The sequence below is a fragment of the Gadus morhua genome, chromosome 6, assembly GCF_902167405.1.
Source record: "Gadus morhua chromosome 6, gadMor3.0, whole genome shotgun sequence".
Taxonomy (NCBI): Eukaryota; Metazoa; Chordata; class Actinopteri; order Gadiformes; family Gadidae; genus Gadus; species Gadus morhua.
Genome location: NC_044053.1, coordinates 10,340,108 through 10,465,007, shown reverse-complemented (window position 1 = coordinate 10,465,007; position 124,900 = coordinate 10,340,108). Strand labels below are relative to the sequence as shown.

The following is a 124,900-nucleotide window of genomic DNA, read 5'->3' as shown; positions in this document are numbered from 1 at the left end:
AGGGCAAGTTTAACCTTTTTGACACCATTGGGCAAAAGCAAAAATCATGAAGCAAAAACTGATTTATTAATTTGATTTTGATTTATTTTGGTCTAATGATGTCCAATGGCGTAAGGGGTCAATCCTTTTTATTTCATAAAACATGGAAATATCGAGTCATGGCACTGTATCCTGCTTCTCACACTAAAAAGGAATCCCACATTTTCTCCTCTCGATTTATTGGTTTTGATGATGGAATCTTCCTCAGAAGAGGACATTATTTCACCTTTAGTCAACTATTGTGTTCATTTCCTTTAACTTTTTTTTAACCGATTGTCCTTTATGACTTTCCTACTCCACAAGGAAGCATGTTTAGTGACTTTAGAAGATAAAGCAGTCACACACACACACACACACACACACACACACACACACACACACACACACACACACACACACACACACACACACACACACACACACACACACACACACACACACACACACACACACACACTGAAAACACTCTCTCTCTCTCTCTGTATCTCTCTGTATCTCTCTCTCTCTTTCTCTCGCTCTCTCTATCTCTCTGCACCAGTTTATTCCCACAGCTGAGCTGAATGACACACATTAAGAACCGCGACCTCGCCCTTGTTCTATATAATCTCATCTAAATATTTTATAAAAAAAACCAACATATTTTAGAAACAGGCAACAGGGTATTTAGGTAATATAATTTATTTTGCAAGACGCTAAAGCAAACATCACTTATCTGTATACATACAAAATAAATGTTTAAATCATTTGAACAACGACCTGATGGAATTCAACCAAAATACAAATGTGCAAAATACGAATGCGGAAAGAAAAGTTGGGCACTTGCCTAAACATTACGCTCTGCATTAAAATCTGGACAATGGAAAATTAACCACTTGATGACAGATATCACAAATAGATTTTTCATTTTAAATAATGATCCCCAGTCCAATAAACAAACCAAACTGTTCAAACTCGTAAACCACCGCTGAAATCATACGGTTTAAATTGTACTCGTTTTTTGGTTGGCATTTTTTACAAACCTAAAAGGAATCGACCTATTCTAAAATAAATTAATGAACTAGAGTACCGAGCCTAATGATAAAATAATGATTACATATTTACTGCAACAACATGCCGTTTTCTTCGGAGAAATATACACATTCTGTTTCTGTATGACCTTTTGTTGGTCTCAAAAAATGACTTTACGCGCATGATAAAATTATCCAAAGACACTGCAGTTAGGGAATCACCTAAAGGCTGCGTGTGTCGCATAAGATTAAATCTATCGTGCTGGTAGAGCAACATGTGTGCACTGGGACCAATGGAAAGGCGTATCAGTGCATTTCTAAATGCCTGCGGAGAAAGAGACACCCCGGGCTGCAACTCAGCAACTCAGCTGTCAGCGGTCAACTGCTCACTTCCTCTGCGTCTTATGCTGGGATTTAGACTAATATTTAGATAGGGTTGAGTTTTATGCATGCAGTGCGCCACCTTGGTCCCTGCAGTTTCAGTCATGCATCATGAATGTTACAATTATTGTTTTATGATCATTTGATAATGTATGATTTATTATCTGCCAATTGATTCGATCATGTTTTTAGTGCCTAAATGGTGGCACGGGAGGCATACAGTGTAAAGGTGTAGACGAGCAATAACAAAGGTTTTTATGTTTCATGGTATTTCTATCCGAATGTGTCACTCTTATTTGTCTATGTTGTGTGTGTGTGTGTGTGTGTGTGTGTGTGTGTGTGTGTGTGTGTGTGTGTGTGTGTGTGTGTGTGTGTGTGTGTGTGTGTGTGTGTGTGTGTGTGTGTGTGTGTGTGTGTGTGTGTGTGTGTACGCAAATTATACAAATAAATGTATAAATAAAATAAAATGGTTGAATGAGGCCTGCACAAAACGGCCCAACAAAACCGTTGACTGCACACAGGGTTTAGGTCCTGAAATCTGAAAATATCGCGGTTTCCTTAAATAATTAAGAAACTGTGAGAACAAAAGACAAATCGATGTCTCTGATAATCACTATCCAAAGTAGCACATTGTATAAGCTATGAACAGTTCATTTTTAATGATTCAAATTAAATGATTATTATGTATTCATTGCATTGGATGCTAAATCCTTTTATAAAAGCAAATTGTATTCTATATTCTTAAGGGTCGTTTGTTCGTTTGGAAATATAAGAGCATACATTTGACTATAAATAATGGCGAACTGTACATTTTACATATACAATTTGTAAAGTCATGTCCAAAAAAGTGAGAAACAAGTTGGCCATTCCTATAATGTGCGTTGATAACAGGCTATTTCATCTTTTCACTTTTAGACCTAATCAGGCGTTCAAATGTCCATGTAAACAGCTATTTTTTACAAAGCCCGTTCGTTCTTTAATAAAAAACTATTTCTGTTTTTAGCACCTGAGTCATTTTTTAAAGCATACGTTGGTCGCTCCGACGCATATCTGATGAGATGACGGGACTCGTAGGCAATACGAAAATCCATAATGTCTTTCATATTCAAAAAAAAAAGAAAAATCACATTTACCCACAGAAAAGTTTAAAATACTAATACCTCAGCTATTTCTTCCAAGGTTGCATCATATGCGACATGCCCCGACAGGGCCCTCAAAATAGGTTAGTCTTAATAACATAGGCCTATTATTAACCTATGTTAATAATACAGTCTTTATTAACCTGCTCGCTGTAGTCCTACTTTGTTAAGGGAGCCAAGGCAACTGACAATTAAAATATAGGCTAATTAATACATGGTTTCAATCAACAAAAATAAGAACATCCCTATAGTTCAGATAAGACCAGATAGGCCTACTAAAAGGCCCTTTTGTAGAGATTGTAATAGGCCAATCCTGACCTGTACAGCGACCTAAAATCAAATAGGAAACACTTGCGGTCCTCGAAACCCCTCCGCACGTCAGTGTGTAGGCTACGCAGGAATAACGCGCGTAAAAGTGGGGGGAAATTAACGAGAAAAAGGCTTCAGCACAACGTGGCCTATTTGTTTTAATTGGTGGCAAATGAGATAGGCCTACACAAAATAGAGAGTAATAAACGTTCCGTCCGGCTTAAAAATATGAATGAAAACGAATACAAGGTACCTCGTCCTCGTTTCCCTTTTTTATTACTGTCTGAAATGGCTTGGTAGTATTGCATGTAAGATATTGGACTAGACCAAACGACCAATTCCCAAGCCTATTCATCTCAAATAAGAGGCAGCCACTGTTGGCCTGGACGTCCGTAGTATCTCGTCTGTCCTCGCCGTGCCGGAGGAGAGGATAGCAGGCCTTCCAGCGATGCCATCAGTCTCTTCCCATCTAAATCAACTCCTGTATTTTGTCAGTAGTCACCTGCGTATTTACAAAGGACGCTTCCGCCTCGACAAGGATTGAAAGGCGATCCGGTATCAATCAAACGTCACCTCCATTACAAATAATGGAATAGACGCACATGTTTTGAGATGAAGTGGTACTATAACGATCCCCCAGACAACAGATCACCGCTGTAATAACGTTTAATAAAATCGACGCATGCAATCAAAGTAGGCTAAACCATTATTGCTTTGTCGCGTTTCATCTCACGCCTTATTAATTGTTCTGTTTGTTACAAGGGTGTGTCTGAGTTGTTCTCTCTGTCAGTCTGGCAGTAATATGAGTCAAAACCTGCTGCATATATGTGTATAGTGAGTGTGTCTCCATTAGAAACCTCCAAAACGACATCCAATATGTAATCAGCACAGATGTGCCTGCTGGCAACGAGTTTATCCAACCGGGACGCATGCAGTTACAATCCAAACGGTGTAAATTAGATTAAATGCTGCTCTATCGCAGTGCCTTCTGCCAAACACAACGTCCATTACAGCTGATTGGTAATTAAACTAACTGTGAGAACCATCGCGATACTTGGGGTGCCAGAGGTCACGGTCCGCGGTGAGGCCAGGCGCGTTGATCTGACCACTTTATGTTTTGGCTTCTCTTTTTTTATGTTGTATCCCTTTAATAAATTAAAAAAGATATCACAACCAATATATTTTATGTATGCAAAATACATGTGTAATAGGTTAATATAAAAATAAATAGAATTAGATTAAAGTGTTTAATTTGTCCTGGCGCCAATTGTTCTCCCTCCATAATATAGCCTAGTAATGATCAGAGTCATGATTATAAGAATAATAACAACGCTGCACCTAAATTAAGTGCATAATAATTGTATTTAATAGAAAAAGATTAAGATATAAAGTGGGTGGGGGCTCGGATGGTTAGATCGCCGTGGGTGGGACGGATAAAGTAAACAAATAACAAGGTGTGCATCAATTATATGAAGCGTTGAAGTAATATATCATTATAAATTGCAGTATAAATAGAAGACAGTCGAAAGATTTACGAATAACAGTAGATTGACAGCACATACAGTTTCACAGGAACACTCGTGACGGCGGAGGCTTTTTTGGGGGTCGGATCCACCCGAAAAAAAAAAAAAACGGAGAACCAGCAACCCCCTACGCGTGATTTACAGTACAGTCAAGTATGAAGCGGACATTGACGTTTTTTTCAACTGAGCGGAATTCAAATGCTACACTGGACATGATTGACAAGGCCTTATTCAAATAAAACATCAAGTGCAGAACGTAGACACTCTCTCTCCCCCCCCACCCCCCCGCGTGGTTCATGGGAGGCGTGGAGCTCTCCCGCCTGACCTTCTCTCAGCGGTAGCGCTTCTCCTCCGGGCGCACCAGAGCACCGACATGACATCACCCGCCACCGACCGGGGGAAGAAGGCGAACTCGTAGTGCGGATGAACCATGTTTTGATGACTAGGCTACAAGACGACGTGTGCTCGGGACGGAACCAATTAATCCGTGAATAGGCGAACTTTTCGAGTTGGACACGTCTTCATAATAGCCGTGGGGAATACGCACTGCTTCGATAACCCAGTAGCTGCCGAGTGGCCGAACTATAACACGATCTACAGTGGCGGAATGTTCAACTCTCTCGGCGCATTCTGGTTTCCATTGTGCACAGCCTTGTCTCGCGTTCTGCGCGCACCCAGCGAGTAGAAGGCGGAGGAGGGACGTGCTTTTCTCAGGGTGCTTTCCTTGTCTATGGACGACAGCGGTCCCCTCTCTCCAAAGGCAAATGCTTTCAGTATCGCCTCTCTGATTTCAGCAGCAGAGCAAGTAGGACACTCGGCTTTTGACCAACGAGGAACTGGCCTGGACAAGGCAGAGCTGCACAGCTGCAGTTCCTATAAAATGCACTACAGTACTGTCACCCGGGAAATGGAAGGTACGAGCTCGCTCTTCATGATCACCGTGCGATATCATTTGTTCGTTTGGTAAACCTTTCTTGATCCTGTTTTATTTATTATCTCAGCTCGTAAACTAAACAAGCAATAAAACAATACACCAAAAGTATGCTTATCCGCGCAAAGGCACATCGACAAGTCTAACCGCACAGATGCAAGCAGTGACTGAACGCATGAATGAAATTACTTTGAGGAAAAACTTTTGCGGTTTGGCAAAAAAATGCAAACGTGCAAAACCCTGCAGTTCACAGTGCAAAATACGTCCATCCACGCAGAGCAGACCAACGAGCCGCATAGAGTCAACTTAATTGGGAGATTAGGAAATGCATGAAAGGTGAAGCTATACGAGTAGGGTTTCAACGAGCACCCGTGCGTAATGTTTAAAACAAAACATAAGGGCCTTTCCCCTCAGTAAAATGGATATCCGATACTATTGCCCATCCTAACAAAAACATCAATACATAGTCCACTCAATACAGAACGCAGCCTGTTTGTTTGTTCATGCAAATCAATGTTTGTTTACCTTGTAAATAGTTTACTCTCCACTGTGCCAGCCATCCCGTCTATTGTTAACAGTGGCGATGGGGGCGATACCCTTATCCTAAAGTAAATGGGTGCCGGAAAGCCCATTAAAAAGGGGCGCACTTCACTGTCACTCAGTCCCGTCCCGTGGCGTGGAAAGCATATAGGCCCTACCTGCAGTTCCTTATCTAAATAGAAATAAGAACCGGTTTTATCGTAAAGGGGAGGCCCTCTGTGGGAGATAAGAGAGAAGGCTGGCTTGTAGTTTACCATATGTGAGAGGCGCAGTGCAGAGGCCGCGCGGAATAACTTGGGAGCGCAACCATCCGAGAATACAATCACGCGCATACGCTGTATTTTCCTTTATTTTTTTCATTCTGACAACAGCGTTTTGCTCAACGTTTTTTTGCTATTATCGGGATCGGCTGGCAGTTGATGCCTCACCGGATTAATGAACTATCGGGACGGGAACTTTAAACTAGATATAGGTGCTTTGCGCCTCATCTTCTTCTATACACAATCTGTATCCTGCACGATTCCAAATATTGTCTTTTGACCTGTTTGTGGGCTATTCTAACGTTCAACGCATTTAGTAACTCCAGCTTTTGGAATGATTTCAGCAATATCCAGTCCGTGGCTGACGCAGCTATCCCATTTTTGCGATGTTGCAGCCTTCACGACGAGTAGTATAAGCAACCTGAATACGGCGGGGAGCTATCATCTGTCCCCCTCCCCTGGAGACCCGTACAGCCAACATGAAGCTCACTTTGAGCCTTGCCCGGCGGCTCAGCACAACTACAACTACCCGGGCTCGAACCCGGGACAGGCGCAACAGAGCGACTCGGGGACGTCCAACTGCTCCTCTTCGTCCTCCAACTCTACACCCAACAACAAGTCCATAGTGAAGAAAAATCCTAAAGTGGCCAACATTAACGTTCAGCTGGAGATGAAAGCTTTATGGGACGAGTTTAATCAACTTGGGACGGAGATGATAGTTACCAAAGCTGGAAGGTGAGTACATGAAAAAAGAACACACACACACACACACACACACACACACACACACACACACACACACACACACACACACACACACACACACACACACACACACACACACACACACACACACACACGCACAAACCAGACAGGGGCACGCACAAACCAGACAGGGGCACTAATTCAACTCAGATACAGTTGTATGCTTAGACAGCTAAGCAACATTGTTGAATTGTATGTTGAGTCTGATGACAAAAATAACCCGAGGTTATGTGAGATGCAGTTTTCTATACATAAATTGTGTGCGTGAAATTGCGTGAACTCGGATTAAGTCAACACAGGCCAATTTAGGCTTACATGCCTATAGCGTTGACTGCGCTTCACAAAAAATGCACAGGAAAAATCCACAATTTTGGACTTTGAGATCAAGGTGTATATGTGGGAATTTTTTTTATATTTGGTTTAAGAATATCTGGAATCCATGATAGGCCTATATGTTTTTATAAATATTTGTGGGTCGTTAGGGAACTTGATATTTTCAGGGAAGAACTTGGCTATTATGGCCTGATTACAACCCTAAATTAACTTCTAAGACGTTTATGAAAATTACTATATGAAGAGGAAAATGTATTAATCTTTATGAATATGATTACTTATTAATATTAACATTATTGTTATTACTATTATGGGATTTGAGAATGGTAAAAGCCATCCCCATATTATAAGTGAGCAACAGGTCAAGTAGGACTAAGCATACTGATTAAAGCAAATATGTCTACATTTATACCGCGATATTTATTAGTCTTACTGGACTTTTACAAAAGTCGAGTATCCAAAAGTCCTAGCACTTATATTACACATCATTCAATTAATGGGAAGTTACATAAATTTCGGCTTCGTTCTGGGAGCAAAGGGGTAGGGAGCAAAATTGCTACTTCAGCTTCACCTATCCAAAACTGGCGCTTTGAACACAACCCGTCGTTAATTGAGCGTTAATTTGAGGCTCCCTTTCCCTGGAGCTCTACTTTCAGTGAAACTTTACTGACATAAGGTGAATATCTAATCTGCAGTCATGCCCTGTGTGGTTGTGCGCGTTTGTAGACGCGTGTCAGTGCGTGATGAGGTCGCTCGCTTAGAAAGGCCTGGAATGGATCAGACGGAAGAGAAATAATTGAAGTGAATTGCCAGAGGTTATATAAATGGAGCAAGACGGACAAAAACAACAACACATCTCTTTGGATATCAACTCCAGCTATGCCCATAGGCCAACTGTGGCTATCTTTACTGCCTAAGTAGGCTGATTGCGCAACGTTGCATGGCGCACAAAAATTATGGTTTTATCAAAACAATAAAATAAGGTTAAATTAAATAATGATACATAGGCTTAGGAAAATACATTTTCGAAATCTCCATAGAATTAATACATATAAATGCTGGTAAAATATATTGACACTGCTAACTTTCCATTTGTCTTTCCCCTACAAGGCGAATGTTTCCAACTTTCCAAGTAAAAATATTTGGGATGGATCCCATGGCAGACTACATGCTCCTGATGGACTTTCTACCGGTAGACGACAAACGATACAGGTACAATTACACAGAATGTCAGTATAGCCCAACACGATGAAACAGTTGCATATAATGACCTTGATTTCATCCATTTAATCGGTGAAATGTCTAAAAATGTTCAAACGGGCCAATTCATTGGACTTTTGGTTATAGGGTAGCCTACACGAGGAAAACATAATAATAATAACACGTTTTTCGATTTTGTTCGTTCTTTCCTATAGGTATGCATTCCACAGCTCTTCGTGGTTGGTGGCCGGTAAGGCGGACCCCGCCACCCCAGGGAGGGTGCACTACCACCCCGACTCCCCCGCCAAAGGCGCGCAGTGGATGAAGCAAATAGTCTCTTTCGATAAACTCAAACTCACCAACAACCTACTGGATGACAACGGCCATGTGAGTACACTGACAACTGGGATTTTATGTGGACATTATCATGCTTTATATGAACATTATCATGAAATGATATAATTCAAAGGACTGCAGAATGCCTCAAGTTTTAAATGAAAATGTATAAGTAGTCAGTGCATTGAGTTTGTATATTAGTCTTTATGTTTTAGATAACATTACACATTAGAAAGGTGAAACCCCCTCAAAAGCCCACAGCAAAACAATGGCAGCAACCACTGGAAACATTTTACTAGTGGAAAATATTCGAGATATATTTAGTCTTCTATTTTCCCCTAAAAAAGATATATATAAGGACTGAGCCTAAATGGCGATGGACTAAACTGCCAGCCAGCCTCCATGTGAAATGATTATAGGCCTAGGCATTTAACTAGAGTTCAAGTGATTTCACCCGTGTTAAATATGGAATCAAATGCATCATCGTGTCTAATCTCCACGGGAACTGTGGTGTTATCCTTCAACTCTTTTTCCTCCCTGTGAAAAACTCAGAAAAGAAAATAAGAATTTGAAATGCGCATTATGAACGCTGCGTAAAATGCATGTTGTAACATCAATAACCGTACTGTAATATTGACATTGGTTTTCTGTCTTGTTAAAGATCATCCTGAACTCCATGCATCGATACCAGCCAAGGTTCCACGTCGTTTACGTGGATCCCCGCAAAGACAGTGAGAAATACGCCGAGGAGAACTATAAAACGTTCGTGTTCGAGGAGACGCGGTTCACGGCGGTCACCGCGTACCAGAACCACCGGGTGAGTGGCCGCCGACCGGCCTTCAAATAGGGGACTATTAGAATGAACTGTGGGCCTATGGAAATTACGTTTGAACCTGCGCAGTTTCTATATTATTGGTGGAAGATTATTAAAATCCCTGAATGAACGGCTGCATACATGGCTATAATAATGTATTATAACGCAGAGTGTATTTATATTATTAAGCAATTGGGATTCGACTTAAATCTCAGTAGGCCTATAGGCCTAACTGGATACCATTTCTGCATCCCAGACTGCACCCATACGTTTTGGGTAATAATCATAATAATTGTGATTATTCGTCCCTACATTGTAGGTCGAAGTATAGGCCTATGAATTAATTATGGCTTGGCTGCAGAAAGTTTAGTACCATAAGCGACTTATGTCTGCGTACAGCTGTGCAGCTCCCTCAATTTGTTTAGCATATTAGCCTAATTGTTTTGTGTGAGTTCCGTGTTATATAATTTCGCATCTTTCTAAATCGGTCAAAAGATGGTAGAGTTTTAGTAGTTTATCTGCCCTGGATACGGAGAAACATGTCATGTCACGTCTTCTTAAGTAAAACTGAAGACCAGTTTTGAATAGGTTTACTGTAAAATAATAATGCAAATAATTAAGCCTACATACATATATGCCTATTCTTATCATAATATTGAAATAATGGATTAAAAATGAATTCATGATATGTCATATTGCCTAGTGGTAAAGATGCTATAAATGCAATTTTTGGCACTTTTTTTTCTTGATCAGCCATTCGATTTGCAAAGCGGTTTTGATTTTATTACGCCTACATTCAATTAGGCAACTCATCATAAATAGCAAGGCGAACCGTTTTATACGTTATAATAAATACATAAACACCAGATTCAATTAATAACAGCCCTTTATTAATATATTTTTATAAGCACTGTCAACTGCAATCAGCAAATGATTAATGTGTACCCTAAATCTTTTAAAAAAATATGACACTATAAACATCACCATTACTCAGCAGTTTGCTATTTTCAAACACCACATGCGTTACTGAAAACGCATTAGTCAAAACCAGAGAGTTCATTGTGAATAATTAATAATCAGACCAACGTTACACTCAAGTGCTGTGTGCAGGTTTCTAGGTCAAACTTAAGAGTTTTGTAAATGCCGGAGGCCTATGGCAAGAGATCTGACTTTGGCCTTTTCTTCATGCTTGCAGATCACACAGCTGAAGATCGCCAGCAATCCCTTCGCCAAGGGCTTCAGAGACTGTGACCCGGAGGATTGGTGAGCGTTCTGAACATCATAATAACAAACTTCAACTTTCAGTCTTCACTTTGGCTCACATATTAATTTTAAATTATGAGCACCTGAAGGATGAATAACATCGACTCAATCAACCCAGGGAGTTTTTTTCTTCTGAAATCAAGGCATGGCAATCTAATTCAAACGAAATAAATGGCTGCAATGGAAAAGTTACATACTGCAGGTCTAAAATTAATTAAACCCAAAAAACCTAAATAGAGTAACTGCCAGTGTAAATATATAGATGTGCTGACTTTTTGTGACAAAGTTTTGGGGGTCTCTATAAGATATGTCCACTTAGGCAGAGATGGAAAAAACATTTGCTGTTAGGAATTCTCCAAAATACACAGCATTTGGAGTTACAAGCAGGATATTGAACTTGTTTAGAAGTTTAATTGTCATAGAATAATGGGTAATAACTAATTTAGGGTCAGCCATCCAATATTGCATTCCTTGCATAGAATGCATGCACCTGCATTGATTTTGTTAATGTTTGAGTCTATTTGAGCCGTTTATGTTCATTATATGAAGAGTGAAACAATATCCTCTCTTTGTGCTGCAGGCCCAGGAATCACAGGCCCGGCTCGCTGCCAATAATGAGTGCGTTTGCCAGAACGAGGAACCCAATGTCATCTCCCCCTCAGCAGAACGGCTCAGAGAAAGGTTCGGCACACACCGCTTGTTTTCTTACAAATCCCGGGCTCACACTGCTGGACCCCGGACACGGCCCCACTCAGATTTAAGAAAGCTAATATCATTGTTTTAAATGGTGTATTTCAGCACCTCCATCTCGGTCTTATTGTTTTGGCTGTCAGACGTATTCTAGAGCAGTGTGACATCCACATTCATAAGGCAGGAACGGACAAGCTAAACGTTGAACAAGTCCTCAAATTCCCATTGCAAACAAAAAGGGGAATGCTGTGATGCTGTGTCTGACTCCGCCTCTCCCGCGTTGACTCCCGCAGACGACATCCGACGGGATTACGACCGCGACCCCACCGGCACGCCCATCCACGGCGACTCCGCCCACCAGCTGATGTCCCGGGTCCTCAGCCCGGCGCTCCCCGTGCCCGGGGGTCTCCACTCCGTCCCCCTCAGCGGCAGCCGACCCAGCCCCCCGCCGCCCCACGACCTGCGGGCCGACCCCCACCCGCTGTCCCCGGACACGCTGCATCACCACCCGTACAAGTACCCCACAACGTACGAACACTACCTCGGCGCCAAGGCCCGGCCCTCGCCGTACCAGCTGCCGGGCATCCGGGGGCACACGTACCACCACCACCACCACATGAACCCCGCCACGGCCAACATGTACTCTGCCACGAGCGCCCCGGCCAATTACGACTACGGGCCGCGGTAGTGCCGGGGGCGGCGGCGTCTGTAGCATCTGGACTAGCTTCACCAGCGCCACCCCTGGAAATACAAACAAGATCAGCACGTCTCTCTGTCTGTGTGTGCGCTGTTGCAACATCTGGGGCGTGTTCGTATCAGCATTTCTCACTGGCTGGATATTAAGGCCCCTCCCGTTGCCTCACCATTTATCCCCCCCCCCCCCTCCAACCCTCCACACACTGACTAACACACGCACACACACACACACACACACACACACACACACACACACACACACACACACACACACACACACACACACACACACACAGACACCAAACAAAACAAAAATGGACCCGGCCGTATTTATTTTTTGTCATGATGAGGAAGATGATGATGATACGTCTCAGCGTGAAGTATGGGCATGTCTCCGAGCACTTCCCGACACCCGCATTAAGGTCTGCCCCCCCCCCCTCCACGGCAGACCATGGCGGAGGTTCATCACCTTGCCGACAGCGTAGACGCTACGTGACTGCAGGTCCCCCCACCCCACCCCTAGACCCCCCCCGACTCAGACCCCTCCCGCCCAGCCTAACGCGGACAATGTTCTCGGGCACAGAACCGGAATGGAATTGAATTCTTTTTTTTGTTGTTGTGTTGGATGCACTTTTTTTTTATTTTCTTTGCTTTCAAAAAAGCCATATATTATTATATAGTCCGTCTGAGGTTTAGATAGACGAGATGTTTGCATGTTGAGCTCATCAGCGAGCGTGTGGAAACACACAACCGATGTTATTGTGTGAGGAGGTTAAAAATAAAATGAAAATCAAGAAGAGAGACTGAATTTGGGAAAATAAAAAACGTTCTGAACACAAGCCCCTCTGAAGGCTCCTACCATGGCACTGACCTGCAGCAATAGTAAGTAAATAAACAAATGAATAAATACATCAGAATAACCGTTCTGTATCTGTAAAGTAAACATTAAAAAACATGTAATTCTATCAAAATGGCCAACATGTTTCCGTTCGAAGCCTGCTCTGCTGTTTCAAGATGGGGAGGAATAGATTAGCTGATAGCTTTGTTCGTGTTTTCTGAGATCCCTGGATTTAGGAGCTTGAATGGGCGGTGCATGTGCACTCTGGAGGACTGGGGAAGCTGTCTAAACATTCACCAGCCCTACAATGAACTGCAGTTCAAATGTGGGGATCCGCACCTGGCTGTATGAAATATGCATGCATACACTCATCCCGTACACACATGCTTACGGACAGAGAGACACACTTACAAACACGCACACGTGCACACACACACACACACACACACACAAACACACACACACACACACACACACACACACACACACACACACACACAAACACATGTACATGTCTGATTAAGCACATACACATGTGCTGCCACACACACACACACACACACACACACACACACACACACACACACACACACACACACACACACACACACACACACACACACACACAGGATAGCTGGTCGGGTCTATTAGATGGTCTAACATATCAAAGGGGTAAGCAACATTAATAAATATATAAGATAAAGTTAAATAAGTGAGATAAGGTAATGAATAAAAGAAAATGGTGGTGAGAATTGTTTTATATAATGGCCTGCTTTTTGCATGTCCAATATTATATTATTCATTGATTGATTTTATTCTCAAACTTGATTAATGTGCTCCATGCATGGCACACGTTTTCGAGAAATTCGGACCATCAAGGCACATAAATAAAAGTAGTAGGATACATTTCCTCCGACCAAAAGGATATCATTCTTCACATGTAATGGGACAGTTCTGTGATATTTTTTTTGTCAAGGATAATCTCAATGGGAAAGAAACGTCTGCTTTGGGATTTGTTACTGTCACGGAGCAGAAAGGAAACGTTCGTACTAATGATTCTTTTCATAATGTCATTTTTTCTGCGAACACATTTGCCTTTGAGCGCCGAGGTAAAGAAAGGGACGCCGCCACGCGTGCCTGACCTATGACTGTTAATGGCTTGTAAAGGAGTCAAAGGTTAAATAATGTTTCCACTTATTTAAGCCACGCCTAATTGGGTGTATGATTTTTCTTGTTTGGGGTTCCACCAGCCAACAACAGCCCAAGTCACGTGGGCTGGTCAGCGCCTATCATTAAACACGCTTCAATAACACCACTTAAGCCTATAATAATCCTATAATACGACGTAATTACATGTTACATGGAAATTATCATGGAAAAGTGACATGGAAAATATCACAAATATGAAGGTTGTAGATATTTCTAAATGCGTAATTAGTTTATTTTATCTTCCCTAAAAAGGATCACTAAAGATCTTCTTAAAGGCAACTGCACCAGCCGGCTGCGGTTGTGAAGGTGCAGCTGAGCCCAAAACACTCGACCCGTTTTCCATCCCGATGTTTTCTCAGTTCCTCTGCTCTGCGCCCTCGGCAGGAAGCCTCCGACGGGCTGAGGGTCCTCTGCGTGAAGCGAGGCCCGCCTGGACGGAGCGAGAAGGGGTCTGTCAGGATGTCGGGGGGTGGGGACACCGAGAGTCAGGACCCTTCCGCCGAGCTTCCCCCCACCCCCCCCCCCCCCCCCCCCCCTCCCCCCAGCTGTGTTTATTCTCACAGCGTCGGGCATTGATGTGAGCCGGTGGTCGTCGGCCCTGTGGGGGGGTCGCGTATCACCACGATAACCCACCATGATGCGGTGGGTTTGTTACCGTACACTCAACTGTTGACTGATCTGGATCAATCTGGAGCTGGGATTCAAGGGCGATATAAAGTGAGCGATATTTTTAAATAAATACAGGGGCAATGAGAACATTTTTATTTTTTGAACACCGCAGAATCCATAAGGTAAATAAGCAACGCTTTCTTTTATTTGGCGGCCGAAACGAATAAACTGCGCCTTCCCAAGGTGTTGATGGGAACAGCAAGTCCATGGATTTAGAAACACCATCTTATTGCTCAGAATACAACAACCAACGTCACCTTTCTGCATAAAACACTCGAGACTGTTCTGGAAGGCCTTCATCGGGTCTTATAGGCTACGATAACGCTAAGAATAATAGACGGATGAATCACTCATTTTGCAAAACACCGCAGTCAAACTGCTTAATAGTGAATACAGCCAGATGTCCTGAGCGCCAAGGAGTTGCCATTGAAGAATGAGGAGGTGGAGGAGGTGGCGGAGATGGAGGATGAGGGATAACGCAACACCGGGCATCATTTGACACTTGGCTGCATCTGGAACAGCTGTTGTGACAGGCATATCAGGGCTTCGCCCCATTTGATTCGTCTCTGTGTACACTGCCGCCTGTCCATATCTGGGGACAGCTAAAACAAGCCGGGATGGCCCGGTTGAGGAGGCGACTAAAGGCGGGTTGAACCAAACCCACTGCAGTTTGTGTTGCGCCTGCCATCGCAGCCAGTAGCACAAATAAACACATAGGCCTACTCAGACACAAGACTCATAATAATTGCATAGTTGCTCATATTTTATTCGGTAGGTCTACATACATTTAAAACTTTCATTGCCTCACGTGGCTGGGAAAATTTCATTTGGCAGAACAAACATATAGCCTACACGAGGCACGTAAACGTAAACACACACACACACACACACACACACACGAACACACGCGCACACACACACACACACACACACACACACACACACACACACACACACACACACACACACACACACACACACACACACACACACACACACACACACACACACGCGCGCGCACAAACAGGAGGCAAGGGTGACCCATGACCTTCAGGGCCAAGGAAGACACTAGTGATAAAGGAGTCCTCCCCCTATTGTGTCGCCTATTCGTGTGCGAGTGGTTCTGCGTGTGTGTTTTGCTCCCTCTATCCATCTATTGACTTCCTAAATGAGCAATTAAGAAGTGATTTACGATGATCGCCAAATCCCCTCCCCCTGCAACCCCTCCGCCGGACCAGCAGGTTGTTGTCCTTCTTATCAGCAGACGTCCGCAGCGACGGGGGCTGGAGTTTGATTTATCAGGGACGGGACGGAAGCGAGCGCACGCCGCGTCCCGTCCCGTCCAGACCGTTAGGAAACCATTGGGATGAGTGAAGTCAGCGGTAGGTAGGTTCACCAAGAACTACAATAACATCGACCGTCCTAAAAGTAGAGGCCTTTTGTGTTAGGTTAACTTACGAATTCCACTCGTGATTTTCAGCCTGCAACTTAAAGGCCAGGTTGTGTTTTATATTAGAAGCCAATGAAGAAAATAATGAATTAGCCTAACTGCAATTTGTAGAACAACTGCAATTAAACATGACGGATAATTGATCGGTTAAAGTAGCAGTAGGCCCTACGTAACATTTCAGATAGCTCGTAGCTTGAAGTTGCCTGGATATACCAATCAGTCAATTCGGATCGATAATGATTTAAATAGCCTAGCTGTATCAATAAAATCACACCCTAACTGATATAAATGCATGTAAAAATGCTAGCCGGCCCGTATATCTCTTTCATTTCATGACCTGTTGTTCATGCCATGATCATTTTGATATAGGCCTATTCATATGCATTAATAGTGTAATGTTAATAGGCTAATTGACCAGGGAACTTGCATTCATAATTTCCACACGAGGTTGAATCTTTATGCATGATACATGTATATTATTTAAAGTTCGATACAAAAGTCATGGTAAATTAAAAAGATTAAATTTCCCTGAATTTACATGGCAAAACATACCTTTTTTTGCCATGCAAATTAATTTTGGATCAAATAATCACAATTTAATTCAGTTAGATGTACTTATGTTTATGCCGAAGATAAATTTAAAATTCACATTGAATCTGAGGTCTCAGAATGTTTCTAATAAACAGCCAATTGGTTGCACAGGCTCAAACCCAGCATAAGTTCCTCTGTATCCTAACAGCCTTATAACCTTTAAAATCAAGAAAGAAATACCCTCTAATAGGGGTTATCCCCCATCCTTGAATGACAATATTGCAAAACAAATGGACGTATAATGAACAGCTTAAACTTTCCACCACACTAAGCATTATGACTTCCCTGAGGCAACTTTCCTGTACAGCATGTCGTTCTTCTCTCATAGCTATACACTGAAGTTAAACGCCTGTGTGCTTTTCCAGACCCCCCACAACTGCAGAAGCACTATGGAACAATTGCATATGAGCTTCCATGATGCAACAGTTATTGATTCAGTCGGTGACAACAAAGATGGCGATAGAATACCTTCTACTTGTTTGGTTTTATCTGGTTAAACGAAAAATTAAATAAGGACCAAACTCAAAATAATCGCTGATTAACTCCCTAAAATAGGTTTTGGAGCAAAATGTAACAGACCTCACATACACACACATTTGACCTGAAGTGCGGACAATAAAGTGCTCCAACAAACAATGCAGACGGTGGTGGTCTGAATGTGAGTCTACTAAACCAACAGGCCTGTGTTCCCCATGTCGGGGCTGTGATTAACCTTGTTTGACAAATACTGCCGGGGTCAGGCAGGAGGGCCGCAGCCGACCTATAGCGCCGTAAGAAAAACAACGCTGGATGACACAGCCGCTCAGCTCCAACTTATGCCTCAAATTCAAGTGCACTGGAGCAAATCTCCCACCAGATAAGCCCAAACAATGGCTTAGGTGCATTCAACGCCAGGCTGTGCTACACAATTGGACAGGCTTATTATAATGCTGACTACTGGCTCGAGAAAAATAGCATGGTGTTTGGCCTTGTGTGAATCAAATGCCAAAACTAGTTTTGTGCTAAAACTTGTTTTATTGATTTTCAGACAAAGTCCAGCCAGTGTCTTATGGATACACAATGATTAATATCAGGGATTGAAAAGTCCAGCTTATTCACATATGTGTTAATTAATGCATTCCTTTGCCCACTATAATGTATAATGCAACACTTACAAAACATAAACAAATTTTGATGAAGGGTACTTGATGTAAAAAAAATAAAAATAAAAAACACATCATCAAAACACCATTGATCAATCAAACAATCAAGTGCTATTCACGCTTAATGACAGGTGATGAAACGCCACAATCCAGTGTCCAATCAAGTAAAGCATTGGTGTTGAAGTAATTAAGGACCCCCCGAAAAAAAGTCAGCCCTTAAAGTTCACCCCCAGGGTACCGAGTCCTCAACCAGTGTCCGCCCCTTCATTGTATATGGACCAGAGGCTGATGCGCTGGTCCTTGGAGCCCGCTGCCAAGAGCCTCTGCCGGGGGTCCTGGTGGTCCGAGAAGGCCACACCGAGCACCATGTCGGCGTGGTGCTGCAGCACTGCAAGCGGCCGCAGCTTCTTCCAGCCGAACACACGCACGCGGTGGTCCCAGCCAGCCGACGCTAGGAGTTTACCGTCTCCACGGATACACAGCTGGGAGACCCCAGGGTTGACCAGAGTCACGGGGTCCGTGAGCTACAACAACAATCACAAAGTGTTAGGTCTGGTTCCCCAACATGGCCACCTCTCGCTCTACTCACAACGCAACAAGTAGATGCATGGAAACATTTCAAATCAATTGCATGCATCTATATGATGAACTTTCAGCAACGTTAGTTGGTGGCGATGCTAGAGTCCTCGATTACCATGAAAATATAATGAAACCATACACTGGGACGCTTCAAAACGGGAAAAAGTTTCTGAATTAAGATCAGAGCATGTTAGAAACAAAAACTTTGAGATTTGTGGACTGGGAGCCAAAATGGAAGCCTTCGTCCGCCAGACCTGGGGACCATAACCACGGACCACCGTCGTCGACCAACAGAAAACATTACAGCGCAGCAGGCCGGCAGCACGCCTCTCGCCGTTCAACTGTTTGGTTTGTAGCGAGAGTGGGGACTGTGTGTGTGTGTGTGTGTGTGTGTGTGTGTGTGTGTGTGTGTGTGGGGGGGGAGGCACGACGGACTTGAATTACCTTTGTCACGCTGAGCGTCAAGGAGAGCGACGGCCCTGGTGAAATGCTTGTTTTGTCGAACGGTTGTTGCCTTAAGCACCTCTGATGTATTGCATATGCACTGATAGGTCTGGTCAGCGGCAGAAGAGACTCGATAAAGACCCCCCCCCCCCCCGATTCCACTGCCTGTGATCTACACTGTTCGTAGGACTGTATCAACCGTTGCAAACGGGCAACATTCTGACACATCATAACTAATGGCGGCAGAAGGCCCCGTTGCCGCGGAGGACATTCCTCTGGGCCTGAAACGTGCTCTTCCTGTGGCCAGGGGATCGCGGCACTTGTGATCAGCGAATAGGACAAGCACATCTGGCTTCGAGAGCCGAAATCAAACTGGACAGCGTAAAATCGACTTCATAAGCGGTGTCCAGGGAGACTAATGGCCCCGTGCAGGAGGAGACGCCAGAGAATTTATCTGCGTGCTCCTGTTCTGCGCTGGAAACCCATCTAGAGCCGGCATGTGGAAGATATAAACCAGGTACCCCGAGAACGAGCGGAGGAAGTGGAATAGAATGGCTGCAGGAGAAAGAGAGCAGGCGGGAATGTCATTGATCAAAATGAGAGAGCAGGAATGTGAATTAAGAACATGCTGTTGTGTTTTCCAATTCTTTATTTTAGTTCTGGGTTTATATTTCTTGGTAAAGCAACCGATCGTCACTAGCGCCGTTTGTGTGAAGCGGCTCATGACTGCTTAGACCGAGGCAGACAGATGCAGCGCTACAAAAGGACATTAGGGGTGAAAGACAGATTGTTTTGAACCCCGATATTACCTCAGGAAGTTGGTATGCCTCGACCTCTCCCCATCTGGTTTGGATTACGGCCTCGGTAATGACGGTTTTAAGTATCTATTTGTGTTTGTTTTGTTTCCCATTGTTTCTGTCAGAGAAAGACATTTATGCAGTAGAAGGGGAAAGTGTAAAGAGAAAATGGGTTGTGACGTAGTAACAGCCATTAGGCAGAGACGGCTGGATAATTGTTAAAACTTTCTCTGCTCTGAGTAGCAGTGGGAGGTGGATAATCTACCACTGGGGGCTTACAATGGCTGGTGTTGGCTTGTACCTTCCAGGGCTAATTTCCTGTAGTAAAAACCAAAAGTGTTCATTAGACTAACGGTTTCCCTGCTACATCTGTCCAAGTCCTGGCCAACAAATGATCCCAATACAGGTTGCTTTGGAAAGTAAAAAATGAAAATCCATCACACGACTTGGGCTACGGCTCGGGTTTCAGAGGAAAATGTGGCTAAAGGACGATGTCAATTCAATTTCCCTAGGGGATAGGGATGAATCCCGATGCTATTGCACGGAACCGTGCTGGTCTGCTAGCACTGCTATTAGCCAGGGCTCAATCCTTAAATGAAATCCATTAGTGCTAACCTGGGAGTTTTTGGCTAGCACTTCCAGACACCACCATTATTCTTTCACTTTGCTCCCTCACCATCAAACTCTCATCATGACCGGCATCCGTCTTAAGAACCCATTCCTTTTTGTTTGTGTCAGGGTGCAGGCTGTCTCTGGCCCAGGCTATAGCCTGCACATGGCCACATGCACACACAAACATACTTGTACATAGACACCTCACACACGGAGACACGCAGTCTAAATCCCAGTATTCCCAGCTGGCAGGAGTCTACGAGAAACGTTCCGCGGGCTTCAACTGATCCAATACAAACTCACACTTGAGATTCTTTTTTTTTTTAAATGTTCCGTCTTTTTCAGTTTCTTGCCAACAGAAAAGTCGTTCAAAGGAAGGCCTCCACTTGGCACATCTCACTCAAAACCCTCTTTTTCTCCCCTCATTCTCAAATATTTGGCACCGATTTTCTGCGTTCACGCTGTTCTATTGAAACGACCCATCAACGCTTACTCACTCGAGCCTGTCGGCCCAGGACAGCCTTTTTTTCTGCAGTGTTTCTGACACACCCCGCACCAGGCTCCGCAGTGGGGAGATTACAGCCTTTTGTCACCTGGCCTGTCAGAGCTTGGCTTTGGCTGACAGGAGATGGACATGTCAGGTGGGTGAGTCTTTCTTTTCAGAGAGAGGTGGGACAAATAAACAAAAAAATAAAAGTTAAGGCCATCATTTCTGACAGCTCAGGAAGGCCTCACAAAAAGTCCCAATTAAAGTCATTCTTCCCTGATCTTCCTTCCCACCGTCTCACCCGACCGTGAAGATTGGCCGACCTCACCGTTTGCTTGCAATAGGTGGAGAAATGAATAATCCAGGGATGATGCCATGCAGGTGATTGGCAGGGGAACATGGTAGGACAGTGAAGGCCTATGCTTTTGCGTTCTGGGAACGACAAGGATCAGAAGCTCCACCTGTACTGAGCTGTCTTCATGTCTCGGAGAAAGGCTTTCAGCCATGCATGGTGTACCCTGCTAATCCCCGTCTCGTTGTCTTTTTTCTCCATTGTGACCCTTTCTCCCTTCACTTAAATCTGGAGGAACCAGTCTCCGCTCATAACAATATGCTGAGCGGTTGCTTAAATATGTGTCTGTCTTTCTTAAAAGCCTTTAAACCCATTTCGACACCCACATCCTTACACTCTTGCACTGACACAAACGTCAGAAATGTGTGCAGGGGGTTGGAGTGTGGGCAGGAGGGAGAGCAGAAGATGTATCCTCTTTGAGGAACAGATAGCAAGGTTGCAGGCTCTCTTAAGATCATCAGGGGCAGATAAAGGGCCCCTGGGAGGCATGTGTAATACATTAAACTGCCATTCCATAGGCTATCAGTCCTTATCAGGGCTTGATAAACTCTCTCTGCAGGCCTTGGCCCCCCAGTAAATCATACGCGCACTGCATTGTGTAGAACTCTGCTTTCCTCCCTTCACCCTGCCTCTGACAGTTCCAGACAGCCCTGCTCTATGCCATGCACAGAGGGAACAGAGTCCACTTTGGCCTAGGGGTATCTGGGTGAGGCAGAGGCATCATGTGGCACCCAGGATTACCGGATGATAGGAATGAATAATGGAAATCATGGGGAATTGCAGCGTCTTGCGACACAATCCCGTTCATTGAAGCAACCATGACAATACCAACAGTGTGCTGCTAGTCCTTACTCCAGAGTGGAGATGACATGATAACAATGAAAGAAAAGGACCTATGAATTTTCTCTCTCAAATCTCATGCAAAGCAATCCCAGGAATAATCAAAAACGAATTGGTATAATTAATGATTATTATTATGATATAATCACATAAAGTCTAAAACTACTACTACTTGTCAAAACTTGTAAAAAAAAATGTAAGTCACAAATTAATTAGCGCACCTAAACCAATTCAAAGAATATAAAGTTAATTGGGTGGAAATGTGATGACAATACTGAGACTCTAAAACATCCGCGCTGTGCTGCTCATAGCCCCCATACTGCTTTACTGAGGCCGCCCGCTGGTAACTACTGTTCCCTCTCGCTGCAGACATGTTTTCTGTTTGGCTTTCGGAGGCCCCGAGGTTTTGATATTTTTATTACCTCTCGCGGGTCGTCTGTCACAGCCCGGCAGGTCCATTCCCACCCCTCTAATACAGCACAAAAATACTTTTGTAGGGGAGGAACTGGGACAGCTGTCTGGACGTCACACCAGGCTGAACTTCAGGATTATTTAAAAGCCCCCGCTGGCTCCGTACACCGAGGCCCACACCCGAACACTGAGCAACCCACCCCCACAGACCACCACCAACTACCCACCCGCCGGCCCCCCCACCTCAACGCTCTTCTTCCCCAATCGTCTTTGTCTCGGATTACACACTCGGTCATATTTCGTTACTTGTGAAAAATAATAAACTCCAACAATCATTGTTATCCTCCGATTTTTCAGCATAGTGGGAGTGCTCTTGCACGTTGTTTTCTCAGATGTGTGTTCGGGCAAAGAAAGGCGAAATAAAATCGAGAAGCGGGGGAGGCTTTGCAAAGATTTCTAATTCAAGCGTTCATTTGTAAAAAGAAGGTTCTGGAAACAATAATACGGGTCCAAGTTCTGTACATCAACTCAGGGTTCCCCTCTCCTGAAGCTGATTCATGGCCGCTGGCTGAGACACGGGGTCACTGCCTTCTGCTCGTGGAATCAACAAAATATATAGTGGCTAATGAGGCGTTGTGACTCATGATGCACTGGCTGTTACGGGAGATGAGGTATGGCGCGCCTCTGACAGGCTATTTGTTGTGTTTGTCTTTGTCATAGGAGCAGACCCGAAGCGGGCTGAAGACGTGCTGGCAATGCATTGGATTCTGACTAAGGTTTCGGGGGTATTCTCAATCTGGTGCGTTATGTAGTGAGTATGGTGAGTATATGTCTATGGGAAAACACAGATGTGTCGGGGGGTAACAATAGAAACGTGTTTGTGTAATAAGTCGGTGCATAATAACCTGTTATTGTTGTTCTTCCTGATTATCACTCAGTGAATGGTTACCACTGTCAAGCTTGTGTGCGTTTGTGTGTGTAGTTTAATGTTTAGTCATTAAGCAGACTTAGAACATTGAGACACCACAACATGCTCAAGATGTCAGGAGCATGTTGGGGTTAGGAGTATAACTCGTTTGTTTTTGGGTGTTGAGGGTAGATATTTATCCCTGCCTTTAAAAATGTCATCCAAATTCAGGTCATGTTCCAAACCTTTCAGACTTACACAGGAACCTCGCTATAGAATCACCGTGCACCCCTCTCACTCACCTGCAGGTTCTTGTTCTGGTCCAGAACCCAGGGCTGGAGGGTCTTGTCCGAGGAACCGGCCACACCCTTCAGTCGCCGCGGGTCGAAGGCGAGGCACATGAGGGGCTCGGGGAGAGTCGCGGAGGCCTGGCTGAGGACGGACCTCTGGGCCACGTCCCACAGCAGCAAAGACCCGTCCTCATAGCCCGCCAACAGGAGCGGCCCGGGGCCCGCGTCTGGCTGGGTGCATTGAAGGAAAGTTGATTTAAGACTCTGAACACTTTATAGGGCTTGAACATCAGAATGCATCATGGGATTTTCTGTTGCCCGATGTAATTTTACATAGTAATGAATCCTATGCTCGTAAACTTCCGAAATGGAGGCAGTCGTGATGTGGTGTCAAGATATACAAGCCCTGTTTTCCATTTCCAACCTAAAAACACACAATATCCAACAACCCAGAAAACAGCCTATGGAGGAAAGAGAAGAGAAGAGGACTGGGGAGTCCTCAGGGAGAAACAAAGACTCAAAAAGAGGTGGAGGGGAAGCGATGGGAAGAGATGGGAGATGAGACTGTGAGACTAACCGCAAGAAGTAAAAAAAGAGCGCAGTCCCAGAAGCTGAGCCGAGCAAGGGTTATCGTTCTGGAAGCTCCCGCCGACACCATGGGGGACACGGAGGGCTCCATTCGTCAGCCTGCCTCTCCCCCCGCCTCCCGCTAGCAGTCCATTACACCGCGTGTCACTTTGCTCCTCATCTGTATCCACTGTCAGCCGACAGGGCTAAGGGCCTGCAGCCGGCTTCCACATCGCTTAAAAGTGTAATGAAAATATCGAAGATAACCTTCCAGCGGTCTGACAATTAAAAGAGACACTTATGTAGGATGTCTCTCTCTCCGTCTCTCTCTCTCCCCCCCCCCCCCCCTCTCACTCATTGCGTCTCTCCCACCGCAAGAGCCCCCCCCCCCCCCCCTACTTCCCCCCCCCTCTTTGGATGGAGAGCCGTGCACAGACACAGATAACCTCTGGGCATCTGCGCTGTCTCTGGCTTCCTCTACGTCACCTGGCAAGAAAGAGAGAGGAGCTGTGAGGGGAGGAATGGCCGAGGGCCTGTAAATCATGCTGGCGAATGAGAACGTAAAGGTGAGCTTATACAAGCTGCATCGCTTCATATGTCACGGCTGATGTGTGGGTGGGGGTTGGAATATGGTGGTGTGTTTGTGTCGGGGGGGGGGGGGTGGGGGTATGGTCTAGGTAGTAAGAAAAACAAACAAGGAGTAAAAGCAAGCAGGGAAGGAGGGAAGATGGAATGATATGGGATGGGCAGGGCTGCCTACAGGGGCGGTGGAGTCCACTCTGCTGCCAATATTCCCACCATTATTCCTCCTCTTGGTATGCAGTAGACCTGGCCTTGTGTTGCGTCAACACCACCCCGGCCTCGGGGGATATACCACTGATCACTACAGCTACCAATTAACTGAGCACCTCTGAGCAACCATTTGCATTGCCTAGCAAGCGGAGCAACACAGGTTTGGTTTCTGTTTTGAAGGTATTAAATATCTACGATCAACTGCTACGCCTCGCCTCCAACATAATTCAATGTACTCCGGTCCTTGAGAAGTACTGTAGATGCTGCCACGGGCCCTGTTTGCCCTGAGAAGCTGTAACCGAGGAGGTGAAGAGATGATTTCCATATGTGTGCTGTGACTGCCACGGTTTCATCCATCCTCAAGTCTTCTTCTAATTGTACGCCATCCCTTTTGCAGGTCTTCCGTCGTCGCTGAATAAATGATAGACAGAGCCCTTGTATGTATTCCGTACAAACACACAAGGCGCGGGATGAACGTTAAGATTGTGAAAACAAATAGAAGGACCCAGTCGAATGCGGAGGCCCGTGCCTGCCGGCGAGAGGCAGGCCCAGGCGTTCCAGGCCAGAGGGCTCACCGTGGCCCTTTGCACTTCACATAAGTGTAGGACCTCCGTGATTGATCATGTCAGGGTTCGGAGGTCGGGGAACCCTGAGTAGACACCTAATTCATTATATCCTCCATAGGGCCCTTCTACGAGAGGGCTCTCTACTGGAGAGGGGGGGGGGGGGGGGGGGTGTGGGAGGAGATCCATCACTCAAGAAGACCAGCAGCTGGCTGAACGGTTGGACGGACAGGGAAAGAGCAGGGGAAGAGGTGGTGCCGAGATGGTGGGACGGTAGAAAAGAGGGGCTTCCTCGAACTCATTACGAACTGGACTTAACGGAACCACAGGAAGGACAGGAAAGAGGGTCTTCTTTTGAGATGCAGTCAGCGACATGTCTGCACATCAGGAACCCATCGTGGGCGTCGCTCAGCCCTGGTCTGCCCTGATGATGTCATGGCTGCGTGTTATTGTTATTTATTTATTTATTGCATTTTTTGAGAGGCGATGAACTGAGAGTGATGGATATCTGCATAGGAACATTTCCTTCTTCCCCACTAGCCTCCGTTCACTTTTAAAAGCCTCGCACATCATATATCAACTACTGTCCCCCAAGGCCCAGCATGCGCACGCACACACACACATACACACACACACACACACTCAGTGGAGGCCTCCACATATGGATGCACTTTCTTCCTTCAGTGTCTGTCCTATCACTCACCACTCCCAGCCAATCAAATCACAGAGATCAGACAACAAGCTCACTCACCCTATGGATGCAGTGGAAAGAGACACATGGATCTTTAAGTCCGACAAGGTTCTCTGAAGTAGAAAATAATAGTTTATCTTTCTATGCTTATAGCTAATTTCCCCCCAAAGGTTGTGTCGAAAGTGTTTGAAGACAAGAGAGAGCGATCAGCTGGATGAAAATGATCACAGAAGGTTTGCAGGTACCAAGGGTAGAAGATGTGAGCAAGAAAGGTGACGGGGAATGGGGAGGAAGACAGAGGGAAAGAGAAGAGGGGAAAGTGAGCTGGCAGTGAAAGTAGAAAAAACGGTTGGCTGTCTCTCCCTAGGGTGTGTCACGGTGAGGAAACAGTTGGGAGTTGATAACAAACACCAGACGAACTTCACCAATTTTTTTAGGACTGATAGGAAAACGTGACAATTATGTTCAACCTGTGTGAGCATGTAGCAACACGTTGCGTATCCTTGGTTACGCACACACACACACAGACACTTAGGTAAGTATATATATCACACACATATATCCAGTCGCATGACAGTTTTATAGGCCTCACTCCGCTGTGTCACAGCAGCAGTAGCTGAACCCAAAGTGATTTAGCGTCACATGGCTTTGAGGTAAAAAGCGCCCTGCCTGCACTGTAACACTCGTACAACTTTATTGATAATTATGTTTCCAGGTAGTCTGCGAAGAACTCGTATCGGATCATAAATCAACTTGATGAAAGGAAACAACTTAGGGTTGCAACTCGGAAATACACGTCAAGGAGGAAAGATAATACATGGCAACAGGCCGCGTGTGTCGGTATGTGCAGCTAGGCTCTGCAGAACGTCAGCATGTCAGAGCGCCACTGCCACGCAAGCGCTCGCCGAGCTGTAAACAAACACAACCCAGGGGTCCTGAAATAGCTGTCTGTTTAAATGCCTGTTTCGCTTAATAGCGAATTTGCCTCCCAGGGGGGAAATTACCACCAGTGGGTTTGTTTGTAATTCAACAAAATGCAATGCTAAAGAAAGTCATGTGCATGACCTCTAAGAACTGCAAAACCAGCCCAGCCCCCCCCATCTCAAATTATTCCAAATGCAAATGCAAACAGCACCAGACAATGGGTTACAAATTAACTGTGAAAATAATTACATGTCTCATTATTGGCAGGGAAATTTAAACGTTGGGACAGCCGTTGAGAAACAGAGACGTTGCGTATCGTAGCCCGGGCCGGGTGTGCAGCTGCAGGCTGATATATGTTAGCTTCAACCCCCCCGGACCTTCCAAAAACGCTCTAATTACAGTGTTGGGGCCTTCTGCAAGTTGAGAAAAATGTACGGAAAAAGAGGAAGAAAAAAATAACCTGTGACGAGTTGGCAGTGATAAATCGAACTGAATTAGCATCTCTTGCTAGCCGTGTTGACAAGCGTGTTACTATGCGTTAGTGTGCAACGGCTCGGAGTAAGGGAGCAATCAGCAGATCATTTTAACTTTTTAAAAATAATCAATATCAAATATCTACTATATCTACTATATTCTTAGAGATCAATCCTTATGGTCAATGGCTACATAAATATTTAAATTATGGTGGCATATCACTGAAAAAACATCCAATCCAAAAAGCACATAACTAATATGTGCACACAAATTATTATTGCAAGAGCTTTTAATGCAGACTTTTAATGCTTGTGAGATCAATAATAAACCTGAGAGGAGAAATCATCAACTGATGATTACACAACTGCCACCCCCGTGGGCAGAAGGGCCCCACTCTCTCACAGTCTCTCTGCTTGCGCGTGTAATTTTCTTTTTTGCCATAAGTAGGCGGAGCCAGCCAAGGCCATTGCAACACTGGCCATCGTAACCCCTAAACAAGGTTTGTTGCTCTAACCTTTAGACCACATGATCTCATAGTCATACGTTTTGTAAACAACTGCACGGTGTCTGAGGGGTAACACTGCGCCTTATTGTTCTCCAATGTTCTGAGAGGTCAGCTCCTGAGCAGACTTGGTTAATTGGGAACTGGCTTGATGTACCCTAATAAATGGTCTACGGTCTTCAAGAGGTAGTTGGACTTGTCTGGCAACATGTAACCAACCAGAAAATGCATTCTTGCAGAAAATGTGTCGTGCCGTTGAAAATATGTTTAATAAAGCTACACAGCTTAGGACGTAAAGAAATGAATAGAAACGGGGTCGCTACACAAAAAAACCTGATACTTAACAAGTATATTTTCCAATCATTGAAGAATTGCAACTCCAGTGAAACAGTGAAAGTGTTACAAGAAGAATTTTAACACTTTAAGCTTTATATTGTGTTTCTAGGCCAATTATTGACGTTGTAAGGCTCCACTACGTCCTAAATGTTTAACTTTTGTAATAGTCATCTTGGCCAATGAGAGAAAATGAGCCCCAACTGAAAATATAAGAAACAGGTAAAGAAAAAAAACTTGAATCTCAACAAGTGTAAGTGATAACGGCTATCTCTGTTTGTACTTAAGATCAAGTGTGATGATTTACATTAGCATGTAAATCAACAATATTAAAATTTGTAATAGAGTCTCTAGGTGAAACATAGTGGAAGAAGTGAGGTGCCAATATATATATATATAATTATATGCTCGTGCTTATTTCTAAGCACGAGCAAAGAAATACTGCGCACGGTGCAGTAAAAGTACTCACAATCTGCAAGGATATGTTTGTTGTGTGGGATTTTGGCAGAGATATAGAGCCATACAAACGAAATTCCCAACTAGGGAATGATAAGAACTATAATTAGCTTCTAAGATCATATCAGAGAAGATTGGACATACCTGCCACAGTTGGAGACACATGACCATCCCCAGCTTGGCCCTGGGAAGCAGCGAGCACACCAGAGTCTTCCCGGGCAATGCAAATATCTTGATCTGTAAGGAGGAGATAAAAAGGGCTTAAAGCAAACGCATTCAAACCACATCTCAACCAACAGAGGGTCTTGTTATGTGTTCAGCCTATGCTGCCGGCAGTCAACGACAATTCTTTTTAATTTTTTTAATACTGCTATTTAGTCATTTAGGTGACGATATTATCTAAAGCACCTTACAGTGAATTCAGAAACCTTTACTTAAGGACCAAGTAGAGGTTATGCATTTTGCTATAAGGATGCGTACCGGCAGGTTGTGTACCTTTGGGATCAAACCCAGTATCCTTTCGTCCAAAAACCCTAGCCACTACACTATTCTATAAAGTACCCTTTATTACCATTTATCTGTATTACTATTTGCTGCCAGTTAAATTGAAGCTGCCAAATTAATTTTAATTCAAAGTTGGCCTTCCCTTGAATTGCAACTCGGCCACACAAATTGTGGTTGCATTAGAACATTTCGCACACAATTGATATCCTAACTCTGGATTTCTTTGTGTGTTTAGCCGAGAAGCGCAACCCGATTCTGTGAGTCTGGGTGGGGACCTTAGTCTGGCTGACGGGAGCCTGCGAGCACAACCTACAGCGCTATCCATCAGGGGCTGGCCGGTCGGGCCTGTCTATAATAAATCCAGCTAAACCCTGACCCAGCGGCGTGTTTAACACTGCACTTCTCCACGCACACTGGCACCCCTCCCGCCACGCACACACACACATACTAATGAAAGCCTTTGATGGACTGTATGCCTGCAAGTGTATTCCGGAGCACATGTGCACACACACACACACACACACGCACGCACGCACACACACACACAAACACACACACACACACACGTGGCCTTGCTGGCAACCCCGATACGGATTCCCTTCGGGGGAAGGGGGAAACCACGCTAGAGGATGCACGTATTCATCCTCATCAGGTGGCCGCTAATAGAGCGTCGCTGTGCGGAAGCCATCTGTGTGTTAGCGCGCAGCTCCATCTCAGCCCCGTGTTTACCAGGCCGGGGCTAGGAGCAGCCTGCGCCTCAGGTGGTAGGCGCTTCATGTGTGGCATCGCGTCGCTCGTAAACACTATTAATTAATGTCTCCCCCTTGGCTGCCGACTCCCCAGCGCCCCATGTGAGCAGTAAACAGCGAAGAGGGAAAAAACATGGAAATGGATAAGCAGGGATTTTATAGTCGAGATTTACGCCCTTTTACTTAGTAGCTAGTTTCATGTGTGGTTTGTTGCAAATGTGCTCCAGCATTCATGTTTCGAAATTGCTTGTCCTTGTCTGAATAGCTTGTCCGTTTTGCAGTACAGAGTATGCAGAGAACAGAGCTGTACTAATGTCGATCCAACCATTTATTTTTAACCCTTTTCTTAGTAGTATTCCACAATACTATTTACCACGTTATCACCATTTAACAAACACCAATTGTGGCTTAGTGGACTGGCAATGACCCGACGTCTGCCTGACCCATAAGCATATCAAATAATTGTATTTTATATCGCTTTCTGTTGCCAATAACTGCATGTGTAGAATACCATGTGTAAGGAATCGTGTATGAGGCCTGCAAGAGACAAAAAGACGGATCTCTTGCAAGTGTTTCGGACGGTGTAATGCATCTGCCTTTGAGCAAGTGCATGTGTCTGTGTGTGTGTGTTTGTGTGTGTGTCTCTATCGGGACAATGGCATTATTGAGATGCAGGGAATGGCAGGCGCCCAGAAGCCTGGCCATGCCGAGCGGAGTTAGCGAGGGTGCGTTTGCCTGGATCAGATGTCCTCTCTGGTCCCCTTTCAAGTGTTGCTCCTCAACAGAAGAGCTAGTAACATGAATCTGGACGGAATAAGTGATGGCTGTATTGTCCTCAACCCCCCATGCCCCTCCACCAAACAATTTACCTTCAGACCAGAGCGGGTCATTAGTTTCATTCACCTGGTAAAGTGGTCCGATGGACACTAACCCAGCAGTCAAAGCAGCAACTTTACCAGCCACGGTGGTTTCGATTACTAGCGAGGACATCAATGCACCCGTTTACAATAGCGTCAGAGAATGCTAATACAAAGTACTCGGTTAAAGGAGAAATCCGGTGTAAAATGGATCTGGGATATGTTTAGTATGATAACAAGTTGGAATGTTCGTTTGGGAGCAAAAAAGCGCGTATAGACGCATTCTTAAGTTGGCTTTTTTTTTGCAGATTCTACCAAAACGCTATAAACTTGGAACGATCGGGGCATGTGTTATGGTAAAAACTATATCGTTTTTTAAACCACTTAAAAGGCTAGAAGTATAATAAGGGTCTTAACATCCAAAACATTATTATTATACTACCAAAGAAGTGTCGGGCTACTTCTAGCCTTTAAGTGGTTTAAAATAGCGATTTAGTTCTTGGCATAACACATGCCCCAGTTGTTTGAAGTTTATAGCGTTTTGATAGAATCGGCTAAAAACAGCCAACTGAAGAATGCGTCTATACGCGCTTTTTTGCTCCAAAACGAACATTCCAACACGTTATCATACCAAATATATCCCAAATCCAATTACACCGGATTTCTCCTTTAAGATGCAGAGAGAGGGTTGAAGAGCAGGCCTTTATTTCTTCTATGTCTAATTTGCATTTTATCAAGACCTGGGCATGTGAGTGCACAGCAATGCCGAAAATGTAGGCGTGCAGGCCATGCAAGAGTGCAAACTTAGGATGTATGGCGAAGGGTGCTTCACTTCTGATCTAAGGGTCATGATCAGTTATGACCACTGTGTGCGCTGACCAGTGGTTGTATAAGGGTTGACCGGTTACTGTGTGTGTTGGCCAGTGACTTCAGATGACCTGTAGTGTGTGCTGCGGTCTTAAAACGTGAGGCCTATCAAACAAAGCATTCGATAAGAACAAGTCTTTCTCGTTGAGTTCTTTTCACAGATGTGATCAGCATATGATTCAGGCCCCTTGCACACGGAGCCGTTTTTTTGGTCAAACCGCACAAGTCTTGTGCGTTTCGGCCGACCGTCCAGACGGAGCCGGCGAATCCGGTGCCCGAAACCGCACATTTGTGAAACCACGTCCGAAGGTGGTTTCAAATCTATCCGGACCTATGCGGTTTCGTGTTAGGATTCGTTTGGACGCCTGAAACGCAAACGATGACGTCATCGCCCTACCCCTTGACCTTCTAGCCAATGACCACTTAAGCCCGCGGCGTCTCAGAACTCACAACAACAATGATGGCGGACTACATGCTTGTGATGATTCTGCAGTAGATAATGTCCCATGTTGGGTTGCTAGGGCAATATTTAATGAGAATCCGCGACCAAAATTAGCGAAAAAGGATTACGGACGGACAAATACACCAAATCTATTTAGATCAATCTTCGTAGAAGTGCTGTTCGTGTTACTGGTTCTTCTCGGACTGTATGTTTGTAAACAACTGGCAGCCTTTATGCGCATGCTCGCCTCTTCCTCTTCTTTTTCTTCTGGATTTCTGTAGCAGTAGCATTATGGGCCTGGAATGTGTACTACAGCGTTTCTACAGATCGATGCGGTTTCGCAATGACTCCTTCCTTACGGAGTCATTGCTTAAAACGAAACCGGATCGTTACGCCCGTTTCGGCTCTGTGTGCCTGGGTCCTCAGTCTTTTATTTACATTTCTTACCTAATAGAAACGAAATTCCTACTAAGAATTCAAATTCAACCTTGCTGAATTTGCATATCAATATGCTTTGACAATTGAACGAGACATGACCGATGACAGAGGATGACATAATTCACAGACTCAGAAAGCTAGTGTTGGCAAGCCAGGTCAAGTCATGACGGGTCTGACTGTTACAACCAGTTTACCCAGCTGCCAACAGAATAGCCTGTGTGTGTGTGTGTGTGTGTGTGTGTGTGTGTGTGTGTGTGTGTGTGTGTGTGTGTGTGTGTGTGTGTGTGTGTGTGTGCGCGCGCGCGCGTGCGCGCGCGCGTGCGTGGGAGGAAGTTCTTCCATACCACTACTCTACCAAATGGGGGTTCGAACCATCAACCTCAAGGGTTCGGAAGAGAGGGTCACCCCGGAGGACACCCTTCACGCTACACATGCGTGTGTATGCGTGTGCACGTACCTCCTCAGTCTGCTCCCCGGGGCAGGCCAGCAGCCAGGCTCCCTGGCCCGTCTCCAGCGTGGAGCACTGGCAGAAGCCCACGCTGCCCGTCCATAGCGACTCGGAGACCTCCGCACGGCCCTCGCTCAGGTCCCACAGACACACACGCATGTCCCGCCCCTGACTGGATGCCCGCCAATAGGAGGAGAGAAGCGGGGAGAGATTGGAGGGAAAAACTAATCAAAAATAAATTGAGGAGTGAGTGTGGAGGCATAATGGAGGCAAGCTTTCATCGGAAGTCCTCTAGCATTCTGGACTGTAAATCCTTTATTTATGTGACTTAGGGGACCTTAATTTATCCCTCATCTCAATGTTAAGACATTATGAGCATTAGGTGTTAGCAAATTGATGATGATGGTGATGAAGAGCTCTCTACAAAAGAGTGAATCCACCTCTCAGGAAGGAAGGGAGATCAGTAATGAAATAACAGCGAGTTGTAGTCACCTGAGCAGAGCCCCTGTGGACTGCAGTGTGCTGACCCAGATGACGGAGCTCCCGGAGTGGCCATCCAGAACCGTCTCCGCCCGCCGGGAGTCCAGGTTCCACACGTGGATCGACCCCTTGCCTGACCTACAAGGCAAACAATGGAGAATGTTTAAAGAATGATGGTATTGTTGACAATGTGTCCTGATCAAGGCTAAGGGCGTATTTGTTCTACACTACAAATACTACAGCAGCAGAATTGGCAGCAGTAGGTACACACACGTAGCGACACATGCATTGCACACACACTCACTTTACTTAATGGTGTCTACATGTTGTTTACTTAAAGTCAGTCTCCCTGTGTGTGTGTGTGTGTGTGTGTTTTTTGTCTAACCCAGAGTACAGGAGTGGCTGAGTCCCCTGCTGGCAACTGAAGTGCAGGGTATTGAGGGGTGCCGCAGCCCCCCTAAGAGTGTAGATGGGGGTCGGGGAGGGACGCGACATCATGTGATCACTGGTGCCATCAGTCTTCTTCCTAGGAGAGAAAACGTAAACTTTCACACCACAGGCAATTATTCAAATGTGATAATTGCAAGTATGGGTCTACATCGCGTGCTTCTTTGTATTCATTGTTTGCACTGTTGTCTGTCGTTTGTAGATCTTGCGTAGTTGCTGTCAAAACATTTCCAAAGTCGACTCTTTCTAAACGTTTTCTGTTCTCAGTAAATCAAAAAAGGCACATATTGTATTTTCACAGGTGTATCCCTTAAAGCCCTTATTACCATAGTGTTGCTTTCAGCACATCTCATCTATGGAGTGAGTATCTCCAACCCCCATGGCTGTATGGGTGCAGTAGTTGGCTGCAGATCCACTGTTTCTGCGCCCTCTACATCCTTTGTACTGTGATAACACCTCTTCCACTCAATACATCATAAATCACCAGATCAGCAACCCTGTAATTACAGTGAACAGACGTGGGACTACAGCCTTCCCCCTCCGTCAGTCTCTGAACTGCACGGTTGCTTCCCGGGGCGAAAAACAAGCAAGCGATATGAAGCTTTTTAATGTCTTCTGCAGGTAGGCCACGAGTACGGTGAGCCGGTGAGCGGAGCGGATGCGTCGGCTTCAGATCACGGAACAACGTCGGGAGCGTCTCCTGGTGATCCGGCAGTTTGAAAGAATGTAAATAGCCGACAAAGCAGACCGATGGAACGAAAGAGGATCCGGGTAGAGAGGGACAGAGCGAGAGAGGTGAGCCGATACCAGCCACGTGTGCGTGTGTGTGCGTGTGTGTGCGCGTGCGTGTGTGTGTGTGTTCCAGGTAGGTCAGTCTGAAGAAGATGAGGGATACCTGCTGAGCCGTGGCCTGTTGACCCCCCCCGCCAGGCCTCCCTGCCTTGCCTTACTCTTACTCACCGTGACCTTTGCCCCCGGGCGACTGGCACACGCTGAAACCCGAGTGCGAGGCATTCGAGAGCGGCTCATTTTGGGAGGTTAGCGGTTAAATTGTGCATGTGAATCTGCCGACCGCGCAGACAGACTCCTCCGGCCAACCTTCCTAATTAAGGGCCGAGCGCCACATTCTTCTGCCTCACAATGAGAGCAGTCATCCCCCGAGACGCTGCTACGCCGCCGCCGCCACAGGCCAGCAAACACCGTAATATGGAGGGCTTCAGACACATTAAGAATAGGTATTATTATCCGTCTTATTGAATATAACGGCCCTCCAAGGCTTCTGGTGATGGGGAACACGCTAATTTTGATCCAGACCCCAACCTTTGGGGTAAAGCTTTGTTAAGTGGCACTGTGTGGACAATGTGTTTCGGGGCTCACTCTGCAACAGAGGAGAATGGTATGTGCATACATTAATTAGGTATATTGATTATAAGTGTGTGCATTTAGACGTCTCATCTGTCCGAGATGCAATATAACATAAAGGAAGTGCCACCACAACATTCAACTGACAAAATGGAACCGCTGTATTTAACTGATCCACTGGACTTAGACATTCATAAGCTACCAAAAGGTTGTATTCTCGACTTGAAGTCCTGATATTATCCACTTGTAGAACTCAGAGTTTAAGATTCCCCAAAAATCTTGGATGAATTTCAATCAATAAAACCAGATTGGATGAGTTTCCCCATACCTCGTGAACAAAGAGCAACCTGACATGTCCATCAGACCGGACATGAACCAATAATCCTCTTGGGCTGTGTAGTTATGAAGTATGACAAAAATGGCAAAGGACAACAAAAAAAAAGACTGCATTGTTTCGTGAGGGTCCACTCGCTAAGCCTACCTGTGCATGGGTGGGTTGACTGCATTCCCTACTGTGTGTGTGTGTGTGTGTGTGTGTGTGTGTGTGTGTGTGTGTGTGTGTGTGTGTGTGTGTGTGTGTGTGTGTGTGTGTGTGTGTGTGTGTGTGGGAGTCCCACCATGATAACAGGTGGATTAGGGTTTTCTCATTGTCTTGTATCAGAGCCGCGGACACTTAGCTATGTCTGGACCAAGCCGTTTCCTTGTACTGGGCCTTGAGAACATTCCACCATTCCAGCCATGCTCGCTCACGCTCGCTCTCGCTTTCTCTCTCTCTCTCTCTCTCCCTCTCTCTCTCCCTCCCTCTTGAGTGCTGGAGGATGTCACACTGAGAAGGAAGCTGGTGACACCAAGAGGAGGGGGTCTTGGGGGGACTGTCACCATGTCGGGCTCAGGCTGGGGCATGGCGACGCCAGCCAAACAGGACACTTTTTAAACAATTCAATGGTATGACTTCCCCCTGAGCATTATCTATCCATGCCTCTTATTTTTCTCCGGCATCAGCATTTTCTCCAGCCCGCTCTGCCACCCACTAAACAATAGAGCTGCTGCCCGCCTGCCAGTCCCTAGCCCAAATACAAACATGCCGAACGGCCGAAGTAGCTGGTGGGGCTGTTGGCGGTGGGGGACACTTCTGGTGGCAGGATGTCAGTCAAAGCTATGCACAAAAGGAACCTCAATTGTTTCACTGCCAACCCTGAAAGAGCCGGCAATTCAAACAAACCAGTGCAACCAGCCGGTTGCCTGTCAGCTGTGAAGATCTTAACGTCAAAACACACGACAAGCCTGATACCACACACTGCTGAAGGCTGAGCTCTTGTGCTACAGTCTGGTTTCATAGTCTCGCTACATAGGCTGGTGAAAAACCCTATTGTGATTAAGCAATATTCGTAGTTTAATTTCAGGATAATTCAACTCATGCAACTGCGCTTATTTAAAAGTTTCAAAAATCACAAATAAATCTCGGTTATGACCAACAGGTCTCAGAGTTCTGATTAAAGCCGTGTGCTGCAGACATAGGAGATAGAAAATCTGGCTGGCTAGTTAATACACCTGAGCGAGGAGCCTGGGAGCCAGTGGGCAGGGGTCTGGGACAACTGGGGCTCCTGCTGGCCCTCTCACAGATAAGACAGCTCATGGTAATCTGACTCTAAGTCCCTGGATAAAGGCAGTTTGTCTCTTCTTGGGGCTGTCTGTCCACACCTGCTGGGTAATTAGGCCTAATTATGAGAGAGAGGTCCGCTTCCCCTTCATGTTATTAAATAAGAGCCAGTCTCGCCCGCCAGCCATCTCTCAGCACCGGCAAGGGGCTGGCGACCTTCAGATCAAACGCAGCCACCATCTCCCCGTTACACACACACACCCCTCGTTTCGCTGCCTTGCTTCACATACACTGGCTTTAGGGAGGGCAGGTTTGGAAGCACCACACGTTATCATATGGGGCTTCAAAGTTGGCTGGGGGGGAGGGGGGTCAGGGGGAATCCTGTCCAAATTCCTCTACTGATGCTGTGAAGCTGATATCATGTGATCAGCAAGTACCAACCCAAGTACCCCCCCCCCCCCCCGCCCCCCCCCCATCATATTCTCCCATTCATAAATAAAAGTGAGACAGGATCAGGGAGGGGAGGGGTGCTGATCACAGGGAGGGGTTTTAATAGATGCTGGATAATGCCCGTCTTCACCGGAGCCATTATGGAGCCATGGGACCCTGAGATCCCCATCCCTGATATCCTCATTGTCAAATATGAGATTTGAGCTGCGTGATGAAAAACTGAAAGTAGCTTACACATACCTGGAGACCAATGCCGTCTACATCAGGCTAGCAGTAGCGTGCCTAGCCTTGGATATTAGTTCATCAAGCCAAAAATGTAGTCTAATATTTGAGGCAACTTCAGTGCCACTGACTGAGGAAAATAATGAGTTTAATGTCTCAAAAGAGGTGGGTTTATCATGCTTTCGTTAGCTTGTGGTTATGCTTTTGGTTGGATCCGTTATCTCTGAGGGGGAAGTACTTCCATGGGGGGGGGGGGGGGGGGGGGGGGGCTTGTCCTTTAACCAATATAAATGCCATATTGTCCTGCCTTCCCCTGCCCCACAAATACAGGTCATCCCCAGAATGAAACAAATGCGTTGAATAGAACGCCCAGTCCATTATAAGAAGTCTGTTTAGATAAACAGCAAAGGAAGTGTCACACCCTTTATTGTGTGACAGAGCGGCCGGTTTCTTTGGGGAGCATTGGGATGTCGTTGTTGTTAGGCGGAATCTCGACTGGACAAACAAGCCAGCAAAAGATAGAGGCAGAAGTCAGACACAAGTGCACCCACACCCACTGTCACTCACGTTGGCAGTGAGCGGTGAGGGGTGGCATTGTTTGGGTCAATAGCGTGAATGCTGTGCAGGGGCCACTGCAGATAAGGACTAAATAACTTGTGGGTCCCCATTGAAGCAAGCAGTGATGGAGGACCATGTCAGCAGCAGTGTCTAGTGGTTTAAGGGAGGTCCTGACTACGGAGGTCAGGTACTGGGGGTGCTTATCTGTTTGTATTATCACCCATTTCCTCTAGAAGGTGATTTACCGGCTGGCTAGAATAGAGGGACATAAGGGTCCTGACAGCACCGCTGACACACGGCGTCAACGATACACTCCGTGGTTGATCGGAAGTGGATAGGTGAAGCATTGTGACAATGACACAAACGTTGAGGTAGACATGGATTTAAGATGTAATTTAGAACCCAAACATTGAGAAAATTAGAGCCTTCGTTCATTCAATTCAATCCCGTTTCAATATAGGCGCCCAGCAAAGACAATGCGACTACATTTGTTGCCGTTTCTCTCACTCCTATAGGCTAACGAACGTTACTAAATCCAACCACACTGAAGAAGGCGACACGACATCTGAAAAAAAAATCAACAAAAAATCCATCGGTACTTAATAGTACCAGCTCAAACATATTGAGCTGGTCCTATTAGCTTGGCCAGCTACACCAAACCAACTCTTCCAGCGCGGGAAAATGCATTGCGCTGTCATTCTATAGTAATGAAAGCCGTTGGATGACTTTGAGCAAATTTCTCCAAACGACTCGTGAGTAATTCATTAAAGTTTGACAGGAGTCAGAAAGCTGAAATACCTTGGCAGACGTGCGGTGAAACCAAAATATGCGCCGTTGAACTTGAAGGACCCTTATTTTCAGATTAGCTGCCCCTGACGCGCCTGCTAGGAAAAAATAAACCCTCCCTCTCACTCCGTTTTTTTTCTCTCCCTCTGTATTGTATTTGTTTTAATGATATCATACAATCATATGTATCCATATTAATCTATATACAGCATAGCAAAGTGAGAGTGAAATGTATCACAATATAAACAACAAAAAAATATTAAGTATTTCCTTTCTCAAAAATTCAAATGCAGGTAGATGAGATGGGGTCTGTCAAATCATATGATAGCTTGTAAACAGTAGAGTGCTTTTTTTTTTTTCCCATCCGTCTCAGTATAATGAGAAAAAGACAAAAAAAACACACCAGGACCTAATCCACAGAGCACACAGACTCCTTTCATGAGAGGGCATGGGAGACACCTTTATTTGTCCATTCCTATCATAGACGAAGCGGGTCTGGAGCGCGGCAGGGCCTGAGAGAGAAGATTAGTTGAAACCAGAGTATTTTAAACCTCTCCTGTGGCTCTGGATTAGACCGACTGATAGCCATAGAGCAATAGGGCACCTTTCCACCTGCCCTCTCAAATGAAACAATAAAGAATACAAGCTTCTTATTTGAAAAAGGGGGAGAGGGGTGGGGGATGGGGGGGGGGACGCAAGGGTGGATGTAGCGCACTTTGTATTCTGCATTCCATGCTGGTGCAACACTATCTGCTAGTTGAAATATGGAACAATGAAAAATAGATCCGTTGTTATCATTATACTATAATAATGCAACCAATAATACCAGCTATAGTAATAAAACAAATACTTAAATAAAATAAAAATACATTTAATAATAACCATCATCCTCATTGTCATTGTCATCATCATCATAACAATGTAATAACAGTACAATAACAATGCATGTTTGAAAAAATGCTTGTAAAACATTTGGGGCTCCACGTCGTGACCAATCGATCTAATTGATTAAACGAAGCCGACCACTGGACACCCAACCACTTGTTGACACACATATAAAAGCATTTATGCCAGGCGGAGCCCTGAGCTCAAAGCAATCAGACTAAATGGAGGTGATGCACGTTCAGGGGCGCTCTGCTGGAGGTCCAGGAGGAGTAGGTGTCTGCAGGATGGCCCTGCGTGGAGGCCATGGCCCCTACAGCATCATCAATTATTCCTGGCATCTCCGCTTACCCACGCTGCGGGACAATGCCAGGCTGCACTCGAGCACTGTTGCCTGGGTCTTCCCGTGGGTCCGGTCTGGAGATGGTTGTGGGGGGGAGGGGAGGATGAAGGGCACCATGCTGTCTACGTCAAGCCAAGAGACGATCTGGTAAGGAAATCCCTGGAATCTCATTCCCGCTACCTGGCCCACACCTACAGGGTGGAGGGGGCAACCAGGTCACTTTACAACTCATCACCAAAATTAGAGGAAGGTTGTGGGCCGGGCAGCCGAGGCATTCCTCCTCCTCCGCCTCCTCCTCCTCCTCCTCCTTGTTGCTCTCCTCCTCCTGCTCCTCCTCCTCCTCCTCACCCTCATCCTTGTTGCTCTCCTCCTCCTCCTCCTCCTCCTCCTCCTCCTCCTCCTCCTCCTCCTCCTCCTCCTCCTTCTCCACCTCCTCCGGGTCGGATTAGCTCAGGGCGTATAGCAGGTTGACTTGTAACCGGAAGAATGCTAGTTTGATGCCTGATTCCGCTTAGCCGACTGTTGTGGTGTCGCTGAGCAAGACACTCAACCTTAACTTCTGTCGACTATCGGGCTGTCAAATTGCATGGTTGACACCGCAGTGAGTGTGTGTATGAACCGTTGTAAGTCACTTTGGATAAAGGCGTCTGCTAAATGCCCTAAAATGTATATGTAAATGTCCTCCTTCTCATTCCCCCTCCCCTCCTCCCTCTCCCTCTCCTTCTCCGCCTCCCTCTCCTCCACCCCCCTCCTCCATCATGAGTGCTGCTCAACCGTATGCACCAGGGCTCTCTACCAAATCTCTGGAATAATATTTCCAGAGTGCACCCCTTCTTCAGCCCATTCCGATTCAAGGGCTCTTCAGACGAACCACAGAGCCCCGCTAAGTCCTTGGAGAAGGACTAGTAGAGTAATGGATGCGTAGTGAGGACACAGGGAGCTCTGTGAGGAGCAGGGCGAGGAGCTAAAGCAGTGCTCCGCTGACGGAGTGCAGGGCCAGTGGCCTCGGCCAAGGAGAACAATACGGAGGTCTCTGGTCGGCTCCGCCAGGGAGATAGATACACAGCGTATTGATTGATTTCGTACCATTTACATTCGGTACTAAACACATTAGGAGTAAGGCAGTGGATCATCTGTGGACACAGTAGCAGCCAAGGTCTGTGCGGGATCGAGGCAGTGAGGCAGTAAGTGGGTTTGAACTGCAGTTTGAAAGTGAATATAGCCTAGCAATGATGCTATAGCCGTATCTGTGAGTGTTATATCCAAACTGTAGGCATTATGTAATAACTTTAGACAGAGTGGTACAGCACTTTAATTTCTCTTTCAGTGTGGCTATAAAAGTAGTAGAAATGAGGACGGGAAGTGAAAGTTTAGAACATTTTAGCTACTCATATTCTGTGCAGAAAGCCATTAAGTGAAACGTATATCTTACCTTGGCATAGCTAAGATTGCTTTGCTTGTGCCAATCTAAAGTTGGATCACTTCCTGTAGGGCCAAGAGGTTCTTCCATATTTTACATCTAATCAATACATTACCTAGAGCCACTTTTATTTTGAATAAAAAATTTAGTCACTTGATATTTTAGTCTTATTTTACATCACTGTTCATCGCTTTGCTTCTTTGTGTTCTACATGTTTGCCTGTACTACTTTCGTTCTTACTTTTCACAGTAATTTCCAGAGCAGAGAAACTGTAACTGAAACAATTCGCCCAGGATTCCTAAAGTACCCTGAATAGGAATGGGCTCCGGTGGAACCGATGAGTTAAGTGAAGCATGCATGGCTGGCTTTCTGTGTTTACATAGCGGTCACAATAAGGGAAATAGTGTAGATTTAAGCATGCTATTTGACACCTGCTGCCGTGGCTTGTAATCTCCTGGTCGAGCAGCATGTAAAGGTCCCTCTAATAGAGACCTGTACTGTATCTCTTTACATTCACCGTGAGCCTCTTTCCATGGGTAGAGATAACAGATTACATCTCATACATTTCTCTAAGTATTTATAACCTCAAATTTGTGAACAGAAAGCATCAGCGCTTTACCTAAACCCCAAGCCGGAGATATCAGTAAGCTCTCAAGGAGGAGGGTGTTAGAAGAGAGAAAAGACACGAAGGGGTATGTGTTGGATTCTACAGGTATCATTGGCTCTCCATCGTTTTTGCTTCTCAAAGGGTATTCTGACCGAGGCAGATTTAAAGTGCGTACGGAGAGATCCCAGAGAAGGTGTGGACTGATTTGCCATGGCTATGGTTCCTTGAAGCAAACAGAAGAAAATACATGCCCTTATTAGAAGGGTGACTCATCTTCTAGCCGGGAGAGGAGATGCACTGCTGTTATCAGCGCCTCTCAGCCACCCTCCCCTTGGATGCAAGAAGGGGGAGTCTCCCTCGGCCTGAAACTAATAGCCTTATCTGTGTCTTCCCCAACCTCCCTGCTCTGTATTACTGCCGCTGTAGGGCTGATGTTCAGGGTCACACTGGAAGCACACACAGGGCCAACAGGTATCTTATGCCGTTTTTTTTCTTTCTGGATGCCTACTGAACACTGATCGTGTTTCTCAGGTTTTCTCAAGGTAGTTCCTCCTCGATGAATTGCCCCCCTAAGTGGGTTTATTTACTGGATGGTCAAACATATTAAGCTTAACATCAAATACAAACATCAGTGTGAATTAATAAAAGTTAATTGCTTGCATATCCGCTGACAACGTTGTCACATCAGTTCTAGAGATTTGAATCTAGATTTACGTTTTTTAACTGAAAGTCAAACTAAATAGCAGGAACAAAGATATCCCAGTTTGAAAGAATTAGGCCTACCCTCTCCACCTGAGGTAGGACTACAATGATTTTTAATTTAAAACTGCTTTTTTATTCATATTAAAATGAAACCATTCTGAAACACTTTCAAATATGTTATTAACAAAATGTGTTCAGTTTGTTTATCGTTCCTTATATCTGGCTCTGTAATTGCTGTTCTTTAAAGTGCAACCACGCTCCCATTCACGTTTTCATCCATGAAAGGGTGATGAACATTCAAATTTTTCCACAGGTAGACCTGGGAAAAACCCAGCCTGATCAGCTGGTCCCAGACGGCACAGGATGTCTCCGTGACGCCGTACCGCTCCGACATAATGACTGCTGTCCGTGTCCCTGCTACCAGCTCATTTGTCATACGGCGTGGCGGCGGGTCAAGGGTGACATTACACAAACGAATAACTGGTTTGGGTAAATATACACCGCTCTGCGTGTGGGTATGCGTCTGGTCGCTGGGCCATGACGGTGACGTCGCTGTTCTGAAACGGGCTTCGTGAAATGTGGGGAATGTGCGGTACGCATCGTGGAGGTGAACACTTAAAAAAAAAACGTTCAATAGGACTAGTGCTATTAATAGAATAGGTTTCCAGGACCAAGGCTGACAAAGACAGGCATTTTTTTAATGAAGGGTCGGTCAAATCTATGTAAAATGTTGTTCTCATTCTTTTAACTTGTTAAATTAGACCCTGGCAACTGCACAGAGGGAACTGGTGGGGGACGGGGTGCGTGTTTTTGGCTTTGAACACAATGGAAAGCTAATCTGATGGAACATTCTACTTGGCTGAACACACACACACCCTCACACTCTCTCTCACACACACACACACACACACACACACACAGAATACTGTTGCACATCGTGAAGAACAGTTTCCAGCCATACCACTAATTTGTAAAATATCAAATGCATTACTAAACAGTGATACTTCCGGATACAGACTTGCAGCCGGTATCAAAGCTCTGGTTCTGTGTTCCCACACGCGACACACTACACCCACAGTTATGTCGCTTTGTTGATAACCACAGGCAGGTCCCAGCTCCATAAATCACAGGCATCGTTCAAGGTTGTCCAGGCAGCTCCCTGTGTGGCGAGCCCTGACTAAACGATTTAAGGAGCTGAGGTCACTGATCTTAATTGGGCTCTCACGGTCGTCTAGTGACGGAAAACCACAAACTAGGATTGTGTCGCACACCTTTTATTACCATTAGCCACAAGAGCTGCAATCCTGTGAAAGGGCTATGGTTTGCAGACAGGTCTAGACATGCAGAACCTGACCGCAGATAAAAAAGACACAGCATCACAGGAGCCTTGTGAATCGAGTTTAGGCCATTCCTGGACGCATCCGTCCTTATCAGGGCCTTGATAAGGCGCTAACGCAGATCCTGGTCTCTGGCTGGACGTGCCAACGGCACTCTATGGCTGTGTATTGTCAAAGCCAGTTTCTCCCCCACTCAAGACTTGGAAGCGGTATCTCTGCCTGCTGCCTCTGCCTCTCGACTCCTCTGCAGCAGGGTCTGCTTTGACTGGAAAGAGAGAGGTGGGTCGGGTGTCTCCTGGTTGGCCTTGCTGGCCTTAATGTAGGCTACATTTGTAGCCAAGCCCCAGAGCTCGAGCGTGGATGATTGTCACGGCGGCGTTGCAGAAGAGCAAGCAGACAACCTTGACATTCCTGCATGGGAGTGCTGCAGCCTTACGATACTAAACATGTTTGTGACCATGTTCTACCCCCCCTCCCCCCAGGGGTCCCGCTCTAGAAGGGACAGCAGCCTTGGATCTTACTGCGGGGAGTCATTTTTGACTGTGCTAACCAGAAGGGCAACCAACAAGCGAGCATGTCCAACTCAACACGGGTGTTAAAGTGGTTGTTCCTCTGAGCCTGCCATTAGGTGAGACGTCCAGCTTCAGGGGGGCTTCTGAAAACCGTATGCCTTGAACTTGGGAGCCTGTAGACGGAGGCAGACAGGGCAGGATTACGCAGAACAGGTTTTTTAAGGCACACTTTGTCTTATGAGTCTGAGCTGAAGGCTTCCCCCCTCCACACACACACACACTAACACACCACCCCACCAGGGGTGAGGGGTAGCGCAGCCCTGAAGGCACCTCAGCCTGACAGCGCAGAGCAAAATACTTTCAGTACAACAGAGCAGTCATAATTGGCCCCTATTCATTTCTAAGGGATAATCCTCACCAGTTTGAGCCTTTTCTGTTGCTAGCGTCATTTTCTTTAGCGAATGTTTACACAAGGTATGTGTATCCGTTACACCCCCTCTCCTACTCATCACGATACCCCAACCCTCCACCAACTACACTTCTCCCACAACCCCTGCCTCTGCTCTTGAAGGCTTTTCGCTATGGGACTGTTTGCCAAAATCTCCTCTGTGTGTGTGTGTGTGTGTGTGTGTGTGTGTGTGTGTGTGTGTGTGTGTGTGTGTGTGTGTGTGTGTGTGTGTGTGTGTGTGTGTGTGTGTGCAAGAGTGATTCTTCTGCTTGCAACTCTAGGGGCTCAGTGACCAGTGACCCCAGAGAATGTGCTCTCACAGACAGCAACCTCAGCGTAAAGAAAATAACTCAAAAAGTCTGGATTACGAAGGGGCACACAAACAGAGTGTACTCCGACATGTTGACACGTTCCGCTCTAATTGCGTTTCAAGGTGGATTTGCCGCACTTTGCTGCATTGTAGGGGAGTATCGCCGAGAGACCCCCCGGTGTGCCAACACGGGGTAGCCCTGCTGTAACTCCTCCTCCTCCTCCTCCTCCTGGGGAAGACAAGGAGAAGGTGTGGGCCGTCCCAGCCGGGTCCAGATTGACACCGTGGGCTCAGATCCCGAGGGGGTGTGAGAGGCTGCCGTGCATCCCGAGGAGGTTCAGGGCTTTCGGAGAGCCCGGTCCTTAACCAAACAAACAGCCTGGAATTTCTGCCATTGTTGGCGCGAAGGGCTGAGTGACAGCGCCGCATTGCAGAGCGGCCCGTCAGTGGAGACGACCAGGGGTCAGGGGGCGACCACCCCCTGCCCCGGCACCAGACAACGCCGAGCGCTCTTCAGGTGGAGCGTCGACCCACCGGAGACGGAGAAGACGCAAGACGTCGTATATTACATCGGAAACTAGTTTTCTATTTCTGCACGCTATGTCGAATTGTTGGATCCGAGACACGAGGCAGATTCTTCAGACCTGGAATAAATCATTTTGGATAATTGGAAGAATGTAGCCCAGCGTAAAGGATCACATGCACTCACTCACTCATGAATGAACTTAATGCAGACACACACAAATGACAAACACCTTGAGTCATGATTGGACAAATTTATTCGAGACATCCTTATAAATAACCTGAATAAATATAAATTATGCTTCTCAGACATTTTGAGAAAATATAATAATGGCTATATATTTACAGATCAGGGAATTTGTGACCAGGTGACATCGGACTCACACCACCCCTAGTTCAGGGTTTTAGTGCAAGTCTTCATAAACTGGTCCACCTGAAAGTTGAACCCTGACCCCGCCCTACCGGCCAGGCCATCTCGCTTGACTGACGCCATTTGCTCCACCACCGTAAAAACTACTTTGACGTTTCCCACGACGATGCCGAGTTGCTCGACTCTTTCTGTATCTTTCCTCTTCGTTGCCCTTCTGTCAGTCTGTCTGTCTGAATAACAATAACGAACAGTGGTGGCTCCAAAAAGGAAACAGGAGAGCCAAAAAGCAAACAGACATTACTGTTACATCGATCGCCTGAATGACTTCCCATCGCCGGCGCCGGGCCTCCGAAGAGCTTCATTAGGAGCAGCCATTCGATGACTCCATTACCTCGGGAAAACACACAGAGACACACACACACACACACACACACACACACACACACACACACACACACACACACACACACACACACACAGCGGTGTGCGGCAGTGGCGTGCAGAGCGGGCGAGGAGCCCTCTGTGCTCTGGGTGATGGAGTCAAGCTGTTTCTGGCGAGTGGAGGTCAGGGTTCCTCCGTCAGCACCCTGGCCCTGAACACCGTGCACACATCATCTCCCCACACCCACCCGCCCCTCTATCCTCTAACACAGGGCTGCATCCCTGCTCTCTTTCTCTCGCTCTCTGTCTTCTTCGGAATCGCCCTCAACTGGAGGTCCAAATAAACCTGGTAACTCCCTCTCCGTCTCCCTCGCTGTCCCTCTCTCTCTCTAGCTGTCTCTCGTCCCCCACCTCCTGGTTCTGCTGTCTTCTTGCCATCTCCTGGCACACTGTCACACTGCCTTCATCGGGATCATTAATCAGGGTGGGGGGGCCGGGATGTGAAGGAGGGGAGATTAGACTTCAAACACAAATAAACTCAGCCCACCGGCCTCCGTCTCGTAACCCTTCTCCATCTCCATAGTGACTCTCCCTCACAGGGCTGCTTACCCCGTTCTGCTTAACATAGTGCTGTGGGTGTTATGGTTATGGCGGCAGCAAGTGGTAGAGTTGCCTATTGCTGCTTTATTCACAAAAAAACTACTTTCTGTGTGTGTGTGTGTGTGTGTGTGTGTGTGTGTGTGTGTGTGTGTGTGTTTGTGTATGTGCTCATGCGTGCATGTGGTGTGTGTGTGTGTGTGTGTTTGTTTAGAGTCACAGGTGATAGCCCTGTGAGCGGCTGACCTTCCATCCGTGTAAATACACAACAGATAACCTCTTATCAGTTTGGCATCCACTCTAGCACCCTGCGTTCCACCTCCAGGCCCAAAAGCACATCTCTTTTTAATAAGGATTAAAGGTGTGTGTGCGTGGGTTTGTGTGTGTCTATGCCTCTGTGTGTGTGTGTGGGTTTGTGTGTCTATGCCTCTGTGTGTGTGTGTGTCTATGCCTCTGTGTGTGTGGGTTGGTGTGTGTTTATGCCTGTGTGTGTGTGTGTGTGTGTGTGTGTGTGTGTGTGTGTGTGTGTGTGTGTGTGTGTGTGTGTGTGTGTGTGTGTGTGTGTGTGTGTGTGTGTGTGTGCTGCATTTCAACGCTGAATGTGTGCAAGCTTATGTTTCATCCCCTGCCCTGGAGTAAAGTGTGAGAATTAGAAGACAACAGTGCCACTGTCGGGTGAATTTGAGTACTACAGCCTACAATAGCGCGGCACTGATGATTTGTAACAGAAGGGATAGAGCTGTCCACACACACACACACACACACACACACACACACACACACACACACACACACACACACACACAGTAGGCGTGCTGCACTAGTTGGTGCATTGGGATATTCTGAGGGCCGGGGGGGCCGAAGACCCTCAAAAACAAGCCTGGCGCTCTGGCCGGGGTCTGTGAGGCTGACGGACAGGCGGGCCGTCCACTGTTTGTGTGTGTCCCTGGGAAATTGGGAGGGTCACGTTGGTGAAGGCCCCGGGGCCATCCATCAGTGTCAGGGGTGGAGGGTTAGGGGCTGGAGGGAGTTGGTGGTGGGGGGTGTGGAGGTGGAGGGTTGGTGGTGGGGATGGGGAGGTGGAGGGTTGGTGGTGGGGGTGTGGAGGTGGGGGGGGGAGGGGTGGAGGGGTAGCAAGGCATGTGTCACCTTCAAGACTAATGGACACGAAGTACAGACAGAGAAAAGACAATATTTACGGAATATATACATCTATATATATATAGATATATATATATATTCAGAAAAGAAAGAAAAATGCGCGAAAAGAAACAAAAACCCAAGGTATCTCCACAGTTCTCGTTAAGACGGAAAAAAAAACGATCATAATAGGAAAAACAAGCAGTCTGGAAGGAGGGGCCCATAATCCTGATTTATGAGGCTGTTTATCTAACGGGCTCCCGCTCTGCAGTCGGGCCTTTGCTAACTGGGGGATCCATAACACTTTGCCTTCAGAGCGAGAGCGTACGCAAACTCGCACGGGGGGCATGGAATTAGGATAATCATCCTGTTTCGTTCACGTGACGGCCTCCCCGACACTAACCTGGGCTTCCTCATCGACGAAGCGCCCAGGCGTCGCCGATATCAGCCACCGAACCCCGCTGAAGATGAGGACCAGGCCGTACTACACGGTGGAGGGGGAGACATATGTGAAGAAAATCCTGGACACTAGAGGAGGCCATTCTGGTGTCCTGGATGAAAGATTCATACGAGAACTCTCGGGCGAGCGAGTGGAGGCGAGCGAGCTAGAAAATGAGGGATTTACTTAACCGAGAGCCTACAGGTTATCTCCTTTTGAGAGGCTACCACCATGAACCCTGCCAAGAGAGAGAGAGACTGCAGGCATGCAGCCTGCATCACCAACAACCATTCGTCCTAAACCCTTGCTATAGAGTGGGGGACCCCGTGTGCTCGGTGGTGTTCAGGGACCAGGGGAGCTTAACCTCAGCAGCCGGTGACGGTGGCGTCCAGGCCGGAGCGCTTGGTGATGCTGACCTTGGTCAGCTCCTCGGCACAGGTCGGGTGGATCCCTACCGTCTCCTTAAGGTGGGAGAGGGTGGCGCCACACCTGGACACACACACACACACACACACACACACACACACACACACACACATCAGAGATACAGAGAGACACATCACAGATACAGAGAGTGAGAAACACACACATCAGAGATACAGACACACACACACACACACACACACACACACACACACACACACACACACACACACACACACACACACACACACACACACACACACACACACACACACACACACACACACACACACATCACAGATACAGAGAGACAGACACACAGACATCAGAGATACAGAGACACACAAATACACACACACACAGCAGAGATACACACACACACACATCAGAGATAGAGACACACAGACACAGACAGACATCAGAGATACATAGAGACACACACACATCAGAGATACATAGAGACACACACAGACACACACACACACACATCAGAGATACAGAGAGACACAAACCACCAACCCAAGCACACACATCAGAGATACACAGATACACACAGACATACAGATCAGCGATTCACACGCAAACACACACACACACACACCAGAGATACACAAACACACACTCACCCCAGAGATACACACACATCAAAGGTGAGACACACACACACACACACACCAAACACACATTCAATGGAGTGACAGACACATGACTAGCTCACTGTCTTCAGCAATAGTTTGCCTAGCCTTGTGGAAGCCACAGAATAAGCATTTCAACGCATATTACCAAAAAGGCCTCTGAAGTAAACTGCAAGTCTGCCAATTGCGTGCTGCCTTAAAATTGCTATGACTTATAGCGTAATACATTGATGGGGGAGCGGTAACGCATTAAGGCAGTACAATGAGTGGCAGGGATAATGGCAGGAAACGTTTGAAAGACTTGACAAATTGAACAAATAATGCAGTCTGCATTCTCCTGATAAAAATTGGACTACAGATACACATCCTGCACAACATTTACTCTTAAGGTTGACTATTGAGTCATTTGGCAGACGCTTTTATCCAAAGCAACCAACTGGGAATTCAGAAATGCATCAGGAGCAGGTAGAAGTTAGACAACTAGCTCGGGATCCATACAAGTAGACTGTGGACAGGGGGGATCAAAGTCAGTACCCTCTGGCGGGGAGTCGAACACCCAAATCACTATATATCACTAATATTATGCCCAATTATAATGTCTCCCAGTGATGGGGGCTCACCGTAGGGCCAATGAGAAGCCCTGCATCACCTCTCCAGCGTTGGGACCTGTGTAGTGCAGTCCCAGAATCCTCTGCTCTCCTCCCCGCTCACACACCACCTGGAGAGGGGGGGGGGGGGGGTGTTTAGGGCAAAACAACCCAGCCCTGTTTCTGTCCGTTTGTATCCTTTGAATCTATCCCTTCATCACTACAGGTGTCATTGTATTAAATACAATTTGGGTTAAAAAAAAATGGACAGTCAATTGCTTTGTTTTGGGTGAATGGGGTATGGAAAACAGCTTGAGGACATCGTTACTGTGGATACACCTGCTGGTCAAGATCACACCATGTACATCAGTTTGAAAATGTGTGTGTTCATAACAATTGTCATCTGTACGGTAGTCATCCCATGTCTGCTCTCTTTCGAAATGTTGACACAGGGTTAATTAAAAAAAGAATGTCATAATGGATTCACATGATTGGGTTAATGCATATGCTACTGTTTCCTCAATTCTGCAGTGTCTAGCATAATGCTGTTTACTTCTAATGATATGTGAGGTTTAGCATCGAACGGAGTGAGGGACCGCACCTTGATGTAACACTGGCTGGCATCTCTCTCTGCAACCGTGAACTCCAGAGGCTTGTAGAACGCATGGTAGACCTAAGTAAGCGCACATGTACACACATTAACTTTATATTTCACAATAAAAGCAGTCACAAAGTGCATGAAATGGTAACATTTAAAAACATTTTAAATACACGAGAGACAAGTGTGGAGATGCATTCATTATTTCTGGGGAGTGAAGGTGAGCTTGTCCTAACAGGTCTGGAGGAAGGGGGGGGGAGAGATGGCTGTTGGACATTCTGGGGCACAGGGGTGGGGTGGTTGTAAGGGTAGGAGGGGGGGTTAGTGGTGGTGGAGGGTTCAGTGCCTATGTGACAGCTCCTCGAGATCACAGGGGGTCTGTCATCGCCCCACACACGCCTCAATCACAGCCAATGCACGCCTGTCCGTCACACAGCCAGCCGGCTGCCGTCCTTTATTCATTTGTTTGTTTGTTGTTTATTTATTTTCGGTGAGGGATGGGAGGATGTGAACATTGGATCAGAAGTACTCCTTGTTGAGACCCTGGCTGTTTGGGATGCAGATGGTGTGCTTTATTTGATTGTAGTGAATTCGTTAGATTTAGTATGCAATAGTGAGTTAGTTCCAGTAAGTTATATTGGGTTTTGTAATAGGTTGCAGTCGGTTATTGTGAGTTCTAGTGACTTAAAATTTAGTATAGAATGGGTTATAGTGAGTTGTACTGGGTTGTGTTGAGTGCAAATAGGGTATAGTGGATTATAGTGAGTTGTAATGAGTTGTAGTGAGTTAAAACAGAGTATAGTGTGTTATAGTGAGATGTAGTGGGTGGTAGTGTTAGTGAGTTGTAGTGGGTTGAATAGAGTATAGTGTGTTATAGTGAGATTTAGTGGGTGGCAGTGGGTTGGAATGAGTTGTAGTGTGTTAAATAGGGTATAGTGTGTTATAGTGAGATTTAGTGGGTGGCAGTGGGTTGGAGTGAGTTGTAGTGTGTTAAATAGGGTGTAGTGGGTTATAGTGAGATGTAGTGGATGGTAGTGTAGTGGGCACCTCAATGGCGTCCTGCCCGTGTCTGCCCACAGCTTCCTCCTCAGACAGACCCACACAGCTGTACTCCAGAGGAGTAAACACTGTGGTCGCCACCTGATAAACATAAGCAGAAAAGTTGCAGCTTAAAAATACCCAAAATAATATTAAGGATTTAGTGTGTGTGAAGTGAATAGTATGGTAAACCTGTGTTCTCATAGTACTTACATTGTCATAGTCCATGAGCTGGGTGCTTTGGCCAGCTAGCCTGCGGGCAAGCAGTCTGCCCGCTTTAACTGCTGTCGGAGTCAATTCAGGCCGACCCTGAGGAAACACAACCCATCAAAACACTGAACTATGAAATGTTACAATCACATCTGTGACTATGTGCTGGTATGCCTGTGATTGTCTTAAGGGAATTACAAAAATATGTCAAGTATGCTAGTTTGTTAGGTTATATGAAATCACTTGTTTTGAATGCGAGTCACGTGAAGATTAAGCTTTTCATACCAATAACATTTTTAATTTGTTACTGTATAAAATCATTAATGTGTCAAGTATGCTAGTTTGTTAGGTTATATGAAATCACTTGTTTTGAATGCGAGTCACGTGAAGATTAAGCTTTTCATACCAATAACATTTTTAATTTGTTACTGTATAAAACCATTAAACTTAAGAGTTTAAGAACCACGGCAAGCTCACAGGCAGCTTTCCGTCTGTAAAGTAGAAACAATCAGCATTTGAAGCTGCTTCCCTGTGTTTCCCACTTAAAACCACCTCGGCCCAAGTGTGCGTCAGATGGTATTGTTATCGGGACAAACAGAAAGGCAGGACGACACAGACAGACAAACAGACTCGCCGACAGACACACACACCCCAGACACGCAGTGCAAAGTCGAATGCACAGGAAATAGAACGGCTCCGAGGCAATTCTACAAGCATGACTTAAGCCATCATCGACTTGTTAAATTACCGCCACACATCCTGTGCTCCGAGACATGCCTGTGTGCGTCCGCAGAGGGCCTTCAAGCAAGTCCACAGTGGTATTTCAGTTGCCGTGTTTACAAGCCTGACAACCTGCGTCATCCTAATGCCTATTTTGGCACATCCCAGACAGGCATCTCAATGACAGTGGTGGAGAGTAAAAAAAAAAAAAAAAAACTAGAAAAGAAAAAGTACAAAGTGGCGGACATCTCAACTGAGATATCAACCTTAGAACCGCCGTCTACCCCCCCACCCCCCCACCCACACACCTCCTTCCCCCAGCCACCTATCCTCTCCAAAAAGCCTTCCGCAGCAGAGGTTGACAGACAGATTGGGGCTAAACATAACTCATCAAAGCTAGCTGTCAATCAAACCTGACACACAGTGTGTGTGTGTGTGTGTGTGTGTGTGTGTGTGTGTGTGTGTGTGTGTGTGTGTGTGTGTGTGTGTGTGTGTGTGTGTGTGTGTGTGTGTGTGTGTGTGTGTGTGTGTGTGTGTGTGTGTGTGTGTGTGTGTGTGGCAAGAGGCCTAGCAGGCAGGAAGGAAACTCACAGCTGGACACATAAAAAGAAAAACACAGGCATTACTTCCAACAGGTATAGCTGTTATTAACATGGCCTACTCTGGCCTTGAAATGCCGGTGTGTGCGTGCGTGCGGTCCCAAGCATATAGTAACATTTGATTTTATTCTACAATATTATTCCATATCGCTCAATGTACCCATTCACGTAAAGGCATCCTTTAACTAGATAATTGTCCCCTCCCTGCTCCCTGATGTATCTGTATTCAAGTTGCTGAGATAAAACAGTATGTTCGGAGATGATCAGAAAGAGCATTTCCCTATGAATATTGTCTGAAAACCTTCCTTCTATGTTCGGATGGGTTTATTCATCTACTTTCTTGGGGACACCCACCTCGCCAATGTCTCCGAAGGCGTAGATGTTGGACACAGAGGTGGATTCATCAGCTCCCACCACAATCTTCCCCGTCTCCCGGTTGACCTCCACCCCCACCTTGTCCAGGCCCAGTGCCTTGGCCTCTGGTGCTCGGCCTGATGGGAATGACAGAGAGTCAGTACTGAGAGAGAGAGAGAGATACAGAGAGTCAGTACTGTGAGAGAGAGAGAGAGAGAGAGAGAGAGAGAGAGAGAGAGAGAGAGAGAGAGAGAGAGAGAGAGAGAGAGAGTACTGAAAGGAGAGCGATAAAGAGAGTCAGTACTGAGAGGAGAGAGAACCAGAGAGTCAGTACTCAGAGGAGAGCGATAAAGAGTCAGTGCTGGGAGGAGACACACAGAGAGTCAGAAATGAGAGGAGAGAGACACACAGAGTCAGTACTGAGAGGAGAGAGAGACAGAGTCATTACTGAGAGGTGTGTAACACACAGATAGTAGTGAGAGAAGAGAGAGAGAGACAGAGTCAGTACTGAGAGGAGAGAGTGAGAGACACACACAGAGTCAGTACTGAGACAGATAGAGAGACAGACACAGAGTCAGTACTGAGAGAGGAGACACATAGATTCAGTACTGAGAGAAGGGAGAGAGAGGCATAGACAGAGAGTGAGAGACATTGAGACACAGAGCATTCTGTTACAACTCTGCATTCTGTTACAACTCAGTTATACAACTAACGTCAGCTAGGGAAAATAAAATTGTATCATTTGAAAAGAAGAACCAAATAGCACACGCACGCATACACAGAAAGAGAGGGAGTCAAGGAAATAGTAGAATGCCATGAAACTCTGTTCCTAACACATAAAGGTAGACTAGACTATACAGTACTGCACAGATTGACACACCTTCTCGGAATGCATATCGTGTCCGATCCCTCATCGCTGTCAATGTCATACAAGCAAACATCTGGCTAGCAGTGTGTGCGTGTGTGTGTGTGTGTGTGTGTGTGTGTGTGTGTGTGTGTGTGTGTGTGTGTGTGTGTGTGTTCGGTGTTTATGTGCGGCGTGCGTACATGCGCGTGTGTCTGGGGGAATCTCGCCTTTTGGCAGAAGGTGAATAATTTACCAGCTGGGGATCAATCCCACCACATCCCCCATCCCCCACCCCCACCAGGGTGTGATGATGTTCTGTCACTTCCTGTGAGGGGAGGGGAGGGGGAGCTGCTAACTGATGCCGTCAACACCTGCCCATCCAGTGCAGCATTACCATAGCAACAGGACGGGCAGCACTGATGGTGGCAAATGCACAACCCATCCCTCAGCCCCGCCACCACACAATCCCCCCCCCACACACACAACCCCCCCCCCCCCACACACACACACACACACACACACACACACACACACACACACACACACACACACACACACACACACACACACACACACACACACACACACACACACACACAGGGTAGCATAATAAACACCAGGCCCATGAGGAACCGCTGATCTGCAATCGGACAGCCAGAACAACAAACCAGCCCACACCTCACCCACCGGCCCACCCACCCCCAGGGGACTCTCTTCCTGACTGGAGGCCGGCAGCGACCACCTCTGCCACAGTCTGGACTGCAGGAGGCAGACCCTGGGCTGGAGGGACCTTAAAGAGGCTCTGGGTGGCCGGTGTAGAACAGAGCACAACAGTTTGGTCCACACCCCCACACGAAAAATATACTTTTGATACTTTTTCTAGTGGTGGCATTAACAGGTTTTTCAAAAGATCCTAAAATAGTGGAGGGAGGGCAGGGTAGCTGCCAGGGACCGGTACGGCGCCACGGTGCGCCGGAGGACATAACAAAAGTGGACAGGCTGATAAGGGACTTATTGTCTGGAGTTTGGTGTAAGGCACACATAGATACACACGTACACACAACTATACACACGTACACACAAAACACCCACCCACCCCCCCACGGTCTTGTAGATCGGCAAGTCGGAAACAAATCCTATTTTCACAGAAGGTGGACGCTAGGCTAATTAGCCATAACATAAACCTCCCGGACTTAAAGCAGGAGCCGGCTCTTATCTGATCAATCAAATGAACAAAGACAAAAGAGAACCGACTTGTGCAGGCGACAGATTTCTTCTCTTTGAAAAGAAAAGATTGAAAGCGGCTTGTTTGATGCCAAATTACATTTCATAATAGCTGGCTAAGTTAAGACTATTACGGTATTCCCTTTCAGGCAGATTCAATGGTGTTAGACTAAAGATTGTATTGTATTGAATGAAGGGACTGGCGGCAGGCCCACCAGGGATGTTTTGGTTTAGGCTGTGATACCTAAACAAACAAACCACTCCCTCTGTAGCGAAGGTTAAGCACAGTGACTGGCAATTGTTTGATTCGGACTTTAAAACCTTGTCCATATTGCGGGCAACCGTTGATATCTAAATGTATATGACATATGCAATGTTAAGTTTAAAAGAATGACAGTAAAAATGTATTCTAATCTCATCTAATCTATTTAGCTTCTGAATTCCAGAAGAGATTGACAGTCTGACACGAAAAGCAATTAAACTTCCGCAGAACTCGAGATCCATCTCAAGAGCCATCTCCCCCTCTTAGGTGAAAAAGGATCCATACGATTAAAAACGCACAATCTTTAATTCACGTCTTAAACAATTTGAGGGATAGTGAGGCAGAACATCACTATAGTCAAACAGAACCACAAGCGATGTTGAGCTCTCCATTTGAAATAAAAAACCGATGAATCCCCAAAGAAAACTAATCAAAGCTAAAAAACCCTATCCCCCAATGCGCCACATTACCTAGTGGAGGAAGACCAGTGTGCCTACTGTCCATACCCAGACAGGAAGTGGGGATATGATCCATTTCCTGCCATGTCCTACAGCACCACCTGGACATGGGAGTGGCCATGGGGAGGGGGAGAGGAGGAGGAGTGGGGTAGAAGGATGTGTCAGACGGCACTGATACAGTCCCAGCATTCCCCTTTGGCCTGTAATAACCCCCCCACACACACAGCCAAGGTCACCGTCAGGGGGGAAGTGGTTGTGGATGCCCATTACCGCCGCACGCTCACACATCAAAGAGGAACGCCCACGTCACTGATCCAGGCTCGCTAAACCTGAACCAGGGGGGTGAGGGGGGGGGGGGGGTCGGCCTAGCATGGACACCGGCCCGGCCAGAGGAACACAGAGCCCCCCTGTCATTCGACTTTGTAGTGGTTTTGCGGTTACTCTCTAGTGACTTTGTAGTGACTTTGTAGTGACTTTGTAGTTATTGAACGGCTGACGGCGAGCTACTCTGGGTGCGGGGGTGAATGAAGGCGAGGTGTTTGATGCAAAAAAGTTTCTGTTTTAATTGAATACCATTTAGTCATTTGGCAGACACAAAACATGTTACTTACAGACGTATAAGTGTATGAATTAAGACGTCTTTTTCAAGGTTTTTGTAGAGGTAGATTGTGGACATTGAGGGATCAAATCCAAAACCATGCGGGTGCAAGTCTCTTTGTATCAAAGCATGCTAAAGGACTCAATAGTAAATGGTAGCAATGTAGGGCCCACCCACAGCACTGGCAGAGAACCCATTGAGCTTTGAAGCAGAAGCGGAAACCCAGCAGCTGGACCCTGGTGTCACGCATGGATGCCTGGCTAGGGATGAACAGGCTGGCGGCCTGCGTGGTTCTCACTGCCAGCCGCACGCTAAGGTGACGGAGCTCCGAGCTGGCGAGCGATGACGGATCGAGGACATCAGGTCACACGTCACGTACATCCTCATCTCTGTCACGCGCATCAAAGGCCTTCACCATTGCATGTGTGCACACACAGACACATGCACATGCATACATGCATACACACATACATGCGTAGACATACACACACACACACACACACACACACGGGGATAGTTCCACGGAAAAGCCCCGATTCTGGGGGGGTCTTGAACCACGGAGCGACGGGTGTTCCCTCTATTGTTCCCAGTGCCCAGCGCGGAGGGAGGGAGCGAGAGAGAGGGGGACACGGAGGAGAGGAGGATGAATGGAGGGGCAGGGGATGGGCAGCGGTGGCAGTGACAGATGTGTCTGGGACAGCGACTGGCACAGGACAGGAAAGAACCAAGGGAGGCAGAACAAAGATAGACAGAGACGGGGTGAAGGGACCCCCCCCCCCCCCCCCCCCCCGCCCCAACACAAGGGGTGCATCCTGCCCTGTCCCATCCCTCTCTGACTCTCCCCCTCTCCCTCTCTCCCTTCAGTAAGGCGACCGGGTGATTAACCACTCGGCCCTGTGGCAAGTCCATCACTCAGGATTTTTTATTACTTTGTTTTTCGGGCTCGATCGTGACCCCGGCGGCTATCTGCTGACGCAAGGTGTTGTGGAGCATGACAGTGGAAGTGAAGGCAGTGAGGGAAGGGGAGCGCGGTCAGATTAGTCTGTGTGCTTTTTACTTACACATCCTTTGTCACTTTTATGTTACACATGATAACAATGTTAACAATGAGGGCACAGCGGTGTGCCAAATACAATAAACGCTATTGAGGTCACTGTTTGTTCTGTAAATTGAAATACGTTTGCCATTTATTTTGGAAGGATATTCTAGTGGTTGAACGGAGCTCGAGTAAAACCTTGGATGTACTTAAGCCAGATCTACGTAGTCCCACAGCTGCTCCCTCATGACCTGTATCTGAATTCACTGGAGGTCGTGTTGAATAAAACGTACCTGTAACACTAAACCTAATTCACGAATGTAAAAATCCCTCGAGCAAAATGAAATGCAAAACGGACCAGCGGAGCCACCCAGATTCCTTCATTACCATTTTGTTCCAGATGAAATCATTCACACTCAGTATTGAAGTGCCTGGAGCCAGACTCACCCACGGCCCACAGCACCGAGTCAAAGGAGTCCGTCTCCTCCTTGCCCGTCCGCGTGTCGGCCCAGGTCACCTGCAGCGCCCCTGAGGGCAGCTTGTCCACCCTCTGGGGAACGCAGCCCCAGGCGAACCTGGTCCCATACGCCTGCATGTGGTCCGTCACCAGCCCCGCCATTTGCTGCAGAAACCAAAGGTTTAGGCCCAATCCCATTTCTACCCCTTACTCCTTTCCCTTGCCCCTTCTCCTTACCCCTTCAAAACAAGGGGGAGGGGGAAGGGGAAGGGGTAAGGGAATGGGATTGGGCCTTAATCATTCTTTGTTTATACTGCGATGTGAAATGTGATGAATGAATGTCATACAGGTCTTTAATGGCATTTACTTCATTCATTGAATGTGTAGTTGTTCCCTGAATGGAAAACTCCAAAACATTCCCTATCAGACATTTAAAGAGCTAGGTTTATCTAGGCCCAGTTTCAGTGGCACATTCAGGCATCCTTAATGTAATTAAACTCAAGATAGGTAGATTAGGAAACAAGTGTCTAGAGATATACAAATACTTCGCGAAAAATACAAAAAGGCCATGTTGTTCTCAGTGCTGCAGTGAAGCGTCAGTGAAGCATTATGCGGTGGTTGCAGTACCTGATCAAACCCACGGAGGGCAATGCTGCGCACCATGACTTTGGTGTCCTGGCCGATGCCCGTCAGGAACCCTGCACACTCTAGAGCCACATCTGAATCACCCCGTTAAGGACCACAGAGGTTACACTAGAAGAAGCAGCCAAACCATGGGGCACACCATGTCTTTCAGAGAAGGTACATTCCGGTAATATAAAACTAAAACGTGCACCGAACACGTAAACAGAAAGGGGCTAAAACCGCCCAGAACACAAAGCACCTCTGTGGTCGGCACTATAAGGCTAACCAGGGTTCATGTTAGTTCATCCCGGAGCTGTTTACCAGCGTCTAGCTCTCTCTCTCAGACGCCCAAGCCACAGTGACTCACATGCAGCACACAAAAGGATACAACTGGCTCCGACCACGAGTCTGCAACGCACAAAGACAGACAGTGAACAGACATAAAAAACACAATGACAGATGGGAATCGCAATAACAGCAATGCACTCAACACGCAGCCATCCTGTGTATCAGATGACAATGTGTTTGTTAAAAAATCAAATAAAAAAGGTTTACTTGAAAGCCGGGAATTACTGAAGAGATTAACCCGACACGACAATCTCATGTCTGGGCTAGATTTTAAGTGAGAACATGTTAAATAAATAGCGTAGAAAGTGGCCTGTCTGTATGTCATGTTGGTGTTGACTTTTGTGTGTGACTGTGTGTGGTCCATGGGAGGCCACACTTGTGGAGGACAAATTTGTTTTTTTGCTTTAGCTAATCCCCGTAGATCCAGAGAGGGCCATGTTGAAGGTACAGGTCCACACGTCAGCCCGCTGACTGGAGCTCCTTCCCTGCATCGGTCAGGAGGAGGAGATGGAGGCCCCGTCTGCTACAACGCCATCCCACCACGCTATCCCACCATGCTCTCCCTCAGCTCCAACCCCCTGCCCTGCCTCTATGCCCGCGCTGACTCGCTGACAGCCCGCCCCAGCCGGGCTCACGGCGGCAAACCGCTCACAGAGGGCCTCAGCGTATTCGTCCGAGGCACAACTGCACTCAGTGTGTATTGTACGCAGGCTTAGAGGAGATCAGCATGGCGGCCTCCGGTTGATTCTACACTTTGGTCGCTTTGACCATGACCATACTTCTCCCTCTCTCTAACTCCAAGTGCCAAGCTGTTATCCTTCTAAAAACAGCAGTGAGTGTGAGGAGATATGAAGACCAAACCAGTTATATGACAAGGCAGCCATTAGTTTAAACCTCTATTAAAAATCTTTTTTTTTTTTACATGCAGCCAGCCTACCCGACCAGTCCAGCGTGACGCTGGTCATCGAGATCCCACATGAAAGCCTTTTACATTGACTACTTCCAGCACGCTCTAAGAATTAGTTTCATTTTCTGGTGCTGTTAGCCTTGAGCATTCTGCTGCAAATATTCTTCATCAAATGAACGATTGAAGTATATGGTGATTAGAAAGCATCCAATCAGAACTTGGGTTTATATAGCCCTTGATGCCCTTCAAAACCAATCTAAAATTTTGCAATTGATGCCAGCTGATGTAACTTGTCTTTTGTATGGCAAATTATATAGTCTAGCACAGATGGAGCCAATCAAAGCATGGCAAATTGTATGTTCTTTTAGGATTGATTTCGATTTATACAGTCACTACAATTGAGTCCTCTCCATATGGCAGAGTATCTCCAACCAAAAAAATCCCATGATGCATTGTGATGCACAAAGCCTGTAGTATACTGTATGTGAATAAAAGCACTGTAGAATGACTTATGAGAGACGCCAAGTAATTCACCAAGACAATTTCTAGTGTGAATGAACCGTGGGTTATTGAACCTAGTAGATTGATCTACAGGAAAGTTCTTTAAAAGATTCATATTAAGTAATGCGTTGCGCAGGATGGTATGCTGGGCCTACCTGTATGCAGTCTCCCCCTTTAATCAGAATTTCTAACCCCATAGCTGCACCCTAACGGCACGAAAGACAACGATTGCAAGTCGCTTCGCTTAATGAGGATTCAGGAAGAATGTTTGGCTGCTAAAAATAAACAGGCGTGTAAAATATATTCCAGGCTCCATCCACTGACGGCCCGAACTGCACGCTACCTGCTAGCCTCTTTCAACAGGACACTATGGCCACCTGCAGGCTGCAGCCCTGAGGCGGGAACCAGTCACTCAGTAGTGTGCGTGCTCCGAGATCTATTAAACACCCCGTCACTCACCTGCCCTCTCTCCTCACACACCCCCCACCTCCGCCCCTTTTCCATGCCAGTTACATAGCCCTGCAGTCCCCACCACCTGCACAGCTCTAGAACAATAACTCGTAGCGCCTGCTAGCGCCTGCTAGCGTCTGCCAGCGACTACATAGTACATCTGCAGAGGGGCTGCGGCTAATGGTAGCGCTCAAAAACACTTTTTTCATCAAAGGACTTCCTGATCTCAAGTGCTAGCCTTGATCCTGGTCCCCCAAGCCAAGCACCGCTTGTGGGCGACTGGGGTGAGGTTCATGGTTAACAGTACTTCTTAAGAGGGTTCAAAGACTGGGGCTAACTTGTACAACTTGGTATTAAAAGCCTATTCAACAGGACTTCTATTTAAGTTAGCTTTCTAATTGAAGCTTCTGTATGAAATAATATGCTTAAGGTAGAGGACTTTGAACTGTGTTCCATTTATAGGTGGTATTATAATCATTATTTTCATCATCATTGTTAATATTATGACAGGATATCAGGACTGTTGGCCAATTATGAAGGAAATTGACATTGCCCCCGGTGGCCCCGTGATTAAACTGCAACTCTTTAGTTACCCATTGATAAAAGAAAAAAAAACAACCCTGTCAAACCTAGCATCTCTAAATAAATTATTTCCTGGTGTCTGTCATCGTCTAGGGTGAAACATCTGCTTCGTCCTTCGCCATTTAACCACTGCCAATAGTCAGGTCGAGGACGCCACAGAGGAAGAGGAGAGGAAACGTCAGGAGAAGAGCAATCACCCAGGTGATGACAGCAGCTAAACGGCTGGATTACAGGCCTTGTTCTGCTAATCTGAGTCACTGCTAAGGATAGCATGACAGGAAGAGAGCAGTGGTGGGGCTGGAGGAGGGGCATGGCGGCGATGGTTTGTTATCGTTTCATTATTATAGTATCGGTAACTACATTTAGTTGTTTGGTGTTTAGTGGGCCGGTGTTGGTGGTTACTATTCCTCGTTCATCACTTGACAGAGTCAGTAAAAGAGTGTGAAAGAGACACACTCTTTGGGTTTCTTTTAGGTTTGGTTCTTTAGGGTTGGAGGGTAGATGCTGTGTAGAAATAAGTCAACAAAGTAAGGACGGGAAATGTGCCTGGATTCAGTCCATTAAGCTTTCGGCATGAATTTTTAAATGACGTTCAGGTATGTATCTCACTTATTTGTGTGCTGAGGCGTGTGTGTGTGTCTGTGTGCTCGTTTGTGTGTGTGTACTGTATGGAGTGGAGAGGAGTGGGTGCTAACGTTTTTCCAGGTGCCTCTTTCAGCCAAAAGATGTCATCACTGGTAATGCCGTGCTCCATGGCTCCTGGGATCTGAGCGAGACAGAATGAGTGTGATGGAGACAGACGGACAGACAGAGGGAGAGACAGATAAAGAGGGGGATGGGGGAGGAGTTATATTCATCACCACACCGCACGGCACGCCTATACATATCATCAACAACACACGTTTAGCAAAACAAGGCAAGGCAAAGATCCCGGGTCATTGGTCCTGGGTGGCGTGTACCAGTCAGCAAGCACAACCTTTTGTTTCAGCATGGAAACGGACAGTGTCATGGCTATTTTTGATCACTTTTCCTTGGAGTTTGACACAGACTAAATGACTCATCGTACAATGCTAACATTTGGCTGGTCTAAATGAATTCTCCTCTCTATTTTCAAATAATAATAATAATAATAAATAAATCTTTGATATGCCCTGAAAAACAGTTCTCAACATTTGGTTCCGTTCTTTCAATTGTCATTAATTAAAAGGTTTTGAGTTAAAGAGAGGATAATGACACTAATGAGTTTCTAATAAATACTTACGTCTGTGGGGTATTTGGGACGCCCTCCGGTGGCAATCACAATGTTCTTGGCAGTCAAGAAGGACTGCAGGGACAGAGAGGATAATGGGGAATGTTACATTAAGATTGGCAGTACTTAAGTACAATTTCTGATGTGTTCATGATGTTAAACTGAACGATGAAGAATTTAATACAATAAATCAATGGCACCTAATATCCCCCTTTGTCTCACTTTGATTATTAAATACATTATGCATTCGCCTAGCTTCAGCGGTGAACAACGACAACTAATGTCTTTCGGATCATATCTGTGCTACCTGGTGATTCATAATGATTCCTTAAATTCTTTTCTTTTTGATACATTGATGGACCTCTGCTCTTCTGGTCATATTCATTATGTGACCTAAACATAGCCCAATCATGTTTAAACAACACCTTAATCCAAACAACAATGGGATTGCATTTACTCGTTTGTTCATGTTTGACTAAAACCAAAACAGTTGTCCACCCTATTGTGGTGGTTCTGACCAAACCCAAAAACCACCACAATAGGGTCGACGGATTTTAAAATAGATCAAAGGAAGAACAAGACTTTGGTTATGAAGAAGCAGCCCACCTCCTTCCCAGATTTGGTCATCCCTCTGACTGTGTGTTCATCTAGCAGGCTTCCCTTCAAATTGAGGTACTTCACCTTCCTGTATTGAGACAAGCGGTGTTAAAGGGCAAAAACACGGGGAGCCTTCAACCACACCTGAAGCCATCTGATTCACATAGGTGATTTGGGATATTCCCTCAGAACAGTTAATGTAAGCAGAATTTAGGATACATTTGGCATTGGATTCTCTATATTGGTAAAGAGAAGATAAGGGGATAAGGGGTTTTAAGATCTAAATGCATACCGGACATCCTTGGTAAGACAGAACTCAAGAATATATGACTGCCATTGGCAAAAGTATTAATCCAATGTATCCTTAAACCTTGAGGTGCTTAGCCCCAGTAATCCCTCAATCTCCTAAACGAGTAGACAACCTAATTCACGATACCTATTAAGTAAGAAAGTAAAATTCATAACCATGACGGCTCATGGAAGCACCCTTATTGTGAGGCCAACTGCTGAGAGAATGTGGCCATATTTAGAAAGAGTTTAACACCTGTTTGCCCTGCAGCTGAGTCATTCAGTCAACATGTCGCTCTGGATTAATCACGCTCTGTGTGGCCAAACATACATGGCCTCCAGGTTCCACACATAAGTATTTAGACAGAATGGCGTAACACACAGTTTATTTATTTGAGTATCAGTGATGTGAACCGAGATCATCAATGTGTTAAGGTTTTGTGAAAGCATGCAGAGAGAAAGATGCTTTAGCGAATATGGATTTGGGCTCACTTGTCCTTGAGCTGGACCCGGTGGCCCCAGTTGAGAGACCTGACGTGGTTCTGGACCGCCTCTGCCATGGTTTCCCTGGAGAATATAGAACAGGAAGCACAGAAAAGTGTACCCATTACCTGGCTTGATGACTAATCCAGTACAGGCACAGATAGTAGTGTGTACGTGTGCAGAATACATTTTAGGAATCACATCAAAGTATGTGCTCATCCGATACGCTAATTCTTGTGTATATGTTGTACACCAAGTTGGCCACAAGATGGTGCTATGTAGCGGCTCATTTTGTCTTTCACGATGACTTTCATATTTTAAGTGCTTTCCAATGTTGTTTTCTAATATTTTGGTTAGTTGTTGGGCATGGTATCTGACATCCTTACCAATCGTGGGACACTGGATCCTTGATCTTCCAGCCATACTTTCTGGCATCTTTAACCGCGGTGCCAAGCAGTGCAGCCTGGTGCATGAGCTTCTTGGGGATGCAGCCAACGTTAACACACGTCCCACCAAGACCCCACTTGGTACCTGTTCAGAAGAGCCTTCTTTAACAATATTGACAGTATTTTTGGAGAATGTCATAAATATACTATTATGCATTATAGTGATGAAGTGTGTTACTGCATTCCATTTACCTTTAGCAGATGGCTCCACATAATCTAACACAGCAACCTTCTGCCCCAACTGGGCCGCTGAAAACGATAGATTCTAGTAAGCGTAATAGTCATGAGAAGTTTACATCATAACAAGAGCCACATGTGATTCGTCACCTCCTGCAATTGTATTGAGTAGACTATGATGTATAACTACAAACTCACCTTCCTTGGAACACGCCAGACCGCCTGAGCCTCCTCCAATAACGACCAAGTCATAATCATATTTCCCTGCATGAGGACAATCATTTATTTGTTAAAGCTGCTGTAGTAGCTTACTCCAATATTCTTTGATGTTAGAGATTTCGCCATTACTTTGGTTAAAAGTTCAAAACATAAATGTAATGAGATCTGATTTAATAATAATCATTCAACAAATGTTGAAGAATACTGTCAATGTTCCACTAAAGTTGTGTTTGTTGAATGACTTTGACAGAGCAGATGATACTGTGTGGAGGCTGTATTCTATGAATGGGTCAGTCTAGGTTTAGAAAAGCTTATGGGATAGTGGACACGTCAAGCTGGAATCCTAAATATTTAAATCTACCAACGATTAAATGTACTTTTGCCGGTCAGAATAAACATAACTGTTACCTGTCAGATTTCTTGTTAGAATAGTAAAACAACTAGTCCTTTTCCAACGGTGCCGACTCTTGAAGAAGGCTGCCATGTTGTTTTGAATTAAAGGACCCATGTGACGTCAGCTAGTACGCAACAACAGAGCAATAGAGTGCCTGGTAATATGCCTGAACAAAATCAGGGGGAATAATATCTCTTGGCTTTTATTTATCAATGACCATTTAGACACGGCATATATATTTTCTACTAATTTGAATGTTGTGTTGGTGATAGGTTTGGCAAGGTACTGACTGTCTCCCCTCCTGTATCATTTTCTCCTCTAACTTTCTTATCCTATCCACTCCAGACAACGATGTAGCCATTCCATAAGCGCCGCAAAGGAATCCACATCTGAGCAATGTAAAAGGAGATGTGTATTTTAGAATGATTTTTTTTTTGCAACTTACATAAATCATTTCATCAACGCAACAATAGATTTGCATCATGCCATTAAAACTGGATTTCATTGTGTCTGTGAAGCTCAGTCAATGGCAATATTTACTTTCATCATCATTGGGGACAACATTGCAGTAAATCACAATACATACAAAATGTCTTATCACAAGTAGTGCAATATCTTGCCACCAATCTTTCAATGGTGGCAGTTGCGCACATGCCAATCTTCCATTTGCAAGTGTGTGATGAAGTGATGAAGATCACATTTGATGTGTTGAATTTAGTTAAGTGTATCAATATATAATAAATAATATTAATCACCTAATATATTGCAGTTTCAATTCCATTTGAAACTCGGGTTGAATATAGTGAACACAAGCAAACACATTTTTGCAGGCATGATTTATTGAAAACACACCAAATGTATACTCTACAAACCAGTATTTATTTTTTCCATTATGTTCAACAAGCGTAAACTTGCCTCAGGATATTAGTAAAATCAACATAATACATTCTGTCACTGTGGCATCGGCTGCTGGCTACCAAAGCATTCACAACTTTTACTTCTCTATGAAACCAAATATCTAGTGTTTTGAAAAGTTTTTAATATATTGTAATAAAAGGCAAAAACTTCACCAACAGTCTAGACTACAAGGGTAACAGAGTGAGCGAATGTGTCAATGAGTGACCGAATGATTGAAATGAGGGCCTTTACTTTAAAGGAGGGAGGGGGGGGGGGGGGGGGAGATGGCAGTGAGTGGAGCAAGAATGTCTTATAAAACACAGTTATCTTTTTATTTATTTTTTATCTACCATGGAAAGAGGATTAAGGCACATGATAGGTACATACAAACACGTCTGCTACCGCTTAGTACAAGTTACTTGTATGACGACCGTCTCTAAACAATGGCGTTTATCTACACAGGAAGGGTCTAGCTAGTTTTGGTCAGCTGTATACGCCTTGGCTTTCGCATTTACAGCACAGTCCCTCCGCCTCCGAGCTCAGTGGTTGTACAGCAGTGGTGTGTACACCCCACCAGACCCCCTCCTGCCGGCTGAGCTGTGGGGTTTGTATGCCTACGAGGCGTGGTTCCTTTGGTTGTGGTGTTGCGCAGTGGAGGGATGCTCGGGATAAGGTCAGCAAAAGGTCAGTCAAAATGTTTAGGGGCTCTTGGTTGCGATAGGATGTAGTAATATAGTAATATGTGCGATGAGAGCGCACACACACACTCACACACACACATACACACACAAAACCCCAAAAAAGCACATAGAAAAGGGATGCTAGGATAGTTCTTTTTTTCTGCATCACTGAAATGAAAAACATAGATTTTTTTATTCGTATTTATTGATAGCACATCGTACGTCTTTGTAAACACTGTGTAAAATATGCAAGCTTTATAAAATCACATCACAAAAGAAAATTCTGACTCCAATGCAGGCACATGCCATAGCAGACGTATGGGTGGAACTGTCCTGGCCATTTCTCTGTTGTCCCCCCCCCCCCACCCCGACCCTATGCAGAGTGAGTCACAGCCAGTAGGGATTCTACAGTGGATTACAATGTCACTTTGTAGCACTCTGTCAGACTATTAGCACCGCCACAGGACTTTGCATTGAGTAAGCGTGTGATATTTCACTATGTTACTAGCAACCTGTTCAGTCAAAAACAGACAGATACAAAACAAAACGCAAGTGTGTTAGCTCTGCAATCCTACTTTTCCAACTACCCACACTAAAACATAGAAAAAATATATTTATATGCGAGTGACCGTGGTGTGGTTGGCTTTTTTACAATGTGAAGCAACTCATTTGAGATTGTTTAGTTTAGTCTGGCACATATATACATGTGTCCGTCTTCCCTACACATGAACAAAGTTAAAATCCAACAACACCACCAAACAACAAACAAAAAAAGAAAAGAAAAAACCAAAATGTGGCACTTGGATAGAATATAATATAAACATCTGTACAATTTCCTTCATGCTAGGTTGAAATATATATATATTTATATATATTTTTTTCTATTACGATGCATTAGTGAAATCAAGTGATGGTTTTGTTGGTCGGTAACTTAATCTAAGTGCAGCAGGGGATCCTCTGGAGAAAAGGGGGGTGGGGGGGGGCACTGCTGTCTCCCGGCTATTCTATACCAGCGGTTTCCCTGTCCATCCATCCTCCTATGGTGGCTGAGTGGCGGGGAATACAAACATCTGGGCGTGGAGAACCTGATGGGGACCTGCCAGCTCCACCCTCAGCTCATTGCCGTCGAAGGAACAACCACTGTCGATGCGTCGCATCCGTTTTTGTTTGTCGCATTTCAACAATACAAATATATAAATAAGTGAGAAATTGTCATGACGAGACATGAGTTGTTACACGTGAGCTACGGGTAAACAGTTGTTTTTTTTGTTCACAAACACAGAACTTCCTCGACGAATGGATCTGTGATCAATGTACAACGAAGATGGTCTCCGGCGCTTTTTCACTTCATTTTTCCGTTTTCGTTTTTTATCTTCATTACCCCAATATACATTTGTATAAAACCCAACAAAAATATAAAATGCTTTATCGTGGCTGTCATTTCAACAGCCAAAGCATCCACACCTGCCTCTCTCCTTCTAGAGCACACTGTCGACTATAAACACCTTTAAATCCTCTGAAATACACTCATGGCGTACTCATTGGCAAAGAGCAACCGCTGGCTGTCAGACTCGAGTGATGAGTTCTCCTCTTCACCCTGGCTCTGCTCACTGTTTGAAATGAAGTCATTATTCTTTCCATGAAACGGCTGTAAGCCCTGGCCTATTTGCTCTCTTATTTGTATTAATGAAACAGTGAACTGAATAGTTTAGAAGTCTGCAAAAGCAGGCTGGTGTGGATGTGCTACAGTTCTCTAAATCTCTTCCTCTCTAATTTCTCTCTCTCTTCCTTTCTCACTCTGTTTCTCTCTCTCTTCCTCTCCCGCTCTGTTTCTCTCTCTCTCTCTCTCTCTCTCTCTCTCTCTCTTCCTCTCCCGCTCTGTTTCTCTCTCTCTCTCTCTCTCTCTCTCTCTCTCTCTCTCTCTCTCTCTCTCTCTCTCTCTCTCTCTCTCTCTCTCTCTCTCTCTCTCTCTCTCTCTCTCTCTCTCCTACTCTCTCTCTCTCTTTCTCTCCCTCTCTCTATCTATCTTCGTCTATCAAGCTCCACTTACCACCCACATTGCTACCAACCTTCTATGGCCTTCATGGACAAACACAACGGTTTAGGATTTCCAATAACATCATAATCACAATTTCTAAAGGGTAGAGAGGGGGTTTCAAACTAGGATAGGATTTGACGCATTAAATGTCAAAACAACGTTATCTGCTTTTTGATTTATCTAGCAGCTGAAACCTAATTTAAAAATACCTTATTTTCTTGCCCCCATCATGTAGCGGTCCCTAGCCCATTATAGCTTCATGTCCACCTTTTTATGCCAATTTCAATATCCTTCATCTTCGTATTCTTATCGCCTTCATCCATGCCTCACTTCCTCCTCCTCCTCCTCCTCCTCCTTTTCCTCAACGAGAGAGACCGCTGTGGCCGCGGCATTCAGGGGGAATGTTGATATGAAGTTAAAGTAGTAGTAGAAGAAGTCGCCTTTTTCTTTTTTAAACTCATTGATTTTATGTTTTTGTCGACCACGTTTTCAGGAGCGCCTGTGTTTTTTGATTAGTTTTGTCCATTTACAAAGTCTGCTTGCAGAGTTGGCGACCAGGGTGAGCTCTGTGTGGGATGGCAGTGGTGATGTGAGAGGGCCTCACATTGGGATGTGGGGATGTGGTTCCTCTAAGCCTGGAGAACAGGGTTACAGAACACACCGTCAGAAACATCTTCAGATATAACATATGTTAAGGAGTTTCATTCCAAAATGACAATCCTTTTGGGTTTGAAAAATAAAAATATGTTGGTTAAAGAATAGTTCAAAATGCATGCATATATCAATGTTAAAAGAGGGCCTTATATTTTTGGTTAATTCTACTGAACTTATTTTGTTTTGGAATGAAACCCCCTCTAATAGAGTTTTTATATCTCTAAACCGAAAACTATCACAACACAAACACAGCTATACACAAAACACAGCTCATATCAGACCAAAATGTATCACGTAGAAAATGGAAACTATGATGAGAGAGGAATGACATTTCAGTTCCCTTGTAGTTGTGAACAATTTCGAGATGGACCATAATGATTCTCCTTTACTAAAATCATATGGTATGCGCATGAAAAACATGGCGCCCATTTCAATTAGATTCAAGGAACATGAAATGACTAATAATGACTATTGATGACCCACGCCGACACCCATGTTGCAGAGCAGAGAGGTGGCTGGGAATGAAGTCCAAATAATGCTCAGGGAAATTTTTATCAGAAGTGGTCTGAAGTGACGGCAACATGAGTCACGGTGGTTTGGCGATCTTCTATGGCTGCCCACTGTAGTGTCAGGGAGTGAGCCGGAGTAAATAAACAGACAAACACTCTAAGTGATGGTGATGCTAAGCTACAAGCTAAAGGCGTTAGTGAGGGTGGTTGATTAGGATAAGGGTTTGGGTAAGGGGGAGGGTGATGGGGGTGAGTGAGTTCGGGAGTGGTGGTGAGGGTGAGGGTAAGGGTGAGGGTGAGGGGTCGCAGGTGGAGATGAGGGCGGTTGGTTTGTCTTTGGTGACATCATCTTCTCAGACCTACCATGGCATGCATTTAGACCCAGGAGTCAACAGGCTGGGGCTTAACGTCACAAGCGTCCACCAGACTGATGGCGGGCCTGTTACCCCTAATGTAGTGCTTCCTATTAGTGTCATTCTGTGACCATGGAGAGAAGAGGGGGGGGAGGTTGGGGGGGGGGGGGGGGGGGGGGGGAGGAGGGGTTGAATCCAAACCAAACAAACGGCAAAAGAAAAAAAAAAGAGATCAGTGAAAGTTCAATAATACAACACACAGTCCTGATAGCGGACTGAGCCGGGGTAGTCAGTGTTAGTTCTGTGCTTTAGGGAGAAAGAAAAGTGGACACGTGATTACAAACAGTAGTTGTGACATGCAAATCAAAAACTGGAGGTAGTTGTTTTTCTTAAACAAGCCAAGGAAGTTGCATTCAGGGGGTGGGTGCAGTGAATAGATCCGGACCTGACAAAAAACACCCTGCACAATAGCTCCTGCACTGGTCTCCTGTATCAGTAGAAGGAAAACTAGAGCGTTTGAGACCCACTGCCGTGACTCCAGCTAAACAGGCTGCGGTCTGGCCTTGGCAGATAAGTCCCTTCCCTCGAGCGTGCCGCGTTTCCTGTTTGGCCGCTTGACTGACGGACAGCCGCTCAATAATGAAGCAACATATTTTCCCGGGGAGGCTAGGTCTCCTCCGGTCGCCTTTATTGTAATCAGCCTCTGAATAATTGGCCTGCCTAGCGCTAAAGGCAAACTTGGCACACAAGTATCTGGTGGCTCCTTGTCTGCTGAGGTGGTGGGAGACTGACAACTTTCAGCCTCTTTTAAGATGTGCTGAAGAGCTTTCTAATGAGGGCCGCCGTGGACAAAGAGCAGCACTTCTGGTGACATCAAGTGTGTGTGGGGGGGGGGGCTGATGGGAGAGGGACTGAAGGACGGACTAGAACACATTTTAACAAGCCGTTTCATTACAGATCCCCTATCTCCTAGACGGCTGCCACCTTTTTCATCGCGTGTGCTTGGTGTGTGTGAGTGTGAGTGTGAGTGTGTGTGTGTGTGTGTGTGTGTGTGTGTGTGTGTGTGTGTGTGTGTGTGTGTACCTTTAAGGGCTCATGCTCTGTTGGGTCCTCAGGGTCCACAGCCTTGTACTTGCACTCCTTCTCCCTATGGTCGATGGTGGTGTATCCATCTAACAACACAGAGAATTACCACAACCATTATTATAACCTCCAGCTGTGACACAGCTCCCCTGGCCCCCCAGCCCCCCCCCCCCCCCCCCCCCCCCCCAGGGCCCCCTATGCCCCTGGCCACGCTCCAACACCAACCTTAGCATGAGTGATTTAACCCGCCCGGTGGTGACAGTCTGACAGATGGCTTTAGGGCATTAAGAACTGGTCGTGGGGGATTTACAGAGACTTCACAATTACATTACATACATTTGTATGTTTTTAATGCATACATATTTTAACGAGCCATTCCTTTATTAGGCATACTTATGGGTGTTTATGCCTTTCTGGACAGGACATTGAAGATAGTCAAGTTAATGGGATAAAAGAGAGACAGCCTGAGACAACAATCGAACTCGGGGCATTACAAGACATACTGCTTACGTGGTTAGGGCTCTAACCACGCCCCCAATTAGTTTTAATCGACTTTTAAATGTCTCCACGCAGTAACAAATCCACCCGCAAGCCCACCCGCCCTCAACAAGGCTCTACAGACGACTAAAGGGCCCTGTAGTTCTGGATCGGCTGATTGGGACAATGAGCACGGTACCATGGAGGAACAGCCAGGGAGTAATGAGTGGAATGAGCTGAGCCAAACCCTGGGTTCCCATGTCTCCTGGTTGCTGCCGTGTGATCTGGCAGGGTTGGTCTGAGGTGACCTGCCGTTAACAGAGTTGTCTAACAAGGCTAGGCCAGGTCCTTTGTTTTAGCATACCAGCCAATCCTGACAGTAAGATGGTCAGGAAGGTAGTCAGTACAGGAGCACATCATGCACGGTCATACTTGTTGTTAATGTCATGTGTGCAAATGTAGTGGCATGTACTTTTCAGGGATTGATCAAGTGTAATGTACCACTGCAGGCAGATGGAAACTATGCATCCTAACATTTTATAGGTCAAGGGGTAGCATAGTGCTTTAGTATTACAAAAACGGTTGTAAAATCAAGTTAATTTGAGTCGCTGGGCTCACTCAACACATCATGTTAACAAAGTTTTGAAAACCAAGCATCAAAGCATCATTCTCTTCTGATATATGTTGCATTATGCATGTGATTTTATTGTGCGCTAACTACTAGACAACAGCACACATCTCTTTGATCCTGCTGTTCAGATTCCATTAACAGCTAAAAACTTTATGAATATCCTGTCAAGAGGAAAAAGGGGTCACACACAAATACAAACAAATACTCATGCATGCTAGCACTCACTCACAGAACATTTATTTGTAGCCAAACTTTGACAGCCATTTGGAGTAGCTGGCTCAGTTACATTTTTTATTCTCCAAAATGTCTACCATCTGGTTATCCAACTAGACAAAACAGACAAACACAGACACAGACACACACACACACACACACACACACACACACACACACACACACACACACACACACACACACACACACACACACACACACACACAGAGACACACTATGAGGCCTGGATGCCAGGGTTCGGGATAGGGATAGGTTAAGGCCAAGGTTAGGTCTGAGGCAGAGCTAAAGTGGTCACACTGACCTTGATTTTTCTCCATCAGGGGCAGGGTGGTGTCATCATAGCCAGGCTTGCCGTTTTTGGCTGATTTAGGGGTTGCTGCAACTGTAGGCTGGAAGGGCGGACAGATAAGTAGGACAGCCTTGAGTTTCGAAACGGTTACGTCATTGCCGCTGGGGTCATTTTCTTTGTAGTTGTGGAGTTTCCAAATTGGCACATGGAAACACAAGCATGAAGCAGTTACTCTGTTATATTAGAAATTAAACAACGCAAGGGTTACTCCCAGACAGAAATACAATAACCTGGGTGTAATATGAGCTGTGTAGTTTGAACCAAGGCACATGTGAACGAATCAAAGTCCTCTGGGTCTGTAAATTCACATAAATTATTTTTAGCAGAGGCTTAAAGTGAGGCTGACCACATTCAAAGCATAAAATCAATACTGGAGCAACTACAAACATCTTTATTTATTAATGAGTGCTATTTAGTTTTTAATTATTACAACCTGCAAAATATTTCTTGCCTTTTTATGCCTTTTATTTTGATGCGGTGGGAAGCAGGGTAGGCCTAAGGGTCAAGGAAATATGCTATACATTAGCTAGCAGGTTAGCAACGGCTACTCCATGGGGGAAGGGGCGGGGCTTAGACCCTTTGGGCCTACCTGGAAGTGGCTCTTGTTCCAGCCGTCCTTGGTCAGGGCGTTCCTGAGGTCCTTGTAGCCCCACACCGTCTGCAGGACATGGGAAGCCGCCTTGGTTTCACGTGACGATTGGCTGAAGGAGGAGGAAGAAGTAAAACAGAATAACCCCTTTGAAAAAGAGGTGTAAACGAAGAAGGAAATGTAGCAACTAAGTGGCCGTCAGACGTTGTTAAGTCAGCGTTGGTACCGCTCGCTCCTGCGCAATCAACTGATTTATTCACATCGAGTCTCCCAAAGGGGCTCCAGGGTCGGGCTTTTAATTCAGAGCCAGGCCCGTGCACGTAGGAGTCAGCGGCGCGCACGTTTCCTTTGATTATCTCGCTGAGAGCCACTGCTATTAATTACATAGGCGGGGGGGGGGGGGGGGGTGGATACTTCAAAGAAAGCCAATCTCAGGGGGAGTGAGTGAGTGAAAACACAGCCATTTGGCCCAGAGTGAAGTTTGTGTGTGTGTGTGTGTGTGTGTGTGTGTGTGTGTGTTGTGTAATCGGCATGGCGACAGACAACTGTATGATCAATACTTGGCAAAATTAGTAGAAAAGAATGAACTTTCAAAGTCTTTTGGATCTTTTGATCTTGGGATTTTGAGAAAGTGCACAAGACGGCCCATTTAGATATGATATATACCCTCTTGAGAAACGTCAAGTTCAAGTACCAATTTATTGTGCCATATTTTTTTATGCTTCGGTTGTCGGGCAGTGTTCGCAATAAAACGACCTGACAAAACTGAAACATCGAATGGCTTCAGAGGTAGAGGTATTTACATTACCAAGGATCTGTAAATGTAAAAATTGTTCACTAATCTATCATGTGCTGGGATACCTCAGCAGGGTGTGGGGCTATAAAGGGGAGCAGCAAGCTATCAGAGGGCATTAGGGATGCAGTGGCGCGTCCTCCCTGAATGCTAATAGGAGTACTAATTATGCTAGGCGCATGCAGGAACACATAATTACATGTATGAGCTAGTGTGATAAATAGCCCATGGGAGACTAATTTAATCATGAACATGAATGCTAATGTATATATTCCAAGTACTCCATATGTTTCAGGTGATGAAGACAACAATGGTATGCAAAAAATAAACATTCAGGAAGAAATGAGCCATGAAGGGTTGTGAAAACATTGCATACCTGTTCGCTGTTTAGTTTGGGATGTTTTTTTTAGGGTAATCAGACCCAGATAAATAAATTAACATACCTTGGCTATTTTACATTGCTACCTAATAAAAATAGATGATTTTGCACAGATTCAGAGACACTTAAAGATCTTAGAGGCATCTCCGAATTCACCAATTAGTCAATTAGCAGGTGCTTTTTTCATCCAAACTCCCTTGTAGTGAATTAATAGACACATGTCATTCAGAAGCAGGTACAGCATCTTGCTCAAGGATACCGTCACTGTGTTGCGTTTGAGTCCCAACAACCCCAACCCCTAGACATCCGCGACCATGTCTATCGTCGTCACAAACATCCTCGCTTGAAGCACCTGGTTCTGTTGATGGCCACCAGCTTCTCGACGGCCTGTGCCTGGATGAGCGAGCGGGCGTTCTCCGAGCTGTCCGTCACAATCTCGTGGATGGTGTTGAGGATGGCCACCACCGTGTCCTCCTCCAGGTTCTTGGCGGGCCGCTGCTGGCCGCTGGGCAGGTTGCTCACCAGGTCGCGCATTGCGTAGCTGCCTGTGGACGAAACAAGTCGGCCCCGGGGTACCATGGGACGTGAGACAACGCATCACCTTACCCCAGGACAATAATGACCCATTCTACTCTCCGGTGGGAACACGTTTTTCTTTTGGCCTTTACCGTCCAAAAACCTCTTATAGGAGTTTAGAATCTCTATTGGTTGAATTTGGTGTAAAATATTGAGTTAGGTGGATAAGAGGACACTCTAGGTACGAGCTTATATGGATGTGGATATACAATTTAGAAGAAGGTGGGTAGAAACAGGAAACGTGCACGTCGATAAATTAAACCTTTCATGTATACAATAAGTTCAGGGAAATGTCTCTGTAGAGGACGTTTCATTGTGGCTGCAGTGATACAACAACACGAGTCATTATCAGAACAAGTTGAGGCCATGGCTGTCAGTATAATACTCCATTATCATCATCCTGGGGGCATCCTACCGATTAGGTCCTTGTTACGGCGGTCGATGGATAGGTTCCTCAGGGCGATGGCCACCGCACGGACCACCTTGTCCGAGTCGGACCGCAGCAGTTCCACCAGGATGGGCAGACCCTTCTCCTTCCGAACCGTTGCCCGGATGTAGTTGGACCACTGGAGAGACATGGGGAGGGGGGGGGGGGGGGGGGGGAGTCCACTTGGTTTACTTTTCAACAATATCAACCCCAACAGCTTCCTTTCCTAGATGTATGGTGGCTGGACATCAGCTGAGGAACCTGGCCAACAATGAACAACCTGGTTTGGCAGTGGAATTCATTCAAAACATTTATATTAAATTAAGAAATGTTTGGTAAATGTTTCTGTCAGTGATCACATTTCCTTGGCCACTAGCAAAAAAGCTTTGACCACATTTTATTTTATCAATGGATGCTAAATGTTGATATTTCAATCAGTTGATAATATTTTACATGGTACAAAGAAAAAGGAAAAAACAAAAACCATACTCCTATGTAGACTATGTGCGAAGCATATAGCTCTCAATATGTCAAGCTTGGACGGATAACAGGCACACATAACATCCCCCCACACACACACACAAACACACACACACACAATCACACACACACACACACACACACACACACACACACACACACACACACACACACACACACACACACACACACACACACACACACACACACACACACACACACACACACACACACAGACAACGGGCAGTGAGCATAGTACTACGGCAAGCAGTGGATCCCTGGGGATTGGTAAGAATAAAGGATTTCATAGAACAACTCCTTTTTTTCTATGAAATCGAACAAAAGGAGTCCAACAAAAAAGGGGGCTGATAAAAGAAACCACAGGTTACTTTTATATTTCAGCTACTTTTATATGTCATATGTCAGAATATTCTAAATTAAATATAAAATATTGTTAAATATTACGATCCAAAGGTTACTTTTGGACAGAGACCCAAGGCCGTCCACTAGGGGGCAGTAGTAACCCTAGAAAGAAACGGATGATCAATTATCTGGTCAGGAGCAGGTGAGGACTGAGGAAGAATTAGCAGGAGGATATTAAATGATGCCCAAATAATGGGCATCTGCCTTATTATGGAATGATATTATGCTGTACCACTGCATTGCACATGTCATTAGCTCTAGTGCTTTGGCGCGAGTTCTGCTTGCGGTTTATTGATGGAAAAATATTTTGAATATTCTGAAACTGGCAAACTTAGCCAAGAAATACTGCTGATGAATTATTAAAAATACCAAGTGTTCAGTGGGCGAGAATGACAGGAGGTGAAGAGTTAGGAAATCAAGATGTCTTGCTGGCTCATAAATACTCGAAAAAGGCAACTGTTCAAAATGTAGATGCTTTTGCTAAATCATGTTTCAATTGCGACTGAGCTCCTACTGAGTTTCCATTTCTACTAAGTAGTACCAAAGTGGCACATTCAAAGCTGGAATAAACAAAAAAGCACAATAATTGAGATGAACGGCCAAGTGTAGACACCGTGGCTTACATAATCGATAATTATTGCGCATTATTATTTTCAACACACATTTATTGTTTTCTTGTACTGACAAGATTATTTTACCTATAGAGACAGGCGAATAACAAATGAAACATAAAAGTTATATTGATGTTCTGAGACACATTGGAACAAATCAACAGGCGTGTTGCCCTTGGATCGGTAAGATGGTGGTCTGTGCAAAGAGTACAACTTTTGTTGCTTCAAATAGTTGATCCGTGCAGGATAGTCTTGGGGTTAGGGCGTATGACTCCCAGCTTCTGGGTTCAAACCCCAATAGGTAGGTATCACTGAACAAGTAACCATAACCAAGTCTAAACAAAAAATTACTAATAGTAAAAAAAAAATTGCTGACAGTTCACCATTTCATTACTCCACTCTGATTGCTTCAAACGGCACAATAGGAGACATTGGATTTAAATAACCAACCAATATACAAGACAAATGCTTCAAGGTATCTCTGAAATAGGGAAAATAAAACGTGGGCAGACTTGTAACTGAATATTACTTTGGAAAGGGAGCCATTTCAGCCATTTTATAGTAAATAGCAATGATACATGGCAGTTATGTAATCATATTCACCTTTAGCAAATGTATACTGTTGGCTTCCTGAGGGCAGTTATGCCTTCAGGGAAAAATGCATGAGTTTGGAGTTGTTTTTGATGCCGTATAAGTATCTCTCAATTGGAAAGTCTCTCTCTCTCGCCCCTTCCCTCTATATATACACATCTTTATATCGCTCCCCTGCTCTCTCCCTGTATACCTCTCTGCCAGAACTCAAGGTCCACACGGATGGAGTATAAGTAGCTCCCATATTTTCCCCATCATTCTGTGTTTATCTCCATCGACTCACGGTCCACTGTCCGGCGCTGAGGTTCTGCAGGGCACCGGCGGCCGCCTCCAGGGTGTTGTAGTTCTGGCTCTCCGTCAGCAGAGACAGGTACAGACGCACCACCTCGGGCTGGTACAGCAGCTCAAAGCCTAGTCGTGCGCACACACACAAACACGCACACACCCACGCACACATACGCACGCACACACACACACACACACAAAAAAACACAAACACAAACACAAAACACGTTAGACTCTCAGGGGAGACAGACAAGCCAATTACTGTGAGGGAATCTATGGCTCTCTACCGGGGTTCAGCAGCAGATCCCTCAGACTGTGTGTGTAGTGGCAGACACAGGAAACAGGAAGTTCCAGGGTGAGCACAATCTATTCTTGTATTAGTCATAGAACATCATTGGTCAGTTGATCAACAGACACGTCGAGGAAGTTATTGATTGGATCCGATGAAGCTGTGTTTACACTCAGAGAATCCTGTACGCCTGGTGTATTGCCGACGTCCAATCACGAGCGCAGACGCATGACGCAGGATTAATTGTGTTATCAGATGCGGCGCAGCCTGCGGGGGCCTGGGGCAGGTGGGGGGCGGGACGGAGCGAGAGAAAGAGCTGAAACAAATCACGGCGCTCTCCATTCTTCTGATACATCTTGTTGTTTCAACAACACACAAGCGATGTACAGGGTGTTCGCCGTTCACAATCAATTCGGTTAAACACTGCGACGGGAGAGAACGACATCAACCCCCCCCCCATCAGGGAACAAAGGAGTCCCTGTTGAGGCGAGGACAAACCCAAGGTGTTCCCCAGCTGAGCTTTAATGTCCCCAGAGGGGGGGGGAAACGTTTGTTCACACTTTCACCAGCTCAATGCAAAGCAATTCATCACATTACGATGCATTGCCCTGCGTGTGCCAGGCAAGTACTCACTTAAAGGCAGCGAGTCGGGAGTCTGTTTCAGACTCAATCAATTATAATTTTCTACGAGTGTACGCGTGTCGTTGTTCTACTCAGACATGTAACAAAAACAACCCCGACCATCAGTCATTCGAAGAACACCTTGAACACTACACCGCTGCCTTCTCCCATTTCTCCTCCTTGATTTGAGTCAGGTGTGTTTCATCTGTGGCAGTGAGTGAACTGCTGTTAAACAGTTTTCAAGGGCGGTCAATTCTTCTGATAGTGGTTCAGACAGTCTTATGAATTCTGGGTGACTCACCTGACAACGTGAGGGGAAACAGAACAGGCACTGACAGTTTAGGATACATGTTTTTCCCCCGAAGGCAGTAACAGCTAATATATAGATGCTCAGTGGCCTTTTGATGAAGGTCATCTGGGCTCTAATTAAAGAAAACAACTTTCCCCCCCCCGTACGGGCTCCACATGTCCACAGCTCTTGTTCTCCAAAAGCTTGTAACATGCGGGCAGCGATGTTATATAGCAGCCATGTTTGATTGATGACAGCTGATGGTCCCCCTTGGTGAATACACTGAGGCGTGGAAAAGAGGGCTTAGGGTTCAGTTAGTATAAAACCCCAAAGAGTAACTCAAAGCTCCTTTTGTCTTAAAACAAACACAATGACATAGTGTAGTGTGTAGTAGAGTAGACTCGATTTGATTCTTTAGTCATTAGTCAAAAACAAACAGAAATGTACTCCTCTAAATCTGGGCGTCTGGTCCATAATTTGTTAAAAGTGTCTCGCAAAGCTCCCGAAGTATAGAAACACACACACGAAGCAACTTAACCAAGAGATGATAATACACCCACCAACAAACCATGGATTTAATCTATTTAAACTTTCCCTCTAAGACAATAGACACTATCTGGTATCTAGTATATTCTAGTGTGTGTATGGGTGCAGTGTGTTGGTGTGCACACGTGCATGCGTATACATGCTTATAGGGTGCCAGCTTAGGAGAAAGACAGTGAGAAATCCCCAGGTTATTTCTAGTAAATAATACATCTGGCAGTGCATCTGCAGGCTGGTCTGCGTTGGACTCTTCTCCCTTTGCCCGCGGACAGTATGTTGCCCACTCTGCACACCAGAGCCCGATGGTGCACATAGACACTCAATCTCCCAGGCCCCTCGTCGCTGTATGAGATGTCAGCCAGTCACACGATCCATGTCAATATGATGAATATTTATCGTAGCGTCGTGGATATGGGGGTCCCTAACACATTCGTCTCCCTTGATGTGGTGTATGGTCATAGGATGGGAATGACAGCCGATCCAAAGGTTACTTTCTGACAGCACAACGACATTTATGCCTTGCGTGTGTGTGTGTTAGTGTGTGTGTGTGTGTTTGTTTGTGTCAGAGACATACACTGTCAATGTGGGACTGTTGTAGTCAATTTATAACTGGAATTATTTTCTCGCTATACCCAAGTTTTTCCTATCTATCCATAATCTAGATCTTATCTTTTGTAATCCTTCCTAAATGGTTTTAGAAGAACAAAAAGACCATTGTTTTATGATCTACTGAGGTATAAAACTCGAGTTTATAATATCCATCCAACACATTAAATGCAAAACAACAAGGGACGTCTTGCACTGCAGGTTAAAATTGAATTTGAATTTGTATTCCCAAGGGATCAATAAAGTGTCTATCTTATCTTATCTTTAAAATAGCAATAGTAGCTGTAATCAAATATGTTTTCCACAAACCCGACCCTGAGTGCACTCTGCACACACAAGCCTGCAGACAGTTACAGTTACACACACACACACACATTCCCATCCTATGACCATACACCACACACACACACACACACACACACACACACACACACACACACACACACACACACACACACACACACACACACACACACACACAAACACACACACACACACACACACACCCCCCCCCAAACAAACACACACATACACAAATGCATGCTTCATGATTGAAGAAATTCAAGTCTCCGAGGCGACCGTCATCCCCTGGGCAGCTGACCACAGTGATATCCGCACGCACGCACACACAAATTAACGTACACATGCAGACACACATGCCTTCAGCAAAAGCCCCTCGTTAGTCATAACCAGCCTGAAACATGGTGGTCATCATCGAGTAGCTTATGCTTGGTCAAAAACTCACCGCCTTCCCTTAGTAAAATGTCAACATACAGGCAGACCGAGAGGAAGAGACACTATCAAACTTAAAAAGACAGAACATGAAGCATAGAGAAATAAATACTAAATAGCTAAAGGAGAGATGGACAGAAGTACTGAGATCCGGGGGGTGAGGCGGGGGGTGTGAACGGGCGGTCACATTCTACTCTCATGGATGGCCAATTAAATAATAAACCACACCATTCCAGCGGCCACAATTCTCTGGTTGGTATTGTGAGTCGCATTCCTACATGTGAGAATCACCCTCGCATATTCAACCCCTCTCTACTCACCCGTCCAATTGTGCCTTTCTGAAAGTTAAGAGAAGGCAAGACCTTCGAGGGTCGGTGCAAACAACAACAAATTGTGAAATATATATGGAGAGCCCGTCGAGCAAGGGAGGCAGTGGCATAGCTCAAAGAAATCATAAACCACATCAAACCCGCCGAACTCTGAGTTCAGTCCAGAGCGGGGAAATCAACACGCTTTCAGGATGAATCCAAAAGTCATTTCTTCTGTGTCTGACTGTGTTTGACACAGCATGCAGCAAAGCAAGAGCGGATCCCGTATTCAGATGGAGTGGGATACCGTGCATGGCGCCTGATGTTCCGTAACTCGGGGAAACCCACAAGGCGGGTTCAAACTGGGGACGTCATCGCTGAGGGGACATCCGAGAAGAGCAGCCCCCCTCCCCCCCCCCCCCCCCCCACTCCTTGCTGCGTACCCCGCATCAATAACATCGGGTTGAGGGCCCGGCCAAGTGTCACAAAGACCGTTCCACACCCCTCCACCGCCAGCCCGCCCCCTCCACCGCCAGCAGCATCCCCACACCCATGAGACAAGCAGGAGCCAGGGGTTCACAGCTTGTTTGGCCCCTCTCGAGTCACTGTGGCGTAGGTTTCGTACCCACAAAGAAGTTGGCACACCGACTGTTGCTGAAAGTCAAAAGAAGGTTAGGGAGAAATAAAGGGTGAGAGAGAGAGAGAGGGGTAAGAGAGAGAGAGAGAGAGAGAGAGAGAGAGAGAGAGAGAGAGAGAGAGAGAGAGAGAGAGAGAGAGAGAGAGAGAGAGAGAGAGAGAGAGAGAGAGAGAGAGAGAGAGCTACGATAAGAAATCCTCCACCACAAGATGAACCGCAGGTAATACAATACTGGGAACAGGGGAAAGGTAAAGGTTAGGAGATGAAGCTATTAGGCAAGAGGAAGTTAAGGAAAAGAGACTGAGATGGCTGTGGTTCTCTTCATCCTCTTTCTTTCTGTATGCGTCCCCTTCGTTCTCTCTCTTGCTCCCTTTCGTTCTCCCTCGCTAAAGCCCACCACAGGAGGTTGGCTCCAGAGCTGGCAGAAGACAGATAGGTGAATGCTCTTCTCTGTCACCAAGCACAATAACCAGCCCTCCTACCCTGCTCGCCCCCTGACCAGCTCCTCTGTAACGAAGCAAGGATCCTTCCAGTTCGCTTCAGATGGAAACGTTTTGCGCCTGCTAGGCCCCCACAAGACGAGGAGTGGGAGGAGAAGAGAAGGAGGTGGGAGTAGGAAATCACATAATACCATCCGGTGCCAAAAGGATGGGAAAATGGGTTCGTGCCAGGCAGCCAAAGTCTCTCACACTCATCCAGGAACTACTACTTATTATTCAGCGGATGCTTTTCTCAGAAGCAACTTGTGAATTCAGATGCGCGTCGATAAAGAGCTGGTAGAGGTGAGGGCATCTTGCACAAGGGTGCCTGCACGTATGCTGAGGACAGTGGGGTTCAAACCCAGAACCTTTCGAGTAGGAGTCAACCCCCCCCCCAAACCGCTAGATCCATCCTGCTGAACAGCCGTGTAGTGCTGGTTAGCACCAATCCAGAGCCATATTTCTATCCAGGCTCTCTGGGTCTTTATGAGAGAACATACCTGCCGGCCACATGGCTGGCTGAAGCACCGTAATGTGATGCCTTTCCAATGTTCTCTCCCTGCTAATGTAATAGTATTTCACCCGCCTTGGGGTGAAGAACGGGTCTGTTTGTTTATTTTGAAACCCCGGTCAGGCCAAAATGTTTTCTCTCCTCAATGATAGAAAAGGAGGACAAAATATCGACAGGGTAGGTTAGAAAATGACTCATCACAACATGTTGTTCTGGCCCTAATGGCCGTCCGAGTGAGTTGGGAAAGAAACTGTGTATAACTTCCCATGCGCGGTTCACTGGCCAATTCACCGCCACCTGACACACACAAGCAGCAGTGGATGTTCAATAGTAGATGTGTTTATGTTATAGTAGATGTGTTTATGTTCTTTGGTACTGCGAAAAACTTAATTGATTTCTGTCTGTTTTTTTTTTTAACCATGGACCTGTTCACCAGCAAACAGTGCAGAGGGCCGTTGTGTGCTAGTTTATTGAAATATTTAAAAGACATCTCTGTCTCTCTCCCTCTGCCATGTTCTACCTGTTGAACTACACAGATCATCCCCTTATCGGCTCCTTGTTCTGCACACAATAGAGAGAGAGAGAGAGAGAGAGAGAGAGAGAGAGAGAGAGAGAGAGAGAGAGAGAGAGAGAGAGAGAGAGAGAGAGAGAGAGAGAGAGCGAGAGAGAGGGAGGGAGAGAGAGAGAGAGAGAGAGAGAGAGAGAGAGAGAGAGAGAGAGGGAGGGAGAGGGAGAGGGAGAGAGAGAGAGAGAGAGAGAGAGAGAGAGAGAGAGAGAGAGAGAGAGAGAGAGAGAGAGAGAGAGACAGGGGGATGAACATGAAGAGATCAAGCAGAAGACGGAAAAATGTGTGGAGGAGAGGAGTCGTACAGGAGGCAGCAGGTTGCTATGGGAACCCCATTCTATCACTTTTAACAAATCTGTTCATTAGTTTAGTGTGTCTGTGTGTGTGTGTGTGAGAGAGTGAGTGCCAGCCACAGGGATGAGGCAGAGGGAGGTAGAGATCTCCTTTCACCTTCTGCCCATCATTGCTGAGTCTTCACATGTATAGAAGGAGCAGTATGACTTGTCTTGGCTCTTCTCTGGTCTTGTTGGACCAGGAGGAGAAGCAGGCTCTCTCCCACCTTCCCTGCGTGGTAATTACCTTGAAACTGTCTTCCTTCGGGTCTGCTTTACCCTGAGGGTTGCAATTAGAAGCTCTGTCCCCCTGGTGTCTAATAATCACACTGGCTATGAACCTCGAGTGCTCCACAGTTGTGAAGTAGTTAGTGCCTGTGAGTGTTGTGTGTTGTGGGTTGTGTATGTGGGGTTTGAACTACAATGTGCGTGTGTGCATGTGTTTGAATTACAGTGTGAGATTCAGTGTGTGTGTGTGTGTGTGTGTGTATTTGTGTCTATATATTTGTGTGTACATGTGTGCGTGCATGTGTGTGTGATTGTGCGTGTGCATTTGCATTGCCTGGGTGCGTGCAGGGACTTTGCAGATGGGTGCGTGACTGTGTGAGCAAGCAGCCCCCTAAGTGCTTGAGCACATTATCCAGGCCAGTCACGTCAGCTCCCAGACACCAAAGGGAGCAGAAACGCAGACACCCTGAGTGTGTCAAGGAAAAGAGGAAGGATGAGGGAAGAGAGAGAGAGAGAGAGAGAGAGAGAGAGAGAGAGAGAGAGAGAGAGAGAGAGAGAGAGAGAGAGAGAGAGAGAGAGAGACCCTCATAGAGAAGCACACTGTGTGATTACTCAAGCAGTTTAAGTTCTGATCAACAAAACAAACCAGTTCTACTGGTAAGCTTGGAGTAGGTTAATACCAGCTAACCATCCTAGTTTGAGTTGAAGCGAAGCCAAAATGGAGAATTGCTAATGTTGAATAATACATATTTTGAAAGATGAGATGAGAGGAAGAGGGGAAGAGGTGAGGAGGGGAGAGATGAGAAAGAGGAAAAAGAGACGAGGGGGGAAGAAGGAGCAGAGAGGAGGAGGAGAGGATGGATGCAGGCATAGATTGGTGTGAGGTTGAGGAATCAGGACCCTTCTCTATCAACAGTTCAGACAAAAAGTCTATCGTATGCATGTCATATTTTATTTCTTATGCACCAAAACATTTGAGCAATAAAGTGTTCTTATGCTTGTCATACGCACACAACGGTGTGCAATGCAACGTGATAAATACAGGTATTTTTTATATCCTCATGCTCATGACCGGCTTAGATCATGACCATACATTTATGCACATAAATTACCATATACGGTGGACACAAAAAATTCAATTTAACCCCAAAGGAAATTTATGAATGAATATAATTAATAAAGATGATGCATTTTTTATGGAATGGAAGAGTGACGAAGTTCCGCGTTAATAGGAGTATCACTATTTCCGCACAGTTACCTATTGGGGGTTAAAAAATATTTAACCTCTGATATACCTCAAAACAGGCACTACAATAATTCTCTTATTAGCCTCACTCATTCCCCCGCACTGGTGAGTGAGGCTGACCAAGTTCTCTGGACTCGGAGATGTGCATTGCTAGCATCATTGGAGAGCGCATTCCCTTTCTGTGACCGTCGTTGAACTCTTTGTCCGATGGTGACCACAGTCTATCACTCTTTAGATTTTTGGCAATGTGTATGGAAACAAATAAAATAGTCCTTAAAGGGATGATACTTCCAAGGATTGCAAGGATTAAGCAGCTTATTGAGGGCTGGGAAGCTCCTGCTATATCTTTAGAGACGAGCAAGTTGCCAAAAACCTGAGGGTGGAGAGGACTTGGGCTCTGCTTAAGAGAGAGAGACTGAAGACACGGTCACTACGTCTTATGCAACAGCCCACTCCAAAATGCTAGATCGGCCATTTGTCTCGCTCACCTCCCACAGCTGCAGGAATTGCATACAATTTCGTAAAATCTCTAATTTAATAATGCGCAGGATAGTCAAATGATCTGACTGATGAGAAATGATCAATCTTACTTAATTATCGAACAGGCCTACTTTAAACGTCTACATCAGTTGTATCATAAGAGTTCAGGCTACCTCCTTGGGGGAAATTGTATTTGTATATGGTAAAATGGTAAATGGACTGCATTTATATAGCGCTTTTCTAACAAGTGACCACTCAAAGCACTTTACAATATGGCCTAACATTCACCCATCCATGGTTGACACCGTCACACACCGATGACGGTGTCAACCATGCAAGGCGAGAGCCAGCTTGTCTGGAGCAGTTAGGGTTAGGGGTCTTGCTCAGGTACACCTCGACACTCTGGCTTGGAGGAGCTGGCGATCGAACTAGCAACCTTATGGTTACCAGCCAACCCACTCTACCTCCTGAGACATCCATGCCGCATGCCGCCGTATAAGTTGGTCAAACGCATTATTTGGACATGTTGGCCATTACTATGGTAATTTTCCTATGCACTCTATCGCTTGTCCTGCGTACGCATGATCGGAGAATTTGCAAAAATGTACTCCCCAAGTATGCACATTGTCAAGCCGAGAAACAACTGATCATCCCAAGTTTTGTTGTAAATCTGCGTGCGCATGGATACGCACATATTTCTTCATACGCAAGCGCAGTCATCACAGACTGCAGAGTTCGGTCTGTGTGTCGGTTGTGTGCGTGCGTGCGTGATTGGCCAAATAGCTAGACTGATAGGAGGAAGTGGAAGTCTGAGAACTGCTGTTTGCCTTCAGGCAAACTCTGGAAACCACATAATAATAATGATGATGAGGGGCGGGGGGGGGGGGGGGGGGGGGGGCTGAGGCTGGAGGTTTGATTAGGGGCTGGAATTGACAAAACGCCCGAATGAGTCAGGGCGTCGGAGCAGAAGAAACACCGGTGCATTTGGTTTCCGCCTTTCACATCTGTATGCAGCTGTGGTGTCGCTCTGCGGTGTCATATAACGTTCTGTGCAGTGCTTGAAATAATTACCAGCCGGGGGCTGTTGGGTGGGGGGGGGGGGGGGGGGGGGGGGGTTATTACGCTTTGACGGCCGCGTCACCATCCTGTCTGCAGTCACCGATAGAGCACACACGTCAGGCATCGCATTTACCGAGGCGACCGGCGGCGCCAGAGTGAGAAGCAGAGGTGCTTTAAAGGCCCCTGTCCCTCTGGAGGAGACGGGGGAGGGAGGGCGCTGGTGGATCGGACCAGCTGGGATGTCACGCTGCATATCAGGGAGCGTGGCGGAGGAGGAGGCCCCCTGTGGAGAGCTCCATGGCTGCTGGAGGAGAACGACAGGCAGGATGGCGTGTCCTCAAAGATGCCTCACCGCAAGCACGCCTCCGACCAGCGGCGGCGGTTCTGGCTGCGTGAGGCGAGGTGAGAACCGGAGTGAGCGCGGGAGTGACGATGAAAGCTTTTGATTGGCCGTGAGATTGGAAGGCTTTTCCCCGCTGCCTGCCTGCCTGAATACCTGTTGTAGGCCGCCTCCTCTTCCTCATCGCTCCTCTTCCTCAGTGACCGGAGGCAGGGATGCGATGTGTGTGTGAGATTATCTGAACCCCCCCCCCCCCCCGAGGACCATTTTCTTTTGTATGCTGAGGCAATGCGCACAGACAGATACCCTCACACACAGGTGTTAAAAGATAGGAACATCCAGAAATCCTGCTGCTGTCATGGAGTACGCAGCTGCAGACGCCAGCATGCACCCACACGGACATGGGTCGAAGCCCATTGTGCAGTCAATCACCCCCACGGCCTCCGTGAGACCCCTCCGACCCAAATGGACACCGCGTCTTAATGATTGCCTCTCTGGGTCATGTATTCTCTCTCTTGCTCCATCGCTCCCTCCCCCTTCCCTCTCTCTTTCTCGCACACACACACACACACACACACACACACACACACACACACACACACACACACACACACACACACACACACACACACACACACACACAAACACCATGATGAACAACATAGCCCCATTTTACAACCCCTCTGGTCAAGGTCACACTGTACTCCCCTGTGTGCATATTTTTGCATGTGTGAAAGAAGGAGGGTTAAGTAAATAAGGGGAAGGGGTCAACACATGTACATGCTCATTCCATGTATGTGTGCGGTCGATTTACAGACACACACATGCATTCAAGCACCGCAATGTGTACATCATTAGTCTCCTGTTTGTCTAATGAAAGACAGTAGGGAGGCCCTCTTTACCAGCAGCAAAACCAAACACTTTTAAATCACTCCAAACCACTCCACATCACGTTGGCTACAAACAGGACTTGTAGTAGGCCACATTGTAAAAGGTGTAAGTAAACTGTTCCATGCTAACGAGACACTTCATACGGATAATATTTCATAATATTATTGTTTACAGAGAGGCATGGCCCTCCTGTTGTTGCTATCCCAACAGTCTCTGTCACTGTTACCTCCCACCCGCGCACAAACACACACACACACACACACACACACACACACACACACAAGAGTCAGACACAATGAATTAGCTTCTAATGCTATTCACGTGCTAACACCGCCCACCCAATGCTCCTGCTGCTACGCTACGCACGACGCCTGAACAACTGCTGGGGTCAAATATATCGCCATCTCAGTAACCATCACTTGCAGTTTTCTTATTGGATGGATGATTGGTGATGTCATTAAAGGATTCAACAAATTATTGCAGAGACCTCAGCCAACCCCCCATCCCGCCACCCCCCCACCCGCCCCCGAGTCCAACTTCAGTTCCAGGTGCTAAATAAAGATGTTTCTCTTAACATCAAATATCTGTTCAGGATATCTTACACACCATGAAAACCTCTGGAAGCACATTTTCAAAAAATTCTAAAATTATTTCTAAGACGAGAAACATCAACGTCATGCTACTAAAATGAGCAGCGTGGTTAAATATTTGTATTTCACATGTCCCCCTCCCCCAACCCGCCTAAAGTCAGGCAAGCTATGGCACAAGCACATGTCCCATTTAACCATGTACCAATTTTATCCTAAGCTGGAAAAATGTCAACTCGTGTCTGTGTTGACTGTGGAAGTCGATAAATAAATATATATAAATATGCACCTGCAGCAAGGAGTGCCTTCGGAAAACACTGAAAGCACAGCGATGCTAAAAATACTCGACAGGCTTTCATGGGGATAGACATTTTCCCCTAATACTGCGGAACACCACATGTAAACACAGTGCAAAAAAACCTGCACCACTCTCAACCTTGCAGGTAACCATAAATAAGTTTAATTTACAGACACTAACAATAACCGACACACACACACACACACACACACACACACACACACACACACACACACACACACACACACACACACACACACACTATGGTAAAGGATTATTTATGAGGACCAGGCGCTTGTATTCCTATAATGAAGCATGCAGTAGCTGGTCCTCATTAGGCCTCCCACTGAAACTGTTTATAGCGCTCACTTGCTGTATCTCATGGCTTTCAATACAACAGGATACAAATATAGTACGAGAGAAGCGGTACTATAGCCTACAATAAAACAAACATAACCGCTTATTGTTAACCCATGCCATCCTATATACCCTGAGTGCTTGTAGTGTTGCGATCCCACTTCCCCAGAGCTCTCCAGGAACACAAGATGGTTAGCGGAGTGGAGGAGGTGACAATTGAGTGCTAAGAAATGGCGCTAACGTGATGCTAACACCTCCAACTCAGACCAGGGGTAATTATGCTAATTGCCCCCCCCCCCCCCCCCCCCCCCCCCCCCCCCCCCCCCCCCCCCCCCCCCCCCCCCCCCCCCCCCCTTGTTGTTTGCGTAGCGCGATAGCCAAAGTGGTGGCCATTGATGCGGCCAGAGTTCTGCCTCAATGACGCCAGGGATATAGTTTAGCTAGGCCGGCTCAGAAGAAGCTGAAAAATTAAAAGACCTCTGTTTTACCACCGGGTGTGATGTTGATTAGAGATTTCAAGACATTTCAAGACATTTCACGATCTACCCTCTTGTGACATCATACGTGGGAGTCACTGCCCAGCTGTTTGATGGATAGATGAGCATCCCATTTGGTTCAGTCCACTGGGAGTGCTATTAGCTTGATCTATTCATCCTAAATCTGGGTGGATGCTCCCATGAGTGATGTCACTAGAGGCTAGATTGTGAAATGGTTTGTAATGGCTAATCAATGTCACACCTGGTGGGGAAATAGGTGACATTTAAGGCTTGTTGAAGCATTGCTAGATGCTGCTTTCTGTTCAGGCCTGTCAAGGGCAAGGTAAAGTCATAGACAGCGAGCATGGTGCCAGACACAACTCAAGTTTGAGTTCAGAAAAGTTAGGGAGTGAAAGGCCAGAGAAGCCGGTATGCTCGAGGTATTTTGCACAATGTGTGTGTGTGTGTGTCAATAGAGCCATGTGTGTTTTACGTCTCGTGTTACATACGTGACTGTGTGTGTATGAACAGATGTACGAAGACCAGCGATGCCGTTTGACGTCAAAACTGTCTGGTCGCGCACTCATGTGAATTGTGACAGTTGGAGGACAGGAGAAGGAGGGGGGGAGGAGGGCGATGAGGAGGAGGTGAAGGAAGAGGTGGAGGAGGAGGAGTAGGAGGGTGTGGAGGTAAAACAGTTTGGTATGAACCAAGGAGTTATATCTGTGTTCCACTCAGAGATGAGGGGGATAGTTGTTCGCGACAACGACAACACAGCAGAAAACAGACACTCCAACTCAGTGAAGGAGGACTTTCGGTATCTGGGTATGAGGTTTCTATGTTCATCAGAACCAAAGTAAATAGATAAATAAATAAAAAAACAAAATGGTATAGAAACTTGTCTGCAGTTGTGAATTATACGGAAAGTTCTGCTGCTTGCTTGGGGCGCAACGTAGGCGCTCAAGATATAACTTGTCCTGCCTCATTTGTATGGTGCTACCTTTTAAGCCTGACACAGCGCTGCTTTGGCATCACCAATGCACGTCGCTTTGAGAAATTGATTCCGTTTTTTGGCCGTAGCGTGTCAGGAGTGCGCCGCGCAAACGGATTGCTGTCGGGTGGCTTCTCTCGGCATAGCATCCAAGGCTAATGTGGTTATCCTGACGGGCATATCAGAAGGGAGCTCAATCCGGGCGCCAATATGAACAGATCAAACTTTGACAAACCTTCAGCTGTCATACATTATTTTTACTTTGCCTTGCGCCTTCAAGACGCAAGGCAAAGTAGTGAAAGTAGTGACGACTCGCACCGTCAAACGTTATGACTCTCTTGACGGTAGACTGCCCAGTGAGTTTTACTCCCAAACGGAAAGGTTATGGTTTCTAACCCAAATATCTCCCGTCTATCCATGGGTAAGATGCATAACCCAATACCTACTAATTATTGATGTAAAATGGAGCCAGTTAGATTATTAGTGAGAAAATGTGTCTAACATAACATGGTACTCTACTCTATGGTAAGTTTATGACTCAGGAACAATATTAATATGGCTAATCTGAAGAAGATGTTTAAGCTCCAACGTTGAATCAACTCCATTGGTTCACTGCTGCCATGAGACCAGTCCCTTTGCAACTGCTAAATGCCGATATTGTCAAACCATAACTTTTGTTGTGGCCCTACAGCAAGCTGCCAGGAGTTGTTGTCCAGAAACAGTCAATTTCTGCTTTGGCAGTATTTTGTTCATTTTTGTTATGGTTCTCCTGGGCAAACAACTGCCTCGGCCATCTTTGTTTCCGATGTCATCCAAGATGAATGATGAGCAGTGAGAAAGCGGATGGAGAAAATGCCTGGATTGAACATTATTTTTGCAAGTTTTCTTTTTTGTCATATTGCTGCTTCAGTTTAGGAAGGTAACAGTTTGCTTGCTCATACAGTTTCTGACCCTGGGCCACTATACAAAAGGTTGGCCTTGGGACAATAACTAGAACAAAATCCGGAAGTGGCACACATACACACACAGTGTTTGTGTGTGTAGGTTTGTGTGTGTACTGCTTTACCCAGCCTGCACTGTCGAACCCCCTCTCCTTATCTTCTCCTCGTCTGTCCATCCATAGACTTAGGTCTCCTACTAGTTCTCCACCCCCTCTTCCCCTTGCATCCTCCTTTGCTATGAGGGATTTGCTACTGTCATGTCAAGTGTGCTGGCATATGTAATCTGTGATGCTGTACCGTATGGCTTAATTGCTCTGTTTATTGTGCCAAGACTAGCCTTTTCATGTGTTTTTTTGTCTCTAATGTCTCTGCGTCCGTCTGTCTCACCTGAAAGTTAGAAAATATAATTACGTATTTTCTTTAATCAGTCAGCTCCCTGTTCCCCCAGGAGGTATGTTTTGCCTCTTGCCAGGCATTTTGAAAATAAAGATTTGTTCTTAGGTGACTTGCTTGGTAAAATAAAGGTTGATGATTCACAAACACAAACACAGCAATTTGTGTTGGAAATCAAGATACCTCAGGCTAAGTCGAATCAGCCTCGATATCTGAACCACGTATAAAATTGCAGCCAAAATGACTGAATGAAGGTTTGTCTTCCAATGCGGAGACGTTTTTTCAATTTTTGACTCATCTTGTCTGTCGTAGATTAATTCATAACACACTAGCAGAGCCAGAGAGGATTTGAGGCAGGCGATGCTGCATTGTGATAGAGGGAGGAACAAAGGAGAGAAGGTGAGAGAGAGGGTGAGATACACAGAGAGGGAGGGTATAATAGAGAGAGCGTGATAGAGAGGGACCGGGGGATAGAGGACAAAAAGGGAGATGATGAGGGAGACAGCGAAAGAGGGAGAACGAGAGTTGGCTAGAGAGAGAGAGGATGAGAGAAGGAGAGAGAGAGAGAAAGAGAGAGGGAAGCGGTCAGAGGCATAGGGAGATGAAGGACTGCCAACAATGCAATTAAGTTTGTTTTGGTGACTTTTCCAGATTTCATCTGGTGAGGGAAGGTTTTGGAAGCAAGATCCGGAGGGAGGGGAATGCTTTGAATGCTTAAAGAGGAGAAAAAAGAGATCTCTACCTTCAAACAATGTCCCCCTTATTTTCCTTTCATCTCACACATCCTGATGTATTGCTTAATATTTTTTTCGAATTAAACAATTACATTAATTGTACAATTAATTAGGTGTTGGTGGTTGTAAGCTTGCCAGCTCCCTTATTAACTCTCCCATTTAACACTTCTTTAATTACTTTTTTGTCTTCTTCTCCCCCCATTCCCTCATGCTCTGGAGATGAGGGGCTGGGATATGGGGGGATAGGGGTGACCATAACTCTACAGGCAGTTACGTACTACTGTTAATGATGCTAGCACTTGGCCTATGTTAGCAACAACACAGTTGAGTAGCCACAAAAGCAACTGGAAGAACAAATATAGCAACGTATAGCTCAATATAACATATCATTATGTTGCATTACGTGATATAACATAGCGTTATGTTGCATAACGTAGCTTTTTGTCGCATAACATTGCATGAAGCAATAAATAGTTCTGAAGTTGATCTCAAGCCCTGAAGCCATTAGTAACCTTGAGACTACAGCTAACCCCAACCTGATCTTTAATGCATTTTACTGTGTTGACTTTGATCAATTCAGCTGGCAAATGACCTCACATGCAATTGTTAAATGCATCTGATATGTCTACCATCTTATATGGAACAAAGGATCATGAGTCTCATGTATCCTCTGTGGTAGACATTCTTTTTTTATTTCCTCCATCTCAAACACTCACCAGCCCCCCCCCCCCCACACACACACACACACCAAGATGTGTGCAAACTACAAACAAACAGAGAGATGAATCATTGGCTCCTGGTAGCCCCGTCTGGCCCCCTCCGTGAACTCTCTGTTTGACCACAGATGAGACGACAGATACACTCTTCTAATCGCGACCATCTCACTACAATTGTCAAGTGGAAATGCCTGTACACAAACACACCCCCCCCCACACACACACACACACGCACCACACACACCCCCCCCCCCCCACACACACACACACACACACACACACACACACACACACACACACACACACACACACACACACACACACACACACACACACATCCGTGTCCATTCAAATAGAAATACAAACATCATCATATAATGTACACCTACATTGCTAAACTTCAAGAGATGTTGAGCCAATAAGGTCCAGAGTAATTTATTTTTTCTAGGCGCTGAGAGTAAATTCAATCTCATTAGCCGAGCATTATGCAAGGCTGCCTTTTGACAGGGCCCTGTGGTTTACAATATTTGTTTTTTAGTAAATAGCACAAGCCTGCAGTGCAAACATGCATTTCTGCCATGCATGGAGCTTTGTCCTGAGAGGATAATTGTCGAGGGATGGATTCTTAACACAAAGGAGTTTTATCAAAATCACCTTCTTCCACCACTGACAATTAAAGGAAAAGCCATCCTGCACAGTGATACAGGTGCAGTATACTGTTGTACAGTCTGTACCGGGTTATTGAAAGGCAGTGGGATAATGCAGGACTTCAGAACGGCTCTCTAGAAGGGTCTGAAGGATGTTTATGTGTTCCCTCCTCTTCATTATATATATCCTAGCTCAATAATAAGAATGATAAAAGAGATGATGCATTAAGCTCTTTCACTGATATCTTAGGTTTTTGCTTATCTCGGTTTTACACACTTGGAAAATGAGGCATTGCATTTGTGCCAAATGTAGTAAATGTGCAAAGCCCCCCTTTTCATATTCAAACCTCCCGAAATCAAATCACTTTTAACATTCACGCCACGTTGAGTTGCCGTGGGCAAGAGCGGGGAGCGGGTTGGTGTGGGGGTTCTATGTGTGTGTGTGTGTGTGTGTGTGTCTGGGCGGGGGGGGGGGGGGGGGGGGCTAGGCGGCAGTGGGCGTTGTTGCAGCACGCTGGTTTTGTTTTCGCAACTGTCACAATGGCTTGTCACAGTTTGTCTTTGGGCAAGCGAGGGGGAAACAAAGGCGCAGGAGGCTGGCAGCGCTCAGAGATGCTCGGGGACGCTCCAAGACGTTTAGAGACACCAGAGAGAGAGCACAGACGAGGCACAAGACTCCACAGAGGACAGCCATGAACCACGTCTGAAGACAGGGTATACAGGCTTTCTCCCGCCGCAACATCGTCAACCTACAGTTCCAGCTCGTTTCGTCTTTATTGTCCGTCTGTTTATTTTTTACTCCTGAAATGGCCGCCATGATTCAATGTGTTTCAGAAACTTCTAAATGTGTTATAATGCGAGACCACCTCCTCACATTACAGTGCCCTGCAGGATCTGTGATTGCTGGCCAAACAAAGAAGAAAAGTTTTCCATTTTCCACTTCACGGTAGATATGAGTTAGTGTTTCTGAATCTGTATTCTCCTTCACGGCCATCTATCCACACTACGCTGGCGCTTTCCACCCTTGTAAAGTGTGCATTTTAATAAGTGGATGAACCTGAAACCATCAGTATCCCGTTGCTGCGTGGATTGGCAACTGTTTATTTTTGAAACCAGTTTAGCAGTCCGCATGTCTGCCGGAGGCAAGTGCATGAGAGAAAGCATGCGCCGAAACCATTTAGTCGTTGTTCCGGTGTTTATAACACGACAGAAAACACTTGACATATATACTATATATAGTATATATATGTCAAGTGTTTTTTGGGCTTGAAGAATGACAGTTTGGCAGTATAGAAAAACAGATGTACTCTGGCTCTGTTTTTTGACAGTGGTAGCTAGCAACAGGACTCAAAGAGGAGGACTAAATATGATCTGTTAGCAGGTCTGTCCAGCCCAAGAAAGCCCTCTTCCTCCAACAGGCACAACGTTTTCCCTCTATCTCTCCCCACCATCACCACAATAATGGCTGTGTATCTGCAGCAGCGAAGGCGTACCTGCAGGCAAACCGTTGTTCAGAAAGACAGCACATTGTGAATAACAGCAGGAAACCGGACAAATTGTCTCTATTTCTGCCAAAAAAAACTAAATTCCCCATCATAAAGTACAAAGCAGCTATAATTTGCACTGTACAGTAGCTTGTGTTTAGCATCAATTTGTTAGCTTTATACTACACCCAAAAAATTGCTGCGTCAGAGCGGGAATACAATGCTGATGGCTGGTGTCAAGGCAACACCTCGGTAAACCTCCAGAGTGATGCAAATAGGTTCGATTTACAACCCCGTTTCTTTCAGAAAACAGGGCACAAAAGATAGAAGCAGGTAGGTAGGAAGGTGGCTGAATGCATATCATCTGAGTGCACTGCTCTCCTTCCTTTTACTATTTTTTTACATAATATACCCTCCAGCGAAAAACTGATGGGTTATGATAACTTCCTCCTCTTGCACGCATGTGTGTTAGTAAGCACACATGTCTGTCTGTGTCTTGGAGTGTGTCTGAAGGATCGCTGATCCTACTATTTTTATCCTTGAATTAAATTTAATAATTGTATATGTTATTTCATATATTTTCCTGTGTGTTTGTGTGTGCGTGTATGAGTGTGTGCAAGACTGTGTGACGGCATGAAATCAAAGAGACAAAATCCTAAGCTTACCTTTCGATGGTTCCGTGCGCTTCGGTAAGTCCAACGTGTCGTAGGTCTTGTCTCCGTCTCCGTTTTTCCTGCCTGGGAAGAGGACACAGGGGTGTCAGGGCATAAAGACTCAATACACAGTAGGAGATACACGTTTCCACGCACACAGACAGATAAACACACACAAACAAAGGAAAAGATACAAAAGCTCATGAGCAAAAATACCTACATTCTGTATCTGCCAAACATTCACACATAGACAGATATAAACACAGGGGAAACTCAGGGAAACTGGAACAATTCATGGAATTCTAAGGAATAAACAGCTTTGGTGGGGGAGGAGGGAGCAGACAGTAGCTATTATTTGATTCCAAGACACAGGATGAAGGACACACATGGATATTTTGTGACGATGAAATTACCTATGGAGTGGGAGATGGTGTGGGAAGTAGAACGAGATTGATTCTCTCCTGACCATGGGTTAAGTCTTGACTCAGGAGGAGATTTAACACGGTGAGGTTACATTGTGTAACGTAACGCAACATAAACTACTATGACATAACGTCACATAGCCTAAAATAACGTTGGCCTTTCGTTATACAACATAACGTGTTGATATTTTCTAGGATGATGTTGATCATGATATCGTGATATACAGCTATCATCTAGGATGAAGGTTATCTTGATTACTGTGATATACAGATATCATCTAGGATGATGGTTAATATGAAATTTGGATACACATATATTATCTAGCATGAAGGTTATCATGATATCCTGACACACAGATATCATCTAGCATGATGGTTTATATGATATTGTGATACACAGATATCATCTAGGGTTATGTTTATCATGATATTAGGATATACAGATATCATATAGCATAAAGTTAATCATGATGTTGTGATACACAGATATCATCTAACATGATGGTAAATATGATATTGTGGGGATAGGCTTTCCATGGCTAAGTCCCAATGGGTGAAGTCAGGGCTTAAGTAATAGTAATGGTAAAGTAACAGAATGATTGCAGCAGTTGCTCTTAGCCCCTGCTATGTAGACACACTGCACCATCATACCGGAAGACCCTGAGACCGTGCCCCCTGATGACAGAAGGAGGAGCAGGAGGAGGAGATACAGAAGGAGGTCAGAATGGGGAGGAGGAGTAAGCCTGGGTGAGAGATGGGATGGATGGGGAGGGGGGGGGGGGGGGGGGGGGGGGAGGAGCTGCATGAAGTGAGAGACAGATGGGAGGAGAGTCGAGGGAGAGAAGGACACTCACCTTGATTAAACCATTCCTCTACGGTTAGCCAAGGAAGCAGCAGCGAGGCCAACAAAAAAGAAAAGAAAGGGCACATAAAGAGAGAAAACGGGGAGGGAGGGAGGGAGGAGAACGTTGAGAAGGTGCCGTGGGCACGTGCATGTCTGCGCTGTGGATTAAAAAGCTGACAGTGTTATACATGTGAAAGTTGTTAACAAGATAATAAAAACCGAAGAGCGAAACCTCGCGCACAGTCACTGTGGCCAAGGAGCAATATTTAATTCAGCGGGAGCAGAAGGTGAGAAAACATAGTTAAAGATAGATGGGAAAGCAGAGTGATGCAGTCAGGCGTGTAGGAAAGAAGACGAGGAACAATAAAGAGAAATCGACATACTGTATATAAAGAAACAAAGGGAAGAGAGGAGAAAGACTGGAAAGTAGAAATGCATCAAAAGGAAAATATAGAATTCTCACGCCAGCTAAAACGAGCCAATGGGGTGTGGGCATGCATTATGCTAACGTCTAATGGAGCACATTCATTTGACAAAAAGTGCTTGTGCCTACAGCTTTTGCCCCTTAGCTTAAAACCTATAATAGCCTATTCCTCGTAAGCCATGACTGAAAAGCACTGCAGAAACTATTACTTCCCTTCCCGCGTCTTTTGACTCTCGATCTGTCTCTCGCTCTCTTTTTTTGAGCACACATTTTCAGGTTCTATTAGCTAAGAAACATCTCATTAACATGGTCTATAAAAGCGCTCGTGTGGCTAATTGCTTCCTTATAAATGCGATACACACATCTATCTCTGCTATGCCTTGACCGCCTCCCAGACCTATAGACTTCCCCACTGGTTCTGCAAAGGGTCAGGGGTCACAGGCTTGTTTGTCACGGCTCATTGGCTGACTGATAAATCGCTGCTATTATTGTCATGCAGAAGGGAGATAACAGGGCGGGTCGTTTAGCTAATGGCCTCGCGGAACGCCGATAATAATGTTGTACACGCACATGCGCGCACGGGCAAGCACACGGAAACACAGGCAGACGCACACGCACACAGTCTCTGAGTCTTGGAGTGTTTTTTGGTGCCTAGACTAGGCTAGTTTTAAGTTTGCTGGGGGGGTTGATTTAAGGTCGAGTGCCATGAGAGGGAGGGGTTTTGGGAGTGTCGTAAGTACAATTATTGATAATAAAAAGAGGAACGGGGCTGGCCAGCAATTTTAGGGAGTGATTCTATTGGTCACATTATTGAACTGACAATTATGAGCTAGTTGAAATGTTATTCACCCCTTATCAGGAGTCAGGCAGTTTTAAGTAGCTTTTGATGTACTAGCTTGAGAGAGATTCTCTCTTTTAAAGTATACTTTTTCATAGGCCTATATATATAATATATATATATATATATATATATATATATATATTATATATATATATGGGAGGCCAGGATAGTGTACTTTGTGATAAAAATAAATAAATAAACATATTTAAATATCAATATATATATCTGGGGGTTCCTCCCCCGTGTTCCTCTCCTCACCTTTGGCCTTCTTGCCCCCGAAGCAGCCGGCGTCGTCCTTCTTCTTGCGCTGCGTCCGGCGGCGACCCCGGGGCCTGGGGGGCCGAGGGGTCCAGGAAGCGCTCGGCCCCGGGGACCTCCTTGTGGACGTGGGTAGGACAGGTCCTCATGATGCACACGCAGTTCTCCACCGACTGGAGGGGACAGAGGGCGTGGGAGGGGGCCGGCAGAAGACGGGCTGGATTCAGGACTGGGATTTCATACACCGGGCCGATGCTGGCTCGGTGACGAAGGGGGTTTGACCTGACGGATGAACACTGCAGGAAGGTATTCTGACGTTTTACCTTTTGTAGATATACTGTATGGTGAGAGATGTATGGCCACATGTATGGCATCGCCGGAAAAATTTGTAACATACACCCCCGATTTCAAAATAATTCTGAGGAATTTACCTAACTGAATCCAAATATAAAGAACCGATTGCATACTACTTTATAGTTGGAGCTGGGGAGATGGCTGGGGCAACGACCACAGACCAGGTAAGAACGATATCATGGGCTATATGTTGAGAAAAACAATTGAGCTGAGCGTTTTCCATTAGGGAACCCTCACGGGGAAATAGGAGTTTCATCACAAACTCATTCCAGGCAAATGGAAATGAAAAATAAATAACTAAAACAATTTTTTAGAAGCCCCTAACACTGCTTGATGACACATCATTACCCACCACTATTGTTACAAATCGGACTGCTCTCTGTTAACTGTGTATTCCGACATCAAAAAGCAACTTGGTCCTTGGCCTTAACTCTGCCAGGGTTCAGTAAATGGTACCTTGTTGTCCCATGTCCTTCTTGCCGACAGCTGATTGGAGGGCATGGAGCAGGGCGTCGACCAATCCCTCGCACTCCCTCAGTCTGCGCCGCGCCTCCGCCCCGTCCGAACTCACGCTTCCTGGAGACACACACACACACACACAAACACACACACACAACACACACACACACACCACACACACACACGCGCACAAACACACACACACATTTGTAAGTGTATTTAAGGCAGACTATGCTCAGCCGGAGGCCCTGAGGAGTGCGGGGGGCGACTATTGCACGCGGGATCACCATAAGGGTGGCGATGGCCTTGGCCCAGTAGAAAGTAGGGTGAACCAGGTGTTCTGCCTTATGCCGGACTGCACATCATTTTTATCCCTTGTCACCACATCCCATATATTCAGACGATGTCCCACATTTTGATTGGCTCTAGTTTTTCCAAAGTCAAACCCCTGCAGAACGGACGCATATGCAATAGGCTTTGAGAAAACGTGGTCACCAATAGCGACTACTACATCACTGTACTCTATGTATAAACGGCAATTGTACTGTACTATTTACTGTACTATTTAGTCTTATTAAGCCTGATGATGTAGTGATGAATAGCTGTTCCAGAGGTGATGTGATTGTTTGTCATTTTTTGCATGTTAATGTAAGACAGCTAATGTTTATATTCTAATAAAGGTTTAGACGGCTTGCTTTATTTAACTTAGTTACTAACAAACTTTATGAATTTATAAACTTGGCTTTCGTGGTTCAGTTGTGCATTAATGAACCTGCATGTGACTTTTAAAGAATTCTACTTCATTTATCGTCAAACCTTTTTAACTAACTTCTTAACGATTTGATTAATCATTTAAATGAGCGCTAAATCTTTTAATTCACGATAAATATCCTAATGGGAGGGGATGGTATGTGGCAGGATTTGGCAGGGATGTCACATAAATTGGAAGCATCCATCTGTAATGATTACAGAATCAAAAAAAAATCTCACTAATGGGGATCTTATAGCCTACACATATCGGAAGAAATGCCTGGTGAATTTACTAAAGAAAAGATATGTGCATACAAATCATAATATTATGACTCACATCCGCCCCTTTTAAAGACTAATCTTTTTACGATCCATACCTGCCTTATTTTTATTAAAGGGAATGAATACATGTTTGTACTTTTTTTTTCGAGCCCTGGCATTTGGGATTAGCACAGTTAATGTCACAACAAATCCTTGCCATCTTGACGCTTGTCTATCTGTTGTCTATGCTTTCCGCCCCTGGTTGCGTGCAACCTATTTGCTGAGAGAGTTGCCCAGAAACCTGTCTAGATAAAAATATATACATTGGAATTACAAATTCGTTCCTTCCGGTGGTCGGTTATTTGGACCAAAGCACAAACTGCGTGCCAATGATCAAGTAATGCAAGTCGTTTTACGATCTAACCCTGCAACTCTGAGTGTCTCTGGCCAGCATTTTTCAGACCAACTGGCCCGTCTCCTATGTTGTCATTTAGCAGACACTTTTATCCAAAGCAACTTACAGCATTTTCTACATGTAATTAAGGAGGCATCTTGCTCAAGGATGCCCAAAGGTAGACTGCAGACATTGTGTTTCAAATATACCAAGAACCTTTACACTATCCTGCTCCAGAATACAAGTACAACTATTGAAGGAAATAATTAAGAAATGAGTGTAAACTCAATCTATATGATTTCCTTGTCTGCCTTGGTTCTCACCAATAGTTGGTTTACTTGTCTAATGCTGCCTGGGCATAAACCCCAACCTTTGCAGCAAAGAAAGCCCACCGCTGAGTTATCCATGGAATGATGAAAACATTCCACATTCACAAGTAGAAGGGTGGAAAAGGCCTTCTCGGTCGGTAAAGGCTGCAGCCTGGAGCACATACCTTAGAGCCCAGCAGGATATCTGAACGCATCTTACTTCTTAGCACGGTCTGATGATCTGAATCTCTGATGAATGCCTGCACACTCAGTGACAGTAAGACACGTAGACTTTTTAACTGTCTCATCTATCTGGCTGACTGAGTGGCAGACTGTGTCCGTCTTTCTGTCTGTCTCACTGTCTGTCTGACTTGTGTGAATGGCAGATTGTGAGGTGAGCAGGGCTTCAGAAACAGGCATTAGGGAGAGCCTTGGGAGCCAGCTCCACCAGGGACCTCAGACAAGATGACGTCCCACCCCACCGTAATCCCATTAGCCCTCTTCCAGCTAGCCTAGCGGACGACAGTCTGCACTAACCCCCCCCCAGTAGCACTAACCTCCCTGTGGCGCTTACATCCCTGTAGCTCTAACCTCCATGTACCGCTAACCCCCATGACGGGCAAAGGACAGTCACAGCGCTCTAGAAGTAGAGCAACCACTACATTAACATCCCCCTGCGGCTGTGTGTGATGTTTAACGTCGGGGCAGTGGTAGAAAAATGGATCTGGTATATCGTCGGGGTTGTTGTCCTATAAAATAGCCGGGGTCGTGCTCCCTCGGTGTCTGAACCGTAATCCTGACAGCCGTGGTACCCCTCTAAGCTCTTACCATTGATCTGAAATAGAGCTCTCGCAAAAACCACAACCGCGCGCGCACACACACACACACACACACACACACACACACACACACACACACACACACACACACACACACACACACACACACACACACACACACGCACCACATGCAACTCCCTTTCCATTCCGACACCTAATTGACCTAATTGGCATGTGTTTGGGGCGTGTGTGTATGTGTGTTTATTTACGACATCCTTTGCTGGCGGCTGAAGGAGAGGTAGGGGAGTCGTTAGGAGCTTTGCGCTAATTAAAACTAATTTGCGGAGGAGAGAGAGGGGACGGCGGCGGCCATCTGGACACGGACGCTCGCTGTCAGCCATCCTAAACCGCCTCATCCATCTTCGCCGCCCGGGTAAAATGGCTGCCAGCGTCGCCGGAGGAACAGCGGCCTTAGATTTATTTGACGTGCGTTTTGTAGAGAGCGGGCTGACAGACTGCCAGCGCAGTCTTTATTGTCAGCTGTTCCCTTTCTGAAGGTCTCTCCAGCGCACTGTGAGCGAGAACTGGGGAGGAAGCAGGCGAGCAATGGGAGGAGGGGAAAGGGGGAGGGGTTTCATGGATGGTTTGTCCTGTGCGTTGGGGGGTCTTTGTAAAGGATGGTGATGCTGTCCTCCAGATGCCAAATCGAATGTTACTCTGTTAGGCTCCAAGACACCACGGCTGGGCTCAAGGTCGACTAACTAACCCTTCAAATACTATGAATTTCATCAGAGCAAACACAAGCAAATTGAGGTGAATAAAATATTAATACAATACATAGTCAGGTATCTAAACATTCTTGGGTTGGGAAAGAGTGTACTAGAGACCGACAACTGTCCATAAATAGGCCGCCATACTAACTACAGATGTCCTCCCACTTTTAGGTTTTGTCCCGTTCCATGGCTATTGTTGGTTCTCTCGTTCATGAACTCACGGAGGAAGACAACGCAGCAGACAATAGAGTCGCCGGTCCCTACAGGGAGGGGGGGGGGGGGGGGGGGGGGGGGGGGGGGGAGTAGTGACAGAGACTGATGGCGGGGGCTGATGGAGACGGATCGAGTGGGGGTGACCTCTGCGGCGACCCTCCGCCTGCCTCGTAGAGAGGGTCAGGGTCAACGCTGATTACAGGACCATATGTGAACCCTCCGTGTGTCGCATGCCCGCCACTGAAGCTATGCCCTTCACGCAGTGTGACAAGACAAACACACGCCACCGAAGATCTCCCAAAGAAAGCTTACAACGTCAATGGGAAACTTCCCCTGTTTTGATTTGATTGTTTTTTTCTTCCGTACACACTGCAACGGCTGTGCAAATGACACAACACGGCCAACGGTGCAGTGGTCATTACACAAGTATAGTATATTTAGGAAGTTCAAACACACATAGGCACACTGTCGGTCAGACACAAGGAAAGACAAGCAAACAAGCAAGTGGGTGATGTGTGTCCAGGTGTCCTCGAATGCCATGGATGTGTCCAACCATGTAGATAGACAAGACATACACACACCGGTGATCAAACACACTCGCAGACGTGGAAGAAAGCACTCAGGGCTCCTATGGGCCGACAGCTCCTGGCAACGGATAAACAAGATGACCATAAGTGCCTTTAGTAATGAGCTGGGCCAAGGCTTTATTGAGGTCTGAGACGGCCTCTCGGGCCAAGAGCAAACACAATCTCTCTCGAATCAGCACTTCTACGCCCTGCGTCGGATGCTTTTGCCCCTCTCGCTCTCTCTCTCTCTCTCCGTCTCGCTCCCTAGGCAACCGCAAAGGAGCCGGTTTCAGTAACCATGGAGACACACTTCTGGCATTACAGGCAGCGTTGAGGGAGAGGCCAGGAGACTGGCAGGCAGATGAAGAGCTTTGATACGAGGCATTAGCCGCCATGGTGTTGTTGTCTACGCTGCCGAGATGGAAAACAAAAACAAAAACTCACACCCACACACACGCACGCACACACAGTCATGTCACACACGCGTCAGCACACACACACTAGATCTCGTGCAACCACCTAGCCGTGTACTGTCCTTGCTAAGTCCTCCATTAGACAGTGTGAAGGCAACACGGGGGCAGGATGTAATTCCCGTAATGGGAGCCGGTGGGGGTCAAATTGAAGTCAATGCGAGACAAGTGAATCAAACTATGACTATCTAAGGTTACTGTCACATTGGGATCTAATAGTCAGGGAACACAGTGCAAGAGAGGGAGAGAGGGAGAGAGAGAGAGAGAGAGAGAGCGAGAGCGAGAGCGAGAGCGAGAGAGAGAGAGAGAGAGAGAGAGAGAGACAGAGAGGGGGGAGAGAGAGAGGAAGAGACAAGGCGGGGAAGGGGAGGAGAGACAGCTCCTGAAGTGGCTGAAGAGACTAAACCATCAAAATTAATCCATGAAAATATATTTTTATATCAATGCTCATTATGTGATAGCCACCACACAGTAATTATTATAATTCACACCCTCGCACAGGAAACTCTCTTCAAACCAGCACTGATTGACTGGTGCCGAGTATAGAAATGAAATCAGATGAGAATCATTTCAAACACAAAAACAACCCACTGTCACCCACAGCACAGAAGGCTTGGGTAGAACGAGTGTGTTTCGGTGCAGTGGTCTGCTGCCAGCTTACTGGCTCAGGCTAGACAATAGAGGCTGCTCTTTGTTTACTCCACCATTACTCTGACAACTAGTAGCTCCTCTGTGTCTACTTTTTGCGAGTGTGTATGTGCTATTCTTGTGTTGAGTGTGTCTCTGCTGTGTGTATGGATTATTTGATTGGTTTATGGCCTGTGTGTGTGTGTGTGTCTATGTGCCTGCATGTATGTGCCTGCATGTGTGCCTGCATGTGTGTGTGTGTGTGTGTGTGTGTGTGTGTGTGTGTGTGTGTGTGTGTGTGTGTGTGTGTGTGTGTGTGTGTGTGTGTGTGTTCATGCATGCGTTCATGTATGTGTGTTTAAGCCAACACTCAGGTTATTATAGCTGTCTACCATCCCCAGGGATTAAACACACCTCTCTCTTTTTTTCTACACACGCGGTTTACCGGAGGTCAACCGAATGGATGTGGCTGTCAGGCTTAAACAGCGAGTCGAGCTGACTGGAGCCGTGGTTAAACAACACGTCAGGTTACTGGTCCCAGAGAATGCGAGCCAATTTAAAATTCTCCGCAGTCCTCTCTCCGGCGGATGTCAGAACAAAGCAGCGGGATTTTTTCCGTCCCGTCATGGCTAATGCCTTTCTCCGATTCTTTCGCGTGTAACTGGTTAGGGAGGTTAGGGTGTTTGATTCCCAGCTTAAGTTTCTGGGTTTGAACCGCAATGTCAACAGTTGGTTAGTTAATGGGATTAATGTGGCCAAGAAATCACTGTAAATAGCTAGCGATGAAAGCGATGCAATAGTGAACAATGATAGCTTAAAGACGCAGTGTGTAGGATTTAGCGCCATCTAGCGGTGACGTCTCATTAATTTCATCCCTCTCCCCTCTCTTTAAATGCGCAAAACAGTTTATCGAAACCCTTATTAAATCATTGCTGGTCAGCATGGACTAGATACATCCAGGTCATTTGAAGCGACGGGCTAGGGTCCTAGTTGGAACAGGGTGGGCTACCTTAGGCACCCGGAGGTGTTCTTGAAGACGGTGGTCCACTCGGCGTCCCGGGGCTTAGAGTCCCTCGTTGGGCTCGTGCTCCCAGCCCGAGTGGGGGATGATGACCTCGTTGGTCATGGTCTGGAGGCCGTGGTTGATGATCACCATCTTCAGGGGCTCATAGGAGGACAGGTTCCACAGAGTTCCTGGGTGGTCAGGGGAGAGAGAGAGAGAGCGAGAGAGAAGGAGAGAGAGAGAGAGAGGTTGAAATCAAAGCGTCATGAATCGTTTTGTGAGCGATAGCTAGGTTTGACTCCAAGCCGACAGCTTCTGGGTTTGAACCCCGATCCCCCAAACCTGACCTGTGAGAAAGATAATCAACCCCTAACAGCTCCTTTTACGGAAAACCTATGTCTGAATTCCCGCTTTGGATAAAAACATCGGGTAAATGACTAAATGTAAATGTATTATACTGACTCTTCAATCTCACCACCCCTAAGAGAAGAAAAGGGCTAATTATCAACCTTTCTTTTATCTGTTGCGTAACTTCGCTGACGGAGGCTGCATTGTAGAGTGGATTTAACTGCTAATGACGAATCTATTTCTTGTTCAGCAATGTGAAAAGATGTATATATTAGGTCACAGAATATAAAGGCTTTCATGCCGTTTCTCTGTGCATATAAAGGATATACAAAGTATTATTATGAGGTACTAATCATTTGATGTGAGTCAAATGTTGACGTGAATGCATAAAATGAGATGAGAGAGTGATACAGAGAGAGAGAGAGAGAGAGAGAGAGAGAGAGAGAGAGAGAGAGAGAGAGAGAGAGAGAGAGAGAGAGACAGGGGTGCAATAAAGTGAGAGAGTATAGATGGAGAAAAAGAGAAAGGCACAGAGAGAGGTATATAACAGAGATAGAAAATAGAGAGAAAGATACAAATACACAGAGAGAATGAGAGAGAATTACTAATCAGTGTGGGAGGGAGAGCTCCTGTGGGAGAGCGGGATAAAGGATGAGAGCAGACCCGAAGAGCGACGTCGGGGTGTAGGATAACAGGAGATCAATCGCAGGAGGGAGGAGAGCAATGACAGACTAATGGCAGAGAGGACACAGGAACTGGTTAGAGGAGGAGAGCCTGAAGAGAGATACATGGCTGGCGAAAGGAGGAGGAGGAGGAGAGGGAATGGAGGAAGAGGGAGGATGACAGCAGTCGGGAAACCGTAACGCATAATCACAGTGTTTCTGTGATCAGACTTACGCACGCATGCACTCGCACACCTACACACACACACACACACACACACACACACACACACACACACACACACACACACACACACACACACACACACACACACACACACAGACCCAGGTACAAACATACACACACACTCACATACACGTACACATACTTAATCCGCAGACAGGTTGCTTTCTGAGAGCTCAAATCCTTTCAAACAGACAGTATTTACGACGTTTTCAATTTATTCCCTCTTCTAACAGTTTTTTTCAACAAACTTTAATAAGTTCACATTCTGGAGGATGTCTCCTTATTAGTAAAGTAAAGTTCCACAAGGCAATATTTTGCAATTAAACGAAAAAGTGAGGGCAGACTAATGGAAGAACTGTCTGATACACTCCTCATTCATCTAACATGCATGAGGCATAAACACAAACACACATGCACACACCATAAACACAGTAGTGCGTACCACCATAGCAATACACATCATTTATACAGTGTAAACATGTAACAACATGCAGACTGGCACACACACTCCCAGACATAAACACATAAAGACCGATAGCTAAACAGCAGCGACTGGGCAAAGGAGAAACTGTCATAAATATCCAGCTCAGTTTTCCTAAAGTGCCTTTTCCAGACAGCTCAGTGTTTCCTCTGCTAGAATTATGCACACAAAAAACTTGGCTCCTGTCCCTGAGCTAAAAATAGATCTACTCCCCTCTTGGCGTTGAATGGTGTTGTCTGGAGACTCTAGTAGTACCTTCCATCCTCGAGGAATTAGAAGGAAAGGGAAACTGGGAGGAGGGGACAGTTTGCTGATGAGGCAGCGATTCATTTGGTGCAGATTTCATGGCCTAGATAGGTGTCCGGTTCAGCTAGTAAAACGTCTCGACTCTCGTATCTTGCGGGAGTGGATATCGGCGACAACCACCCTCTGCTCAATAAAAATAACCACAGGGCTTCACTTCCTGTGGCTTCTGAAGCTGCCTGCTCTCTTCTGGCGGAGAGCAGGCGAGAGGCCATTACTCATGTAGTCTATGTGCTAATGTGGCGTGGAGTTAACTGCCTCCTCGCCCCTGTGTGTGTGTGCGTGTTTGTGTGTGCGCGCACGAGCGTGTGTTTGTGTTGTTGTGCAATGTGCATGTGTGCTCCTGTGTGTGCTTGAGTGTGTTTGATTGCTAGCTCTCACACTTGAACATATGCGCATGGACAGTGAGCGATGGGACTGAAGGAGCTCAGAAATAGAACGAGAGAGAGAGAGCGAGAGAGAGAGAGAGGAGAGGGGCAGACGGTATAATAGGGAGAGAGGAATACAAAAATAACGAAAACAGCTACAGATGCAGCATGATTCGGACAAGGAGGCATCGTGGCTAGAGGCTGATGGCAGAATGGACGATGGCAGCGGGCTGAGGCCAACGCTAGCGATACTGAACTGTTGATAACAACCCCCCCCCGCAACCATGCTGCTATTAGCATCAGTCCATTAAGCCTGACAAGCTGCCGTCACCACACACTCAACAAGCTAGCTGCTACCACGTGGCTAGGGGGAAGAGAAGCTCAGCTGGGACTAGGGCGTTACATTAGCTTGATAACTAGCGGCCTAGGATGGCTCAAGCAGAAGGACAATTAGGAGCTCACTAGCAATGGGGATCGATGTCATGTTTAGGCCGGCTTGAGGCAGAGCTAAAAAGCTATCCAGCCTCTAGTGTTTGAGGAATAGCATAATGAGGAGTTTCTGTTTGCCTAGGCGCTCTTCTATAGGCCCTACTGCTCACCCTCGAACCACTGAAGCACAGCGATACTAATTAACAATGTGTGTTTTATTACTTGTTTAACAGTCAAACAGAGGGGTCAAAAGGCTATGTTGGAACAAAACCTTGTAGTTTACAGCAGGATAAATATGCTATACTTTATGTTTGTAAACATCATTAAAAATAAAGATACGTAATAATTAACATGCAAAACAACATCCATAAGGTATATATTATATGGGGAAAGTCTATAGTAATTACATGACAGAAAGCCATACACTGCCTTGTGGTTTGTTCCGTGGGCTACACGGGGCGCAGAGAGGACCAGCCCAGGTCCACAGAATCAGTCAGAAGGCCCCAGGGGGTGTCAGATTACCAGGAAGAAAGATAGGGAGTGGGGGGGGGGGGGGGGGGTTTCGCCTCGAAGGGGTAGGTGAGTGGGAGGGGGCCTGTCACTGTGGGAGAGCGATCCATCTCGTGTGACAGCTCTAGTGTCTTCAGACAGAGTTACCACAACACAGAATGTGTAAAGCACCCGTGAGGAAGTCTCCATCACGCACACAGCGATCCCGCCGGAGGATTCCTCGGACTATTGGATTCAGCGCGGCCACATTCCCAAAAGTCCTCCATAAACCGCTTTTTGAAAAGGTTAAGGTCCAGCATAAATGTATATTTTTCAGCATGGTCACGCGGGGAAAAAAAGGAAGGTTGCAAAGCCACCGAGCCCTCTATTCCGGGCTCACACTGTCGCGGGCCACAGACTAAAAGTTTGTAAAACAAATCGCTAAGCTCTTACTTTGGTGGGCGTCATCCATCATGGGGAAGGAGAAGGGCGCAGTACTTTATCCTTATACAAATTTAAGAAGCAGCGTGCATGAATCACATTCAGGAGGGATTTGGAGGGGGGTGATGGTGGACGCGGGGACCAGGGGAGAGTCTCCACTCCCCAGCCGCCCGTCTCTCTGCATGCAAGCAGAACTGATTTCAATATAAAGGTCTATATATACAGTATATACATGTATTCAAGTTGAACTCGTTTCCGACTATAAGTTGCACTCTTTTCCTTTTCGAACCAGGCTGAAGAAGGAACAGAAAACAACTTCATTTTTGGACTAAAGACTTTTCTACGGGCGCTCCTATTAGACTGGGCGGCGATACTCTGCGTTCGGACCCCTTCTGGAAAACATTTGCATATTCATATGAGGGTTCCTCTTCCTCCTCCTATTGCATGTTAATCACACCGTGCTTAGGAGCTCTGGCGGCCCATGAGAGGTACAGGGTTTCCTGGGGTCGGATGAAAGGGGGGGGGTTGTTGGTAGGGATGGTGGAGCATTTAAGGGGGGTCGGGAGGGGTCGGGCTGCATGCAGGGCTTTGCGTAATTGAATTTACCGGTGCACTGCTGCCAGACACATTGCCATAGTCTTAACAGGGCTATTCACTTAGCTCTGCCCATTACTGCTGCCCGCCTCCTCCTCCTTCAGCTCCGTCCCTCCCTCCAACCCCCCACCCCCCACCCCCCCTCCCCCACCTCCGAGCCACTCCCCCCCCTCCATCCATCAAAACCCCCGGCCGGAACGAGGGAAGCAGGGAAGGGCAAATTAGTGCAGGAGCACAAGAGAGAGAGAGAAAGAGGGATTCAGGGGACAAGGAGTGAGGTATGGAGGGAGAGAACCGGTCAGGGGGGAAGAAAGAGAGAGAGAGAGAGAGAGAGAGAGAGAGAGAAAGAGAGAGCGAGAGAGAGAGAGAGAGAGAGAGAGAGAGAGAGAGAGAGAGAGACAGAGACAGAGACAGAGACAGAGACAGAGACAGAGACAGAGAGAGAGAGAGAGAGAGAGAGAGAGAGACAGAGACAGAGACAGAGACAGAGAGAGAGAGAGAGAGAGAGAGAAAGAGACAGAAAAGAGAGAGGAGGTCATTGGTCTAACACAGCGGAGGAGAATGGCTAACTGAGTAAGCTCTTTCCGGAACACTGTACTAAACAACAACCAAACCACACGGTAGTAAACCACAACGGCACACTAGCACACATCCACTACACAAGGTAGAAAACAACAGCACATTGTAGTAAACATCCTCTACACACTTTGAACATTAAATGCACGCAATAGTAAATTACAACTACACGCACTGGTAAACAAATACACACTTAAGTAAACAAGAACCACACACTGTAGTAAACAAGAACCACACACTGTACTAAAGAAGAACCACACACTGTGAACAGCCCCCAAGACATGGCTGTTTGGAGAACAGACTTCATGATGCTCTTGTCTTTGTGTGTTTGTGTGTGTGTTTGTATGTCAGTGTGTAAATCAGCAGCCAGAACCAACAGGAGGTCTTGTTAGTGCAGCGGAAGAGGAAGCTGTTAATGAAATAAGGTGTTTATGTGTGTGGGTTGGGTACAGTGTGCTAGTGCATGTTGATATGGTAGAAAGTCAGCGGACACACACACAACCACGCACAGACGCACGCACGCAGGCAGGCAGGCAGTCAGGCAGGCAGGCAGGCATAAACACACACACACACACACACACACACACACACACACACACACACACACACACACACACACACACACACACACACACACACACACACACACACACACACACACACACACACGCACGCACGCACACGCACAGATCAACTCCAGTCACAGCTTCGACACCTCTGTATAGTTTGTGGAGTGGTCAATGCGGTGGTGCTGACTCTGTCTGGTACACTCCTCAAGTACTGTGGCTCGTGTTAAAGGAGCTCCTGGTACATGTTCAAAGCCGACCACCAAGCAGACATGGCTATGATGACGACCATGATGGCTACTCTGCACTCCAGTTGCAGAGCTGACCAGTTTTGTATTTCAGAAGCTTGGTTGTGAGACACTTGAATCTGTGCATGCTTGTTCTCAGCCTCACTTGTCAGTCGCTTTGGATAAAAGCAGCTGCTGAATGACTAGATGTCCTTTAGGGAGTATGCCAGATGTAGAGTAACTGAGGAGCAAAGTCAATTTACTACGTGCATATGGACAGACCAAGAGACCGTGTCCAAGGCTCCAATGTGATGAGTGTGGGGGGGCATGACGGGGGTGGGGGTGACACCCAGCCACGGTTAAGGTCCCAGGACAACACAACCTCTCTTCTAATACCTGACTTTTGGATAACGCTCTTAATATAATTTGCTATAGAGGATTAAAAAGCACAGGTAGCAGGCAGACACACACAGACACACACATGCACACACATGCACACACACAGTAGTGCCAGGCTGTGCTCGCGAAACAGGAAGTGCTGGAGGGCCCAATGGGCTGGAGCATCACCAGGAAGGGAAAATATAATTATTATGAAGAGAACATCTACTCTCGAAATAGCAACTAGCTCTGACTGCCTGCATGTTTATCAGGGTTCTGTGGGCCTGCCTCAGTGCATACCTGTCTGCCTTTCTGTCTGCACGGGCAAACGTCAGCCCTGTCTGTCAGCCTCAATATTAAGTAATTACTAAGCGCTGGATTTTTAGAGGATGGTGACAAACTCAAAAAACATGTGGACAAGAAAAAAACTGGCTCTATATTTAAACCCCCTACACAATTATATTTAAAGAGCCAGTGAACCCAAAACCGTTTTTTTGTTTTAAACGTATATGTCTTACATGATCGCCAACGAAGTAATCTACGCCATTTTTAACACTGTGACTGAAATAATTCTCCAATGTAGGAAAAAGGGTGTAAAATCCGGTTTCGGGCATGCTCCCCAAGTACACACATTGTGTTGAATCTCATAGTATTGGAAATCCAGCTGAAACAGTAGGTTCACTGGCCCTTTAAAGGTAGAAGACGGAAAGAAAGTGTGACAGGGGGTGAGAGCTGAGCTACTGACTTAGAGAGAGAGAGAGAGAGAGAGAGAGAGAGAGAGAGAGAGAGAGAGAGAGAGAGAGAGAAATAAGGAGAGAGAACAATTAGGTGTGAGAGAGAGAGGGGAGGGGAGAGAGAGAAAAAGAAAGAAGGGGAGAGAGAACAATTACGTGTGAGAGAGAGTGAGCGAGAGCGAGAGAGAGAGAGAGAGAGAGAGAGAGAGAGAGAGAGAGAGAGAGAGAGAGAGAGAGAGAGAGAGAGAGACAAAGATATAAATAGATACTTAACAAAATTAAGGAAGGAATAAGTGGTGGGAAAAGCACAGCCATGAGAATAAGGAAAGCGCAATAATGAAAAAGAAAGAGTGATGTTGGAAAGTGAGAGTAAGAAGGAGGGGAGGAGAAGAGGAGGAGAAGAGGTGGTGCGGAGGGGCTGGTTCTGGTGCAGGGTTATTTTTAGCTGCGTTCGGAAGCAACGCGGTTCTGTAAAGGCAATCATCTGTGCTATAGTAGAGCCATTGCTCATATACACACGCAAGCGCACACACACACACACACACACACACACACACACACACACACACACACACACACACACACACACACACACACACACACACACACACACACACCTGTATGCGCACAACACATCATAATACAATAGGCCAGCGATAAATTAACTTTTATCACTGGAAACACAAAACTTTGTTGGAATGTGCATGTTTTACATTGAACAACTCTATTTCTTGTAGCTCTCCTTAGGGGGCCAGACTACATGCTTATGGAGTTTACCTCGCAAAGCCATAAAGTGCAAGCCATAAAAGTTTCATTCCCTGTAAAAAAGCTTCAGTTTAATATGGCTGCGTTCAAAACAAAGCTCCTTTTCTTCCAAGGAGTGTGTGAAAACTTCAGAAAACCCTTCAGAACACACAATGATGAATGGCCAAAAACAACACTTTAACTATTCCCCAAAGTAGTTCTTACAAATGTCTCTTTGTGCTTTTCGTCCCAAACCGGCCTTACTGCGTCGAAAATGAAAACATATCTCTCTAAACCTATGAATAAATCATACACGAGTGCCATAACCTAATACATCCCGGGGGGTTAGCACTGCAACACGTCCCCCCCCCCCCCCCCCCCCCACACACACACATACACACTGACGCACACAAATACATGCACACAACATAACACAATTGGAGATAAAAAAACAGGCATAAAAACACAACCAACCATGTCCAAACAAGTGCAACAAAAACACATCCAAAACCAGGAGACCCAGAAAGCCCTCTCCGTATCGCTCGCTCGGTTTCGCTGCGCGGACCCACCTGTGATGAGCTCCCGCACCTCCATGTCGTTGGTCTTCCGCAGCAGCCGCACGAGCGCGGGGATGCCGTCGCAGTTCTTGATGGCCACCTTGTTGTCGTGGTCCTTGCCGTAGGAGATGTTGCGCAGCGCGCCGCACGCCTTGCGGTGCACCTCCGACTTGGGGTGGTCCAGCAGCGCCACCAACACGGGGATGCCCTTCAGCTGCCGCACGTCCTTCTTGATCTTGTCGTTCTCGTAGCACAGGTGCTGCAGGTAGGCGGCGGCGTTGGACTTGACCGGGTCGATGGGGTGGCCCAGCATGGCGATGACCTCGGGCAGGTCGGGGTCGCGCCAGCGCGGGTCCTTGCGCATGCTGTCCAGGGAAGGCGAGCGGCGGCCCGCCATGCGGTCCAGGCTGGCCATGCTACCCCGCTCCGGCTGGGCCAGCGGCGCCGAGTACATGCCGTGGAGGTACGGGTGGCGCTCGTCCATCAGCTCCCCCTCCACCACCACCGCCGCCTCCTCCGGGTATCCTCTGGGGAGAGAGAGAGGGGGAGAGAGAGAGGGTGAGCCGACGGTGCCGTACACAGTCGACGGGCCTCCCTCAGAGAGACATTGGTCGGAGGGACATGAAGACGACGGCCGGGGTAGGGCGGGGACATTACGAGCGGACATCGAGGTCAGAGCGAGTGACTAATGAGGGCCGTGCAGGAGGGCAGGAGGGGTGAAGGTGAGAAGAGGAGGAGGGGAGACGGCACTCGATGGGGAGGAGAAGCGCTCTGACGTTCTCAGCAAAGTCGTGAGCTGCTCCTTTACTTGGTCTTATATATACAGCGAGTAGAAGGTGTGAAAAAAAAAAGAAGAAAAGCTCCTCTTTGCACATGGAAGGAAAGTGGATGAGAGGGCAGAAGAGGAAGAGGCCGAAGATAGAGCCGTCAGTTGACCGGGGAAGAGCCAGACAGAAGACAGAAGGCTTTGTTTAACACCCAGTTAGAGTCACGCAGAGGTAGAGCGATAACCGCTGGGATGTCAAACCCATTGGCCACCTCCTCCCGCCACACACACACACACTCACACACGCACATACACACACATAAAGGCACACACGCACACACACGCACGCACATACACACACATAAAGGCACATACGCACACACACGCACGCACGCACGCACACACACACACACACACACACACACACACACACACACACACACACACACACACACACACACACACACACACACACACACACACACACACTTTTCTCCCGGTGCCCTTGCTACTCCCGAAGGACGCATTACCAAGCGTAAGCATGTTAATGCTAAAGCACTAATCGCCTCTCACTTTGACCATGCAGTAAGTGTTGTGTTAGCTTTGTCGCGTCTTGGTGTTATTGCTTGTCGATTTGTCTCGAGTGCTGGTGAATCTCTAATGAATGTCCATGAAGGACAACATGATGTCCACAAATAATGCATGCGACTCAGGTTCACTACAGCACACGAGTAAATAATCAAGTAGCTCGATTCTCTTTGACATGTTTCTTTCTTTGATTACAGAATAAAAAACATTCAAATGCCTTCACCTATTCCAAATAGTATAATAAACATTAGAGGGAGAGTTCCCACTGATGAAACCATGTAAGAGCTAGGCGATGTATTTCAAATGTGTTTTTAACTCTCTGAGCTGTCCTATAAGTGTAATGGAGCGCCTGAAAGTACGGAGAGGGGATATAATTAAGGTCCCCCCCCACCCCCCTGCCTGCCACCCAACCATGGAATACTTGTTTCTGCTGCTTCTGTAACTCTTTGCTCACTGTCTTTGATGTTGGTTGTGGAAGCATCAAAATGGTGGCCAGCATCTGGCAGTTGGCATCGGGCTTCCGGAATACAAGTTTTAATTTTAATGAGGTTCTATGTAAATGTGACATGTTTTTCAGTGAGTTGTTTTCTGCTGCATGTAAGAAAACAACCCCCCCCCCCCCCCCCCCCCACCCACACACACACACACGCACACCCACAGACACACGCACACGCACACGCACACACACACGCACACACACACACACACACACACACACACACACACACACACACACACACACACACGACTCTCCTAATCACAAGCTATCTTCCACAAGCTATCTTCGGTTTGGCGCCTGGACAAAAATCCATCGTAAAGAAATCGAGAGAGAGAAGGGGGGGAAAAGCACCTGCAACACAAGAGATGTCACACGATCCCCCTTTACCCAATCCCCTTATCTGTCAAGAGACAGAGAGATTCATTGAGAGAGATAAAATGTTAACCATCCTCAAAGCCTGTGAGCAGCAAAGACCACGGCTGGGGAGTTTCCTATGCGATCGCCTCGCCGTTGACTCTGGGAGTCTCAACTCCTTTTAAACAAGGGAGATTTTAAACGGGTGCTTGACACAGCTTGTCACCGTACCAGTTCACCACTGTTGTACTACTTGATACTCTTCGGGAACTATCGAGCGGTGGTTCAACCGGGATCAGGATAGTCACTGGGAGCTTCTACTCTCTGCCAAAAGGTACTGGGTTTGATCCCCCCTGTTTCTGAAAGTCTACCTTTAGACCTCCTTGAGCAAGAGGCCTGCTCCTAAATGGCATGTCTCTAAAGAAATGCATGAGAGCGGCATTGGTTTAAAGCTTCTGCTAAAGGACTGAATAGCAGTAAATAATACAGTACTAAAATACAAATGTCAGCTAGCGGCATGTTTTGTTTCCAAACCTAAACAAAGGCTGAGAATGAAAGAGACATGGACAGATCACAGCACCACCACGACTTCCCGGGTGTAGCTACCCCCTTCTAATCTGTTACCCGAAGCGGGTCAGTAGGCTGTGGAATCCTCCACACTTGTCTGGGGTCATATACTGAGGCTGATATTTATGGAAGGGAGGAGAACATCTGTCACGGTGGCTGAGGTGGGAACACCTAATCTGCTACTGCCACACGTTAGGGGGCCGCAGAGATTGGCGTGCCAGGCTGTTGCTGTGGCGAGGAGCGATGAGGGGATGTTGTCAGAGAGAAGGGGGTTTCTGCTGTCTGAGGTTTGGGGAGACATTTGAGTTGCTAAGGAGTGCATGGAAAAAGGGTATTGAAGTGTGTGTGTGTGTGTGTGTGTGTGTGTGTGTGTGTGTGTGTGTGTGTGTGTGTGTGTGTGTGTGTGTGTGTGTGTGTGTGTGTGTGTGTGTGTGCGTGTGTGTGTGTGTGTGTGTGTGAGACGCGTGTGTGTGTATGACATGTTTGTGTGACGTGTGTGCGTTTGTGTGTGTGTGTGTGTGTGTGTGTGTGTGTGTGTGTGCGTGCGCCAATTTTGAGTGTGTGTGTGTGTGTGTGTGTGTGTGTGTGAGTGTGTGGGTCGGTGTGTGTGTGTGTATGTGTGTCTGTGATGTGTGTGTGTGTGTGTGTGTGCAGCACATATGTTGGTGTGTGTGTATGTGTGTGCGTGTGTGTGTGTGTTTAGTGGTTGTTGGTGGTTAGTTGTTTACTAAACGCTATGTTACACCCCCTGAGAAAAAAACACTCCCACATTCAGAGAATATCGCTGAGGTTTTGACTGGTAGTGGGTACTGGATAAACAACGTAACCCTCCCCTTAAAAAACAAAAATGTTTAACACATTCCATGAATGGTCCCCTAACAGCAAGATCGCTCACAACTCCTCTTCTTTATATTAATTTCCCTATTTGTTTCCTTTCATTCAATTATGTTGTTATAAATGTATAATTTCATCACAATGCCACCTTTCACAAACAAACACACACACACACACACACACACACCTGAACAAGTGACCAGCGGTGCTGATCAGAGCGGGTTTGAGATGCATCCGAAACGTCTGGTCTCCGTTAAACCCGGACTTGAGTGATGGGAATGTCAGAATTTGCATATAAATTGGCGGCATTGTGTGTACAGGGAGGGCTGTGAGAAAGAGACCACCGCCAGACACTAGTCTCCCAACCCTGATTACAGCAGATCACTCTCGTCATGGTAATGGACCTGCTAAGTGTCTGTGTGTGTGTGTGTGTGTGTGTGTGTGTGTGTGTGTGTGTGTGTGTGTGTGTGTGTGTGTGTGTGTGTGTGTGTGTGTGTGTGTGTGTGTGTGTGTGTGTGTGTGTGTGTGTGTGTGTGTGTGTGTGTGTGTGTGTGTGTGTGTGTGTGTGCGCGCGTGCTGAAGCTTATTAATACATATGCAGGCCTGCCTATGTTGACGCAGATGGAACGGATATATCGAGGCGTAAGGTTGAGAAGTCTGAAGATAGTAGCAGTTAAAAAATGAAAAATATCTTTGCACTCACAGAAATAGAGTCTGTGTGTCTGTCACCATGACAGAGGCAACCACTTGTAGGCAGTCCGCCACACACCGCACGATTTTCAACTGATGTCACTTCCTGTCATTATCCTTAAGTGTTGGCTGTGCCCAACCCCGCTTCCTCCTCTCTACGCCCATACAAGGAGATGAACGCTGAGGCTTGGAACACACATATCAACTCTCCACCCTCATGAGCCTCTCACTGGCTTTGAAAAACAGATTGATGGTGTCACATTATGGGCAATAACTTCAGGGCCATAAATGGGGCGCAGAATAGTCTCTCTGGTGAATCTGGAGAATCTATGCTGCAGATTTTCTGTTAAATTTTCTTAGAAACCAAAAACAAACAATTTCTTTAAAATAAAATTGCTAGGGTTTCTGGAGCTTCTAAGATGAACTTAAAATGATTGGGGTTAAAAAAATGAATAAAATAAATAAATAAAAAATGGGTTACGCTTCCAGTGAGAACCTGTTGGGACATGGGGTTGAGGAAGAGGAGAATAAGGAAGAAGAGCTGGGGGATGTGTGTGCAGTGGGAGACCAGGTAATGTCAGGTGACTCCCCTTGGCCGTTCCCCATAGAGATGAACGGATTAGAACGAGGCATCACCCAACTCCATTAAGGAATGAGGGTGGCAATATATGTGTGTGTGTGTGTGTGTGTGTGTGTGTGTGTGAGAGCCCCCACCCCCCCCCCCCCCCCCCCCCCCCCCCCCACCCCCCCACACCTCACTCACTCTCACACACATACATTGACCCCTTGTGCGACCATGAAGACGCAGGCTGCCCAGAGAAGAGCCTTAAGTGATTAGTTTAGAGACACTGTCGATGTCTGGGAGGCTTGAAAAGCAGCCATTAATCATGCTGACATGGCTTGGCCACACATACACACACACTTGCCATACCCCCCCCCCCCCAACACACACACACACACACACACACACACACACACACACACACACACACACACACACACACACACACACACACACACACACACACACACACACACAGTCACACATTATGCACATCCTGGCAGTGACGTCAAGCAGAGGGGAAGAATGATCATTAGAACGAGGTGATCGTTAGAATGAGATGATCGTTAGAGATGTTTAGGTTCAGCTCTGCTAGAGCGCTGGTGGAAGAAAAGGATGACTCACATGCATTTGTCTATGTTTGTTTATGTTTGATTTTGTTTGCTAAACATCAAGTCATTTTCCCCAAGATCACCGATGTGCTTACTTTTTGAAAATATGCAGACACGTAACAGAAAACGTCTGCAACCCAACTGATGTAAAGCAACTCAATACGTATAGTACTTTCAGCAATTAGCGCCATTACAAATGCTTGTTTGCAAACAAAGAGATGTTCGGTAATCACGACGGCACGCACACACACACACACGCGCACACACACACACACACACACACACACACACACACACACACACACACACACACACACACACACACACACACACACACACACACACACACACACACACACACACAAACACAAAGCACAGAACCCTCTGAAATGGTAGGCAGCGACGCTGCCGTTTTGGGCCATCTCGTCATCAAGTCTGCCCAAGCGTAATTGAGGGTTGCCAGTCCAACTGCAGACTATCATTACTCCCATCCACGCTGCCCTCAGCTTCCCTCTAGAGCTCTGCAGCGGTGGCCTGAGTTTCCACTGAGGGCGTGGGGGGATGCATGCAGCGCACAGAGACGCGCGGGCCGGAGGAATGCCCGCTTTGTAACGGTGGCGGTTCTGAGGGATGCGAACTGCGTCACGGGGATCGGCCGCAGAGGCCCGGGATTATTGTTTTTTCCTTCTCGTTGGAAAATAATGTCATGCCCACGGCCGTGCAGCAATCAGAAGTTTGAAGTGTTCTTGGGCGCTGAGGGTGCTGGGTTGTGACAAATGTAAAGAAGGCTACAGATTTTCTGTCACGGAAGAGGGCTTTGATGCGTCTAATGATGATGGCGCGCGTGTGTGTGTGTAGGCGTGAGTCTGAGTGTGAGTGTGGGTGTGTTCGCTGCGTTGATTAGGGTTTACGCCTTTAATGTTTGCTTTTCTAGCCTCGGTACACATTGACACATTTGCTAAAGATCTGCAGTGTGTTTTACATGATAAATACATGTGGTAATAATTATACACAGGCCTATATATAGTCAACCAGTTAGTTGACGTGTGCGATAGGTGGACATGTTTATGTGCATGTGTGTGTGTGTGTGTCTACTTTCGCGCACCCTTTCTGACGCCGACATTGATGTATAAAGGACTTAACAGGAACACAATGTGCTGGCAACAGGCTGACATCTAATGAACATCTTTAACTGTCTCTCACACACACACACACACACACACACACACACACACACACACACACACACACACACACACACACACACACACACACACACACACACACACACACACACACACACACACACACAATTTCCTGTTTTGCATGAAGCCTTCCTTTGATCCAGAACTCTATCAAGGCGAGGTTCATATCAGTTGAAACTGATAAACTCCTACATCCAGTAGCACTGGATCAGTGTTATCAAGCGTAACATCTGAAGGCTACTAAACAGTCTCATTTGCAAAAGAATGTCAAGTATAGTGGGAGGGAGACTGCTTTTACGTTCTTGTCGGTGGCTCATTTGTAGTTTATTGCTCGTCTAACTTTTCCTTGAACGGCTAAACTTTGAGCGACAGACAACTCTGATCTCTTCTCCTTAGCAGAGCTCCCTTGATAAAAAAAGGGAAATTGCCAATCAAGCCTTGTTGTCTTTGTTTCCTCGCTTCCCTTTTTCCCAAAGTAAATTCAGTTAAAGCAACATCTGTTTTTCCGAACAGTGTCGTGGTCTCTTCTACGTGAGAACAATGAGAGCAGTATTCTGTATATCCTCTCAGCACGTCGGTCATCAGAAACGTTGTTCTCCTGTGTAACTAGAACAATCCACTTCAATCCAGAACTACTGCTGACGGCTCAGTCCCATTCCCATAGACACGTTATTCATATCATTAAAACAGGTTTACATGGTATGTGGATTTCATTATATCACATGGAGGAAATTGAGAAAGAAAGAAAGAATACTTCAACAAAATATACATCATATGTTTTAGTTTTTGCGTGCACAACGGACACGCTCTCACACACCACACAAAAACACACACCAACACACAACACACACACACATCTCCTCTGCCGGCTCCTCACCTGGCTCGCGGCCCGTCGCGGAGGGGCTCCCGGTGGGTGCGCCCCCTGGTGGTGCCCGGCAGCGTGCGGCGCCCGGCGGTGGAGTAGTCGGGCTCCAGCTCGTAGGGCTCCTCCTCCTCCTCCTCGCCGCCCAGGCTGCGGCGGTCGTCCTCCAGGCCGTACGGCTCGGCCTGGAAGCGCTCGGGCTGCGAGCGGTTCAGCTCGGCCGTGCTGCCGCCCATGGGCACCTGGGGCTGGGCCCCGTGGCCGTAGTCGTCCTTGCGGATGGGCAGCGTGTAGCTGTTCTCCGGCCGGTAGCTGTTGGGCATGTAGGGGTAGCGGGGCGGCCGGAAGTTGACGCCGCGCGACAGGCTGCCGTAGTTCTCCGCCGCGTCGCCGTAGCCGTCGTGCAGGCCGTAGTGCCGGGCGTACTGGGCGTCGGGGGGCTCGCCGCCGTAGGGGGGCTGCTCGCTGTTGTAGGAGGCGTTGTAGGAGGAGTTGTTGTAGCCGCGGGTCAGCGTGGAGGACGCCTGGGGGTTCATGTAGCGCTCGCCGCCGCCGCCGCCGCCGCCGTTCTTCACGTAGCGCCGGTCGATGGAGTCCGTGTAGCTGCCCAGCGGCGAGGAGCCCTCGGGCAGCGGCAGGCCGTCGGGGCCGAGGGGCACCTGGCGGACCGTGCGCGTGGTCACCGTCTTCACCATCTTGGTGACCTGAGGTGGGAAGCGAGAGACGGCCGTGAGATACAGCCCAGGTGGTCAGCAGGGGCGGGTGTTAGCGGAAGGGTGAGTGCTTGGGAAACCACGTGATATGGCGCTCCCGTGATGTTTAAGGGGTTCAGAGTTAATAAAAACAGAGGAGGAAACGCTGGCAAAAAGGCGCACAGGGAACTAGTGCAAGAGTTTGTGTGCGAGAGTTAGCACTAGCTTGTTTGAAGGTGTTAGCGTGTTTGAGGATGTGACTGCGCTGCAGTGGTTTGGTCGATGCCTCTCTGGATAAACCCCGACAATGCTTTGTGAACTGAGGAAACATGTTGTGTTTTTCTATTTGAGCGTCTAAAAAGTTCATGTCGTCTCATTACAGCTTCTCCAATGGCATGTTTATGGAAGCAACATGCCACTTCTACAGCACACCCATCTAAAAACAGTTTTTTCCTCGTCAGTTTTCGTAATGACTTTCTCTCTAGTGGTGACACAGAGTTTAAATGGTACCAGATTCAGGGAGGGGGAATCAACTTGGAATATGTAACACAAAAGTCAAAGTATAAACAAGAGGAAAGTGAGGTGATACGGGTCACAGTTATCCATGACGT

The 124,900-nt window shown here is 46.3% G+C and overlaps 4 protein-coding genes across 5 annotated transcripts in view; 1 reads left to right on the top strand and 3 right to left on the bottom strand.

The window, feature by feature from the left end:
- The first annotated feature begins 4,700 nt into the window (after positions 1 to 4,700).
- On the top strand, positions 4,701 to 12,447 carry tbx1 (T-box transcription factor 1). Of its 2 annotated transcripts, none has more exons than XM_030357643.1 (8): positions 4,701 to 5,312; positions 6,525 to 6,864; positions 8,338 to 8,439; positions 8,643 to 8,814; positions 9,425 to 9,580; positions 10,773 to 10,840; positions 11,421 to 11,521; positions 11,824 to 12,218. In XM_030357643.1, the coding sequence occupies exons 1-8, from the start codon at positions 5,129 to 5,131 to the stop codon at positions 12,216 to 12,218; spliced, it is 1,518 nt and encodes a 505-aa protein (XP_030213503.1). In that variant the 5' UTR covers positions 4,701 to 5,128. The 2 variants fall into 2 exon arrangements, with proteins under 2 accessions (XP_030213503.1, XP_030213501.1); XM_030357641.1 differs by having other exon boundaries at positions 5,129 to 5,312; positions 6,474 to 6,864; positions 11,824 to 12,447.
- Positions 12,448 to 17,977: 5,530 nt separating this feature from the next.
- Positions 17,978 to 39,436, bottom strand: gnb1l (guanine nucleotide binding protein (G protein), beta polypeptide 1-like). Its single transcript, XM_030357646.1, has 7 exons — positions 39,369 to 39,436; positions 34,317 to 34,457; positions 33,944 to 34,069; positions 33,461 to 33,623; positions 29,291 to 29,383; positions 23,857 to 24,075; positions 17,978 to 18,649 (listed from the first exon to the last, which is right to left on the bottom strand). The coding sequence occupies exons 2-7, from the start codon at positions 34,427 to 34,429 to the stop codon at positions 18,371 to 18,373; spliced, it is 993 nt and encodes a 330-aa protein (XP_030213506.1). The 5' UTR covers positions 34,430 to 34,457; positions 39,369 to 39,436; the 3' UTR covers positions 17,978 to 18,370.
- A 7,242-nt stretch (positions 39,437 to 46,678) lies between these two features.
- txnrd2.2 (thioredoxin reductase 2, tandem duplicate 2) lies at positions 46,679 to 66,802 on the bottom strand. The gene is made up of 17 exons (XM_030357644.1): positions 66,692 to 66,802; positions 66,263 to 66,328; positions 66,080 to 66,136; positions 65,828 to 65,972; positions 65,451 to 65,525; positions 64,680 to 64,758; positions 64,086 to 64,148; positions 63,520 to 63,590; positions 60,425 to 60,444; positions 60,040 to 60,131; positions 59,403 to 59,577; positions 54,531 to 54,667; positions 52,861 to 52,956; positions 52,657 to 52,749; positions 51,613 to 51,684; positions 51,045 to 51,142; positions 46,679 to 49,855 (listed from the first exon to the last, which is right to left on the bottom strand). The coding sequence occupies exons 1-17, from the start codon at positions 66,789 to 66,791 to the stop codon at positions 49,732 to 49,734; spliced, it is 1,563 nt and encodes a 520-aa protein (XP_030213504.1). The 5' UTR covers positions 66,792 to 66,802; the 3' UTR covers positions 46,679 to 49,731.
- A 3,937-nt stretch (positions 66,803 to 70,739) lies between these two features.
- Positions 70,740 to 124,900, bottom strand: part of arvcfb (ARVCF delta catenin family member b) — an 88,792-nt gene continuing 34,631 nt past the window's right edge. Inside the window, 16 exon segments of the mRNA XM_030357648.1 lie at positions 70,740 to 70,927; positions 71,819 to 71,932; positions 72,892 to 72,980; positions 74,535 to 74,622; positions 75,172 to 75,283; positions 76,696 to 76,888; positions 77,335 to 77,485; positions 79,735 to 79,862; positions 98,182 to 98,253; positions 100,959 to 101,007; positions 101,009 to 101,142; positions 101,781 to 101,884; positions 107,919 to 107,983; positions 107,985 to 108,106; positions 116,072 to 116,586; positions 123,613 to 124,301. Coding sequence (XP_030213508.1) covers positions 71,831 to 71,932; positions 72,892 to 72,980; positions 74,535 to 74,622; positions 75,172 to 75,283; positions 76,696 to 76,888; positions 77,335 to 77,485; positions 79,735 to 79,862; positions 98,182 to 98,253; positions 100,959 to 101,007; positions 101,009 to 101,142; positions 101,781 to 101,884; positions 107,919 to 107,983; positions 107,985 to 108,106; positions 116,072 to 116,586; positions 123,613 to 124,301 — 2,613 coding nt within the window. The 3' untranslated portion in view covers positions 70,740 to 70,927; positions 71,819 to 71,830.

Bases quoted from the DNA above. Each gene is read 5' to 3' on its own strand.
- txnrd2.2 (XM_030357644.1), bottom strand. From the start codon at position 66,791: ATGGGTCCTTTAATTCAAAACAACATGGCAGCCTTCTTCAAGAGTCGG. The intron at 66,329-66,691 runs GTAACAGTTATG...GTCCTCATGCAG, and splicing joins TCTAACAAGAAATCTGACAG to GGAAATATGATTATGACTTG. The intron at 51,143-51,612 runs GTGCGGTCCCTC...CCCCCTCTCCAG, and splicing joins CCAGCCAGTGTTACATCAAG to GTGGTGTGTGAGCGGGGAGG.
- gnb1l (XM_030357646.1), bottom strand. From the start codon at position 34,429: ATGATGTCGCGTCCCTCCCCGACCCCCATCTACACTCTTAGGGGGGCT. The intron at 24,076-29,290 runs GTATGTCCAATC...CAATGCACCCAG, and splicing joins TGTGTCTCCAACTGTGGCAG to CCAGACGCGGGCCCCGGGCC. The intron at 18,650-23,856 runs GTGAGTGAGAGG...TTGTTGTTGTAG, and splicing joins ACCAGAACAAGAACCTGCAG to CTCACGGACCCCGTGACTCT.
- tbx1 (XM_030357641.1), top strand. From the start codon at position 5,129: ATGGACGACAGCGGTCCCCTCTCTCCAAAGGCAAATGCTTTCAGTATC. The intron at 6,865-8,337 runs GTGAGTACATGA...TTCCCCTACAAG, and splicing joins ATAGTTACCAAAGCTGGAAG to GCGAATGTTTCCAACTTTCC. The intron at 9,581-10,772 runs GTGAGTGGCCGC...TCATGCTTGCAG, and splicing joins CCGCGTACCAGAACCACCGG to ATCACACAGCTGAAGATCGC.